The sequence below is a fragment of the Rhamphochromis longiceps genome, linkage group LG19, assembly GCF_057381845.1.
Source record: "Rhamphochromis longiceps isolate RC_006_pf linkage group LG19, R_longiceps_female_GT1.1, whole genome shotgun sequence".
Taxonomy (NCBI): domain Eukaryota; kingdom Metazoa; phylum Chordata; class Actinopteri; order Cichliformes; family Cichlidae; genus Rhamphochromis; species Rhamphochromis longiceps.
This window is the reverse complement of record NC_140575.1, coordinates 4,037,155-4,181,333: the sequence shown is the minus strand read 5'-3', so window position 1 is coordinate 4,181,333 and position 144,179 is coordinate 4,037,155. Positions and strand designations below refer to the sequence as shown.

The 144,179-nt window shown below is 42.1% G+C and overlaps 2 protein-coding genes and 2 pseudogenes across 3 annotated transcripts; 2 read left to right on the top strand and 2 right to left on the bottom strand.

The window, feature by feature from the left end:
• Positions 1 to 40,399: 40,399 nt before the first annotated feature.
• On the bottom strand, positions 40,400 to 88,824 carry galcb (galactosylceramidase b). Of its 2 annotated transcripts, none has more exons than XM_085392431.1 (17): positions 88,637 to 88,824; positions 88,416 to 88,484; positions 88,277 to 88,340; positions 87,838 to 87,951; positions 87,198 to 87,337; positions 84,817 to 84,855; positions 84,503 to 84,630; positions 54,214 to 54,369; positions 53,883 to 54,007; positions 53,370 to 53,497; positions 53,160 to 53,249; positions 52,985 to 53,074; positions 52,752 to 52,896; positions 52,465 to 52,645; positions 52,128 to 52,291; positions 41,942 to 42,018; positions 40,400 to 41,307 (listed from the first exon to the last, which is right to left on the bottom strand). In XM_085392431.1, the coding sequence occupies exons 1-17, from the start codon at positions 88,775 to 88,777 to the stop codon at positions 41,164 to 41,166; spliced, it is 1,995 nt and encodes a 664-aa protein (XP_085248557.1). In that variant the 5' UTR covers positions 88,778 to 88,824; the 3' UTR covers positions 40,400 to 41,163. The 2 variants fall into 2 exon arrangements, with proteins under 2 accessions (XP_085248557.1, XP_085248556.1); XM_085392430.1 differs by lacking the exon at positions 84,503 to 84,630 and adding an exon at positions 75,570 to 75,700.
• Positions 88,825 to 96,818: 7,994 nt separating this feature from the next.
• LOC146646047 (GTPase IMAP family member 9-like) lies at positions 96,819 to 97,775 on the top strand (annotated as a pseudogene).
• Positions 97,776 to 98,500: 725 nt separating this feature from the next.
• On the top strand, positions 98,501 to 104,852 carry LOC146646046 (GTPase IMAP family member 9-like; annotated as a pseudogene).
• A 29,549-nt stretch (positions 104,853 to 134,401) lies between these two features.
• On the bottom strand, positions 134,402 to 137,050 carry gsc (goosecoid). Its single transcript, XM_085391551.1, has 3 exons — positions 136,505 to 137,050; positions 135,510 to 135,769; positions 134,402 to 134,875 (listed from the first exon to the last, which is right to left on the bottom strand). Exons 1-3 carry the CDS (start codon positions 136,818 to 136,820, stop codon positions 134,726 to 134,728), a joined length of 726 nt encoding a protein of 241 aa, XP_085247677.1. The 5' UTR covers positions 136,821 to 137,050; the 3' UTR covers positions 134,402 to 134,725.
• Positions 137,051 to 144,179: the final 7,129 nt, after the last annotated feature.

The following is a 144,179-nucleotide window of genomic DNA, read 5'->3' as shown; positions in this document are numbered from 1 at the left end:
GCAGAAGATCTCGGTGACCACAGGGAGGCCCGAGGCCTGATGGACCACAAGAGAGGGACCGAGAAAATCTAAGCTTACGTATGGAGTGTTCTCGAATGGGAGCTGGTGTTTATTACTGGACCAATTAGATGACATGAGGTTGTCTGATTTGCTGAGCCAGAGGATGGCTAGAGAGGGTCAGAGCGAGGACACAATGTATTGCGACCTCTGGTGTTCCAGAGGTCGAGAGAGGGAGTGTGGAGCAGGGAAATTATTTTACTGCTATTGTTAAATAATAATATAATCTGTAGCATGGATATTGCATTCAGAGGTTTAACAGTGTGTGAAAGATTAAAGTCACAGGCTGACAGGAAACAGGCTTGCAGAGAGTTTGCAGAAGTGAAAGCAGTTTTAAGTTATTCTGAGCAGCTGGCTAGACGAGGCTATTTGAATTACTAGGTTATTCAAATTGATCATTGCTTTAACAATGTAACAGATAGCTTTAAGAAGGCCTTAAGGTTTTATGCATACAGGTATTATATTAACCTTGTATTCCAGATGCAGTGAATCAGGTCATTTTTATATTAAGCTTTTAGTAGAGGTTCTTGATTAAAACATTTATTTAGTAGATGACACATACATAGTTTCAGTTCGGTTATTACATATCTGAGAGTGGTTTCTGGCTCTCTGTCTGGTTAGAGGTCAGGAGCTAGTCGGCGAGGTGAAACAGGGTGCAATTGAGGTCAACACATACACACACACATTAGTTAGAATCATTTATAGGTGAGAGGTTAGTTATGTTTACTCGCAACTGTGAAAGAGGAACAGTTTCTTGTTGCCTCTGCGAGAAAGGGGAACAGCGTCTGGCAGGATGTGGGGCTCGTGTTTCAGATGAAAATAGAAGACAATGTTCTTTCGAACTGTGTTAAAAGTCATTGTGGTTTTGATTTGACGTATGTATATATCCTGTCTGGGACGGATGAAGGGGCGTCATTAAATCAAACCCTGATGCTATAAAAATCTGTGTATGCTTTGAGTAAGTCGAAGATCAATTGCTGTCTGCGTACAGAGTTGTCTTCCCACATGTGTGTATTCATTAAAATCATTGTTTGACCAAGATCTTCTGGACCATGGTTGTTTGTACTCTCCTTCCTCAATTTTTGAACCTTAACAGAGGCCATCCACATTACACCAGGGCCTGTGGTTTTGGCTGAGGACATTCACATTACACCTGGGCCTGTGGTGCGGAACGATATCATCCACATTTCACCAGATCAAGTGGTGTTGGCTATGGCCATTCACATTACATGTGTGCTACTCGTTGATACCTTCCACATTTCATCAGGGTTTGTGTTGCTGGCTGATGCGATCCACATTTTACCAGGGCCAGTGTTGTTGGCTGAGGCCATCCACATTACACCAGGGCCAGTGCTCCCTGTGAAGCCATCTTCACCACACCACTGCCTCTGTTGCTGGCAGATGCCATACACATTGCACCAGGGCCAATGCTCCCTGTGAGGCCATATTCACCACACCAGGGCCTGTGATGTTGGCTGATGCCATCCACATTACACCAGGGCCTGTGGTGCTGGCCATATATCATCCACATTTCACAAGGGCCACTGTTGTTGACTGAGGCCAAACACATTACACCAGGGACAGTGCTTCCTTTGAGGCCATCTTCACCACACCAGGGCCTGTTGTGCTGGCAAATACCATATCTGTCAGGTTTCGTAGATCGGACTCACGCACAGACCACTAGTATCTTCAAAAGGTGCATTTATTTACAGTGTTTCCTACAGTGAAATTCATATATACACATAATGGTGCCAAAGGAAAAAAGGGGTCGGGGTTCCAGGGTCCAGGAATGAAAGAGGCAGGAGTCCAGGAAGGGAAGGTTTCCATTCAGTCCTAACACATCTCCTCTCCTTTCCTCTATCTCTCTTGCTCCCGTTCAGTCGCCAGGCACGGGGAAGAACAAGTCCAGAGGCAATCTATGCACAGGCAGAAAAAAACCATTAGTCTCCTGGTTCAGACATGCTCACAAACTGACTTTATAAAATACAGGACGACTGACGCTGAAGGCTCAACGATCCAGCGACGAGTAGAGCAGACTCGCCCTCTTAAGAAGGGTTCCAATCTCTCATGATCACCGACAGGTGTGCTGATCACCTCCAGGTGTGTAGGCCAGGGGCAGGAGCCCATACTGAGCTCCGCCCCGGCAGGAGAAAGAGAATGGGAGAGGGCGAGAGAGAAAGAGAGAGCAGAGGTGAGAGAGAAAGGTAAACAAAAACAAAGCACCTGACGGCTGTCAGCTGACGAGGAGCGGAGACCATGACAGTACCCCCCCCTCAACGGGAGCCACCCGGTGACCCACCAGGCTTGTCCGGATGCAGGCGGTGAAACTCCCGGAGCATGGGCACATCCAGAACGGCCGCCCGAGGGACCCAGGAGCGCTCCTCCACGCCATAACCCTCCCAGTCAACCAGATACTGACAGCCATGCCCACGGCGCCGAGAGTCCATGATGCGAGTGATGGAGTAGGCCGGGCGGGAGGAGGGGGCCTGGAAGGAGGGCACAGAGTACTGGACCGGACAGGTTTGAGTTGAGAAACATGAAAAACATCATGGATCCTCATATTACGAGGGAGCATCAACCTCACAGAGACGGGATTGACCAAAGCAGAGATCTCAAAAGGACCAATGAAGGTGGGCGTAAGCTTCTTCGACTCAGTCCGAACCGGAACAAAACGGGTAGAAAGCCATACCTTCTGGCCAACAGAGTAGTCGGGCGCTGGAGTCCGGTGCCGGTCTGCGATACGTTTATTGTTCTCCTTCGTGCGTAGTAACGCCGCTCGAGTCGCCCGCCAAACTCTGCGGCACCTGCGCAGATGAGCCTGAACGGAGGGTACAGAGTGCTCACCTTCCACAGCAGGGAAAAGAGGAGGCTGATATCCCAAGGACGCCTCGAAGGGCGACCGGCCGGTAGCTGAGGCAGTCAAGCTGTTATGGGCATACTCAATCCACGGCAACTCCGCACTCCAGATGGTTTGATTGGTGGAGGCGACGCAGCGCAGGGCAGTCTCCAGTTCTTGGTTGGCCCGCTCGGACTGGCCAATGCTCTGAGGATGATAGCCTGAGGATAGACTGACCTTAGCGCCCAGGGAGTCGCAGAACTCTTTCCAGACCCGGGAGGTGAATTGAGGACCCCAATCAGACACTATGTCTTCCGGAATTCCATGCAAGCGGAAGACGTGAGTGGCAAGTAGACGTGCGGTCTCCAGCGCTGTAGGAAGCTTAGGCAAAGCAATGAAATGAGCCGTTTTAGAGAAACGATCAATGATAGTCAGAATGACAGTGTTACCTGCTGAGGGAGGTAGCCCGGTAATGAAATCCAGTGCAATATGAGACCATGGCCTGGAAGGAGTGGATAACGGATGGAGCTGACCCGCCGGAAGTTGGTTCGAGGGTTTGTTTCGGGCACAGACCGTACAGGCCGTGACATATTCCCGAGTATCTTGGGCGAGTGAAGGCCACCAGAAGTACCGCTGGAGAAACTTGACGGTGCGATGTATCCCTGGGTGGCATAAGAACCGGGCCGTGTGAGCCCATTGCAGAACCTGGGACCTGACAGCGCGCGGAACATAGAGTCGGTGGGCAGGCCCCCCTCCCGGATCCGGTTCGGCTACCTGAGCCGCCCGGATGGCCGCCTCAATCTCCCAGGTGATGGCCCCAATAGTACAGGTTGCTGGCAGGATGGAATCAGGGTCCGGCTTTTCGTCAGTAACAGCGAACTGACGGGAGAGAGCATCCGGCTTGACGTTCCGGGAACCGGGTCTGTACGTGATTGAGAAATGGAAACGGGTAAAAAACAGGGCCCATCTGGCCTGTCGAGCGTTGAGACGCTTTGCCGTTTGAAGGTAGGACAGGTTCTTGTGGTCGGTCCAGACCACAAAGGGTTGAGTTGTGCCTTCCAGCCAATGCCGCCATTCTTCCAAGGCGAGCTTAATCGCCAACAGCTCCCGATCGCCCACATCGTAGTTTCGTTCTGCAGGGGTGAGACGACGGGAAAAATAGGCACAAGGGTGCATCTTACCCTCCCTCCGTTGGGAAAGGATGGCCCCCACCCCTGAGTCGGATGCGTCGACCTCTACCACGAACTGAAGGGTGGTGTCAGGTTGGACCAGGATGGGCGCCGAGACAAACCGTTTCTTGAGCTCCTGAAAGGCAGACCGGGCGGCGTCGCTCCACTGAAAAACAAGCTTGGGAGAGGTCAACTGGGTCAATGGTAGAACAATCCTACTAAAGTCCCGTATAAACCTCCTGTAAAAGTTAGCAAAACCAAGAAAGCGTTGCAACTGGCGACGGTTAGTTGGTTCAGGCCAGTCCACAACAGTCTTAACTTTCACAGGATCGGGTCGAAGATCTCCACGCTCAATTATGTACCCTAGGAAGGCAACCGTGGGCACATGAAACTCACATTTCTCACTTTTAACGAACAGCCGGTTCTCCAGAAGGCGTTGCAGTACCAGCCGGACCTGGGTCTCGTGTTCAGCCTGGGAGGAAGAGAAGATCAAAATGTCGTCTAGATAGACAAACACAAATCGGTTAATATAGTCTCTCAGAACATCATTGACCAGAGCCTGGAACACTGCAGGTGCGTTGGTAAGGCCAAACGGCATGACCAGATACTCAAAATGTCCAAGATGGGTATTGAACGCCGTCTTCCATTCATCACCGTCTTGGATCCGAACCAGATGGTAAGCATTTCTCAAGTCCAGCTTACTGAATATGACGGCGCCCTGGAGAAGTTCGAAAGCAGAGGTGAGTAGAGGCAGTGGATACTTATTTTTGACCGTAATGTTATTGAGTCCCCGAAAGTCAATACAGGGTCGGAGGGTCTTATCCTTCTTCTCCACAAAGAAGAAACCTGCTGCGACGGGTGAGGAAGAGGCCCGGATGATGCCGGCAGCAAGAGATTCCGTGATATACTTCTCCATAGCCTCCCGTTCCGGCAATGAGAGGCTATAGAGGCGGCTGGCCGGTAAGGGAGCTCCCGGCAGTAGGTCTATGGCGCAGTCGTAAGGCCGATGGGGGGGCAGCGACTGGGCTCGGTCCTTCCGAAACACTTCAGCGAGATCGTGGTAAACAGACGGCACACTTGTTAAGTTGGAAGACCGCAGTGGCTCTGGACAGATGACCGATTGGTTAGGCGGTACGGCCGCCTTAAGACAGGTCATATGACACTCCTCTCCCCAGCCCGTAATGCTTCCTTTCTGCCAATTAATCGTGGGATTATGTTGCTGGAGCCAGGGATGACCAAGAACTAACGGCGTCTGAGTGGAGTGAAAAACAAAAAAACTAATCTCCTCCGAATGATTGCCAGACAGTGTGAGGGTGAGCGGTTCAGTGATGTGTGTGATGTCGGGGAGGCGCTGCCCTGATAAAGCCGTGACGCGTAAGGCGTGGGGTAGTGACTCCACAGTCACACAGAGTCGTTTAGCTAGTTCAGAGTCAATGAAATTTTGTTCTGCTCCAGAATCAATAAGCACAGAAAGTGAATGACACTCGGAGTGGACCAGCAGCTTAGCCGGCAGGGCTAAACGTGGAGGAGATTTATCCTGATTCAAACCGCCCACCAGTACTCCTACCATCACTGGCGGGCGCGGCCTTTTGCTCGCGACGGACAGGAGGCAATCATGTGTCCCTTATTACCACAATACAAACACTCACCGGCCGTGATGCGTCGCTGACGTTCTGCAGCGGTTAGGTGAGAGCTGCCGATTTGCATGGGCTGTACCTCTTCGTCGGCGCCCCCTGATGTCCGGGAGGACCGGTAATCGGCCGAAGCCTCCGCCCCTCGCGGCCCTGCGGCCTCCTGGGAACTGGAGTTCCGTGCTTGCCGACGAGCTCGTAGTCGCTCATCCACCTTAATACATAAAGACATCAATTCATTAAAAGCAGTGGGTAGGTCCCGCATAATCAATTCATCTTTCAGATCTTCCCGGATGTTATTTAACAATGTGCTCCTGAGCGCATCCGGTCCCCAGCCAGTTTCTTCTGCCAAAATCCAAAAGTCGATTGAATAATCTGCCATACTCCGTTTACCTTGCTTAAAGTTAAGGAGGCGGAGCGCCGCAGCCTCAACTCCAGAGCCCTGATTAAACACAGTCTTAAAGTTAATCACAAACCTCTCAAAAGAGATCTCCGGGTTGGAGTTTAACACGACCTGGGCCCATTTCAAAGCCCGGTCACGAAGCATCTGTACCAAAAACGCAATCTTCGCCCCGTCATTGTTATGAAAACGCCGCTGTTCGCGGAAAATCAATGAACACTGGGCCAGAAAGCCAGGGCACTTCTCTGTCTCCCCCCGAAAAGGGCTCAGGCGAAGGCAGAGGACCGTCAGAGGATGGGGTGGCTGCCGATGAGGGACCGGCCGCAGCCGCCGCGAGTGTCTCCTGCGAGGCAGGGCGAGCCGGCTGGGAGGTCCCTGGCTGTACTCCCCCTGGCGTAGTCAAACCGGAAACAGCTTGAGTTAGTGCAGCGATCTCACCTCGCAGCTGATGTAACATTTGTTCGTGGCGAGTCAGCGCCGCGTCTTGGGCAGCCAGTGCCTGACCGATGGTATTCTGATCTGCTGAGTCCATGTTGTGGCTGGATCGTTCTGTCAGGTTTCGTAGATCGGACTCACGCGCAGACCACTAGTATCTTCAAAAGGTGCATTTATTTACAGTGTTTCCTACAGTGAAATTCATATATACACATAATGGTGCCAAAGGAAAAAAGGGGTCGGGGTTCCAGGGTCCAGGAATGAAAGAGGCAGGAGTCCAGGAAGGGAAGGTTTCCATTCAGTCCTAACACATCTCCTCTCCTTTCCTCTGTCTCTCTTGCTCCCGTTCAGTCGCCAGGCACGGGGAAGAACAAGTCCAGAGGCAATCTATGCACAGGCAGAAAAAAACCATTAGTCTCCTGGTTCAGACATGCTCACAAACTGACTTTATAAAATACAGGACGACTGACGCTGAAGGCTCAACGATCCAGCGACGAGAAGAGCAGACTCGCCCTCTTAAGAAGGGTTCCAATCTCTCATGATCACCGACAGGTGTGTAGGCCAGGGGCAGGAGCCCATACTGAGCTCCGCCCCGGCAGGAGAAAGAGAATGGGAGAGGGCGAGAGAGAAAGAGAGAGCAGAGGTGAGAGAGAAAGGTAAACAAAAACAAAGCACCTGACGGCTGTCAGCTGACGAGGAGCGGAGACCATGACAATATCCATATTTCACCAGGGCCTGTGCTACTCGTTGATACCATCCACATTTCACCAGGGTTTGTGTTGCTGGCTGATGCGATCCACAATACACAAAGGCCTGTGCTACTGGCTGAAGACATTCACATTACACCAGGGCCTGTGGTGCTGGCCAATACCATCCACATTTCACCAGGACCACTGTTTTTGGCTGACGCCATACAATTTACATCATGGACAGTGCGTCCTGTGAGGCCATCTTCAACACAACAGGGCCTGTACTGTTGGCTGCTGCTGCTCGTTGATGCCATCCACATTACACCTGGGCCTGTGGTGCTGACCAATATCATGCACATTTCACCAGGGCCTGTGGTGTTGGCTAAGGCCATACATTTTACACCAGGGACAATGCTTTTGGCTGAGGCCATCATCACCACACCAGGGCGTGTGGTGCTGGATGAGGCCATCCACATTACACCAGGGCCTGTGGTGCTGGCCAATACCATCCACATTTCACCAGGGCAACTGTTGTTGGCTTCTACTATCCAAATTACACAAGGGACAGTGCTTCCTGTGAGGCCATCTTCACCCGACCAGGGCCTCTGCTGCTCGTTGATGCCATGCACATTACACCTGGGCCTGTGCTCCTGAATGATGCCATCCACAATACATAAGGGCCTGTGCTACTGGCTGAGGATATTTACATTTCACCAGGGCCTGTGGTCATGACTGATCCCATCCACATTTTACCAGTGCCTGTGCTACTGGCTGATGCCATCAACATTACACCAGGGCCAGTGCTCCCTGTGAAGCCATCTTCACCACACCACTGCCTGTGTTGCTGGCTGATACCATCCCCGTTTTACCAGTGCCTGTGCTACTCGTTGATGCCATCCACATTACAGCAGGGCCTGTGCTACTGGCTGGTGCCATCCACAATACACAAGGGCCTGTGCTTTTGGCTGATGCCATCCACATTACACTAGGGCCAGTGGTTTTGGCTGAGGACATTCACATTACACCTGGGCCTGTGGTGCTGAAAGATATCATCCACATTTCAACAGATCAAGTGGTGTTGGCTATGGCCATTCACATTACACCAGGGTGTGTGCTACTCGTTGTTACCATCCACATTTCACCAGGGTTTGTGTTGCTGGTTGATGTGATCCACATTTCACCAGGGCCAGTTTTGTTGGCTGAGGCCATCCACATTACACCTGGGCCAATGCTCCCTGTGCTGCTGGCTGATACCATCCACATTTTACCAGGGCCTGTGCTTTTGGCTGATGCCATTCACATTACACCAGGGCCAGTGGTGTTGGTTGAGGACATTCACATTACACCTGGGCCTGTGGTGCTGAACCATTTCATGCACATTTCACCAGATCAAGTGGTGTTGGCTATGGCCATTCACATTACACCAGGGTGTGTGGTGCTGACCAATACCATCCATATTTCACCAGGGACAGTGTTGTTATATCAGGGCATCCAAATTACAACAGGGCCTGTGCTACTGGCTGAGGACATTTACATTTCACCAGGGCCTGTGGTCATGGCTGAGGACAACTACATTTCACCAGGGCCTGTGTGGGTGGCTGATCCAATCCACAATATACAAAGGACTTTGCTACTGGCTGATGCCATCCACATTACCCCCGGGCCTGTGGTGATGTCCGAAACCATCCACATTTACCCAGGGCTTGTGTTGCTGGCTGATGACATCCACAAAACACAAGGGTATGTGATACTGGCTGATGCCATCCACATTACACCAGGGCCTGTGGTGTTGGCTGATGCCATCCACATTTCACCAGGGCCACTGTTGTTGGCTTAGGCCATACACTTTACACCAGGGACAGTGCTTCCTGTGAGGCCATCTTCACCACACCAGGGTCTGTGCTTTTAGCTGAGGCCATCCACATTACACCAGGGCCTGTGATGCAGAATTCTACCATCCACATTACACCAAGGACAGTGCTTCCTGTGAGGCCATCTTCACCCAACCAGGGCTTCTGCTGCTCGTTGATGCCATCCACATTACACTTGGGACTGTGGTGCTGACCGATATCATGCACATTTCACCAGGGCCAGTGGTGTTGGCTAAGGCCATTCACATTACAACAGGGCCTTTGCTATTGGCTTAGGACATTTACATTACACCAGTGTGTGTGGTCTTGGCTGAGGCCAAGTACATTTCACCAGGGCCTGTATTGGTGGCTGATCCCATCCACAATATACAAAGGTCTGAGCTACTGGCTGATGCCATCCACATTACACCAGGGCCAGTGTTGTCGGATGAGACCATCCACATTACACCACTGCCAGTGCTTCCTGTGAAGCCATCATCACCACACCAGGGCCTGCGTTGCTGGCTGAGGCCATCCACATTGCACCAGGGCTAATGCTCCCTGTGAGGCCATCTTCACCACACCAGGGCCTGCGTTGCTGGCCAATACAATCCACATTTCATCAGGGCCAATGTTGTTGGCTGAGGCCATCCGCATTACACCAGAGACAGTGCTTCCTGTGCGGCCATCTTCACCCCACCAGGGCCTTTGCTGCTCGTTGATGCCATCCACATTACACCTGGGCCTGTGGTGCTGACCGATATCATGCACATTTCACCAGGGCCAGTGATGTTGGCTAAGTCCATTCACATTACACCAGGGTGTGTGGTGCTGGCTGAGGCCATCCTCATTTCGTATTGCGTCATATCTCCAGTGTTTCCTCGGAGGGCGCTCTCTGCACCGGGGCTGTTATTGACCGTGGCTGCTGGGTCTCTGGGGTCCTCTCAGCCTGGTTGGGGGGCTCCTTGGCCTCCCTCCTGCTGTGTGCCCAGCCCGGAGGCTGCGGTCTGTGACCGGCTCCCGGTGCAGACGGCTCTCTGTTATAATGTTTCCTCACTTGGCTCATGCGAGCCCAGCCCAATTTTTACTCTTTAAGTGTGCGCGTGTGTGTATGTGTGTGTGGGTGGGGGGATATATGTGTATTGAGAGTGTGGGGAGTGAGTTGGAGGGTGGGGTGGGCTGCTTTTAACTATGTAAAGCACTTTGTGCTACATTTTTTCTGTATGAAAAGTGCTTTATAAATAAAGATTGATTGATTGATTGATTTCACCAGGGCCTGCGTTGCTGGATCATGCCAACCACATTACACCAGGTCATGTGCTACTGGCTAATGCCAACTACATTTCACCAGGGCCTGTGCTACTCGTTGATACCATCCACATTACACCAGGGCCTTTGGTGCTGGTGTTACACTGTTGAAATGATGGGCCAACTCATCTCCCGTGCAACACATTTATTTTTACAGAAAACTGTAAAAACAGAAAAATAAGACAATCAGTTCTCTTTGGCGCGCAGGCCGCACGCTGCCTCTTCGCCACTGACACTACTTCTTCTAGTGTAGCTGACATTACTTTATACAAGTAACTTATACAGTTTCACATTCACATGCACCACCTTTGTAAACTGGTTAAATCACACAAATACATTTTACTATACACATGAACAACATAGTGAACTCATTACAGTTTTATCTTGTTTTTACTACTTTTTAAATCTATTCATGAACCTGTCTTCTTAACTGTATTTAATAAACTAGATCTCTTTCAAATAAATGTTTTTCTTAACATGTTTCTATAGCATCCACTCTTCATGAACTAAACATAAAGCAATTCACACTTTCTCTTATTGTGCAAAACATATATATTGCGACTTTAACCCAAAAATACACCGCACCGAGCTCACAGAGTTTCGGTACAGTCTAACACTTTAATCGGCACAGAATAACAACTGGACCAACTTGGAAATTAGCTCTTTAGCTTAACATTCACCACACACAAGACATTTATCATTAATCGCCACTGCTGTCTGTCACTTTTATAACATCTGTTTATATTATCAACCACCCAGCTTACCTGTAAAAACAGAAAAATAAGACAATCAGTTCTCTTTGGTGTGCAGGCCGTACGCTGCCTCTTCACCACTGACACTACTTCTTATAGTGTAGCGTCACCTACCGATGCGTACAGGACCGAGCGCCCTCTGCTGGCGGAACTTATACAACAGTAAAACTTACATTGCAGTGGCCTCACTAAAAGAAAATGTCTCTGAGCATCAAATAAAATGGGGGGCTACTATTTTCATGTCTCTGTCTTTAACATAGTGCCACACTGGCCAATACCATCCACATTTCACCAGGGCCAGTGATGTTGGCTGAGGCCATACACATTACACCAGGGCCTCTGAAGCCGGCTTCTACAATCCACATTACACCAGCGACAGTGCTTCCTTTGACGCCATTTTCACCCCACCAGGACCTCTGCTGCTCGTTGATGCCATCCACATTACACCTGGGCCTGTGGTGCTGGCCAATATCATCCACATTACACCAGGGCGACTGTTGTTGGCTGAGGCCATATACATTACACCAGAGACAGTGCTTCCTGTGAGGCCATCTTCACCAAACCAGGGAGTGTGCTTTTGGCTGAGGCCATCCACATTACATCAGGGCCTGTGATGCCGACTTCTACCATCCACATTACACCACGGACATTGCTTCCTGTGAGGCCATCTTCACCAAACCAGGGCCTCTGCTGCTCGTTGATGCCATCCACATTACGCCTGGGCCTGTGGTGCTGACCGATATCATGCACATTTCACCAGGGCCAGTGGTGTTGGCTAAGGTCATTCACATTACACCAGGGCCTTTGCTACTGGCTTAGGAAATTTACATTACACCAGGGTGTGTGGTCATGGCTGAGGCCAACTACATATCAGCAGGGCCTGTATTGGTGGCTGATCCCATCCACAATATACAAAGGCCTGTGCTACTGGCTGATGCCACCCACATTACATCAGGGCCACTGCTTCCTGTGAGGCCATCTTCATAACACCAGGGCCTTTGTTGCTGGCTGAGGCCATCCTCATTTCACCAGGGCCTGCGGTGCTTGCTCATGCCATCCACATTACACCAGGGCCAGTGGTGCTGGCTAAGGCCGTTCACATTACACCAGTACCAGTGGTGTTGGCTAAGGCCATTCACATTACACCAGGGCCAGTGGTGCTGACCAATACCATCCATATTTCAACAGGGACAGTGTTTTTAGATGAGGCCATCCACATTTCACAAGGGCCTGCATTGCTCGCTCATGCCATCCACATAACAACAGGGCCTTAGCTACTGGCTGAGGCCAACTACATTTCACAAGGGCATGTGATACTGGCTGATGCCATCGACATTACACCAGGGCCAGTGGTGTTGGCTAAGGCCATCTTCACCACACCAGGGCCTGCGTTGCTGGCTGAGGCCATCCACATTGCACCAGGGCCAATGCTCCCTGTTAGGCCACCTTCACCACACCAGGGCCTGCGTTGCTGGGTCATACCATCCACATTACACCAGGGCCTGTGCTACTGGCTTAGGCCAACTACATTTCACCAGGGCCTGTGCTACTCGTTGATGCCATCCACATTATACAAGGGCATGTGGTGCTGTCCAAAACCATCCACAATACACAAGGGCTTGTGATACTGGCTGATGCCACCACATTTCACCAGGGCCAGTGGTGTTGGCTTAGTCCATTCACATTACACCAGGGTTTGGGGTGCTGACCAATACCATCGATATTTCAACAGGGACAGTTTTGTTAGATCAGGCCATTGTTACTGATTCAAATATTGGGGATGGATACAAGAGGAAAAACCACAATAACAACACTGGTCCGGCCGGGTTGAGTCAAACGATGATTTTAATGATCACACGCGTGGGAGATGGACACCGTACGCAGACAGCATCAGATCTCAAAATGGTGGAGCATTGATCAAACTCTTATAGCATCTAGTGGCCCCCACCTAATCATAAAAGCCTAAACATTCACATGCTTTCTCTCACACAGCGCCTAAGCTACGACCTTGGCTCCCTGTTTATCTGCTCCTGCTGAGATGGGGCAGAAAACTCCAGTATGTTCTGTTCTCTTCTAATCAGACAAATAAGGCGAAGACTTTCTGCGAACAGTATTTCTTATAACTCAGCAGTATAATGCATCATAAAACAATATCATTCATTCACAATAAATCAGCAGTCTAATGTAATGCAAATCAGTTTAACAAATGCAATAGTTACCACCTTCTTCTAATTCAGGAGAATAATGCAAACTAAAACTACATAATAATTCACAATCTTTAATTAGGGGTATAACATGGCATAAAATAATATTATAATCTCACACTCCCCCTGATGAGCTCTTTAGAATAGAGAGCTCACCTACACCCTGTAATCCAGTGTGGCCAGGTTCATTTCTTCTCACTCCTGAGGCCCTTTGTCCCCCTGTTTGGCGAACCATATGTGAGATGACCTCTGTCTTTGCACAGTTCAGATGCAAGAAAAACTATTATTACAACAATAGCAGGTACAGATGACACTCCCCAGTTCTTCCACAGCTTTATTTTGGTGCTACCTTATACCCTTCAGACGTACTCAGACTAGAACCTCTGTCCAAGGAGCTTTTAGTCTTTATTTTATTGCTGCAGCCACCAGTGTCGTCCAGTTGGGTGATCTTCTGCTCTTCTTTCTTCAACCTCAGGGGTTAGACAACCCTTCAGTCGTTGCACAGATCAGGGGATTATTCTGCCCCGATTTCAAACAACGACCTGTGTATCCTCGGGTCCTGTTTGTCCTGTGTATCCTGTGTATCCCCCAGAAAAAGGAACAGGAACGTGTCCCCCTTTTGCCCAAGAGCCTCTCGAACCTCGTTGGTCTGGTGTTCCTGGATTTCCGCCAACCCCTTCATGGTTGTGTGTTTATGGGATCCATCCTTTTGAGGTGACTAATCGGACCCCAAACGCCATGACACTTGAACCCATTTGGTGTCTCAGCAGTCACTGTGTCTGTCTCTGCTGCGAAGGATCCTCGTATATCTGTGACCTCGTCTGGTGTCTGTTCCTTTCTCTGTAAGAGACAGAAAACCAAAACACCTCTCTTCCTAGCTCTAATAATCTAATGTTGTTATCTACTGACCTTCTGGTGATTCAGAATTGGTTTAGAATATTCAGAATGTCCCAGGGACTTATTCTAATCATATCCTGTGTGTGTGTAAGCGTGTTTGCATTTAGCCCTCTGCACTCAAGGCATTTCCTACACTTTATCAGTCCGGACCATCACGCCGAACGAAGCTTATGACCTTCAAAAGACCAAGTGCTAACTCATTATAAGCACATTTGCAAGGTGTGTCTGAAAATTATTAAAACCACTCATTTTAACAAAAGACATCAAAAACAAATTAGCCATTTTTAATCCTAACATTTGCCCCCCAAAAATCATGTGTTTGCTTCCGCCTACTGTCCCACGGTTTCCTCTCCAGTGTGATACTCAGCTTCTCATGAACACAGGCATTTTATCTTCTAAACGCTATTCAGTTCATTTCAATAATTAATGCTTAAACATGGAAATAATGATTAATGCTTCTCACTGATTCTCTAAAAAAGTCTGGAAACCTTTTGGGACATTATTAGCCTAAGTTTTACCATACCTAAGTTATTAAAACACAAATGAAGTCATAAAAATGTTCATATAACCCTTGTTTGATGTTAAAACTCAACTTCCTCCCCCTTTTTTGACACATTCCCATGTGTCAAATCAACGGAGCTAGAAAATTGAAAGAAAAGGTTAGTGACCTCATATCTTAGAAAGTATGAGACTTCCTCCTATCCAGTGTCGTCGCTCCAGTCCTGTCATCCTGTGTCAGGGAATGAAATCAATTTAATTGTCATGTTAGATCTGTTCAACCCCTGGCTCCGCCCAGAGCCCGCATCTGCAGAATTGCCAAGAAACAAAACCTGTAATAATATGAACTTCACGTTTATATGAACTTGTTGACTACTTGTGACACAGCAAAGGAAGATTCTCTCCTTCTCGAGGACAGGCACTGACTCCCACTTATCTCATGGAGCCAACTGTCCCTTATGGAGACACAATATTGCAGCTACAAGGTTTTGCAGATTGTTAAGTTGATCTGTGTGTAATGCTCCGAATCAGGTATGTTATATTAAATGCATGTCGTTTAATTAACTGCCACTACTTAAAACTTAGCAAAAGACATAACCGAATAAAAGATCACAAAGAAAAGCATGATATCAGTGTTATGTAAGCGCGTGCGGCCTTCCATGCCCAATGTCACTCCAGTCCATAGATCAGCCAAACATCGCGCTGACTGTAGCTTTTAACCCTTATTAACTTGAGCACAACTCTATCATGAGCAACAAACTGCAATATGTATAAAAATGATCATGGTTACACCTGCAATGAAAGATCATATGATTATCCTGACACCTGTAAATAGAAGATTAACCTGAGGTTATAACAATCACTGGAACACAAATGTTAATATAATGTCAGAAGCTTCAATAAATGATCAATGCAATGCTTGTTATATGATTCTGATGCAATAATAATGCTGATGCTAAAATAACACCCCCTTTTTATCCCGTTTATAAACTTGACACATAAACGTTTATAAATGCCTCTTTTAAATTTTATTTCCCCCTGCTTTTCCCTTACTGACCACAGCAGGGGAATCTTTGTCTTGATTCAGCCATGAATCCAGCTCACCTGATTCATCACTGAGCCCCACCGTGACTGGCATCTAACAGGGTGGAGCTGCATACACTTCCTTTAATGTCTCTATGTTCAATCTGTTAATTAGAGTGCTTAAACATGAAGTAGACTACGTCCACAACAAGTCAATACAGCTGTAAATGTGGCCAATTATCAATGTATTACCAATCAATAACGAAAAATAGCTTTTATTTTATGCATGCTTTCAGTCAACCACTCACCCAGAGGATCTTCAATCCCAGGAAATTCCTTCTCCTCATTTAATGAGTCTGTCCTCCTTCCATGCCCTGGTAACTGGTCCATCCAGAGCCATATGATCTTGAAATATACATACAACAAGCCAAACCACACCTTGGTCACACCAACCCTTTTCCGCCCTGAAGATGTCCAACATGGCGTCGGACATCTTAGTCTGGACTGTCAAAGGTGACTTTAACGCTGACTGTTCCGACAATCCATTTTATAACATTTCCTGGTCAGATTAGCCAATCTCTGCACCAGGGTTTTAATCATTTTGCAATTTTCATTAGTTTTTATTTTTATTTAGTCTTGACTCCAGATTTTCAATTTTACATCCGTTTCTAATTAGTTCTTACCAATTGTTTGCTAGTTTAGTTTAGTTTTTATTTTTTGAAAATCCTTAGTTTCAGTTTAGTCTAGTTTTGATTAGTTTCAGTTTAGTTTTGGTTGTGTTTGCGATAATTAAGTGTAACAAAATCCCAGTTTCATCATATCAGTAATGCTCTTCTGCTTATCCTCGGATATTGAGTAGACCAGGGCGATATGGCCAAAAATATTTATCACGATATATATTTGAAAATTTGCGATAACGATATAACTGACGATATAATTGATGCGAGACAAAATACAACTCCACAACATTACTAGCGCAAAAAGACTCCCTTCCATTTATTTTCACTTAAACAAGAAGCTGGTTTTTATGTACATTAAAGCTTTATAAAAATGTAACAGTGCAAATGGAAATTCCTTGCTGAAAGTTTAACCAAAAGGCATTTCCAGTAGAAATGGGCTGACATATCCCGAGCATAACCATGTATAATATCCACTGAAGTTAAAAAGAGGTGCTTTGCAACATTAAACTGCAGTGTGCAGTACATATTTTTTGGACCATAAGGTGCACGGGATTATAAGGCACATTAAGCGAAACAAAGCAGTCAGATAAATCAAACTTTATTAAACTCATTCTTCTTGCTTCCTCCGCTTCTGTACCATTGATTCATTAATGTTGAATTCTCTGGCAGCTGCTCTATTCCCATGTTGTTGCAGTATATTAATGACTAACCTTGTATTGTGGATGGATTATCTCAGTTGTTCTCCTGACTGAAGTTTGGTCCGTTTACAGCATAGGTGTCAAACTCTGGCCTGCAACCTAATTACATTTGGCCCGTGAAGCCATACCAAATTACTATCAGAGCTGGCCTACTGGTATTATACAGCTAATATATATATTGTTTAAAATTAAGCTTTGCTTGTTCCATATTCAGTTTTTCAGCAAAACGTGTTTGAGTCCATAAGAAAAGATTCATTCTTATATCTGGAGGAATAAATATATTTCAATAAATATTAATGTTAGCCCGCGACTTTGTTCCAGTTTTGAATTTTGGCCCACTGTGTATTTGAGTTTGACACCCCTGGTTTACAGCATCCTGCCATGCGATTGCATTTGTCTCTAACCATGAGGAACCTTCACATTAACTTTTATAAGTGGAAAAGTGTTAGTGTTCGTCCTCCAGCTTCACTGTTTATGTTATGCTAACATAGCGGTGTCGCTAGCGATCACGTAGCACATCATTATATCAAGTCAAGTCAAGTCAAGTCAACTTTATTTGTCAATTCTGCCACATGTACAGGACATACACAGAATAGAAATTGCGTTACTCTCAAACCCTAGTGATTAGAAAAATGCAAATAAAATAATTAAAAAGTAAAAATTTAAATAAATACAATACAATTTTACGTATAACAAAAAAAAGCTATGCAATATACAATATACAATATTCAAGTAAGAAGGCATAGTGGTGCAAAATAGGCAAATAGTGCAAATGGGGATTTAGTAGTGTACGGTAAGAGATAGTGTAACAACAAAGTCTTATGAGGTCCAATGCTTAAGCAGTCCAATGCTCCACAAAGTGACTGGAGCAGGCCAGTGAGTGCGTCAGAGAGTGAGTGTGTGTGTGTGTGTGACAGAGTTCAGTGAGACCGTGGTGGAGAAGAGGGGAGAGGGGGGCAGAATCGGGAGGGAGTTTAGCTTCCTGACAGCCTGATGGATGAAGCTGTCCTTCAGTCTGCTGGTCCTGGCCTGGAGACTCCGCAGTCTCCTCCCTGACGGCAGCAGCTTGAAGAAGCTTTGCATTGGGTGTGTGGGATCAGCCGCTATGCAAAGGGCTTTTTTAGTGAGACGGGTGCTGTAAATGTCCTGGAGGGAGGGGAGAGAGACACCAATGATCCTCTCTGCAGCTCTCACTATGCGTTGGAGGGTTCTATGGCAGGACGCATTGCAGGCTCCAAACCACACAGTGATGCAGCTCGACAGGATGCTCTCGATGGTGCCTCTGTAGAAAGTGTACATGATGGGGGCTGGAGCTCCTGCTCTTCTTAGTTTGCGGAGAAAGAAGAGACGCTGCTGTGATTTCTTGGCCAGTGCTGTGGTGTTGTACGTCCAGGAGAGATCCTCTGTGATGTGCACACCCAAGAACTTGGTGCTGCTCACTCTCTCCACAGACGCTCCGTCAATGGTCAGAGGAGCATGTTGGGTGTGCATTCTCCTGAAGTCCACAACAATCTCCTTCGTCTTCTCCACATTCAGAGAGAGATTGTTGTCAGCACACCACGTGGCCAGGCGTCTCACCTCACTTCTGTAGTCGGTCTCATCCCTGTTGCTAATGAGACCCACCACCGTTGTGTCGTCCGCAAACTTGATGATACCAGCTAGCCCTACTTCAGTAACCCTACAAACGTCACTGCTGTTTAGTTTCCTGTCTTCATTTATGTTGGAAGTGATAGCAGAGCTGTACGTTTAATTTTTTTTCAGAAATCTCAGTCAGAACATGCAATATCATGCTTAGGTAACTAGCGAAACTAGCGAGCTAACTTCCGCTAGCTTCCTGCTAACTTCTAACCCTGTTAAATGTAATAACTTTTGTTTTCATGGATGCCTGGAAGTTAAACTTTATAGTTACACCTGGTAAAGCAGCGATGCTGATCGTTTTATTACAGATGAAAGAATTTAGACAGTTTTTAACTCTCAGTGATGCTGCAGTGTTGTTTGACCTGAAGCATACAGAGTTTAGGACCCAGATTACTCCCAGATTTAAGAGCATCTTAGTCTGATAAATATGACAATAACAACGGCCGCTTGCATGTTCTGCAAAAAATGTGCTTTGTTGTGTATCTGACGGACAAACACCAATCCAGTTCCACATCACTGAAGTTGCACCATTTTTACAAACCAATTCTGGTTCATTTGTTTCACTCAACAATCGGCCATGTGCGTATGAAAACAAAGGCACTGCGCATGCGCGTTTTACTCCCATTCTATCGCGATATTTCATTTTCCTATCGTTGCCTAACATTATACCGGTATTACCGTGAACGGTATAATATGGCCCAGCCCTAGTATTGAGACTATTAACTCTTACAGCACCGGGTGTTCCTAATTTTGGTTCAATTGAATTGATAAACTTTGTGAAGGCAATTGACTCACACAGTTATATAGATGTCCCCGTCCTGTTGTCTCGGGATGCATCACGCTGCCTTGCCTGGGGTTAGCTTCTGTTTTCTGGGGATGAGGGTTGAGTGTGCTCCCTTACCTTCTCAAGGTAAGCTAGGTTAGCCTTCTTGTGTGAGCTTTTCAAGTGCATTTTAAGGTTTGTGGGAATTTTCCCATTAGAAATGTCCCTCATAATTTGTCTCTTTCAACTACAACAGACACTTGCTTTATCCAAAACACAGTCATATTCAAATTGGACTCTGGCGCTTTCCCCCGACTTTTCCTGACATGATTCTGCGCGTGGACGGAGCAGCAACACAGACGACTCAACTAATGTACTGCCACCTGCTGGCATAATTAGACAGCAAGCAAAAATCTGGAAACTAAACTTCATTTTCACCCTTAACTATTGTAGGACACGAACACATCAATGAAACGAAACACATTTTGCTGTAAATTCAGTTAATTTTAGTTAGTATTGTGAACACTCATTACAGTTTTAGTTAGTTTTCCTTTTTTGTTTTTATTATATTTCCGTTAACGAAAATGTTTTTTCACTTCTAGTTTTCGTTATTTCATTTGTTTTCGTTAATAATAATAACCTTGCTCTGCACACTGGAATAAACATAATCAACATGATCAACATTTTACTGCATGTTATTTCACCATCTTATCGATTCAAATGCTCCATCCTTATGTGGTTTGCGACATTATGTTTATCCACTCTGTCTCTAAATGTTTGAAGAATTTTCAAGTTTGGGATCAAATTTTGAGAATTTGACCATAAGTGAAAGTTATGGTATTATCACCCCGTTCGGGGCTTACCTTTCCCATTTTTGATGATATTCCTCCCTATTCTTTGCAAGTACCCCCTGTTGGTGGCGAGAAACTGTTGGTGTGGACAAGTGGGTGCTGTAAAAACAAAAGCTCAGGACAGAACAGTTATCAGTCATGTACTTCATACAAAATTAGCATATATCGAATTTCATATTGATCTTCTGAGTGTAATGGTACATTTTAATTTGAATTTATCAAAGCTAAACACAATAATTTTTCTTTATTTTGCTCTTGTTCTTGTGCAGCGCCACCTCTCAGCACATGCCCCTGTCGGTTCTATCCCGCTTTTAAATTGCTGACTATTTCAAGAAAGCACCCAAAAGACGGGGACCAGTGTTTATTATTACATATCTCCATTTTGAGTGTGACAAGTCTATCATTCCCCTGTTATTCATAGACCTCAATAGAGGGTTGGGGGGTTTTTTTGGGGTTTTTTTTGTTTTTTTTACCTCTATAAAAGTTAATTGACTCTTTACAGTGGCCTGCTATGGTTAATAATAACATGCTCAGTCATGAGTGAAATCAAACCTTTTCTTCACTTTAGCATTTAACATTCCCAACAATATAATGCGATACATTAATCGAAACACAGCTACTAAAACACAATTTTCTTAATTTTATTTATAAAGACTGTGTTATGCCTTTCTCAGTGACCCACGTAGAAACGGGACATGCTGACGAAGCTTTCCTCAGTGGCCCAGATAAATGGGATACACTGACGAATCTTCCTTAGTCCCCGAATAAAGTAAAATAAAGCAGAAAGGACACAGGAAGTTGCCTGTTGTCATAAAGTGAGAAGTTGCTCACCAGCAGAAAGGACACAGGAAGTTGCCTGTTGTCATAAAACGAGAAGTTGCTCATTAAAGAGTGAGAAGCTGCTCACCAAAAAAAAAAAAAAAGAAAAGATAAAATTGCTAGCAATAATCAAGTAACCTCAGGTATGCCACAGCAAAAATACTAACTTAAATCCTTCAAGCGTAAACCCCTCTGGAAATCACTGAACATGGGTCAGAATAATTCAAAGACCTCAGACAGGTCCGAGGAAAAATCTAAATTAACTGTAAAACCGAAAAAAATAAAATATAAAGTCACAAATAACGGCTCAGTACGACTCCCACTTCCGGATTACAGGTACATATTGTGTCAATGCATTCCTGGAGTAACCGAGTCACAACTCATAGAAGAGTTGTGACTCTTCTATGATCTAGATCCAAAGTATGATAAAGCATCCACAACTGCAGAGTTCTTGTGGGTAAATGATGACAAAATCACCGATTTCTTTAGGAATCTAAAGAGATTCCTGCTAACAATGTCCAGAGACAAAATTGACTTAAATGCAGTAACTATGTGTAAACAAAAGCCTGATGAATCTATCCTAGTATTCATAAAACGCTTTATGCACTGTTGGACCAATGAGGCATGCATGCCTGAGGATGGAAATGATCAGATTTTCATTACTACCTTTTTGAACAATATCCACCCTGAATGCTCTCAGTTGCTAAAAGTGACAGCTACTAATAATCTCTATGAACTGAGTAAAGATGCTTTTTTAAAGCTTGTAAAACTGAAGGCCAGTGCAGAACTTTTCCCTACTACCACGAAAGCTAAAAGTGTTAAAATGATGCTGAATTTTGATGTTGCAGATCCAGAAGAAAGTGAGAAACTAATGTATGCAGGAGTACCACCTGCCCCAGCACAGCAGGGAGGTTTCAGAGGGCGGAAAGATAAGAGTAGAGATGTGTGTTTTTGCTGTGGAAAGATAGGACATTGGTTTAGGGAATGCAAATTTGCAGCTTCCAATAGAGCACGCGAGCCTCAACCACAAAACGCAGGACAAGTTCCTGCCACTAGGCGTCAGCAGAGCTCTTCCAGTAAAGGTAACTGGCAACAACAGGAATCACGCAATAATGGCCCCACATCTAGGCAGCAGCCTTATAATCCGCATTTTAACCCACAAGGTAGACAAGCTAGAGGTGCAAATTTAGCTCAGTTTTCCAGCAGCCGCAGACACCCAGAGCATGAATCAGAATGGGAGAGAGTGCGTTACAATTCCCACCATGATCTCTTCCCATCATCTGATAACCCCCGGCTGGACCGCCAATAGGGAGGCCCAGGTGAGGATGAGGGACAGCAGTGTGAAGCACTACACACGATGCTGCATTTGCAACTGTCCCCTAACACAGAGCACTTGCCCATACTAGAGGTAGAAATAGATGGTAAGAAATACCCATTTTTAGTGGATAGTGGAGCCACTAAAAGTTCACTGTCTGGAAAATTCTATAATGGGCCTGTTTCCTCTGTGTGCATCAACACTATGGGAATTAACGGAACTGTAGTGCGATGCCCTAAAACTCATTCTCTAAAGACACGCTGGGGCCCAAAACCAGATGAAATCACATATCATCCATTCGTAATTATTCCAAACTCGCCTGTGAATCTATTAGGCAGAGATTTAATGGCAAAAATGAATTTGTGTATTTCATTTAACACAAAGGGTGAAATGTTTGCTGACACTGATAACAGCTATGTTTTCTCTGCCCTATGCACCGACATCATGGAGAAGGAACAGCCTCTGTGTCAGCTGGACGCCTCAGCAGAGAATGAACTCAACATCTTTTTGTCCGGTACTCCATGTCACACACTGTGCCAAACACGTGTACAGACACCACTACCAGGTAACCCCATGCCTGGGAGCCACACTTTTGTCTCTCTCACACTGTTCAACAACATGATAACTGCTCACACCAGTGAAGGTCAAACAGTGGTTTTGTCACATAACTCAGACATAGGTTATGACATAACTACACCATGTCGACACATAGATCTAACCTACCCTATCCACTGTACTATTTCTGCAGTTACGTTGCCAGCTGAATACCAGAATATGACATTATGGTCAAAAGTTGAGAATGATGTAGGATTTATTGACTGTACACCTTATCACGCACAGCTGAAATACAACAAGCCAGTATATGTCAAGCAATATCCCATTTCCGCCGAAAAAGCCGCAGCCCTAGATGTCATCATAGGAGATTTATTGACTACAGGAGTAATAAAGCCCACAGTATCTCCATATAACACTCCTGTCAATCCTGTGCCAAAGCCTAACAAACCTGGCGTATGGCGTTTCACACAAGACTTAAGGCAAATTAATGCAGTCATTATGCCTCTGCCACCTCTCGTCCCAGACGTTCCCAGCATATTGACATCCATTCCATCCACAGCTACACATTTTACCGTGGTGGACCTGTGTTCCGCTTTTTTCTCAGTGCCTGTGCATGAAGACACACAGCCGATATTTGCATTCACACATAGAAATAAGCAGTACACCTGGACTCGTCTGCCCCAAGGCATGGTGGATAGCCCTGCTGCTTTCTCAATGGTGGTCCGTGCTACCCTGGACAGCTTCACTCCTCCGGAGGGCTGTACCTTGATACAGTACGTGGTTTGATTGATTGATTGAATCTTTATTTTGAACATGTTGAAAAAGTACAACAAAATAGAATTAAAAGAGACAAATGAACAAAGGAAAACAAAAGGAAAACAAGCAACCACAACTCCAAATAAAGTTCATGTTCAAAAAGGAGCAGGAAGAAGCATAAGCTTATTTAATCCCACCCCTTTTCCACTATATAGTATCAATAGACTACAAAAATACCTCCTTGCAATTACATTATATGTCATGTGTAATTTTTTTTTTGTTTTTTTTTAATATATACATATATGTTTCTGTCTATCCATACATACGTATATACACATACGCACATATACACATTTTCACCTCAAGGATACACAACCTACAAATATATATATATATATACCCATACCAACATACCCGTGCACCCGCACACACATGAAAATATTAGACAAGAACACCCTATCAAATCTCTACCTTTCCCTGTACCCTGTAAAAACCATATCCTTTTTAAACTGCGCCATGCTTGGACATTGCTTCATATCTTTACTTAGTCTGTTCCACAGCTTCACTCCACACACAGAGATGCAAAAACTTTTTAATGTTGTACGGATATGGATGACCTCCTCCTCTGTGCTCCGAGTGAGGAACTATGTCAAACTGCTACACACATGCCTCTCCAGCACCTCCAACAGACTGGCCACAAAGCATCGGCAAAGAAAATGCAGTACTGTCAGACTTCTGTTCAATATTTGGGATTCACACTGTCTCACGGAAAACATTCCATGACTGCAGACAGGGTCAAAGCTGTGACCTCCGTCCCTCGGGCCACTACACAGAAGGAAATGCTGTCCTTCCTAGGCATGGTGAACTATTGCAGACAGTGGATACCAGACTGTTCTTTTCATGACCACATTCTGCGTGACTGTTGTAAAAAAGACAAGCCTCCTCGAATACTGTGGTCCACAGAAATGACTGCCTCTTTCAATGCATTAAAGGGAGCGCTGACCTCCGCCACTCAAAGGTGCTGCCTGTGGTTGTTCAGGGGATGCCGGCCTGCCTGAGGGCAGTAGCAGCTTGCTCTATCATGATAAGGGACTGCGAGAAGCTCACACTCTCACATGACACTATTCTACACACCAATCATCAGGTCACGACCATTCTAGCAAACATAACTACACAACGGTGTGGGACGGAGAGATTTCGCAGGTCTTTCCTCCCCACTGCTGTCAGACTCCATAATAAAGACTTTAACTGATCAAGCACACACATCCATACATATGCAATAATACTAAGTGCAATAATCCTTTCTGTCATCGTTGTATTTTTACTCAGTTGTATATAGTATTTGTATTTGTATTCTATTTTTATCTTATTGTATATTTATTTTATTGTATTCTACTGTATATAGTATTTTATTCTATTCTGTACAGTTGTGTACTGTATTTATTCTTATTGTATTCTAATTTTTGCCTCATAACTTTTGCACTGTCCACTTCCTGCTGTGACAAAACAAATTTCCCACGTGTGGGACTAATAAAGGTTATCTTATCTTATCTTATCTTATCTTATCTTAACATATGACCGCACAACGTCGCTCAGGTTATGAAGCTACACTGACCTCAACAGCAAATCTCACTATAAAAGCAAGCAGCACACTCAATTCGCCAGCACACTTACTTATTCGTATGCTGTGTTCCTCTGACCGACAGGATGGTTCAGACGGGCCTGATGTTCACAATTGCATGACACGCATACAAGAATCTACAGCACCACGCCCAGATTTAGAGCAGACACCTATCACTGTTTATGTGGACGGATCCTGTTCAAAACCAAATGACAACTCATTTCTTTGTGGCTATTGGGTGGTGACATTGCCTGACATTATACTAGAGGCTCACTCATTACCATTTCACTCAGGACAAAAAGCAGAGCTTTAATACGCGCCTGTGAGCTACATGTAGATAAGCGGGTGACAATTTATACTGATAGCCGTTATGCGTTTGGTGTGGTACCTGACTTTGGCACATTGTGGAGACAGAGAGGCTTCAGATCTGCTGACGGAAAATCAATTGCTAATTCTTATCTTGTTCAAAGACTTTTGCAGGCTATACAGCTAACATCGGCCATTGCAGTCGTTAAAACGAAAGGACACAGTACAGCTGACACAGACGAAGCAACAGGTAATGCTCTAGCAGACGTGACTGCCAAGGCTGCAGCTGCGTCACAGCTCCCACCTCCACAGGAAGTATTATCTGTGCCCCTACAGCTGCCACTTGTTACACTCCCAGACTATTTAGAAACAAATGTTGATTTAAAATTTATACAAGAGCAGGCCTCTGCATCTGATTACACCTATTGGGAGGATAATGACTGTACCTTAGATGACAGAGATGGCCTATACAAAAATCTTGAGGGTTTGATTGCCCTCCCATCTTCCCTACTGCCAGTCCTTGTCCGACATTTTCACGGTGTGAGTCATGTCGGACAAAGAGGGGTAATAGGAGCAATAAAATCAAGATTTGTAATTGAGAAAACATCACACGCAGTAAAACGCATATTAGCAACCTGTCTAACATGTGCACGAACTAATGTAGGGAGACCAAAAGCAAAACATCAGCATTTACCACAACCAGATTTTCCATTTCATACATTACAAATTGATTTTACACATATGCCAGCACAAGGAAGCATCAAGTACTTACTGGTAATAGTGGATCAATTTAGTAAATGGGTAGAAGCTTATCCAACATCAAAAGAAACTGCAGTAGTAGTCTGTCAAAAGTTGTGCAATGAAATAATACCCAGATTCGGAATACCTCACCAAATTAACAGTGATAGAGGACCTTCATTCACATCAGAAGTAATTCAAAAGTGTGCTAAAACTTTAGGAATAGACTGGAAATATCATGTGCCATACCACCCTCAGAGTTCAGGAGTTGTAGAAAGAATGAATAGGACCATAAAAAATCGCCTGACTAAAGCAATGATAGAAACAGGAATGACCTGGATCAAATTACTTCCTCAAGTCCTCTGCGAGATTAGAATGACTCCATCCGCAGCAACCAAATTATCTCCATTTGAAATAATCATGGGAAGACCATTCCCAACACCATGGTCAGCCTCCAGAGGGGCACCGCTATTGGAAGGGGACATAGACATTGCATTGTCGGACTATGTTCACAACCTGGTAGAAACACTGAATAATAACCATCAGAAAGTTTGTCTCTCTCAGCCTCTCCCTTCCTCAGGAAACCAGGAGACGCGATGTTGGTGAAGTCGCTAAAACCAGGGCCACTCGGGGAGGCCGCGTGTTCCAGCCCCCAGACTGTACTGGCAGTGACGAGAACCAGCATCCTCACAGACGGACAACCTCAGTGGATTCATGCCAGCAGGGTTAAGACCAGCCCAACCAGACCACCTCAGGTGTCGGATGAAGCAGACGACGACTCAGGCGAGCCAGCGCCGGGAACCAAAACAAATAAACACACACAGGTAGATAACGACTCAGGCGAGCCAGCGCCCGGATCCAATAGAGATTGAAAATGTGACGTCACTCAGGGGTAAAACCGCAAAGAATTCTGGGAACTCGTGGCAAGAGGTACTAGCGCACGCAGGTTTTCAATTGAAATTAGTTACACAGCGATAAAAAGAAACACAAAAAATGGCAAGAAGCTGTTGTATTATTAACTGCAATAGCCGGTCGCATGACAGCCACGGGAAGCTGACGGGTAAAGAGATCGTTTTTTTTATCGGATTACGTCGTTGAAGAGAAATTGTTCGAGCCATGTTTCCGAAGTAACAAAGAGGCGACTGGATTGCAGCCATTCAAAGACCAAATATAACGTCCCAGAACACTCCAGCTCACAGGTTAGTCTGCTCCAAGCATTTACACGAAGGCAAGTCTGCTGTTGTAGTTAATGCGTCATTTTTCTTAACATAATTAGTGATATAGGTTACAAGCAAGTCTGGCGCTGAACAGAAATTGTCGCGCTATGCTCCTTTGTTTATTGTGCATAAATAGTGAATTGTCCTGACACAATATTGCGTTTCACTTCTGTTATTGCCATGGTACATTGACAAAAACATATACTTTTATTCACAGGATAAAACAGTTGTTTTGTATCACTAATTGCCCAGTACGATTACAGCATACAATATTATTGTCACTGCTACATTTCTGTAATGCGTACCAGAAATTATTTCCACTACTAATTAATTACCGTTGAGCTTAAAGGTCCTATTAATAAACGGTTAACGAATGTGTATTTATGAAGACAATTTGTGAGACTGGTAAACTTATGATGTGTACGATGGTCTTTACTTTCTACACGGTGCATTTCAAGGTCCTGTACCCATCCGTCGGTAAACTGTACCTGGGCTTGTTGCAGTGACCTGAAGTTACTAAACTTCACGAGTGTATGCACTCACTCCAAGAACCGTATAATTATAAATCTGAAAGTTGGGCAGCACGCTAACGTATTTTGTCACTCTGTGTGCTCGTACGGGTCTGACCCTTTCACTGGCTTGATTTTTTTCCTCGTATCTTTTCTTTGACTTTTCATCAAGTCTGTCTTTGTACGGACCGGCATTGTTCTCCTTCGTTTTGTACATACCTTTTTGGGGGGCAAAGAAAAAGCAAGAATTTATTGGAACCGAAGAATGAAAGTTTTGCGGTGCTGCAAATGCTTGCATTTGATGCGGTACTTGGATTGTTTTGCCACGAGTTCACGGCATGCAATGCGCGAAAGTCACGTGGTCTGTCAATCTCTATACACACAACGCCTGAAAAAGCCAAGACTCAGAGAGGTCTTTGATCCCCCACCTGAACAACAACAAGGTACTCGAACATCAAGCAGGAACAGAAAGCCTAGAGTACCACACAATGTCTGAGCTGACTCATTCCATCCTGATAATAGAGAAAATGAAATGCCCATTGTCATCACTCGACACTTATACGAGGTCTCTCGAACCTGGGACCAGGCCAGGAGACGACAGAAGAACTGTATGTTTTATAATTTTAGGTTGATTGTTGTATCGATCGCATTAACTTTAGGATTTTTTATTTACTATTTTGTATTGAAAGCTGTAACCATGTTTATATTTCTGCAAGCCACATTTTGCTGACAATACTTCATGCTCCACTTGGCGGGACACCCACCTAGTACAGCTACCTCAATATATTTACAATTAGCACAAATTGACCCTGATGATGTGCCAGATGTCACCAATGATGATCCTGATGTATATATTGAGCATTAGGTTGTGAATTACTCCGTTATCCAAGAAGGGAATGAAGGTTCGTTCAGAATTTTGATATTAAGCTTGCTCGAAGGACCAGTTACATTTATGATTTACTTCACATTTATGATTTGTCTTTATATTATGTTATTACATTTGTGATTTTCCTTTATATTGAGTTATTATTTTAAATATAATAAAAGAGTGGAACTGTTATGTATTTTAGCACCATGGGAGCATTTACAGGATATTGTTTTATAGTGATATTATACAGGAAAACTGTTACTTAATAAGGCCCATTTACTAGTTGTTTTTCTCTTTCTCTGTGACCCAAGAATTGATGTGTAAGAATCACAGGCTGGTACCTCAAGGTCGAAAATACCACAGAGATCACTCCCTTACTCCCATCCTCCCTTCTTTATCTCTTAGAAAAGGGCTTGTTAAAGGCCAGGTGGTTTGTTTCAAAATTCACTAATGAAAGAACTCTGTATTCTATGTCTAGGAGTGTATTTCGCTGGGATAATCATAAATTGTAGCTGAACTGATAAACTATACGAAGGATACTTCTTTGCTCAGAGGGCAGGAAGACGCTTCCTTATTTGGTCTGTACCGGTTTGAACTGAGAATCTGCTGACACACGAACCTTTTTCCTCTATATAAACTGTTGTATGACAAATAAACTTTGAGTTGGTTTGGGAAGGCAACCTGAAGCAGTCTGTGTTTCCTTGTTCTCCCAAGCTACTCCCGGCGCTGTAACTAACACGCTGAATGGCATATTTGACTATTACTTGAGAAAATATCTGACTGTTACTTGAGAATATTCCTTTGAGTTCTATAGGTCATGGACAATCTTTGCTGATAGGTGCCCACGCCTCGGAGGAAACCCGATCCACGGATGACCCGGGACAGAGTTTTCTTTCACCATCCACTTTACACAAGGGCATGTGTTGCTGGCTTAGACCAACTAAATTTCACCAGGGCCTGTGCTACTCGTTGATGCCATACACATACACACAACCAGGGCCTTTGGTTTTGGCCGTTACCATCCACATTTTTACCAGATTCTTTGCTACTTGCTGATTCAATCCACATTGCTGCAGGGCCAGTGCTCACTGTGAGGTCATCTTCACCACACCAGGGCCTGTGCTGCTGGCCAATGCCATCCACATTTCACCAGGGCCAGTGTTGTTGGCTGAGGCCATCCACATTACACCAGGGCCTGTGCTACTCGTTGATACCATCCAAATTTCACCCGGGCTTGTATTGCTGGCTTATGCGATCCACAATACACAAGGGCCTGTGCTACTGGCTGATGCCATCCACATTTCATCAGAGCCAGTGCTCTCTGTGAGGCCATCTTCACAGCACCATGCCCTGTGCTTCTGGCTGAGGCCATCCACATTTCACCAGGCCCGGTGTTTCATGGTTTAGACCAAGTACCTTTCACCAGGGCCTTTGTTGCTGGCTGATCCATCCACGTATACATACTGTTTCGCCCGAAACAAAGTATATTCCCCAGCACGGAGATATTGAAGTCTATAAGATAAAGTCATAAATATGCATATCCGAGTCTCCTATCAAAAGTTAGACCTGTCTTCATGAAGTTGTAAATGCATTATTTCGCCAAGACAGTGCGTTTCTGACTATTACATGCATTTGAATGGAGTTCTCACACGAAACAAAGTATAGGTTTTCATTATGTGAATAACTTGAAAATCTTAGCTCACACAGCTGCAAAACCTGTTGGCCCAGCACGGGGATATTGAATATTATAAGATAAAGCCAGGAATATGTATATCTGAATCTTCTATCAAAAGTTACAGCTATTTATATGAAGTTGTACAAAAACGCTTTATTTCATCAAGACAGTGCGTTTCTGACTGTTACATGCATTTGAATGAGGAACCCGCCAGAAACAAAGTATAGGTTTTCATTATGTGAATAACTTTAACATCTTAGCTCAAACAGCTGCAAAACCTGTTTGCCCAGCACAGGGGTATTGAATTCTATAAGATAAAGCCATGCATACGTATATCTGAGTCTTCTATCAAAAGTTACAGCTATTTATATGAAGTTGTACAAAAACGCTTTATTTCATCAAGACAGTGCGTTTCTGACTATTACATGCATTTGAATGAGGAACTCGCCCGAAATAAAGTACAGGTTTTCATTATGTGAATAACTTGAAAATCTTAGCTCCCACAGCTGCAAAACCTGTTTGCCCAGCACGGGGATATTGAGATAAAGCCATGAATACGTATATCTGAATCTTCTATCAAAAGTTACAGCTATTTATATGAAGTTGTACAAAAACGCTTTATTTCGTCAATACAGTGCGTTTCTGACTATTACATGCATTTGAATGGGGAACTCGCCCGAAACAAAGGCCTGTGCTACTAGATGATACCATCCTCATTTCACCAGGGCCTGCGTTGGTGGCTCATGCCATCCACATTTCAAGAGGGCTTGTGTTGATGGCTGATGCGATCCACAACACACAAGGGCCTGTGCTACTGGCTGAGGACATTTACATTTCACCAGGGCCTGTGCTCCCTGTGAGGCCATCTTCACCACACCAGGGCCTGTGCTACTGGCTGAGGCCAACTACATTTCACCAGGGTCTGTGCTACTGGCTGAGGCCAACTACATTTCACCAGGGCCTGTGCTACTGGCTGAGGCCAACTACATTTCACCAGGGCCTGTGCTACTGGCTGAGGCCAACTACATTTCACCAGGGTCTGTGCTACTCGTTGATGGCATGCACATTACACCAGGGCCTGTGCTGCTGACCAATATCATGCACATTTCACTAGGGACAGTATTGTTAGATGAGAAAATCCAAATTACACCAGGGCCTGTGCTACTGCCTGATGCCATCCACATTACACCAAAGCCACTGCTTCCTGTGAGGCCATCTTCACCACACCAGGGCCTGTACTGCTTTCTGAGGCCATGTAAATTTGACCAGAACCTGCGTTACTAGCTGATGTCATCCACATTACACCAGGGCCTTTGGTGCTGGCCAATACCATCCACATTTCATCAGGGCCAATGTTGTTGTTGGCTGAGGCCATCCAGATTACACCAGGGAGAGTGCTTCCTGTAAGGCAATCTTCACCAACCAAGGGCCTTTGATGTTGGCTGAGGCCATCCGCATTACACCAGGGACAGTTGTACAAAAACGCTTTATTTCGTCAAGACAGTGCGTTTCTGACTATTACATGCATTTTAATGGGGAACTCGCCCGAAACAAAGTATAGGTTTTCATTATGTGAATAACTTTAACATCTTAGCTCAAACAGCTTGGTGCTACCCGTGCTGCTGAACTTGGGGAGCCGCTACAACGAGTCTTCAATCTCAGTCTGCGACTGGGGAGAGTGCCCGCCCTATGGAAGACATCCTGCATCATCCCGGTCCCCAAAAGGAACCGGCCCAATGAGCTGAATGACTTCCGACCGGTGGCACTGACGTCACATCTTATGAAGACTCTAGAGCGGCTCTTCCTCAACCTCCTCCGACCACAGGTACAACATGCCCAGGACCCACTACAGTTTGCATACAAGGCGGGTGTCGGAGTGGAGGATGCCATCCTGTACCTCCTGCATAGAGCCCACTCACACCTGGATGGGGGAAAAGGCACGGTCAGGATCCTGTTTCTTGACTTTTCCAGTGCCTTTAACACCATCCGGCCCTGTATGCTTCAGGAAAAACTGAACAGGATGGAGGTGGACCCCTGCCTGGTGGCTTGGATCTCCGACTACCTCACCGACAGGCCATAGTACGTCAGGCTGAAGGACATCACGTCTGACACTGTGGTCAGCAGCACAGGAGCAACACAGGGAACCGTGCTGTCCCCTCTTCTCTTCACCCTGTACACCTCTGACTTCTGCTACAACTCTGAATTATGCCATATTCAGAAGTTTGCAGATGACACAGCCATCATGGGGTGTATCTGGGACGATCATGAAGAGAAGTACAGAAGTCTGGTGAGGAACTTTGTCGCATGGAGTCACACAAACCACCTGCAACTCAACACCTCAAAGACTAAGGAACTGGTTGTGGACTTCGGGAGGTCCAGAGAAGGTCCACTGCCGGTTCAGATAGAGGGGGAGGAGGTGGAGGTGGTCAACAAGTACAAGTACCTCGGGCTGGTGGACAATAAACTGGACTGGTCATGCAACACAGAGCACCTGTATAAAAAAGCCCAAAGCCGACTATACTTCCTCAGGAGGCTGAGGTCTTTTAACATCTGCAGGAAGCTCCTGAGGATGTTTTACCAGTCGGTGGTTGCTGGAGTACTTTTCTATGCTGTGGTGTGCTGGGGGAGCAGCACAGCAAAGAAGGACTCATGCAGGCTAGAGAAACTGATCAGGAAGGCTAGCTCTGTGGTCGGCATGAAGCTGGACACTCTGGTGACAGTGGCAGAGAAAAGGACACTAAAAAAACTGCTAGACATTATGAACAATGCTGGGCATCCTCTGCACACGGCCATTAACAACCAGAAGAGTCTTTTCAGCGACAGGTTGCTTCTCCCCAAGACAAGAACTAACAGACTTAAAAACTCCTTTGTCCCACACGCCATCAGACTGTTTAACTCCTCTCTGGAGGGGAGAGGGAGGGGAAACAGGAGGACAAAGGAGGGGGGAACAACTAAGCTGTAGTGCCTCTTCACCTCACTGTGCAATACCTTTTGTGCAATACTTTTGTTAATAGTCAATGGTGCAATAGACCTCAATACTTGAAATGTGCAATTCACTTGTATTTTTATTTTTATTCCTATTTATTCTATTTATCCCCTTCATATATTTTATTTATATATGTCTCTGTATTTATATATGTGTGTGTGTGTGTGTGTGTGTGTGTGTGTGTGTATATATATATATATATATATATATATATATATATATATATATATATATATATATATATATATATATATATATAATATTCTGTAACTGTAACTTCTGTCGGTGCTGTGCTTTTGGAAACCGAATTTCCCAGAGGAACCCACCCGACGGATTAATAAAGTTTTATCTTATCTTATCTTATCTTATTCCTTTATTTACTCTAAAATAATAACCAGCAATAATACGAAAATAAACTGGCCCAGTGTTAAATGATGTAATTACAAATTTTATTTTTTTATTTTATTTTTTTCAAATTGCAATATTTATCTACAGCGCGCCTTTAGCGACACGTCAACAGATCTTAAGCAAGGCGATTGGATGGTTTTTACTGCAATGCATCTTGGGAGTCGTAGTAAATGTATCTTTCAACTCACGGTCCTGCAGCGAATTTTTCGACTCGACACGAGGCAGATCCTACCTAAGTAAGTTGTGACAAACTGTGGGTTATTTGCATGTTCACTGAAATATTAATTTCAGTGATATTAAACTGATATTAAACTTGAAATGTTTTCACAGAGCAGTCTGTGTACCAAGAGAACTACTTCTGCAAAAGTTTATTTAATTTTTTTTTTGTGATGTATTCTCATGTGAAAGACACTTGCTTGGCCACACTTGCTTAGCAATTTATCTTTTCTGTAATCAATTCAGTTTTTTTTTAACCCTATTCACGTAATTAACTCAATATTAATGACTTTAATCTCGTAATTGATTTTTTTTCTAAATATGGTGTAATACTGCCTCGTAATACAAGTTATTTCTTTGGTCATAAATTATTTTTGTAATAATTTAACCAAAACAGACCTGAAATAATCACTACATGTTCCATTTTCATTTGCAGAAATGACAAAGCCAAAAACCAAACCATGCCCTTCCTGTCAGGCTCCAAGCACCTGCAACAGGAAGACATGCAGTGGATGCCTGGGCAGCCTGAATGTAAAGGAGGGATTGGAAAAAAAAAAACAAGAACAGTTTAAAAACAGTAACTGGGCTGCCTCTGTTAAAAAAAACAGAAATGCGAGCAGGGTGGTTAATTCAGCCCAGTTGTCAGTAAGTTTAAAAGTTCTGATGGTTGGTCTGCTAGACAATTCTTTATTAATCACAGTTGTCAATGTTTTCTTGTATATCATGAAGTAAGAAACTAACAAGACATGTATATACACATAAACTATTAATTTATAAAAGAGCATAAATAAAAAAAAGTTATTCACATCAGAATAACATCATCACACTAAAGACATCAAACTAGAAAAAACTTGTTAAAAACTTTTTATTTAAGCTACTTCTGATTTTTAATTTAATCGGCTATTAACTGAGAGACAAAACATTTTAAGATGGATTTTATCATACATTTACAGGTTTGGTCACCATAAATACTTTTTAACTATCTACAACAATAAAACAACAAAGATGTGAAACTTAAAGGTTTGTTATACATCAATTTTCTTACATGAAAGACTGGCTGCATGTTTTTCTTTGTTGTTCTTGCAGGTTTCAAAACTACATGCCCTGGGCTACCAGCCAATTCTGTTTCTTGGACAGTTTGACCGTAAGGGCCTTATAGTAGGGGACGTGATCACTCAGATCGAACCAGCGGAAGGTGCTGCACGTGACATCCTCATGAAGATGAGTCCATTATCTGTAACCAGGTGTCCTTATCAGGTAGCCTATCCTAGCTGTCTTTGGGTGATACTCATAGTACACCCTAGATAAGAAGGCAGATCACCACGGGGTACACAGAAACAAACAAGATGGTGAGGATGAGGATAGTTAACAGTCACCAGCTATTCTATTCTACTCTATTCTGTTCTATTATTCAGCCAAGGTTCAGACCAGTAACCTTCTTGTATGTCTGATCTTATTGTAAAGCACTTTGTGATTTTTATCTGTGAAATGTGCTATATAAATAAATTTTACTTACTTACTTACTTGCTGTGAGGTGACAGCTGCCCTACATGTCCTGTTGCTAACGTGAAAATAGTGTTATATATGCCTTATTACCTCCCCGTGTGTCGTTCACATCACCAAAGCTAGCCATACTGAACCTCTGGTGTTACCCACCTGAACAATTTTGTGTGTGTGTGTAGTATGGTCTTCACACTCATGTATATACAAATGTAATTTTAAAAATCTTCACGAAAACCAGACCTGATAATTCTCTTCGAGACTTTCTAGTATAACAAATGTTATATAATGTTACCAATATGAACACCAAGATTCTTATATAACTTATATACTTCTTAAGAGGTTACCTGATTACCTCCCTGAGGTAGTTAGCATCATCATTGTACAAAACTCTTAAGTCACAGTACTAGTTTGAAGTGTCAAATGTTATGCACTACAAAGTAGAGCTGGGCGATAGAACGATAACATATGTATTGCGATATAACTTTTTCTCGATAGAAAAATTAAACTATTGCGATAGACCTTGCCGCTCGTCTCCTCTTAAAAAAAGAAAAAAAAAGAAAAAAAGAACAGCCAATCCAAATTAAGTAGCACAGAGCCGAACCAATCACAGCCGCAGCGTCACGTCACGTGACTTGTTACGTACAGCACAAGCGCCAAGCCGCACATGTGTATTTGTTTGGGAAGCAGCCACCCACCGTACCGCCCGGGTAATGGAGGAAATGAGTGTGCCGACTAGAAAAGTCAACCGAGCGTGACCGAAGGTTACCGAAGAGAAAACAGATGATGGTTCCAATGCCGGAGAGATTGTCGAACGGAAGAGCCATAGAAGTTCCGTAGTGTGAAGGTATTTCGGCTATTTCAACTCTGACAAAAAACAGAGTAGCGTTCACTGTAAATTGTGCCGAAAGCAAGTCTGGAAATACAATAGACTGGTGCATGCGCTACGTCCACACGTACAGGTATTTTTGAAAACGCAGATTTTTCTATGCATTTGCACCTTTTGTCCACATGTAAACGGCGTTTTTGGTCACTGAAAACGGAGATTTTTAAAAACTCCGGCCAGGGTGGATATTTTTGAAAACTCCGTTTTTGCATTTACGTGTGGACTAGAAAAACTGAGAAAACACAGCGTCAAAGGTGTGTGCATTTTTTTACGTCACGCTGTGTGCCACGTTATTGTTTCGGTGAAATGAATTTCTACAATACTGTTACTGTTAATTCTACTCTCTGCAGTGTTTAAATGCTTACATATACACAAAGTTACTATCCGTCCACACATACGACTCGGTTCTGCTTCTATGCCCCAGCTTTGTTTACTTTTTCCCACCGAGGCTTCTAGACTTCTGATTGGCCAACATTTCTGCACGGTTAGGAATCTAGCTCCACCTGCTGCTTTGGCATGTTCATAGCAGCGTTTTCCTTCATTTCTGCCTTTATGTGTGGACGGGATTATTTTTTAAAACGAAAACGGAAAATCTCCGTTTTCAAAAATACCCGTGTACGTGTGGACGTAGCCTCAGTCTCTGACTGGAAGCGCTAATTCGTCATTCGGCTTTTGTCAGACTAAAGTAACTGTTAAAACTGTTTGAAAAGCTAAGCTATACGACAAGGAGAGATTGAGAATTTCCTTTTAGTTCTCAGTTTATTTGATATTGACAAAAGTTAGTCAGTTTTGTCTGTTCTTCTGTAAAACAAACTAAGATTTATTTTTAGAATTATTATTTTGTTTCTAAGTGGAATTGACAATTTAGTCTGTTTCGTTTGTTCTATTTTGAAACTTAAACGCTTTAGCGGCTGCCTTTTGTGTAGTTTGCAATATTTGCCTTTATTTATCTGAAAAAGTCTCATGTTCCTTAAGTACATCTACCCTGTTGAACTTATTATGGGAAATAAATATTTAAATAAAAACAAGCTGCTGATTATTTAAAATTTTACTTGTGAGCAACGGCACATTTAAATCTTACAAATATAGTTATTTGGCTTATATCGTGATATATATCGTTATCGCCTGAAATGAAAAAAACATATCGTGATATGAAAAAATCTTATATCGCCCAGCTCTACTACAAAGTCAGGAAAGTAGTGTCAAAAAGTCATTAGCTATCTGGATTTATAGTCACACTCATTAATTTATTAATGTACAATGTAGAAAAGCACTACAGATGTCACACTACCCTAGAGGGCACTTGTACTGAATGATTTGGGTCAGTGAGTGTGTGAGATGACTTATTTGATGCCAATATTTAAAAGTTGTAACTTTAGTAAAAACTTAACTGAAAACATGCAAATCACTACTTATTATATGTACTGTACATTTATTTCAACCCATTTTAATGAATGTTTAATATTTAACATTTTTCAGCTTCACCTCCTGCTAAAAGTTCTACACTAGCAGCTGGACCATCCTCTGCTGACAGTGTCAATGCTGGATCAGTCCCAGACCCAGAGGCTCTAAACGAGGAATTTATTCTTCAGGCACAACAATAAAACAGGCATCTGTAACCAGAACAGTTACAGATGCCTGTTGCCACCAAGGTGTTACTGCGCCAAGACCAAATCCTCCTCTACCCTGTTGGACGTGACCACATCACAGTGCCGAAGAGCGGATTTCGCCTGTAGCACAGATGTGGCTGTGGTCCACCTCCTCCCCGTTGCTAGGGTGGGAGCAGTGCCTCTCACTATGGGGTCCCGGGAGCCCGTGAGTGACATCTCAAGCCTTACTTTTGCACATTTAATCTCCTCAACCAGGCTAGGGATAGGCAATGACAGTATCCCGTCGCTGTAGAGTCCAACGCTGCTGAGGCATTTGGGAAGTCCGAGCCACTTCTTAATGTAGGAGCTCACTAGCCTCTCTAGTTGATTGGCATGATTGAGTGAGACCTCGTACATTGTCAGCGGCCACAGTAGTCTGGGTAATAACCCAAACTGGAAGCACCAGAGCTTCAGTTTCCCTGGGAGTGCAGTGTTGTTAATCTGCTTGAGGTCATCAGCCAAGATCTGCCTTAGTTGTTCTAGTTGCCACGTATCATTGAGGTCTGCATTATACCACCATCCCAGGCTCTTTATGGGCTTCTCTAAGACTGCTGGAATTGGTTCTCCACTGATATAGAATTGCTAGGCTGTCAGTTTTCCTTTTATGATGGAGATACTGCAAGATTTACTTGGCTTAAACTCCATTTTTGCCCATTCTATGTTTTCCTGGAGCTTCTGTAGCAATCGCCTAGTACATGGTTTTGTTGTTGTAATGATGGTCATGTCATCGATGTAGGCCCTAATGGGTAGAAGACGAAGGCCACTCTTGAGTCTCTCACATCCCACTACCCACTGGGATACCTGCATAACCAACTCCATTGCCATGATAAATGCCAGAGGGGAAATTGTGCAGTCTGCCATAACTCCAATTTCCAGGTGCTGCCAAGGAAATTGGAGTTATTAGTTATTATTAGTTATTAGTGATGTGTGAATGATGAGCAATACCTTTGTAGAAAGGCAATTTATAAAGTTCGTCCATTTACTAGTATAAAGGGCAGATCTGCCAGATGCAATGTGGTACGTGCTGACCAACCCACTCAATATGCTGTCTACGTCTGAATATAGGTTTGAAACCTTATACCTTAAATTCCCCACCCCAAATAAAAAATAAAACTTCGTTTACGCCCATGGAGCTTAACCTAAACCTAAATCCTTGACTTTAATCCCACGATTTTTAACAGCTTCTGAGCTTTCTTAATATTATTATACATTTTAGTGGGGAACGCTGCCTTGTTTATTGTTGTGTCATGGAGCCTTATGCAAACTGCAAGAAAACAGAGGCAACTGTTGCTACTTTTTTTCCATCTTGTTCTGTGTGTGTAAGGTTCTTCAATGAAAATAGCTGCAGAGTAACTTGAAAGCTCTACTTTGGAGCTTGGAAGCCTGACACCGGACCAGCATGGAACAATGGAACTGTGAGAAGAGCTTGATGATTGGACTTTTCAACAACCCCAATCATGGTGCAAAGAAAGAACACAGATGTCATGAACAGCATGGAGTAGAGTGAGTGTTTAAAAAAACAAACACAAAAACAACACAAAAACAAAACATGTGATCACCTTTGGTAAGCCTGCTTAAATTCTCATATTCATGGGATGCAACAGCGTTATAAGAGTTTCTGAAATTAAGATTTCCATATCCTTTGGCCATGGTACTCAGAAGTTTACATTAGTTTGGACAATCTAGGACTGGAAAAATGAGTAAGACAAACACCTAGACCAGTAGTTTTCCCTGTCCTTCTCCACAGAATTTGTATATCTAATCCTAACCTGGAGATTCTACTGACTAAACCAAATCCCAGCGTTATTCCACTTTTGACAACTAGGGTATTCAAAGCACAGGGAATAAATCAGGATTGGACCCTAAATTTAGCTGATTTTAATGAATGTAAATTAAAATGTAGTGCTTGTGTTGCCATCTTAGGTTATCCTGGTGACTGTGCAGTTAGCTATATGGGAGTAGGGAGCAGACATGATTAATGGGGAGTCACGGATTACACTACACTTGTGGTTGGCTTTCTATTTGATTTATTCAAAGCAGTTAAGACAATATAAAGTCAAACTATAAAATCATTTACAATCACATCAAACAAAGTTCCAGGATTCAGTGCCATATGATATATTTTTTTCCTCTACATACACTGTATAAAAAAAGATGGCGATGGAGGAAACCACCAAGACATTAAGTATTATTTCCGAGAAGCGTGGTGTGTTGAAACTTAGCTGTTTTGAAAACAGATGCAACAAATGAGGGGTGGAGCCCATTGAGGGAACTGAGGGATGCTCCTATGGTAGTGACAAGCCAACTACACGGCTAACACCAAATACTAATATGGTCATTTGATTCTAACACCAGGCTATAAGGCACATCCTGTACAAGTGTGATGGATTCTGATGTGCTACAAACACACGATTCACTACAAGTTATGCCCCAAAACAATTCCAGCCTTATCTTGAAGTCTTGGCATCTCTTCAAAGAAAGGTCTTAAACCAGTGTTTTGTTGGCTGTGAGCTGTAGAAAGACATTAATTTCTGTTCAGGACTGAGGTTTGATATGACAGGATCATTCCAACAAAAAAAAACACAGTGATGCATAATTACATGGTAATTAAATACTATAACCCATTTCTGTCAATACATCGCCCAAAATTTTACACACAACATTATTATGCTTGAAGCTATCGGCTGTAAAGTACTAATCAAGTCCATAAATGAATCAGGACATTCAGCATAGTGTAAATCATGATTTAAAGTTAATTCATCACTCAGCCACCAAAGCAAAGTTATCAAACTGGGCCAGTTCAAATGAGCGTGTTCCTATGGCAGCCCAGCCAGCCTTTGGGGTCAGTATCACAGCATTCTTCCACAGAGGGTATCCATTCAGTGACCCTGATGCATACTGTCCCTACAGTAAAGAGAAAAACATCTTTACATTTTCAAATCCGTGCAAAAAGATAGACTTTTCATAGGTTAATTCGTAAATTAATGTGGCTGTGACAAGACAGGCATATTGCTGAAATGTTCAGTTACAGTGTGTCAACACAATAACCTACACCAGAAAGGACTGTTCCTGCACAGCTACCAGCAAGCAGGACTGATTACTGCCCCAGTTAACTGTGTCGTCAAGGTTATAATCCTTCACTTTTATTTTGTCTTCATATATGATCACAAACTGTTTACCTTGCCTTTTTTCAGAACAACCTCAAGTGTGACGTCTGTTATTTCTTGATTTTGACATACTGTATTAACACACCTACAAATCTACAAATCACCTAAAAAACAAACAAACCTCCATATAAAATCCAAGTAGGAAAAAGGCAGATTTTTTGCTCTGTCTTGCTAATACATCATCTTAAATCTCTCATGTGATTTAGATGCTGACTCAAAATACTATTGATAATGAGAGTAGCTAATCTGAGTTGATCTAATCTCCACGTCCTAACATGGTTTATTGGATTACAAACTCCTTTAATCATCATAACAGTGGAAGAAGTGAGAGTATAAAGAAACATTAGAAATAGTAAAAAGTGTCTACTTACTTTTACAGTGAGTGACAAGGTGTACCAGCTATGTACCTCAGTACCAGACTGTCCCTCTGCAAGTACAGTCTCGCCAACTGTTGACAAAAGAACAGTGATGAGAGGCACAGAAACAACAAACTGTCCAACTATGGAAATTATGGAGAAACTGTCTACGAAATAAAAGACTATAAGTGATGATTTTGGTTTTCAGTTTGGAGTTAAGTGTGATGAACCAATTCAATTCTATTTTATTTATACAGTGCCAAATCTTAACAGCAGTGGCCTCAAGTTTCTTTGTCAGTACTGTCAGTACTCTTGCTGCAGGATTTTGGATCATCTGAAGGCTTTTCGGGGAGTTTTTAGGACATCCTGATAATAATGAATTACAGTATAGTATGCCTTCTAATGACACTTCCTAAAGAAAGCAGGCATAATGTACATACAATTAGCCTAAGCATAGAGCCCTGTGGAACTCCATAATTAACCTTACTGTATGAAGACGACGACTCCTTAACAGGAAAAATTGGAGTCTACAGGGAGTGCAGAATTATTAGGCAAATGAGTATTTTGTCCACATCATCCTCTTCATGCATGTTGTCTTACTCCAAGCTGTATAGGCTCGAAAGCCTGCTACCAATTAAGCATATTAGGTGATGTGCATCTCTGTAATGAGAAGGGGTGTGGTCTAATGACATCAACACCCTATATCAGGTGTGCATAATTATTAGGCAACGTCCTTTCCTTTGGCAAAATGGGTCAAAAGAAGGACTTGACAGGCTCAGAAAAGTCAAAAATAGTGAGATATCTTGCAGAGGGATGCAGCAGTCTCAAAATTGCAAAGCTTCTGAAGCGTGATCATTGAACAATCAAGCGTTTCATTCAAAATAGTCACCAGGGTCGCAAGAAGCGTGTGGAAAAACCAAGGCGCAAAATAACTGCCCATGAACTGAGAAAAGTCAAGCGCGCAGCTGCCAAGATGCCACTTGCCACCAGTTTGGCCATATTTCAGAGCTGCAACATCACTGGAGTGCCCAAAAGCACAAGGTGTGCAATACTCAGAGACATGGCCAAGGTAAGAAAGGCTGAAAGACGACCACCACTGAACAAGACACACAAGCTGAAACGTCAAGACTGGGCCAAGAAATATCTCAAGACTGGTTTTTCTAAGGTTTTATAGACTGATGAAATGAGAGTGAGTCTTGATGGGCCAGATGGATGGGCCCGTGGCTGGATTGGTAAAGGGCAGAGAGCTCCAGCAAGACGCCAGCAAGGTGGAGGTGGAGTACTGGTTTGGGCTGGTATCATCAAAGATGAGCTTGTGGGGCCTTTTCGGGTTAAGGATGGAGTCGAGCTCAACTCCCAGTCCTACTGCCAGTTTCTGGAAGACACCTTCTTCAAGCAGTGGTACAGGAAGAAGTCTGCATCCTTCAAGAAAAACATGATTTTCATGCAGGACAATGCTCCATCACACGCATCCAAGTACTCCACAGCGTGGCTGGCAAGAAAGGGTATAAAAGAAGAAAAACTAATGACATGGCCTCCTTGTTCACCTGATCTGAACCCCATTGAGAACCTGTGGTCCATCATCAAATGTGAGATTTACGAGGGAAAACAGTACACCTCTCTGAACAGTGTCTGGGAGGCTGTGGTTGCTGCTGCACGCAATGTTGATGGTGAACAGATCAAAACACTGACAGAATCCATGGATGGCAGGCTTTTGAGTGTCCTTGCAAAGAAAGGTGGCTATATTGGTCGCTGATTTGTTTTTGTTTTGTTTTTGAATGTCAGAAATGTATATTTGTGAATGTGGAGATGTTATATTGGTTTCACTGGTAAAAAGAAATAATTGAAATAGGTATATATTTGTTTTTTGTTAAGTTGCCTAATAATTATGCACAGTAATCGTCACCTGCACACACAGATATCCCCCTGAAATAGCTAAAAATAAAAACAAACTAAAAACTACTTCCAAAAACATTCAGCTTTGATATTAATGAGTTTTTTGGGTTCATTGAGAACATGGTTGTTGTTCAAAAATAAAATTATTCCTCAAAAATACAACTTGCCTAATAATTCTGCACTCCCTGTATTAGATGAATGTAATTCAAACCACTGCAGTGCAGTCAGCCATGGAGCTACTCCAGCGCTCGATTAATAAACAGCTAACAACGCACCCGGACTGCGCTGTGACCATGGCAGGAGATTTTAACCATGCAAACCTGAAATCTGTCCTGCCTGGATTCTTTAAAAACTTGAGCTTCCCAACAAGCAAAAACAACACACTTGACCAGGTCTACACCAACATCCCAGATGCTTACAAAGCCACCCCACTGCCTCATCTTGGACTCTCAGACCATCTCTCTCTGTCCCTGATCCCTCCCTTTAAACCTCTAATTCAAAGACAAAAACCATCTGTAAAAACAGTACGAGAGTAGACCATGGAAGCCACCACGGCCCTACAAAACTGTTTTGATAACATGAATTGGAGTGCATTTGCAGAAGGATCAGACTTGGGGGGCCACACATCTGCTGTACTCTCATTCATCAACTTCTGTAGCGAGAGTGTAACAACAACAAAGACTGTTAAAGTGTTCCCGAACCAGAAGCCATGGCTCAACAGTGAGGTGCGAGCCCTACTAAGAGCATGGGACAGTGCCTTCAAATCAGGAGACCAACAAAGAGGCACGCCAATCTCTGCTTAAACGCATAAAAGAAGCCAAGCGGAAATACAAACAGTGCATCAAGGAACACTTTAACACAAACAATTCCAGAAACATGTGGCAGGGGATCAAGACACTCACTGGCTACAAGGACAGTCGCACACAAACTCCCCGGACATCACCTTACCTGACACCCTAAACCAGTTTTTTGCCCGCTTTGACCAACAAAACAGGGACACCAACACCCATCCTGCTGTTTCAGAGAGGGACGACATGCTTTAACTGCTCTAATAGAATATTATGGGCAATAGTGATGTGTCGTTCGCGAACGAAATGGCTCTTAGAGTCGACTCTTTGAAGTGAACGACGCGAGCCGGCTCCTTATCGCGAGCCGTGGGGTTGTTTTTCTTTCTCTCACCCTCTCTCTCTCTCGCACCTTTTTTCCGCTTCACTCCGCATGCGAGGCTTGTACTTTGTGCTGGGAAGAGGGGGGAGGGGCGGTAGTTACACTTGCAGTAGCACAGGAACAGAGCGGGAGAGAAAGAGAGCCAGGGACAATAACGTCACATTAGAAAGGTATCCACAACTATTTTCAGTTGCGGATGATAACGGATTCAGAAAGCTTATTCATGCAGGCCCATATGACAGAATATGCAAGCTCTTTTTGTTTTTATATTTTAATTTATATTTAATTGTGTTGTGGTTTGCAGTGTTTTGTGTTGTTTCACTTTAAAATTGTTTAAAAGGAAAAAGCTGAAAATTTAAATTGTTAAAAGTTTAAAATGTAAATAGTTGGTTTTTGTATTATATGATTTCAAAGGAGCTTGCAAAGAAAAGCGTCTGGACTTCTTTAAGTTGCTTGAAGACGTTTCACCTCTCATCCGAGAAGCTTCTTCAGTTCTAAGGTCAAATGGTGGAGAGTCCCAGATATAAACCTAGTGGGAGTAACCCCCCACAGAGGGACAAAAGGACCCCCTGATGATCCTCTATTCGCCTGAGCCAAGGTGTGAAACTGGGTGTGGGTCCCAATCAGCCAGAGTTTCGGGTGAGTTCATTGTGAAACCTGGCCCCACCTTATCATGCGAATTCCTGAGGTCAGATGGCCCAGGATGTGAGTGGGCGTTAAGGCGTCTGGGAAGGGATCTCAAAACTGGATTATAGATGGCAGAGAGTTGGTGTCGTAAACCCCCGCCTTTGTTCAAAGATGGTCGCTCACAGTGGACATAGATGGCTTCTTTCACTCCTCTTTCAAACCATCTGTCCTCTCTGTCCAAAATGTGAACATTGGCATCCTCGAAAGAGTGTCCTTTATCCTTAAGATGCAGAGGGACTGCTGAGTCTTGTCCTGTGGAGGTGGCTCTTCTGTGTTGTGCCATGCGCTTGTGAAGTGGCTGTTTGGTCTCTCCAATGTAGAGGTCTGAGCATTCCTCGCTGCACTGTACAGCATACACCACATTGTTAAGTTTGTGTTTTGGCGTTTTGTCTCCACCATTTGACCTTAGAACTGAAGAAGCTTCTCGGATGAGAGGTGAAACGTCTTCAAGCAACTTAAAGAAGTCCAGACGCTTTTCTTTGCAAGCTCCTTTGACTACGATGACCTGGATGACTGAGAACCTTCACAGACATATTACAGTGGGGCAAAAAAGTATTTAGTCAGCCACCGATTGTGCAAGTTCCCCCACCTAAAATGATGACAGAGGTCAGTAATTTGCACCAGAGGTACACTTCAACTGTGAGAGACAGAATGTGAAAAAAAAAAATCCATGAATTCACATGGTAGGATTTGTAAAGAATTTATTCGTAAATTAGGGTGGAAAATAAGTATTTGGTCACCTCAAACAAGGAAAATCTCTGGCTCTCACAGACCTGTAACGTCGTCTGTAAGAAGCTTTTCTGTCCCCCACTCGTTACCTGTATGAATGGCACCTGTTTGAACTCATCATCTGTATAAAAGACACCTGTCCACAGCCTCAAACAGTCAGACTCCAAACTTCGCCATGGCCAAGACCAAAGAGCTTTCGAAGGACACCAGGAAAAGTATTGTAGACCTGCACCAGACTGGGAAGAGTGAATAGGCAAGCAGCTTGGTGTGAAAAAAATCAACTGCGGGAGCAATCATCAGAAAATGGAAGACATACAAGACCACTGATAATCTCCCTCGATCTGGGGCTCCACGCAAGATCTCATCCCGTGGGGTCAAAATGATCATGAGAACGGTGAGCAAAGATCCCAGAACCACACGGGGGGACCTGGTGAATGACCTGCAGAGAGCTGGGACCAAAGTAACAAAGGTCACCATCAGTAACACACTACAACGGCAGGGAATCAAATCCCGCAGTGCCAGACGTGTACCGCTGCTGAAGCCAGTGCATGTCCAGGCCCGTCTGAAGTTTGCCAGAGAGCACATGGATGATACAGCAGAGGATTGGGAGAATGTCATGTGGTCAGATGAAACCAAAGTAGAACTTTTTTTGGTATAAACTCAACTCGTCGTGTTTGGAGGAAGAAGAATACTGAGTTGCATCCCAAGAACACCATACCTACTGTGAAGCATGGGGGTGGAAACATCATGCTATGGGGCTGTTTTTCTGCCAAGGGGACAGGACGACTGATCCGTGTTAAGGACAGAATGAATGGGGCCATGTATCGTGAGATTTTGAGCCAAAACCTCCTTCCATCAGTGAGAACTTTGAAGATGAAACGAGGCTGGGTCTTCCAACATGACAATGATCCAAAACACACCGCCCAGGCAACAAAGGAGTGGCTCTGTAAAAAGAAGCATTTGAAAGTCCTGGAGTGGCCTAGCCAGTCTCCAGACCTCAACCCCATAGAAAATCTGTGGCGGGAGTTGAAAGTCCGTGTTGCTCGGCGACAGCCCCAAAACATCACTGCTCTCGAGAAGATCTGCATGGAGGAATGGGCCAAAATACCAGCTACTGTGTGTGCAAACCTGGTAAAGACCTATAGTAAACGTTTGACCTCTGTTATTGCCGACAAAGGTTATGTTACAAAGTATTGAGTTGTATTTTTCTTATTGACCAAATACTTATTTTCCACCCTGATTTACGAATAAATTCTTTACAAATCCTACCATGTGGATTCATGGATTTTTTTTTCACATTCTGTCTCTCACAGTTGAAGTGTACCTCTGGTGCAAATTACTGACCTCTGTCATCATTTTAGGTGGGGGAACTTGCACAATCGGTGGCTGACTAAATACTTTTTTGCCCCACTGTATATGATTTATTTATTACATTTTATGTGGAGTGAATAAATAAAGTATATTTATGGTGGCCCTTAGAGACAAAGCACGTACAAACTCCAAAACATGTAAAAATTCCAAAACACATAAAAACCCAGAAGCATGTACAAACTCAGAATCACGTACAAACTCCAAAACACGTAAAAACCCAGAAGCATGTACAAATTCTGAAGCACATACAAAAGACAACAGAAGTGCTCCAGGATGCTAGGGCGCAGTGTTGAGCTTTTGTTACCTAGTGGCTACACAAGCCAGGAAGTATCAACAATCGGATTTGGTGTGTGGTAGTAAGTCAAGTCAAGTCAAGTTGGCTTTATTGTCACTTCAACCATATACAGTTAGTACACAGTGAAGCGAAACAACGTTCCTCCAGGACCAAGGTGCTACATGCAACATAAATTTACAACATAAATTAACAGAAAACACTAAACTAGCTAACTAAGAGGCCTAGTTAGCTGGCTAGCAGAGACAAGACAGACTGACCTAACATAGACTAACAAAGACTTCACGCCCCAAGGACCTCAACAGCTACAGGCCGGTGGCTCTGACATCCCACCTGATGAAGACCCTGGAGCGGTTGGTCCTGGCTCAGCTTCGGCGCCTAACAAGCTCATCACTGGACCCACTTCAGTTTGCCTACCAGCCTGGCATTGGAGCGGATGATGCCGTCATTCACCTCCTACATCGTTCCCTCGCTCACCTGGAGACCGCTGGAAGCACTGTGAGAATCATGTTCTTTGATTTCTCCAGTGCCTTCAACACTATTCTTCCCTCGGTTCTGAAGGACAAGCTGGAGAACTCTGGAGTGGACCATCACCTCACTACCTGGATTTTGGACTACCTCACCGACCGACCACAGTATGTGAGGACTCAGGGCTGTGTGCCGGACAGGGTCGTCTGCAGTACGGGGGCCCCACAGGGAATGGTTCTGGCGCCGTTCCTCTTCACCATCTACACTGCAGACTTCTCCCACAATTCCACCCAGTGCTTCCTGCAGAAGTTCTCTGATGACTCTGCAATAGTCGGCCTCATCACTGATGGGGACGACAAGGAGTACAGAGGACTGACTCAAGACTTTGTGGACTGGTGCCAGCTGAACTACCTCCAGATCAACGCCAGTAAAACCAAGGAGCTGGTGGTAGACTTCCGCAGGCACAAGCATTCTCCACTGCAACCACTGAACATCCAGGGTATGGACATTGAGGCTGTGGACAGCTACAGGTACCTTGGTGTTCATCTGAACAACAGACTGGACTGGACTCATAACTCAGACGCCCTCTACAGGAAAGGGCAGAGCAGGTTGTACCTGCTGCGGAGACTCAGGTCGTTTGGGGTGGAGGGCCCACTCCTGAAGACCTATGACTCTGTGGTGGCTTCTGCTATCTTTTATGGTGTGGTCTGCTGGGGCGGCAGCATCTCTGCTGGGGACAGGAAGAGACTGAACAGGGTGATCCGAAGGGCCAGCTCTGTTCTAGGATGCCCTCTGGACCCAGTGGAGGTGGTGAGTGACAGGAGAATGGCGGCTAAGCTGTCATCCCTGTTGGACAACGTCTCCCACCCCATGCAGCAGACTGTGACAGCACTGAGCAGCTCCTTCAGTGGGAGACTGCGGCACCCACGGTGTGGGACGGAGAGATTTCGCAGGTCTTTCCTCCCCACTGCTGTCAGACTCCACAACAAAGACTTTAACTGAACAAACACACACATCCACACATGTGCAATAACACTAAGTGCAATAATCTTTTCTGGCATCGTTGTATTTTTACTCAGTTGTATATAGCATTCGTATTCTATTTTTATCTTATTGTATATTTTTATTCTATTTTATTCTACTGTATATAGTATATTATTTTATTCTATTCTGTACAGCTGTGTACTGTATTTATTCTTATTGTATTCTAATTTTTGCGTCATAACTTTTGCACTGTCCACTTCCTGCTGTGACAAAACAAATTTCCCACGTGTGGGACTAATAAAGGTTATCTTATCTTATCTTATCTTAAATTACAACATAAATTAACAAAAACTAACTATCTAACTATCTAAGGAAGACTTTTTTTTTCTTGTTAACAGACAGCAGACAACAAAGTGCACGTGTAAATGTGCAAACAAGAGCAGCAAAGTGACAGTGTGACAAAAAAACACAACGTAACATAATAATAAGGTTTTGTGATGATGAGTTGAGGTAGAGGAGGAACAGTAAACATTCCTTAGTGTAGCAGCAAAAATTAGGAAGTAAAGAAGTTAGTGCAAAAAGTCCAGTAATAATATTGTGCAAAAGAGCATTTACAGGTTGGTGTGTACGATAGTTTGGTGGTGTAGGTCAGTGTGTTTGCACTTGTGTTGATTAGTCAGGGCAGTCTCAATGTTTTGAGGTAGTTGAGTTAAGCTGAGTGATAATGTGTGTGTGTGTGTGTGTGTGTGTGTGTGTGTGTGTGTGTGTGTGTGTGTGTGTGTGTGTGTTTATCAGTCCAGTCCCTTTTTGCTGAGGAGACGGATGGCTTGTGGAAAAAAGCTGTTGCACAGTCTGGATGTGTGTGCCCGAATGCTTCGGTACCTTTTTCCAGATGGCAGGAGTGTGAAGAGTGTGTGAGAGGGGTGTGTCCGATCAGCCACAATGCTGGTGCCTTTGCGAATGCAGCGTGTGGTGTAGATGTCCTCAATAGAGGGGAGAGAGACCCCGATGATCTTCTCTGCTGTTCCCACTATCCGCTGTAGGGTCTTGCAGTTCGATATGGCACAGTTCCCAAACCAGACAGTGATGCAGCCGCTCAGGATGCTCTCGATAGTTCCTCTATAGAAGGTGGTCAGGATCGGTGGTGGAAGCCGAGCCTTTCTCAGTCTTCTCAGAAAGAAGAGACGCTGTTGGGCTTTCTTGTGCAGGGAGCTGGTGTTGAGGGACCAGCCAAGGTCCTTCTCCATGTGGACGCCCAGGAATTTGGTGCTGTCGACGATCTCCACAGAGGAGCCGTTGATGCTCAGCAGCCACATGCGCCGTGTGTCGCCACTGTCCTTGAAGTGGTTGTGGATTCTCTGGGCGTGTGCGCGCTTCGCCTCTCTGATGGCCCGAGAAAGTTCGGCCCTAGCTCTTCTAAGCGCCACTCCGATAATGAAAACAGTGGTGAATTCCCGTGGTAAATAAAAAGGTCTGCATCTAACAGTCACAAACTCCACCAGCGATGAGCAATAACTAGAAACTAGCACAGAGTTCTTGGACCATTTCGCGTTGATGTAAACACACAAGCCGCCACCGCGAGTCTTACCACACAGAGCTGCATTTCTGTCGGCGCAAAACGAGGCCAGCCCGTTTAGCTGAAACAGGTAAATGAACTTTTTTTTAAAAAAAATATTTGAATATATGTGAGTGCTTGTCTATAAATACACAAACAATACACATATGCTTTCAATTGTGTAATTTAAGTGATCTAGGTAGCTCTGTTTTGGAAGTTCAGTTAACGCTAGAAATGTGTTTTGGAGTTTGTATATGCTTTAGAGTTTGCACGTGCTTTGTCTCTAGGGGCCACCGCATATATTTATATTTAAACATATATAAATAAAACCACTTTTTTACATTAGTAATTCCTTTTGCGCATAATTTTATATTATTGTTGATAATAAATTAATTAAAGCAACAAACCAACCTGAAGAGCCGGTTCTTTTTAGTGAGCCGAGCCGAAAGAGCCGGATCTCTAAAAAGAGTCGGAAATCCCATCACTAATGGGCAACAGTATGGAACGCTGTACTGAGATGATGTGCAACCTTAACTAATGCTGTTTCAGTACTTTGATAAGTTGTGAAACTTGACTGAAACTATTCTAATTTTATATTTGTGTTATGTCTTATGTTTTTATGATTATGTAAACTGCAGGCTTTTATGTTACTTTTATTATTCTGCTGTGTACAGTGTCCTTGAGTGTTCTGAAAGGCGCCTTTTAAATAAAATGTATTATTATCATTTTTAATAAAAATCAATCCGCTGTAGATGATCAGTTACTTGTTTTAGGACTATTCTTTCAAAAATTTGAGAAAGAGTTGACAAATCTAATATTAATGTTAGGCCAATTTTCAAAAGGTTGAAGACTGGCCTAGAACTAGCTAAGACAGCGGGATCAAGTGATTGCTTTGTAAGTAATGGTTTAACTAGTGGAACATCAAAACCCTGTGGTACACAGCCCATTAATAAAGACAGATTGATCATTTTTTAGGACTCAATCATTAACTAATGGTAGGACATCTTTGATCATTCTTATAGAAGGTTGGAGCAGAGACAGATTGTACTGACCAAGATCATTGGTAACTTTGTAGGTGCCATCAGCAAACACCCAGAAGAAGACTCCTTTAGCACTGCGGATTGACTGTCCCCCTTTATCCACTCTGGCTGCTATGAACACACCACCAGCATTCATCTTCTCCATGAAGACGTCACATGTCACTGTCAGGCTCTGCCTGTATAAAATAACAATGTAACAGGGTGGAGAAAAAAAAATATATATTTTGTGTGTCTGTGTGTGTCTGCCTACCTCCTCAGCCACAGACACCCCATGAATTACTTTAGTTGGGTTAGTGATAGTAGTGACTAACCCAACTAAGGTAATCATAGTAGTCACAGGACTACTCACCAGTAATAGTCTCCGATGACACTAATGGTCTGATCAGCATCCGTTGCCCATGTGATGGGCCTTTCTGTTAGAACCTGTCTTAAGGTGAAAACGTGAGGTCCAGGATCAGTCAGGTTAATGTAGTACTCAAACACTCCTGTCTGATCAGCAAAGTATGGAGCTTCTGAAAAAGGTGGGCTTCCTATACATACACAGAAGCAGATTTAAAATAAAGGTCACATTTTATGTCATTTTAATGGACGTTAAAAATTCGGTGAGTTTTGGGTTCATGCACATGGTTAACTTACGAACATCAAAGTCATCCTTGTACACTTTAGGAAAGCGAGCTGAGGGAGGTGGGTCGGGATAGCTGCCTTTGCTTCCTGTGCTAACAGTGGTCAGTGTGTAAACCTCGTCTTCAGCCAGATTCAGGGTAAACGAGCCATCTACAAGCTAATGTCATATAAAGACAGTGTTACAGTTGACAAACTGGTGCCCACATATCACTGAGGTGCATCTTTCTTCAGAGTGTAAACAGCACCTTCAGGGGTTTTAGTTTCTCAAAAAAGGAGGGCTTGTTCGTCTTAAAGTCAAACTGTGACCGCCACACTTGGAGCTCTTTAATGGATGCCTAAGAAGAAATAAATAATCTTGAACATGAGAGATGTACAAGTCAGAAACTCTAAGCAAGATTCAAGAAGATAACATGAACTTACAATAGACCCCTTTAGCCAGAAAGTTGCATTTTGGGATGTTACATTAAAGGGAGGTAGTGGAGGTCTTATGCACACTGAATGATTGTGAGTCTATAAAGGAAACAAAAAGCTTTGTTAAAAGGAGCATTCATGTGTGTGTGTGTGTGTGTGTGTGTGTGTGTGTGTGTGTGTGTGTGTGTGTGTGTGTGTGTGTGTGTGTAACTAACTTACCATTGTTTCTATGACAACAGTGAGATTTCCCTTCCCATCAGTCAAGGCAATATAGCTTCCACCTTGTGCCAGATGTCCAACAGTCTGCAGGTAGGTCCATCCTGGCTGGGTGAACTGTGTGGTGTGGGCTGCAAGGAAAACATTTGAAAACAAAGGGTTACAAAACAATCACTCAGCCAGACCTAACAACTACCAAACTAATTCACTTCTAAAAAAAAATCAGATTGCTTTCATGCCAAAACTTTCGCCAACCCATCAAATCTGTCTCACAAGTGAGATGTCTTCTATGCAGTCTACCCCATCAGTATGCAACATACAGTCAACACTAAAAATGCAGTGACATAATGAATTATATTTACTCAGAACCTTAAGGGTTGGTGTCATGATTTCTGGATTTAAAAGTACACTGCTGACCTTTATGACCACTGACCACTCTCTAATAACTTTGCTATTATGAGAAATGTTATGTTGATCTGAAACACATTTTCAAACTATCTGTCTCTGTATGCAGACCCGTGATCCAAATTGGAGACTCGACCACATAGTTGCCACTCCAGGGCTCCTCAGCTGTCATGAGCCCATCCCTGCCGAATGGGAGATCCTCATAATAACTGGCCACCAGATTCCAGGAGATGGTGCTGGAGGAAGGATCACAGTCATATTAACCACATTGTTCAACATTAAGGCTTAACAGTCTGTCCAAAGCATGTATTCACCAAGTTTACACTTTATTCTAACTAAAAATAAACTTACCATCAAATTGATTAAAATTCAATAAATTTAAAAACATTCTGTGTAATGTTTAATATTTTTACTGGCATGTACTGCTTGTTTTTTAACTTACGCTGTCATTTGTCCATTGACATAGTTCTGGTTGAGGATACGAGCCCAACAACCTCCTCCCACCTCATTGTTAAAGGTGCTGTAGTCCTCTGACGACCACAGCTTCTTCTGTGTCTTCAGGGCCTCTGTTATTGTGGTGGTACCCGGGTAGTGAGCCCTGATCACCACATACAAAAGTCAAGTCAAGTCAAAATTAATTTCTATAGCACATTTGAAAGACTAGTGTACTGCAATGCGGGCAGAACAAGGAACAAGTAGTACAGTTACAATTAAAATTACATTGCATGGTGTAGTGCAGGACACTTGCCATCCCCAAGTTGAACAGGTGTGTTTTAAGCATGATTTGAACGACTGAGTTGATTCCAATTTACGGATATCAACTGGGAGATTATTCCAGAGTCTAGGGGCGGTAATGTCAAAGGCATGGTCACCTCTGTTTGTTTTTTTTTCCTTTCTTTATTCAAATCAGGCAACAAAGTATATATCTCATTTACATTGACATCGTTTTTTTTTTCCCCTTTTCCCTTCCCCTCCCCTCTTTTTCCCCCTTCCCTCCCTTCCTCTCCCCATCCTTTTTACATAAAATATAATTACCATTATATAAACAATCATATCTATGTCTATACATACACATTTATTATCCTAAATAAGTATATTCAAAGGAGGGAGAGAGGGAAAAAACAAAAACAAACAAAAACAAACCAACAAACCAAAACAAACGAACCCCCCCCAAAAAAACAAAACAAAAACAAAAACAAAAAAAAACAACAAAAAAACAACAACACCTGCGTAGACCCATATATATATAATCTTGGGGCAGATATGGGAGGAGGCCATACCTCCCAGTTTTACTTATTAAAGTAATCTATAAAGGGTTGCCAAATTAGGTAAAACTGTTTAACATTATCTCTTAATGAAAATTAAATTTTCTCCAACTGTAAATGATACACTGTGTCTCTTAATAAAGTAGAATGAGTTGGGGGGGCTTTATTTTTCCAATTTAGAAGTATAAGGCGTCTTGCAAGCAATGTTATAAAACTCAGAGCACGAATTTGTTTATTATTTAAGTTTTTAACTGTAGCTACAGCAAATAGTGCCATTACTGGGTCTGGGGGGAGCTGTTTTTTAAAAATATCAGACAAAGTTTTAAATATTTTAGACCAGTAGGTAGCGATATTAGGACATGTCCAAAACATATGTGACAATGAGGCAGAATTCTGGCCACATCGATCACATCTTGAGTCAGCCCCTGGAAACATCCTTGAAACCTTCAATTTAGACAGATGGAGCCTATGCAAGACCTTAAATTGTAGTAGTCTGTGCCTGCAGCAGACAGAAGTGGAGTGAACCAGTTCTTGTGCCTTAGTCCATTGATCTTTAGTGATGTTAGTAGCCAGTTCTTCACTCCAAGCATATCTCAAGTGGTCCAATGTAGTTGTACTGTCTATTTGCAAAAGTTGGTTGTAGATCCTAGAAATAGCTCCTTTCTTTAGCGGGTTCATTAAGAATAGATCATCTGAAACTAGCTTTTGTGGTTCATTGGGAAAGGATGGAAACGTTTCTTTAAAAAAATGACGTATTTGTAAATACTTGAAAAAATCTCTGTTTTCTATGGAAAATCTTTGCTGAAGTTGTTGAAACGAAGGAAAAAGATTATCAATAAACAGATCCTTGATTGTGTGTATCCCTTTGGAACTCCATAGCTGGAATGTTGATCCTGAGAGCAATGTGTATGCTTGATTATGAATTAATGGTGTAAAGATTGAACATTGACGCCAATGAAAATGCTTTCTAATTTGAGACCAAATTTTTAGTGAGTCAGACACTACTGGATTTTTACATTTATGCTTACCCAGATCTGAGTTTGAATGAACCAAAGATTTAAGAGTATTGGAGAAAAAAGTCATACTTTCCATCCGTTCCCAATCAGGTCTATGTTCCCCGCCCCAGAATGACATACAACGTATATTACAGGCCCAATAATAAAACTGAAAACAAGGCAACCCCATTCCTCCTGTAATCTTGGATCTTTGGAGAAATATATTTTTTATTCTGGGTGTCTTTTTGTTCCAGATAAACTGAGAGATTAACTGGTCTATTTTCTTAAAAAAAAAAATTTGTGATCAATATTGGGATACATTGAAACAAAAATAACAATTTGGGTAAAGTGCTCATCCTAATGATATTTACTCGGCCAGCAAGCGAGATGGGCAGTTTAGACAGTCTTTCCAAGTTCTGTTCAGTTTGATGGTATAAATTAACAAAATTATGTTTAAAAAGGCCAGAGAATTCACGGGTTACAGTTATTCCAAGATATTTGAAGGTATTTGAGATTGTAAAAGGAAACGAGATCAATGTAGCGCTATCTAATTTTTCTAAAGAACTAATCGGAAACAATATGCTTTTTGTTAAGTTGATTTTGTATCCAGAAATTTTCCCAAATTCAGTTAAAACTGTCATAATTTTTGGCAATGATTTAGTAGGGTCAGTGATATATAGCAAAAAAATCATCTGCATAGAGAGACCTTATGTTCTACACCAAATCTCCTTATTCCTTTATAATCTTTTGTAGAGCGTAATTGAATGGCAAGAGGTTCTATGACAAGTGCAAATAGCAATGGGGACAAAGGGCACCCTTGTCTTGTAGAGCGGTGGAGGAGGAAAGGACTAGAAGATATATTACTTGTATTAACCGAGGCCTTAGGTTTTGTGTAAAGCAGCTTAACAAAGGAGATATAATTAGGGCCTATGCCATACTTTGATAGGGTCGAGAAGAGGAAATCCCACTCAAGTAAGAAAGGCTGAAAGACGACCACCACTGAACAAGACACACAAGCTGAAACGTCAAGACTGGGCCAAGAAATATCTCAAGACTGGTTTTTCTAAGGTTTTATGGACTGATGAAATGAGAGTGAGTCTTGATGGGCCAGATGGATGGGCCCGTGGCTGGATTGGTAAAGGGCAGAGAGCTCCAGTCCGACTCAGACGCCAGCAAGGTGGAGGTGGAGTACTGGTTTGGGCTGGTATCATCATAGATGAGCTTGTGGGGCCTTTTCGGGTTGAGGATGGAGTCAAGCTCAACTCCCAGTCCTACTGCCAGTCTCTGGAAGACACCTTCTTCAAGCAGTGGTACAGGAAGAAGTCTGCATCCTTCAAGAAAAACATGATTTTCATGCAGGACAATGCTCCATCACACGCGTCCAAGTACTCCACAGCATGGCTGGCAAGAAAGGGTATAAAAGAAGAAAAACTAATGACATGGCCTCCTTGTTCACCTGATCTGAACCCCATTGAGAACCTGTGGTCCATCATCAAATGTGAGATTTACAAGGAGGGAAAACAGTACACCTCTCTGAACAGTGTCTGGGAGGCTGTGGTTGCTGCTGCACGCAATGTTGATGGTGAACAGATCAAAACACTGACAGAATCCATGGATGGCAGGCTTTTGAGTGTCCTTGCAAAGAAAGGTGGCTATATTGGTCGCTGATTTGTTTTTGTTTTGTTTTTGAATGTCAGAAATGTATATTTGGGAATGTGGAGATGTTATATTGGTTTCACTGGTAAAAATAAATAATTGAAATGGGTATATATTTGTTTTTTGTTAAGTTGCCTAATAATTATGCACAGTAATAGTCACCTGCACACACAGATATCCCCCTAAAATAGCTAAAACTAAAAACAAACTAAAAACTACTTCCAAAAACATTCAGCTTTGATATTAATGAGTTTTTTGGGTTCATTGAGAACATGGTTGTTGTTCAATAATAAAATTATTCCTCAAAAATACAACTTGCCTAATAATTCTGCACTCCCTGTATATAATATTGAATAGCCTTCTAATATTAAAAGATAACTGTCTATTTTTTACAAATCCCGTTTGGTCCTCCGACACAACTGTTGGGAGAACTATCTCTAATCGCATAGCCAGAATTTTTGCCAATATTTTATTATCTACGTTCAATAGACTTATTGGTCTGTACGAACCAGGTTCCAAAGGATCCTTACCAGGCTTGTGGATTAGAGAGATAGTGCTATCATACATGGTTGAAGGTAAGCATCCTTTAGTTAGAGCTTCGTTATATACCTCCAAAAGAACGGGTGAAATTTGTTCACTAAAGGTCTTATAGAATTCAGCACTATACCCATCTGGACCGGGACTTTTCGAGCACTGCATACTTTGAATAGCCTGATTTATCTCCCTTAATGTTATTGGTTGTTCTAACAATAGTTTGTGTTCTATATTGATAGATGAAACTTGAATAGAATCGAAAAAACTTTCGATTATGTTTGGATCTTTTTTTAAGTCTGAAGAGTAAAGTGCTTTATAATATTCTCGGAATACATCATTAATTCTCTTTGGGTCAGTTGTTAATTGCCCTGCACTAGTTCTTATTTCTGTAATCAGTCTTGAAGCTGCAACTTCTTTAATTTGCCTTGCTAGTAAACTACCTGTTTTTTCCCCGTGTTCATAGTATTTATGTCGAAGTTGTGTAAGTAATCTTATCGTGTCATTTGTATAAAGCAATTTAAGTTCTGTCTGCAATGGGACCTTTTTATAAAGTTTCGATGAAGGAGAGATAGCATATTCCTTGTCTATTTCTAAAAGTTCCATTGTTATGTTTAACTCTCTTTCTTTTCGTTGCTTATTCCTATAGCTACTCAATGAGATAATTTGGCCTCTCAAGTAGGCTTTTAATGTGTCCCATAGTATGGATCTCGTAACTTCAAGTGTGCCATTTATTGAAATAAATAGCTTGATTTGATCCTTTATTTCATTTACTAAGATATTATCTAACAGCAAACCATTATTAAATCTCCATTTTGGTGCAGTAGGTCTATCTCCTATTGCTAGTTGTAGCAATACTGGACTATGGTCAGATAAAACTATTGCCTTATAGTCACAACTTTGGATCTGTGTAAGAAATCTATAATCTATTAAGAAAAAGTCTATTCTAGAATAAGTATGATGAACAGAAGAGAAAAATGAAAATTGCTTAGAGTTAGGGGAAATAGCTCTAAATGGATCTATCAGTTTATATGTCTTCATAAATTCTTGAATAGTTTTCACAAATTTTGATTTAAATACTGATCTTTGTGATGATCTATCAAGACTAGAATAGAATCCAAAACGAAATTAAAATCGCCACCAATTATCAGTTTATGGGTGTCCATATTAGGTAAAGAGGATATAAATGATTTAATAAAACCTGCATCCTCAACATTAGGGGCATAAATATTTGCTAGTGTAACCTGATTGTTATAAAGTTTTCCTGTAACTATGATGTAACGTCCACGAGGGTCCAATAATACTTTTGACGCTATGAAGGGAATCCCTTTTTTGATAATAATGGCTGCACCTCTATTCTTAGCTGTAAAGTTAGAATGAAACACCTGCCCAATCCATCTGCTACATAGCTTCTGATGATCCTGATTTCTCAAATGGGTTTCCTGCAAATATACAGTATCTGCAGATATACAGTATCTGTCCCCAGTTTTTTAAGGTGTGCTAGAATATTGCCCCGCTTAACAGCACTATTGAGTCCTTTACAATTCCATGACACAAAATTTACTAGGTTTTTATAATTATCAATAACCATTATTTAACTTATAAATAAAGATTTGCAACCCAATTAAACCCTTTCCCCCCTCCTTTTTTAATAAAATGGCCTCCAAACAAAATACAAACAAAAGTGCAGGTGAGAACCCAAACAAAAAACCCCACAAAAACAGTCCCTACTTCCTCTCTGCTCCTCCCTGACCAAAGCACTCCAACAGAGCTTGGACAGAGAGGGGACTCCATACAACAAAAGTATTTAAGTCTCAACTCAGAGAGAGATATGAGCATCTGACTTACCACTAAGCTCCTAAAGAATTATATTATTCATATCCAGTTTAATTTTGATAAAGCACACTCACAGTAATAATAATATCAATAATAATAATAAAATTAATAAATAAAGGGGGAAAAAAAAGTAGTTCAGGCTCTGCCATTACCCTTAATTCCTATTATGATGGTTTACATACAAGAAGAGATTACATTGGTAAGAGAATAAACATCATCTTATAACTTAAATTACCTTAATATTAATCAATTTAAATATTAACTATGAATTTTCTTGCGAACACATTCTAATTCATTCTCCTTCTATAAACTTATTCATTCTCTCAAAACAGAACAAAGAAAGGAAGAAGATGTAAAAATATCCTCAACAGCATAATAATATATTTCACCTGAATAAGAGTTTATCAACTCAGTCAGTGAGTGTGACCATCCAGTAATGTCTTTCTCGATCAGCTGGCCAGCGCCTCCCATTCAGTTTCATCTTCCGATGTGATCAGCTTGTTGGACAAGATAAATTTCTCAGCTGCTTGTGCGTCGGTAAACGTGTATCTGGAGCCGTTTGCCGTAATCACCAATTTGGCTGGATAATACAGGCTGTATTGGATGCCAGCGCTGCGGAGTTTCTGCTTCAGTTGATTGTAGGTTGCTCGCATCCGCCCAACCTCAGGACTTATATCGGGGAAAATATAAACTGGAGACCCGTTGAAGAGTAAGTTTCCTTTATTACGAAACAGTCTCAGGATCTTCTCCTTGTCTGTGAAGTAGTGCAATCGGATAATAATGGGCCTCGGTCGCTCCCCGCTGCGTGGTTTGGGGCTTCTGTGAGCTCGATCAATAACAATAGGGGAGTCAAAGTTGTCTGCTCCGAGGACCTCCGCCAGAAACTTTGCGGCAAAATCGGTGATGTTATTCGCTTCTGCGCCTTCTGCAACACCAACTACTCTGATATTCTGTCTGCGACTTCTATCTTCTAAGTTAGTGCATTTCTCTTGTAGCTTCTGATGGTCTGCCTTTAGAGACATATAGGACTTTTCCAGTGTTGTCAGCCTGTCAGTCGTGTCACTCAGGGACTTCTCCATCTCTTTCTGTGTGCTCGCTGCCTCTGCTTGCATAGTGAACAGCTGTTCAACTTTTCCCATGAGTTCGTCTCGGGTGGTTTTAATATCTGCTTTAGCTTCTTCTTGCAACACAGATATATCACTGCTGATTCCTTTATGTATACTAGCCAACTGGATTTTAATGCTGTCCAAACTGTCTTCATACGGTTTCAGTCCTGCACGTATTTCTGGTCGCAGCGTACCCACAGATATAGGCGCTTCCTCCCCCGTCTCCACGTTAGCATTAGCTTTAGCTTTAGTTGCTTCGCCATATTCCCCGCTCGAGATGGTCGAATCGATGTCTATGGTCTTTTGTGTGTATTTTCTGGTCTTCTTAGTATCCATTTTAGCGTGGCTTCTGCTAACCAAGAATTAAGTAGTCTGGAAAAATGCAATATTTAAAAATAATAAGCGGAGCTGAACGCACCCACTACTTCACTCCATGCGGCCGGAAGCGGAAGTCCCTCTGGTTTTTAAACAAGACCTCAGCTGCATTACGAGCAGTTGGCTGGAGGATCTTAGTGCTCTCTTTGGGTTGTACAGATCAAGGAGATCACTTAGGTAGCTAGGGGCCAGGTTATTTAGAATTTTGAAAGTGAGCAGAAGGATTTTGAAATCAATGCGATATTTGACGGGAAGCCAGTGTAAGTTAGCGAGGGTAGGGGTGATGTGCTCATGCCTTCTAGTGCCAGTTAAGAGGCATGCTGCCACATTTTGGACTAATTACAGGCGCTGAAGGAGGGAGAGTTGGAGGCCCAAGTAAAGAGAGTTGCAATAGTCCCATCTGGACATACAAAAGGTCAAACTTGGTGATCACAGTTCAGATTTCTGTATTCAAGCTGTTCCCATACAGCAAAAAAACAAAAAACAAAAGTAGCTACAAAAGGAGTTAAAGCTGAGTATCAAACAGTCACAGATTGTAAAGCCTGTATTTTATAGCTTGTGAAGCAAACAGTTATGTCTATTTGTCAGGGTTATATAGCGGATTGTCATTTATGCTTAGAAATATCTACTCATTTATGCTTAGAGTTTTATAATCAATGTCGTGTTGGTAGAGGTTTGATCCTTAGTAGTCTGTGGAGACACTTACACAACGCACAGGCAAGGTACTCTTTGTGTGTATGTAGACGTCATATGTTAATGAACCTATGTATATTCATGTAACCACAATAAAAGAAGTGCTATGGCTGAGAGTCTGACGGAGGTCAAGTGGGTGGAACGACACTTGGCTCCAGGCAGGCCTCCCTCATGCATGAGTAACACAGAGAACTTTGCCTACTTGTGTCTTGCTTTTGCTGTGTAGTAAGTTGTCCTTAACGTTCCAGCGAATAGGTTTATGCTACAAACCTATCACTATTACTTCTGTTCCTTGAAGGAGAGGAACGAGGTACAACACATAAGTATGGGATATCATGCCCTCACGTGTCCTGTCTGAGGAAACCTTTATTCATGCCTTTAAGTCAGATGACCCGTGATGACATGCGTATAGCGCCGCCTGCACATATAACCGCTGTCATCACAGACATCCCTCAGTTCGATAGCCGCTCTTCACCGAGCCAAACTGCTCAGTGGGGCCACCTTGTGTTGTACCGAGTGAATCAACTGAAAGGGAACACACAGTTATGTCTATAACTTCTGTTCCCTGAAGGAGAGGAGCGAGGTACAACACATAAGTATGGAAGATATATACACACCCTGCAGAGCAGCCACTGAACTGGAATTGGACCACCACCACCTTAGTGTGCAGTAGACCCAGCAGAAAGGACAGTGCGAGCCACCAAAGGGGCTTTAATGTCGAACCAATAAAACCACACAAAAGTGTGTGGTGATGCCCAACTAGCTGCTGCACAAATATCAGCTATAGGCACCCCAAAAGAGCCCATGAAGTTGCCATCCCCCTGGTGGAACCTCTGGCTGGACTAGCGAAACAGATGAACAGCTGGTTACATAAATGCATATTCTGAGTATGCTCAATGTAGGTACGTAGCGCACGCACAGGACAATGAGAATGTAGCCCTCTCTGCTCCTCAGATACAAAAGGAGGGGAGCAAAAGCTCAGCAAATCAAACTCCATTGAGCTATAAGATGCTGGCATGATCTTGGGAAAAAAGGCAGCATCTGAACGCAATACACAGACATGTGTTTGGTGAAGCCAAAGTGAGAAGTAATGCATCTTATATGAGAGAAATTTCATATCCAAAGTCTCAATGTGTTCAAAGTGTTGGCCACAAAGGGCCTCCAGCACCAAAGATAAGACCCAAGCAGGGACACTGGGCAGAAGCATGGGTCTCAGCCGGTGAACCCCTTTCAGAAAACGTAAGGCAAGGGGAGATGCATCTGATGTCATCCCGTCAAAGCCAATATGACAAGCAGATATAGCTGCTAAATAAACCTTAATTGTTGAAAATGAAAGGCCCTTATCTAGCAGCTCCTGCAGGAATGTCAAAACAACCACAATAGAGCACTGAAATGGGAGAGTATGGCAATCCTGGCACCATTGCTCAAAGCTCACCATTTGTAAGCATACAAGCCTCTAGTGGATGAGGCCCTAATGCTCTGAATTGTCGCTATCACACTTATTGGCAGACCCTTAGCAATCAAGTTTGACCTCTCAGCAGGTAAGCATAAAGCCGCCACAGATCCGAGCGTGGATGAACCACTTCTCCTCGCACCTTGAGAGAGGAGGTCCCCGCGGAGAGGAAGCTGCCAAGGACTCGCTGCTAGCAGGCTGATTATTTCTGCATACCACAACCTTGTGGGCCACCAAAGGGCCACTAGAATCAGAGAGAGCGACTGCTGATGCACTCTCTCCAGAACTGGAGATGTCATTTTCACTGGGAGAAATGCACAAGGGAGCACGTCTGGCCATTGGTGTGCTAACGTGTCCATGCCCAACGGTGCATCGTGGTTGATTATGGAGAAAAACATGTGGAAGTGAGTATTTACCCTGGAGGCAAAAAGATCTACTTGTGCCTTGCCTAACAGATCCTAAATCTGAGCCACTATCAAAGGGTGCAACCTCCATTCCCTCACCAGAGGACCCCCCACTAGAGAGAAGGTCTGGCCCCAAGTTCAGGTAACCCAGAACATGGATGGCTCTTAGAGACAGAAAATGAACACTGCACCATAACAGCAGAGCGAGGCAGCTTCAACAGTTGAGAGGAGCGTATTCCTCCATGCCTGTTTATGTAAGAGACTACTGTTGAATTGTCCGTCCTGACTAGGACATGTTGGCCCTCCAGGACTGGACGGAAATGTTTGAGAGCTAAGAACACTGCTAACAGCTCTAAGTGGTTGATGTGCAGCTCGCACCGGGCTGGGGACCAGATCCCTCTCACTGATGCACCGCACAGCGCTCCCTACCCCCTTAGGGAAGCATCTGTGGACACCACCTAGCAAAACAACACCCTCCCAGTCCAAGAGCCCTGATGCAACAGCCTGGGCTTCCTCCAGGGACGGAGAGCTAGCATGCCTCCTCCCGAGGTGACACGATGCCCACAGGCAATGAGAGAGAATCCAGCACTGAAACACTCATCTTTAAAAGTCCAAGCGGCACTACGGCGATCATAGATGCCATCATGCCCAACAAACCTAATATCATCTGGAAATGCAGTCTGCGTCCCAGCTGAACCTGAATGAGGAAGCGATGCTCTGACAAACGTGAGCGGCTGGAAAGCAAGCATATTTCTAAACCGAGGAAATAAATCTGCTGACTCGGGATTAGCGAGCTCTGAAAGTTCACAGAGAAACCCAGTGTGTGAATGTGTCACAAAACCAGTGACAACTGAGTCTCCACCTGCTCTCTGGAGCAAGCTACGAGAGTTCAGTCGTCTAGGTAGGCTAAGATGCGGATGCCTCTCTCTCGGAGGGGTGCTAGCGCCACCTCGGCACATTTTGCAAAGGTGCAAGGAGCAAGCAAGAACCCAAAAGGCAGCACCAAGTATTTGTAGGCTACGCCCTCGAATGCAAACCTCAGAAACTGCCTGTAGTTCGGGTGTATAGTCATATGAAAATAAGCATCTGTTAGATCGATTGTTGCAAACCAATCTCCCGGACCAACTGCATTCAAGAGCTGTCTGAGTGTTAGCATCTTGACCTTGTACATTCGTAGATACATGTTCAAGACTCACAGGTTGTGGATGGGATGAAGCCCTCCCCCCTTTTTTTTTGAACAAACTAACGGCTGTACTTGTATTGCTCTTTTCTGCAATAGCACCTTTATTTTCTTCCTGCTGCTTTGATGCTGACTGTCTTGTTTACGACTCTGCGGAAATGAGGCAGCTCGTCTAGAGTCACCATGGGCCTCTTGGCTGCATTTATGATCAGCGCTCTCCTTGTTCGGCCTGTGAGTTTAGGTGGACGGCCTTGTCTTGGTAGGTTTACAGTTGTGCCATACTCCTTCCATTTCTGAATGATCGCTTGAACGGTGCTCCGTGGGATGTTCAAGGCTTGGGAAATCTTTTTGTAGCCTAAGCCTGCTTTAAATTTCTCAAGAACTTTATCCCTGACCTGTCTGGTGTGTTCTTTGGACTTCATGGTGTTGTTGCGCCCAATATTCTCTTAGACAACCTCTAAGGCCATCACAGAGCAGCTGTATTTGTACTGACATTAGATTACACACAGGTGCACTCTATTTAGTCATTAGCACTCATCAGGCAATGTCTATGTGCAACTGACTGCACTCAGACCAAAGGGGGCTGAATAAATTACACACATCCCACTTTGCAGTTATTTATTTGTAAAAAATGTTTGGAATCATGTATGATTTTCGTTCCACTTCTCAAGTGTACACCACTTTGTATTGGTCTTTCATATGGAATTCCAATAAAATTGATTCAGGTTTGTGGCTGTAATGTGACAAAATGTGGAAAAGTTCAAGGGGGCCAAATACTTTTGCAAGCCACTGTAGGAGGGCTGAGGCTTCCTCCTGGGCGTCGGGTCCCGCCGGGGGTCCAAGGGTTGTCCTTTGCTCCAGGCTGACTGGTGCGGAGCTCAGGGTGGAGGATGTGCTCCCGCTGGCGGCACACCCACTGCAGCAGTGGGCGCCGGTCTTTTGCCAGTTGGCAGAGGAGTGGCGGGCCTGTGCGAGGTAGCTGTGGGTTTGGGTTTCGCCTGACGTTTGGGGATGATGTCGCACAAAGCTTCTGTCTGCTTCTTCCTCAGATTGAATCTAGTGAATGTCCGAATAACTTAGCCGCAGACACTGGTTAGTCCAGATATACAGCCCTGTCCCTATCCGGGACGCCAGAGAAGGTCAGTCACAGGTGCCTCTGCGCTACTACTGTCGAAGCCATCCCTCTGCCCAGGGAGAGCACTGCACAGCGGGACGCATGGATGATGTAATCCGTGGCAACTCTGACCTCGTTAAGAAGAGGTGCCAGCGGGCTTGTCATCAGGAACCAGCGATGGAGACTAACACCAACAGCGGCAGTTAAGTTAAGTTCAAGTCAGCAGACAACGGACCTAACTAGCAGCAGATAGCTAGCCCAACTCAGCAGAGGTGTTCTCAGCGAGGGGAAGAGCGTAAGAACTGAGAGACGTCTGTGATGATAGGGGTTATATGTGCAGGTGGGGCTGTGTGCATGTCAACACAGGTCATCTGCCTTGAAGGAGTGAATAACGGTTTCTTCGGCAGGATGTGCGAGGGCTATCCCATACTTATGTGTACTGAGTGAATAGACTGAAAGGGAACTGATTTATTTACCAGAGGGGAAAACAAGAGAAACAGAAAAGAATTATAATATTATTGAAATTGGATGATACGGTTACAAAAATCATATATTTTTTAAAATTCCATTTAATCCTTGACTCCTTTCTCAGTTTTTGTTTTGGAAAGAAGAAATAGTTTTTCTTTGTCGCTATCACATTTTTAAACTGCATTTGGTTACAATTTGAAAAATAAAGCTTGGAACAATCAAGTTATTGTTTGGTGTGTCACTGGATTACTTTAATGTTGAAACAATATTTTAAACCCGAGGATTCTAAGATAAGCTCTGAATCCTCTGCACTGCTGTCCCATTGATGCTGTGTAATTCTGTGCTTGTTGCACAGCATTACATAGCATTACATAGCTTCTATGATTTAAGCATGCAGCATTCCTAAGAAAGGTAAAATTGTTTCTTAGACATCTGGCTGCAGAGCTCCACTAACTGTGAGTTTAGAGAGCCTGAAATATTACCTAGATGAACCTGAACAGACAATCTGTGGAGTGGACAGAAGAGAAGGATGTGACAGGGTTTCTTTAATAGTCTAAGGAGCTTGGAAAGAAAAGGGTTTGGACATCTTTAGTAAGTAGCTCATTGGTCTGAACATGCTGTGTAAATCTTATATTATATTACATTACACAGCAAGCTCGTAGCACACCTAGCTTGCAGCAGCTAAGTTGTTTATGCTTTGTGGTTATCTCTGTGCAGGTAACCACTGGATTAACTTTAGTTATATCTGTTTTAGATCCATCAGTCTGGTCTCTGGGCCTGGACTTGCAGACCACAGGGAAACATCACACATCTATTAGCTGTCTGACAAATATTTGCACAATTTCCTTGAAATTCTTTAAATTTTTGTTTAATAAGTTTATATATTTGTTTATTTTAAATCTTAAAAGTGTTCAGAAAGGTGCGAGCAAGAACAATATTAAAAAGCTGTTTCTGCTCTGTACTTCCCTGGTTATTAGTAAAATTACTGATCACTGTTTTGATGAACAGTGAACACATGCTCTGATCAAATATTGATTAACTTTTTACAATTGTGGAAGAAGTACCTATCCTAAATCCAGGATGCCATCCAGGCCAAGGTAATCCCATCCAGAGTAAGCATCTAGTTAGATACCATTTTTCTGATACTAGAAGCAAAAACAAATTAGAGGTCATCAAGGTCAGTATGAGACATCTTTATGAGCTTCTTAAGACATTACTACAGTCTAACTAATTGGTGTGTGTGATCTGGCTCCATGGATAGATAAAGCTGGGTGTCATCTGCATAGCAGTGAAAATGTATGCTGTCTTTTTTTTTGTTTTGCCTGTCCCGTTTGGTTCTTTTGCCATCAGAATTATTGTCTAAAGGCCAAGAAAGATGCCCAACGGATTTACTTTACCAAATTGAACATCCCAGCCTTTGCCGTAATGGTTTATTTGATTCACCTTTTATTGTTTATTTTATTTATTTTTTTATTTACACTTGCTAGATACGGGACAGACTTGAATGAGGAAAAGAAAAGGGAGAAAGGAAGAGGGGGGGGAAAAAACAGCGGAGAAGACAGACGGGGATAAAGGGCAAAAAAAACAAAAAACTAAATAAGCAGACAAAAAAAAAAATACATACAATAACCTAGATCACCTGAGAAAGAAAAAAGAAAAACAGCAGAAGAAAAGGAGAGCAATACAATAAACAACATCACGATGATATATGGGAATATGACAGTAAATACTAAATATTAAACATTATTGTGCAGCACGTAATATCAACAGCGCACAGTGTGCTTTGAGGTAGGAGCCAAAAAGGGTGTAGCTTGTGTGTGTGATCACCCGTGTGTACACCTGTGAGCATGGACGCGCTTGTTTTTAAAAGGTTCCTTCATGTAATGATCTGCTAGACGAGGTGTGTGTGTGTGTGTGTGGGGGGGGGGGGGGGGGGGGGGGGGGGCACAGCCCCGTCCACCAGGGCATGAAGCAGGTATGGAGGAGATCAAAACTCCAGACATCCAGAGGCCCTCAGAACACAAGAGACCAAGGAAGACCAACACAGGGGCAGCTGCGCCACTATCCCAGAAAGAGCTGAGGAGAGCCCCAGATGAGGGGTCACTCAGCAGCCGCGGAGCAGAAGCCAGGAGGGGGGGGTTGCAGTGACGTGCCCGTGAGCTCCGCCGGCAGCCAGCTGTGCCAGAGTGACCGAGCCCCAGGCCGAGAGGCCGAGGGCACCCAACCCCCGAAGTGGCCAAAGCGAGCCCCAGGCTCCAGGCCCCGACAAGCAGCCACCAAGGAGTGAGCCAGTGTGTACCCGGGCGCCCATCCCCGGACACAAAGAACCACCAAAGCACCGATGTCTGAGGGCGTCTGCCACTGGCAGGGGAAGTGGTGGGGGGAGATAGGCCTCCATACCTTAGAGGGCCTGAGATGTCCCCAGAGAGGTGGCGTCTGATACCCAACCTGACATATAGACACAGACATACAGGCACACACAGATACAAACATCCATTCCCACCCTTATGCTCTCATATGCAATTACTCAACACTCACCCAACGTGGAGACAGACATAGAGAGACACTGTACACACAATCACACTCCCCAAGCGTACTCTAAGAACCGGGTCTAGGTACCTTTGCCCCTGGAGGGGGAAACTGCACCCAGACCCAGGTGGTGTTACCCTTTTCCCTGAAGTGGGGAAAAGCAGACCGCCCCGACTCCGCAGCAGCAGGGAGGCCCCACACTCCAGACCCCAGTCGGACGGCCAACTCCTCCTCCTGGCCCCCCGCTCCAGCAGGTCGCAGAGAACGGGGGTGAGAGAAGACTCCAAACCTCCCTCCACCCGCTCATATGTAGTGCTGATGCATGTGTGTTCTAAGGTGCATTTAAAACCCAGGAGGGCATGGAGCTACCTGCCAGAGAGCAGCAGGTAAGCGCATAGCCCCTCCTGCTAGCCCTCAGTGTCTACGTGTATTTAAAATTGAGAGGTGGGCAATGACGCCAGGGGTGAGGTGTACACCCTGATGGTCTTTTGGAGTCCGTGTAGCGTGCCCACCCCCAAGATCCTATATGTATGTGTTATGAGAGTGTGAATAATGTGAATGTCTAAGTTGTGAGATAAAATTGAGGCACAAGAAGCCAGAAGGGGACAGAGGGGGGATGCTTCCCCTGCACCCTGGTGACACACCCCTACTCCAAGGCCCTGCATGTGTGGGTGATTGTGGTGGAGCGGGAAGAGGGAGGCAGCTGGAGATGGGGAGGGAAGGAAGGGAGGGGCAAGTGACCTCTCCCTGGGGCCAGCTCCCCCGCTGACCCCAGTAGGCACCCCCATACTCTGCAACCCGCCAGGGAAAGGGGGCACAGGCCCATCCGGACCGGGGCACAGAACAGCAGCGCCACCCGGCCCCACAGAGCCCAGGACAGCCCATCTGACCCCACCACAGAGAAAACTGCACCCACCCCGTCATCCACTCATCTTCCAGACTACACAAGACAATAGACACCCAGGCTGAGATCTTCCTCCACCTCTCCTGTATCTCCCCCTCCTGCAGAGTGAGTTCCTGAAGAGAGGAGAGCTCCTGCAAGATGTAACAACCTCCCCCACCAGTTGAAGAGCCCCCCAGGTGGCTCGATGCACTGGCGGAACCCTGCGCCAGGGCCGGGCCCCCATACACCCACCCGCCCACAACCCCAGCAACATACCAACCAGGACCCAAGCCCCCGAGGCCCGGCCAAGGCCCCAGCCCAGAGACGGAGCGCCCCAGAACCTCACGCCCGTCCCGGACCCACCCAGGGGCAGCCAGGCTACCAGGTCAGTAACCCACGTCCGTCAGCACAGACCCTCCCCTAGCCCCGCTGCATGCAGCCACAAGGAAACCGTCACCTAAGAGCCCCTAATAGGCCATGACCGCTACCCCGGGTTGAGCCCCCCAAGGAAGATGCTACTGGGGAACCCCCCGACGCCCTAAGCCTGTCCCTACCCCCACACCAATCACTACAGCGAAAGTGGGACCAAACTATGACCCCCCACCCCCACTAGGTGATGGAGCTAATCAAAGGAGCCCAGAGCAATTGATCTGATGTGGTGGTAGAGGCTGTATCGAGACTAATGTAATCTAATAGATAATTTCTATATTGGTTAGAATTAAGATTATTTTTGTTTTTTCCAGTTCATGAGGACTGTTTTCTTGGCTATGCATACGGCAGTGAAAACCATATGGGCTATATTCTTATCTGTAGTGACATTATCTAAGCTGCCCAACAAACACACTAAAGGGGAAGTTGGAATGTTACATTTCAGACACTTTGGCTATGTTCACACTGCAGGCGAAAGCGCATCAAATCCGATTTTTTTGACCCTATGCGACCCATATCCGATCATGGTATGACAGTGTGACCGGCACAAATCCGATATTTTCAAATCCGATCTGGGTCACTTTCGTATGTGGTACTGAATCCGATACATATCCGATGTTTCAGAAAGCGACTGCTGTGTAAATGGTCAAGTCGCATTAAATCCGTTTTTTACGTCACTGACACAAGACAGACGCCAATTATCACCGCCGGAGAAGCGCTCGATAAGACATCGCGAACGCATTTTATTGTAGTGTGAACGAGCAGACAAAAAAAATCAGATTTGATCAAAAAATCGGAATTGAGCATTAAGACTTGCGGTGTGAACGTAGCCTTTGATAAGTCTTCACATATCTCGCGCCAAAACTTCTGAACTGGTGGTATGCTATGCCTTCTAATGATACTGCCATAGGGATATCAAGAACCCAGTGGAACTCCATAATTAAATTTAGCGTGTGAAAAGGACTCTCCATTTCCTGACGTGTTCGGGTCAAATCAGACCGATTTACAAATTTAAAAACTCCTAAATATTGTGTTTTACATCCAATTGCCTAAAGGCCTTATGACATCCTCCACACTATGCACTTGAACATATTAAAGTGATGAGCACTTCTTTCGTTGAATTTTGAGTGTTTTAATCAATTTTGTTACATCTGTGGTGTTCAAAAGTGACCGTCATAGAAAATGAATGGGAATCCATCATCATTTATTTATATAGCACTTTAAAAAGTGCTGTACAATACAAATATAAATATAGTAATAAAATAACAGAAATCAGACATAGCATCAAAATTAATAAAAATGTCAGTTACCCACAGAGTTAAAGGCCAGGGAATAAAAATAGTTTTTTAATAAGGACTTAAAAACTGTCACTGATGTAGCCCGTCTAATATGGAGAGGAAGGTTGTTCCAAAGCATCGGCGCTGCAAAAGAGAACACTCTGTCTCCTCTAAGTTTCAGCCGTGACTTTGGGACCAAAAGCAACAACTGCTCAGCTAGAGCTGGGCGATAGAACGATAACGATATGTATCGCGATATAACTTTTACTCGATAGAGAAATTAAGCTATCGCGATAGACCTCGCCACTCTTGTCCTCTTAAAAAAAAAAAAAAAAAAAAAGGTCAGCCGATCCAAATTCAGTAGCGCAGAGCCGAACCAATCACAGCCGCAGCGTCACGTCGTGTGACTTGTTACGTACAGCACAAGTGCCAAGCCGCACGTGTGTTTGTTTGGGAAGCAGCCAGCGGGTAATGGAGCCAGCGCATAATGGAGGAAATGAGTGTGCCGACTAGAAAAATCAACCGAGCGTGACCGAAGAGAAAACAGATGATGGTTCCAACGCCGGAGAGATTGTCGAACGGAAGAGCCATAGAAGTTCCGTAGTGTGAAGGTATTTCGGCTATTTCAAGTCTGACAAAAAACAGAGTAGCGTGCACTGTAAATTGTGCCGAAAGCAAGTCTGGAAATACAATAAACTGGTGCATGCGTCACACTGTGCGCCACGTTATTGTTTCGGTGAAATGAATTTCTACAATACTGTTACTGTTAATTCTACTCTCTGCAGTGTTTAAATGCTTACATATACACACAGTTACTGTCCCTCCACACTTACGACTCGGTTCTGCTTCTATGCCCCAGCTTTGTTTACTTTTTCCCACCGAGGCTTCTAGACTTCTGATTGGCCAACATTTCTGCACGGTTAGGAATCTAGCTCCACCTGCTGCTTTGGCATGTTCATAGCAGCGTTTTCCTTCATTTCTGCCTTTATGTGTGGACGGGATTATTTTTTAAAACGAAAACGGAAAATCTCCATTTTCAAAAATACCCGTGTACGTGTGGACGTAGCCTCAGTCTCTGACTGGAAGCGCTAATTCGTCATTCGGCTTTTGTCAGACTAAAGTAACTGTTAAAACTGTTTGAAAAGCTAAGCTATACAACAAGGAGAGATTGAGAATTTCCTTTTAGTTCTCAGTTTATTTGATATTGACAAAAGTTAGTCAGTTTTGTCTGTTCTTCTGTAAAACAAACTAAGATTTATTTTTAGAATTAATACTTTGTTTCTAAGTGGAATTGACAATTTAGTCTGTTTCATTTGTTCTATTTTGAAACTTAAACGCTTTAGCGGCTGCCTTTTGTGTAGTTTGCAATATTTGCCTTTATTTATCTGAAAAAGTCTCATGTTCCTTAAGTACATCTACCCTGTTGAACTTATTATGGGAAATAAATATTTAAAAACAAGCTGCTGATTATTTCACATTTTACTTGTGAGCAACGGCACATTTAAATCTTACAAATATAGTTATTTGGCTTATATCGTGATAGATATCGTTATCGCCTGAAATGAAAAAAACATATCGTGATATGAAAAAATCTCATATCGCCCAGCTCTATGCTCAGCTGATCAAAGAGAACGAATGAGAACATGGGGCTTCAACAAGTCAGACAAATAAACAGGTGCCAGACCATTTAGAGATTTAAAAACCAATAAAAGGACTTTAAAACAGATCCTAAATTCAATTGGAAGCCAATGTAGAGAGGCCAAAATCGGAGTGATGTGGTCAAATTTCCTTTTGCCAGTTAAAAATCGTGCCGCAGCATTTTGCACTAGTTGCAAGCGTGACAAAGTGCCCTGCCCAACCCCTATTAAAAGTGTGGAAATAAAAGAAATTATTTTACTGCTACAATATATTCTTTATCATTAACATTGCATTGATAATATAACCTACAGCATTGATATAGCATCAAGATGTTTATTAAAGATACTGGCATTGGATTAACCTTTTATTACAGGTGCAGCCATAATCACTTTATACACACATTGCATATTTGTGCTCATTCAGAGATGATGCTCAGTCTATTAAAGGTTTCAAGCTTTGTGAAGCGCTATGTCTTCACAATATATTGTGTAGGTGACTTGGAGCAATAGAAGGATAAACAGCATTCATGCTTACAGACATATGATTTAAACATAGGCCAGGCCGAAGGCCTGGTATTCATTTAGCTTCTAACTGCATTTTAGTTTGCTTAGTGACAGATGACAGAAGATGAGTCAAGAAGAGGACAAGCCCAGAGGGACCGTCTGTGTCTGAACCTAATTGCCTTGTATGGAAGATGTGATAGAAAAAGGAACTTCTTTGTCTAATTTTAGCGGTTTAAGATTGACCATTTACTGAAACTGATGCATATTATGTTAATTTGTGACGCAGAAGGGGTTGAACCCTGACATGAATAAAACCATTCTGAATTGAGCTGTTCGGTGAAGATCGATGCTGGTGTTGCTGTATACATCTTCCCATGCGTGTACTCAATAAATCATTGTTTGACTGCACTCTTCTGGGCCTCTGTTGGTTTGTTCCATTGCTCAATATTTTCGAATTCGGGACAAAAGAGAATTGCAATAATCTAAATGTGAGGTAATAAAGGCATGAATAACACTTTCCAAGTCACGCTTGGAAAGAAAGGGCTTAACCTTCATTAAACGTCTGAGGTGATAGAATGCTGATTTTACCACCCCGTTTACGTGGTCATGAAAGGTAAGTGATCAACAGTATCAAACGCTGCACTGAGGTTTAGCACAATAAGCACAAAGATGAGTCCACTGTCAGAGGCCATAAGAAGATCATTTGTAACCTTCACCAAAGCTGTTTCTGTGCTGTGATGGGCTCTGAAACGTGGATGAAATCCGTCTTAGAAGGTATTAAATGCTGCACTTTGTTTAAACGCAAAAGAAAGAATAACAAACTACTCTGTGCTATACTGCCATTAGAAAAAAGCATGTTGTTTTTACTGCTAGTAGTTTACATAATAATAATAATAATAACCAACAACAACAACTTATAAACTTATAAAGTGCTTTCAGACAAAGTGCTGTACAGCTATTTGAAAATAAAGAGATAAATAAATAAAAGTGATGCATAGCAATACAAGTTAAAAACACAAATTAACAAGTTAAAAACATAATAAAAGTTAAAAACGATAAAAAAAACAAAAAACAAAACTAAAAGGCAAAGAATTAAGACATGTAGGATAGGGTGAACAAGTGGGTCTTCAACTTAGCTTTGAAAACCTCCACAGAGCATGCCTGCCTAATATCTTGAGGAAGGTTGTTCCACAAAAATGGGGCATGAAAAGAAAAATCATGTTCCCCGATAGTTTTTTTTTTCTGGCTCTAGGAACCTTTAAAACGGCAGAATCCTGGGATCGGAGAGTACGAGATGGAACATAAGGGTGCAAAAGATCAGAAAGGTATGAAGGTGCCAAACCATTTAAAGCCTTGTAGGTGGTTCATTTTTAAGCAGCAACCATCAGCTGGCTGAAGTTTTAGCTGCTGAGGATAGAGAACATAAGCTACGTATACAAACTATTGACAGAGGAGGATCCTACCCTATCACGTCTACAGCTGTGCTCAGCTCAGGGTCTAGCAGCAGAGAGAAGGCAATGGGCTCCCACAGGTTGTCACTGGCTATGATCTTGACCCTCTCCAGACCACTCTTATCCAGAGTGTATCGCAGCAGCTGGTGCAGACAGTCACAGTCATAGAAGGAGATTGACAGCAGAGAAGACGGATTCACAGCTAGCACAATTCAGAATTTGTCTATACAATGTTTGCTGCTTTCCACGTAAAACTTTTATATCCAGAACTAGTTTCTCAAGAAACTGGTGGCATTAAAGATGCTTTTGTAGAGACTTGATGCAATAGGAGGGATAAACTACTGACTACAGTTAACATTTCAGTGATTCTGTCCATGTTTGGGACAATTTATTATAAATCAATCAATCAAGGCTTTATTCACCACATGCAGGGTGCCCTGCAGTGAAATGGGACGCCCCCCCCCCGACCATACACACACAACACAGACATCACATGGGGATACAGGTCGGAGATCGGTAGCGTTACAGAAAAACATTGAAATATACGTAGTGTATATTTCAATGTTTTTCTGTAACGCTACCGAAAGTACGGAAAGTACAAAAGGAAAAAAAGAGACCTCTACTCATGCTGGGCTCCGGGAAGGACAGCATGAGAACAAGAAACAAAAAAACTCCTCTGCACAAAAAAGCACATAAATGTCCACAGCACAACATTATGTAACACGTGACAAGCCACAGGGATGGGTAGGGGGTGAGGAGTAATCCGAAGCAAACACAGCAGCCATCCTGCCCAGCGCTACCATTCCAGCGCGGGCTCAGACCCGCCGTGTTCCCCAGGAGGGAACAACCATCGAAGGCGTTTGGAAAGGGAGGGGTGATGAGTGTGTGCATATCAGTGTATGTGTATGCATGTCCATAGTTCAGCTGAGACAGTGTCCTTCGCCTGCCAGGCTAAGTAAACAGTCTTCCAGCCAACCCAGGTGGCCTAGCATGGAATGGGAAGGAACAGTCTAAACACAGTCGTTATCAGGGAGTTTTTGTTCGGCTCCAGCCTTGAGCCCACAGCTGGCGCCGAAGGGATAGCCGCAATAAATGGTGATTTTTCTTTTATGCGAGCAACTCATGAGAATTTCAAAGCTGCTCTTTAACACACACTGGTCTCTCAATCTCCTGTTGGAGAGCCGCGAGCCTCTCCATGATGTTATCAAACTTGCGCTCCGTGGTCTTGTCATTCTTGTGCTCTGATAGCCGATTCTGAGAACTCACGACTAGGGATGGTTACCGGTATCCGGTGCCATGATGGCACCGGTTCTGACATAAACGGTAGTAACCAGACCGAAAAGCAGCGCACATTTCGGTGCTTTATTTCGGTGCTTTTTTTTCCTGAGCTGTGATACACTTTAGATTCTAGCCAATCATTTTACGTTTCCGAGGATAGTAGGCGGGCCCAGGTACGTACGTTCTTTTAGAGCAGAGCTACAGATTAAAAATGCCCAAGGTGAAGCGGTCAAAAGTCTGGCTGTACTTCACAGCAAAATATGCAAACTCAGCAGCCTGCAAGTGCTTTAAGCTGATACTGTGATACTGTCAAAGGAAGTAACACCTCATATCCGATGAAACACCTGGCAACGCATAGCGGGTTTTTTTAAAAGCCGAGAAATGCACCGTATTTGATAGCTTGCTGCGAGACCTCACACCGTGCACATCTACTGCGGGTGTGGCGCCTGTTATCGGACCCGGAGTTAGCAACATCCCCCAAAAACTCGAAGAGGAGAGTCCTGGCCCCTAGCCCTGCCAGTGTAGCAGAAATGATGACGGATGATGATGGCAGCAGCAGCCGTTCTTCTCTGTGTGAGTAGCTTAATGTTGTTCGTGTGTAATTTACGTTGAGTAGGCTGACCTAATGCAGTAAAGTGAACTAGCAAACACCATCATAGCTACATGCGGCTGTCTTCTTGTTTGATGGCAGATACTCCCTTCACCCTGGCCAAAAAGGCTAAAATGACCAAAGAAAAAGTGGAAAACAGTTAAACATGAGAGGTTTTTGGACAAAGTTTGTGTTTTTTTCCATTGATTAAGCACTGCTTCCATCCAAGAGCGATACCATATATGCCCCATAGCTGCAGAAAAGGCTAACATTGTTATCTTTTTACAAAAAACAAAAAACAGCTGAACATGAGAGGTTTTTCGACCAATTTTGTGTTCTCGATTCTTTAAGCACCGGTTTGAGCACCGTTTAAGCACCAGCACCGTTTCAAAAGTACCAGTTTGGCACCGGTATCGGATAAAACCTAAACGATACCCATCCCTACTCACGACTGCAGTGAGCTGCTCCACGATGTAATCCAACTTTCCCTCAGAGATGTTATTCTGAGTGATCTTCTCCTTGATGTAATCCAATATATGCTCAGAGGTAGAGCTGGGCAATAGAACGATAACGATATGTATCGCGATATAACTTTTTCTCGATAGAAAAATTAAACTATCGCGATAGACCTCGCCGCTCTTGTCCTCTTACAAAAAAAGAAAAAAAAGAACAGCCAATCCAAATTAAGTAGCACAGAGCCGAACCAATCACAGCCGCAGCGTCACGTCACGTGACTTGTTACGTACAGCACAAGTGCCAAGCCGCACATGTGTATTTGTTTGGGAAGCAGCCAGCCACCGTACCGCCCGGGTAATGGAGGAAATGAGTGTGCCGACTAGAAAAATCAACCGAGCGTGATACACACATACGACTCGGTTCTGCTTCTATGCCCCAGCTTTGTTTACTTTTTCCCACCGAGGCTTCTAGACTTCTGATTGGCCAACATTTCTGCACGGTTAGGAATCTAGCTCCACCTGCTGCTTTGGCATGTTCATAGCAGCGTTTTCCTTCATTTCTGCCTTTATGTGTGGACGGGATTATTTTTTAAAACGAAAAATCTCCGTTTTCAAAAATACCCGTGTACGTAGCCTCAGTCTCTGACTGGAAGCGCTAATTCGTCATTCGGCTTTTGTCAGACTAAAGTAACTGTTAAAACTGTTTGAAAAGCTCAGCTATACAACAAGGAGAGATTGAGAATTTCCTTTTAGTTCTCAGTTTATTTGATATTGACAAAAGTTAGTCAGTGTTGTCTGTTCTTCTGTAAAACAAACTAAGATTTATTTTTAGAATTAATATTTTGTTTCTAAGTGGAATTGACAATTTAGTAGTCTGTTTCGTTTGTTCTATTTTGAAACTTAAACGCTTTAGCGGCTGCCTTTTATGGAACGCCAGGACTGCCATAATGAATTAATTAAATACACCATTAAATAATTAATTAAATGTGACAATAATTAATAAAATTGGAATTAATTAATTAAATAAATAGTTATGACACATGTGATTAATTAATTATTGACACATTTGATTAATTAATTATTGACACATTTAATTAATTAATTATTGACACATTTAATTAATTAATTATTGACACATTTAATTAATTATTGACACATTTAATTAATTATTTAATGATATATTTATTTATTTCATTTTGGCAGTCCTGGCGCCTGGCTCTCATCTTGAAATAATTTTATCTGTCAGCCTCACCCATCAAACTCAGGGGGCGGGGTTAACGCTGATCGAGTCAAAACCATTGCTTTGGCCTGGTGGCCATTGTTTCTAGCACACAACAACCGGCATGTGGAAGCTAACAGAACTGAACTTTGAAAAACCCTGTTTGTGTGTCACCAAATACCGTTTTAATATTTTTGTAGCCGAGCATGTAGTGGTTTAATCTTCATGTGTCTGGTCGGTTTGTCAAGATACAGCCTCTTTGCAAAAGTGTTTCGATGATTTCGGAGAAGTCTGCCCAGTCTCACGGCAAAGCGTGGGATAGACCCGCTTGCCTCGCAAGCAGTCCCACCGACAAAGCGCAGGCCCCGGTACACAGCTGTAATAACCCCCGCTGACTTCTTTTACTGAGGTTATATTTATCTGTGTTTTATTTCCTGATGTTCTTATGTGTCCTACGTGTTTCAGTCGCCAATTCTGAATTATAACTAACATTAAAAACATGTTTAAGGAGGAGAAAGTGCAAATAAATCTGTTTAACATCTGATCTTTGGGTTTTTGTTCAGTAATCAGCGTCATCTGTGTATAAACGCATAAAAGAGATAACGTTGGTGTTTCCGTCATGTAGTAACTGCTGGCTTTAACTGTACAAAGGTTGTTCGACACTATGAAACACATACAGACTTCATGATGTTCGGCTAATATTTTTATTGTGAATATTAATCATGAGGGTAAACGGCCCTGTACACCACGGAGCGAGGTCAGCATATCCACGATATCCTCAGCTCCATGAGTTAACACAAAGTTTCCCAGCTGACTATCTAACTGCCAACTATTCCAGAGACGTGAAAATATACAGCATAAAGAAAAGTGTAAGAGACTCAGCAGCAGATTAGAATAACATTTATACATTTAATAAATCACCAAATGAATCCAAGAAACGAGCAAACCTGTTCCGACAATTTGAGTTTGTATTCCCTCAGCTGCAGACTCGCTGCTGTTTAAATGTTTGAAAAGGAAGATTAGATATTAAAAAATGTCAAACATAGACTCAGTCTGCCTTCACATTTGATATGAGGCCAGCACGTATAGTGGCTGTGTCCTGTTTTAAGATCATACATGTAAAATTGTTGTCTGACCTCCGTCGATCCAGCCGCTCAGAGTCCGTGGTTACCATGGTTACTGCATAAGCAGCTATAATGTTAACAGCTGGCACTGAGGAAGCTTACCGGCAGCATGGGTGTTTATGTTTTTCATTGCAAAAGAACCGTCTGAATGGTTAACTGAAGTTAACTTGGATAAATTATAGTTAAGGAGTATCACAGATAACGCCTATGTGAGCTGTGCGACTGTTCACCACTACACTGAAATCAGCAGGCTATTACTGAAATACACGTGCTATATCATAAACTATGATATAAATAGGGAGGTCCTATTAACATGTTTAGTTTTAAAGGACACCTTCCTGCCTTTAGTCTCCTTCATGAGCAGTATTAGTTTTCTTCTAACATCCAGAAGTCTGCACGATGTGTTTCATAGTTTGTAACAAGCCTTTGACAGGTAAACATAACATGACCGAAAAAGCAAAAAAATGGTTCATTTATGTTTGATGTGTGTTTATTCCTCCCTAAATATTGTCGGTGAAGTTTGCCATGCACGTCAGATTTTCCTGCGCATTTTTATACCTCTGCCAACAGAGAGAAAGAAAAAAAAATCTCATTCTAACAGACAGCTGGTGCTTAGAATACAGTTGAATAACTATTAAAAAACAGATGATATAATATTTCTGTCCATGTTGCAGACTTCATGATGAACATGCTGTTGCAAACTCTGCTCCTCTCGGTGGAAATGCGCCTTCTCTTTCCTCTTTGTATAAAAACGTTATAAAAGTCAGTTTAATCTCAAAATTCACTGTTAAATCCAAAACACACCAGATAAAGAAAAGCGAATAGTTCAGTCTAACACATGTGCCAGTGAACCATTAAACGTCTGTGAAACTATGCAGTTATGAAACGTAACTTTAACCTCAGCCAAACCGATTTGCTCAGTTGTAAATAAAACAGCGAAGTAAACGTGACCCGACAGACAGAACCTGAGTGAATGAAGTCCAGCGTTTAACCACTGAGAGCTAAAACTCAGCTGAGGTTTCAAAGCTGTGTGCCGGTGATTGGACATCAGCCGCTGATGAAGCTGTTCGCCTATAAAGTCCTCTGTAAGGAAACAAGCTCCAGCAGCTCGGGAAAAATACTATATTTACTTATCTTGTGCAGAAAAATGCGCTGACATTGCGTTATATCGAGCACCGGCTGCCCAGTTAAACTGTGACTATCACCAGGTAACGTAGGCGTGTTTCTTGAATTAGCAGCAGGTGTTAAACAGCTGACAGATGAGGAGGAGGATGCATGCAGGTAAACTGAGGGTCTGTTGAGCTGATCGCTGGTTTCGTGAGAAAAATGTCAGCTCGTTCTTTATGTTACAGAAGCACAGAGACACAAAACCAGGCGGAAAGAGACGATCGTTCGGTGAAAATGAGAATCTGCGAATGCAACATGTGGAACACGGAGAGTGGAATATGTAAACAAACCGGTTAACGTAACCCCCTGGGTGCGCTCTGCATGCTAATTGTTAGCAGAGCTAGTTAAATCTCTGAAAACATCTGAGCACTTTTGCAAACATGTTCTATGTTGACAACCTGACCAGACATACGGCGCGACATTCGCGGCTAAAACACTGTTAAAAGTGTAGCTGGTGACAGAAAAACGGGGTATTTTAAAACTACACCACCACTGCTGCCTGTGATTTGATCTGCATTCTGGGATACCTGGCTTCCCCAAGTCTACACAAGCAATCGATTATCTAGGATCGACCTGTTTTGACTTACTTTGCACGGCAACCAATCAAATGTTAGAGAAGCTGCATGGGCAGCGTTAACCCCGCCCCCTGAGTTTGATGGGTGAGGCTGACAGATAAAATTATTTCAAGATGAGAGCCAGGCACCAGGACTGCCAAAATGAAATAAATAAATATATCATTAAATAATTAATTAAATGTGTCAATAATTAATTAATTACATGTGTCATAACTATTTATTTAATTAATTAATTAATTCCAATTTTAATTAATTATTGTCACATTTAATTAATTATTTAATGGTGTATTTAATTAATTCATTATGGCAGTCCTGGCGTTCCATAGCCTTTTGTGTAGTTTGCAATATTTGCCTTTATTTATCTGAAAAAGTCTCATGTTCCTTAAGTACATCTACCCTGTTGAACTTATTATGGGAAATAAATATTTAAATAAAAACAAGCTGCTGATTATTTCACACTTTACTTGTGAGCAACGGCACATTTAAATTTTACAAATATAGTTATTTGGCTTATATCATGATAGATATCGTTATCGCCTGAAATGAAAAAAAACATATCGTGATGTGAAAAAATCTTATATTGCCCAGCTCTACTCAGAGGTCTTATTCTGAGTATTCACGGCAGCTGTAAGCTTCTCCAAGATCTTAACCATGCTGCATTCAGTGAGCTCTTTCTGAGAAGTCGCGCCTCGTCCCACCGTTTCAATCCCAGTGGGCAGCCTTGGAGGGGTTTGAACAGCCGGTTCCGCTTTCTTAATTCTCCGATAAGCCAGGGCCAAGCCAGCTCCGATCAGCAAGAACCCTGTTATCATGGTTCCGAATAGGTAGATATCTTCAGCGTCCTCGATCGACAGTCCCGCCAAGCACACGATCCTCCATGTCTGCCACCCGTCCATCGTGTATCCGGCAGGGAAAGTACCTCCAGGGCACTCGGGCTCTCCCAAGCCCAGACTTCTCGTTGAGAAAAGGGTGTCAATAGCATTCAGAGACCAGTTGATCAAATCCATAATTCTATTTTAGGTTTTAGAGAACAGACTGTGAGAGAGTGTTCCAGGGAAAAGTAAAAACACGAGACAAGACAAGGGCACAAGAGGCTAAGCAGGGAAGATAAGGGGAAGGAGGAGAGGAGAAAAGTGCAACTGCCTTCGCCGAGAGCCAAAAGAGAAGAGAAGATATTATAAGTGATCATTGAGGTTATGGCTCCCAGTCCTTCATATAATGTTTGATATATTTTGGTGCTCTCTGATGCTACAATGTTACTGTAAAGTCTTGAACCTTTCCTTTTTTTTCTTTATATTACACTAGGAAACGGAACATAGATGCATTCACTCCAGCTGTCTCTTCACCAGGCCAGCTATCACAGTCATGTGTCCAGGAAAGGGAATTTGAGGGGGGCAGGGATTGAGGCTGGTGATCAGCTTCATCTGCTTTTACACTAACTCTTGATATTTGGTATGGTTACCTTTATTCCTTAACAAGCTGCCTCTGTCAGTGCGCCCCAGGGTGGCTGTGGCTACAATGTAGCTGCCATCACCAGTGTGTGAATGTGTGCGTGAATGGGTGGATGACTGGATATGTAAAGCGCTTTGGGGTCCTTAGGGACTAGTAAAGTGCTATATAAATACAGGCCATTTACCATTTACAGGCCATTTGTTCTGTTCTGTCAAGATGATCCTACACTGCTTCAGTAATGTTAATGGGTCAGTCCATGACTGACAGTGTTTCACTATGTGTTTGTAGTGGGGTGTGGTGTGTGGGGCAGTGTGGATGCAACTGCGTGGCATCCGCAATCACGCCTACTGAGTTAAAACCAATAAATCAATAAAATGGCTCAAAACTGTGATCTATGGACTGTTTCTTTTCACTGGAAATAAGAGGCTGAACCCAACTCTTGAAAAACAACTTGTTGTCCTGGTGGCATCCTATCACGGCATCACACTGGAATTCACTGAGCTCCTGAGAGCGACCCCTTCTGTTACAAATGTTTGTAGAAGCAGTCTGCATGCCTAGGTGCTTGATTGTATAAGTGTGTGGCACAACTGTAGTCATTCGTTTTTTCCTACAGTAGCACATCAACATGCTGTCACCCAGGAGAGACAGATGCAAATTAGACTCCAAATTCAATAAAAAAATTTCTCAGCACTTATGATTACTTTCTGTATTGGGTCAATATTCATATTTAAAAACATTTTTTTAATGCAGCTTTAAAACCACCTAAGAAATGTGGCAGATCTGAAATTTTTTTTTCAGCAGCAACACACCTACACATGATTCAGCTCCGACTTTATCTTTCAAGTCCAGCAAAATAACAGCCACAAACATTCAGCTGGGTACTTGTGGAAGAAGAGTGTGCTTTAACAGAGACGCACCCAAACTCAGTGGACATTTCGGATTTACGCAATCAGTTGTCAAGCACCAAATAGCCTTCAAGTAAACTTATAGCACATGGTAAAAGTTCTGCTTTTACTGTGCCATCTGGTCCAATGATTTACGCAGTGGGAGCATTTCATTTCAAACTTCTTGAGACTCTGTACTTACCCAATCACATCAACAGAATTATTAAGATATGGGTCAAGGATCATAGAATTAGCGACGCTCCAATCGCCGTCTGCTGCGATGATGCCAACACCAATTAGACCAACTTTATCCAGCATGTTCCGGAGCACCTTTGGCGACAAAGACATGCTCTCAGTGGAACTCGGCTAGAGCTTTAAAATCATCCCAAACACCGTCACACTGCATCTCTCAGTAGGACAACTCAATGTTAGTGGCTGTTTTTCTACTTCAATTTACACTGCAGGCTACTCATTATGACAAAAGTACAATGAAAGATAACAGTAAGTTATGTTTACCTTAATGTACTTGATGTCAAAGCTTCGCTCATTCCAGATCTAAATGGATGAAAGAGAATTTTAGTTTGCAAACAAACTTTTGCAGGCTCAATTTCCTGCAAATCCATCAATCCAGTATCACGTGGTAAAGCTTTTATATTCCAGGCAGGCCTTCAGTACTAAGCAACTAATAAATGTCATCTGTCACATTTTACAACAAAGTCAGGTTTTGATATGTTCCCACTTACCATGTTAAAGTCACACTTTAGTGGACAGAAACCCTTCATTTTCTAACAGGGCTAATTCCATGCAACAACAGCCGCACAGGATTAAGACAACATGAATGAATCAAAGCCATGTAAGTTACTGTAGAGAGCAATAAGTAACATTTAACATTAACAGAACTACTTTTTTCCTCCCTGTGTTTGTGGGCTGGCTTTCACTTGGTCACATTGACCAGATTCACATCTGCTACTAGAGGTCCATCTTTGTTCCAATTCCTGGTTTATATTTGATGAAATACAGAAGTTGGTAACAGGACTTACATTAGAGAATTTACTGTCACTAGGTGGCTGCAAATAACTGCTTAGTGTTTAGAAGTTTTGACCATTACTACTTTTGGTTATTAAAATCCTGAGAATGCCAGAGATACTGAGAGATAATGCAAGCAGTCAGATGTTCAAACAGTTTAACCAGAGCTCAAAAATGAATGTGTGTGTTTGAAATGTAACAAAGAATTATAATTAATAGCTATATTAATTAATTATAATCCTGTTATGAAAGGAAAGTTCAAAACATGCCAAAAGCCACCAAGCTGCAAAGCACTCACTTTTTGAGGAAGCAGCCTTTGTAAGGACCACAAAAGCAATGTGTTGAAGTAGAGATTAGGGCTGGGCCATATTATACCGTTCACGGTAATACCGGTATAATGTTAGGCAACGATAGGAAAATGAAATATCGCGATAGAATGGGAGTAAAACGCGCATGCGCAGTGCCTTTGTTTTCATACGCACATGGCCGATTGTTGAGTGAAACAGATGAACCAGAATTGGTTTGTAAAAATGGTGCAACTTCCGTGATGTGGAACTGGTTTGGTGTTTGTCCGTCAGATACACAACAAAGCACATTTTTTTGCAGAACATGCAAGCGGCCGTTGTTATTGTCGTATTTGTCGGACTAAGATGCTCTTAAATCTGGGAGTAATCTGGGTCCTAAACTCCGTATACTTCAGGTCAAACAACACTGCAGCATCACTTAGAGTTAAAAACTGTCTAAATTCTTTCATCTTTAATAAAACGATCAGCATTGCTGCTTTACCAGGTGTAACTATAAAGTTTAACTTCCAGGCATCCATGAAAACAAAAGTTATTACATTTAACGGAGTTAGAAGTTAGCAGGAAGCTAGCGGAAGTTAGCTCGCTAGTTTCGCTAGTTACCTAAGCATGATATTGCATGTTCTGACTGAGAGATTCCTGAAAAAAATCAAACGTACAGCTCTGCTATCACTTCCAACATAAATGAAGACAGGAAACTAAACAGCAGTGACGTTTGTAGGGTTACTGAAGTTGGGCTAGCTGGTATATAATGATGTGCTACGTGATCGCTAGCGACACAGCTATGTTAGCATAACATAAACAGTGAAGCTGGAGGACGAACACTAACACTTTTCCACTTATAAAAGTTAACGTGAAGGTTCTTCATGGTTAGAGACAAATGCAATCGCATGGCAGGATGCTGTAAACGGACCAAACTTCAGTCAGGAGAACAACTGAGATAATCCATCCACAATACGAGGTTAGTCATTAATATACTGCAACAACATGGGAATAGAGCAGCTGCCAGAGAATTCAACATTAATGAATCAATGGTACAGAAGTGGAGGAAGCAAGAAGAATGAGTTTAATAAAGTTTGATTTATCTGACTGCTTTGTTTCGCTTAATGTGCCTTATAATCCCGTGCACCTTATGGTCCGAAAAATACGTACTGCACACTGCAGTTTAATGTTGCAAAGCACCTCTTTTTAACTTCAGTGGATATTATACATGGTTATGCTCAGGATATGTCAGCCCATTTCTACTGGAAATGCCTTTTGGTTAAACTTTCAGCAAGGAATTTGCATTTGCACTGTTACATTTTTATAAAGCTTTAATGTACATAAAAACCAGCTTCTTGTTTAAGTGAAAATAAATGGAAGGTTGTCTTTTTGCGCTAGTAATGTTGTGGAGTTGTATTTTGTCTCGCATCAATTATATCGTCGGTTATATCGTTATCGCAAATTTTCAAATATATATCGTGATAAATATTTTTGGCCATATCGCCCTGCTCTAGTAGAGATGATTATTGCATGAATTTTGTGGGTTTGTGCAGAGCTGCATTCTAATCTGAGAAGTGGTATACACACCCCAACATACTGAATGTCTAGGTCATGGTACTGCTTGGCACCAAGGATCCAGTTCACCACATATGTTGCAGTGACATCCGGGTAGTCATAGGGCCAGTTCTTGCCACGGCCCACCCAACCGGGAAACGCCCAGGGCAAACCTATATGAAAACAAGCAGACACACAAGAAAAGACAATGATTCTTTTTGTGTTACATTTAATATAAATTTCACTATCTGGTCACATTTCCAATCACCCCCACCATCTATCCAACAAACTGAGCAGACTTGTTAAAGTTTTCAATAATATCAATAATATTATTGTATTATTTACATTCCATATAAAATAACTGCATGCATTGAATTGTAACCTTTATATCAAAACTACTTTATTCAAATTTTAAAAAAAAATAAATGAAAAAAAAAAAACAAAATCTCCGGATAAAAGTAAATGGGTGGAAAGTTCTGGCAGAAATTCCATGAGGTTTGCCAGTAATACCAAATGTGTTCATGCCAAGAAAAGCAGGAGTGGTCATTTGTAACAACACATGTAGATTCTAAATCTCAGTTTCCTACTATGACATTTTCCCTCTGATGTCTACTGGTTTTGGTTTACTGCTGTCAAGTTATCAGACAGAAAAGGAAACAATGTTCCTTCTTACCTATGAGTGTGATATCTGGGTTCCTCTTCTTGGCCTCTTTCATAAGCCACCACTCGTAGCCTCTGTAGTAGTTCTCATCATTTTCATAGCGCATGTGAGACGGCTCTGTTCCATCTGATCAAATCAGAGGTTCAATAATACCAAAAAAATGGAGAGAGTCAGTTTATTCTTGAAGTTATACTATGATCCAAAGTGTCTATCACGACCCCAGCACCAAAATATGTGGTAATTATAGCCAATATCCTATCCATACAAGACTTTAAGATCCATATGAAGCAGATGTCACAAGTGTTTCCTTGTTAAGAAGGAATTTATGTCATTCTGCTGGACTTTAGCTGTGTGTCATAATGCATTTCAGACCTGGCAGCAGAGAAATGGAAATGTAACAAGTAACAAATTAGAAACTGTCAGAAATGTAGTGTGACTAAATGTACTTTACCAGTAGTTTGCGCATCTCCTCCGATCTCCACCTTCAGAATGTGCAAAGAAGCTCCAAAGTTTGGCTGAAAATAGGAACACAGAGCAGTGAGTTCCTGTGCTTAAAACTGAACTGTGTGAATGAGTTGCTTCTGTCGTACCTTAAACAGGAAGTCTAGTATCTGGCTGCGGTACGGCTCCGCATAACTCACCAGTAACCGAGACGTCGCCTACATTAAGGCACACGTAGAAATGTTATGTTAGTAAAATAATAAGCTAATCAGAGAAACAGAAACATGCAGGCAGGCATGCATAGATCAGATTGTTCCTGTGGAGGCAGTGTTGTACAAGGAAGTACTCTAGTAAAATACACTAAACTCACCCCTCCGCCGCTTAAACCTCCAATTCCATCAAAAACCCTTCCCAGACCCCCGTCATCGCTCAGGACATAATTCTGAGCAGAGCACAAAGCCAAAGCCAAGAGGAGAACGGACACTAATAACGCCGACTCTCTGCAGTCCATCCTGAGCGATAGCTGACAAGACGCTGTACGCGCGCGCACATTCTCTATCACATGACAGCGCAGCTGAGCGGCCACGTGATGTTGAAACCCGTCACACCGGTACTTACTTTTAAACGTTTATTTCGTTCTACGAACGTCCGCAATTTAAAAAAAAAAAATCTTCAAACAGTGTTCGCAATGATTTTTTTAAGGGTACACACGACCCACCCTTAAAATCCGGGGAAAAACGGTGAGGCATTTGTCTGCTGCATTAGAAGAGGTTTTTTTGTTTTTTTGTTTTTATTGACGCAAAAACAAGAATTAATATATAACAACATGGCTCCTGCAAGATTCCTTTGGAGCAGGTGATTACAAGAAATTAGCTTTCAGTTTTTTAAAAAAAGGAAGAGAAAATAAAGGGGTAAATTTGGGCTTACTAACTAAATCACATTCTTCAGTTGTGTTCAAAGGTTTCACTGCATCTTTTGTTTTCATAAAATAAGGGCTTTAAAGTATGAAATAAAAATTTTACAAAAGCCAGCTTTGTATGTTTAGATCTGTGTATTTAAAATGTACAAAGAGTGATTATAGCATTCACCAGAAGGTCATCTTTGCTATTGTGCATAATGAGTCCATAAACAATATCCCTTTTAGTGAAGTCTTCTAAATGAGAGAACTTGTAAAGTAATGGGTTATTAAATATATTTATTGTGAAACAAATTAAAGCAAGTCTAATTGAAAAACAAGACTGAAATGAGGAAAAACCATCAAATGACATATTCATTGTTAAAAAATAAAAATAACACGATTTGTGTCACGGACCCGGCTCTGTCTATTTTGAGATGGGTTATTAAATTCATATACACATATACACTGATTAGGAAGTTATAACAATCTCAACTGTGTGATGTCTCTTTAAGACAACCCAAGTTAATGTTTAGTGATGTCACAAGTATGTGCTACTGCCCTCTGTAGAGTGTGGGAGAAACGTGCTTACACATGGACACATGGACTGAGATGGACCTCGTTTTTTCAGCTCCCAAACTCAAAGTAATGTTACAGGTTGTATGAACATTGCTTGCTCCATGTAAGACAGCAGCGGTTGGTGAAGAGTGTGTTTATTAAAAGACGAACACTGTGGAATTTCCAGTACCAGTGTGGTCATGAGTGTCCTGCTGAGTGTTTCTACGGCCTCCTCTCAACCACTTAATACAACCCACGTTACAAATTAGTAATGTTTATCCATGTTTATAACACAAATTACCCAGTGGTCACTGTTGTCATGTTTCGCTGTGTGGCAGGCAGGAGAAAGGACCTACATACAGGAATCGAACATGGAAATGTAACTTAAAATGGTAGCTTTATTGCTGGGAAAAACACTCCATTAAATAAACACATGAAAAGCAAACCAACATCCTGAACATGGAAACTAGGAATTAACACTGGAAAACTAGGAACTTGCTCAGGAACTTGCTGAAGCAAAAGTAGTTCGGCGAGGCCATGAAACTCAGGTCTGACTCAAAGCGATTCTAGCAAACCATCAGACAATTCAGAAGGGGAATATAGTGCATTATTTACACAGTGGATAGTGGCAGTTGGGGTAATACTGATTATAACTGGGGATATAGACAGGCGGTGGAAGGAATACTTTGAGGACCTCCTTAATACCACTGACAAAGAAGAGTCTGGGGACAGCTCATTTTCTTTTCCTTTCAGGAATCAACTTAGCTGTGTGTAGCTTCTGGCTGAGCTTGCTGCTGTGTCCTGCTGATCTATGTCAGGGCAGGACCAGGCCCACACAAGGAATACTTTATTCAAACTTGTCAGCTTCATTTTCTCATGCTGGGGATTTTTTCTTATTTGATCAATACTTGATTGTAATCTAAATCTAAGAAACCCACTGAACTGAAAGAAATCCACTTGTGAATATCTTTACAGTTTAATATTGGAACAAGCTGTCATACAAGAACAGAAACATGCTTCATTAGAATTCTTTGAATCCGAACTGTTTCCAAAAGGGTTTGTATAAAATTACAAAAAGGTCTGAACACCCCCTCAGACCCTCTGCCAGGGTTATACTTATTGCTTTCCAATTAGCATAAGCATTATTTATTTTTAGGTTCAGAATTTCTAACAGTAGTTATTATGGTCCGTGAAAAACATGTCTTTTCTTTTTAAACTAAGCCTCCTGATAATGATGCTAATTAAAGTACTAGTGTAGTAGCAGCTGTCTGATTTTACAAAGAAAGATAAACCTATACTATGGGAAAAATATGAAGCGACTAAATGGGTTGCTTGATAGGACCAGATTTTAAAATCCCTAAAATAATTAGCACAAGTCTTGAATGGGTTGGGGGGGGGGGGGGGGGGGGGGGGTGAGGTAGCATAACATAAGCAGCATGGAAAGTGATAGCAAAACAGCATCTGCAGACTGTTCAAGTTTCTTTTAAGTAGGGATGGGTATTGAAAACCGGTTCTTGTTGAGAACCGGTTCCCACTGTTTCAATTCCTTGGAATTGTTTGCCATTTTTGCAAACAATTTCCTTATCGATTCCAGTCACCCCGAATGATGTCACTACGTTGCAGAGCGTCATTTACAGTACCTGGCAGGAAACATGGCAAACGCTAAAAAGTTTGGTCATACTTTACGAGAACAACAGGGCAACTTGCAATACTTGCATAGTAGATATTTAATTTAAGGGAGGAAACACTACAAATACAGAACCGGAGACAAAGGGCAGCCCTGGCGGAGCCCATCACCCACCGGGAACGAGTCCGACTTATTGCCGGCAATGCGAACCAAGCTCTTGCAACGGTTGTATAGGGATCGAATGGCCCGTAGCAATGGGCCAGACACCCCATATTCCCGCAACACCTCCCACAGGACACCCCGAGGGACACGGTCGAATGCCTTCTCCAAGTCCACAAAACACATGTAGACTGGTTGGGCAAACTCCCATGCACCCTCAAGTATCCTGGAGAGGATAAAGAGCTGGTCCAGCGTTCCGCCAGGGCTGCCCTTTGTCTCCGGTTCTGTTCATAATTTTTATGGACAGGATTTCTAGGCGCAGCCAAGTGGCGGAGGGCTTTCGCTTTGGTGGCCTCAGAATCTCATCTCTGATTTTTGCAGATGATGTGGTTCTGTTGGCTTCATCGGGTGAGGGCCTCCAGCTCGCACTGGAGCGGTTCGCAGCCGAGTGTGAAGCAGCGGGAATGAGGATCAGCACCTCCAAATCTGAGGCCATGGTTCTCAGCCGGAAAAGGGTGGAGTGCCCACTCCGGGTCGGGGATGAGTTCCTGCCCCAAGTGGAGGAGTTCAAGTATCTCGGGGTCTTGTTCGCGAGTGATGGGAGAAGGGAGCCGGAGATCGACAGACGGATTGGGGCTGCAGCTGCAGTAATGCGGACGCTGCACCGGTCCGTCGTGGTGAAGAGGGAGCTGAGTGTAAAAGCGAAGCTCTCAATTTACCGGTCGATCTACGTCCCTACCCTCACCTATGGCCACGAGCTGTGGGTAGTGACCGAAAGAACGAGATCGCGGATACAAGCGGCAGAAATGAGCTTCCTCCGAAGGGTGGCTGGCCTCTCCCTTAGAGATAGGGTGAGAAGTTCGGCCATCCGGGAGGGGCTCAGAGTAGAGCAGCTGCTGCTCCACATCGAAAGGAGCCAGCTGAGGTGGTTCGGGCATCTGACAAGGATGCCCCCTGGGCGCCTCCTGGGTGAGGTGTTCCAGGCATGTCCCACCGGGAGGAGGCCCCGGGGCAGACCCAGGACACGCTGGAGAGATTATATCTCTCGGCTGGCCTGGGAACGCCTTGGTATTCCCCCGGATAAGCTGGAGGAGGTGGCTGGGGAGAGGGAGGTCTGGGCCTCTTTGCTTAGGCTGCTGCCCCCGCGACCCGGCCCCGGACAAAGCGGATGAAAATGGATGGATGGATGGAACACTACAAATATGCAAAAGCATTTGCTCACAAAACACGCGATGACCTTAAATGAATGTCGTGATTTTAATTCCACTCCAGACTCATGAATCTCAACCCATCAGCAGCGGTAACGTTTGTACGTCCTCTCCCGTTAATGCAGCAGGTAAATAATCAACTAACAGTGCATATTATGTTAGTGTGATCTGCCTTATTACAAAACCTGCCATTACTGTGTGCTGCATTTAGGTGACCATGATGAGAGAGACAGACAGAGTCTGGCTGGCGCTCGCTGGCAGTTGTCACTGCAGTCTACCGGTAGCGTCTACTTTCAGGCCAGGATAGACGAATGTCACCGAGCAGTGACTCAGTTTGTGGTAAAAGGCTTGCACCCATTTGCCACAGCAGATGCCCTCAAATTTTCGGTAAGGGAATGTGTTTAATTGTAGGCAGGGACATTACTGGATATTCTTGTGTAATTGTTACAGAATAATTTATGTTATACTTTGTTATTGCTACAGAAGAATATTTATTTTATTATTTTACATTTACAATTTTTTTCCCCGGGGACCCTGTGAAACCCCATTGAAGAGCCATAGGCTAGATCTCTTAATATCTCACTGTTGGGTTTATAAGGCCATGCTACTCCTAAATTTCTATCTTGTTCAAAGGGAAGATATAAAACAAAGTTCTAAGCTAATCGGCCTTAGTGTTCTCCTTTTTTTTTAAAAGAATCAATAAGAGAATCGATAAAGAATTGAATCGTTAAACAGAATCGAAAATGGAATCGGAATCGTGAAAATTTTATCAATACCCATCCCTACTTTTAAGTCTTCTTTATTTTCTAGCATTGCCTTTCAACAAATGTTTCACAAAACATAAGAACCTGACAGTCAAAATCTCACCTGCTTTATACAGAATTCCATTCACATCTGAACCTCATTAACCTCTACCATCGAGAATATAGGGTAGGCTAAATAACACAGTCTAGACAAAGAAACAGGAATAAAATCATTTTTCCACTTAACAAACTCATTTACCCAACTAAACGGTGTGAAAAGTCAATCTCTTCACTTAATCTGACTCGTGAGGTTATTTTAAATGAAATAAACAATTTTACACAAAAGAAACAGCCCTTCATTTGGTTACACCCAATTGATATGATCAGTGACATCATATCCTATAAAATCAGGAAGTACTGGGGCGGCCATTCCCATATACCTGTTTCACATATAGGACCTGCACCAAGGAACACACAATGGTAAGTATAACCAAACTACATAAACAAATGAAAGATTCAAATCAACTAATGATGAAGTGACATTTCGCTTTAAGAACATTTGCAGAGATGTAATGAATAAATGGTAAATGGCCTGTATTTGTATAGCGCTTTATTTAGTCCCTAAGGACCCCAAAGTGCTTTACACTACATTCAGTCATCCACCCATTCACACACACATTCACACACTGGTGATGGCAAGCTACATTGTAGCCACAGCTGCCCTGGGGCGCACTGACAGAGGCGAGGCTGCCGGACACTGGCGCCACTGGGCCCTCTGACCACCACCAGTAGGCAACAGGTGAAGTGTCTTGCCCAAGGACACAATGACTGAGACTGTCGGAGCAAGAGCTCGAACTGGCGACCTTCCGATTACAAGACGAACTGCCAACTCTTGAGCCACGATCGCCTCAATATATAGACAATGCTACCACAAACAGACCCGGGATAGTATGTAGAGCCAAGGTTACATGTGCAGTGTCTACATTAAAGCTAGAGATGTGCTGATTGATACTGAAATATCGATTCCTCCGATACCAGTCATTTATGTTGTAGAATCGATTCTCACATTAAAATATTGATATTTTAGTAATTTAGGGTAAATTTGTAGTTTATCATTAACAGGACTTACTTACTTAGACTTAGATCCTCCCATGCCTTATGTGGCATATCGGGTGGCAAACGAACGCCACCAGGCTCGATCTTGTGTGCGGGCTTCAGCTTCTTCCAATGATATGTTCGATGTCTTTAGGTCTTGATGGACCTTCACCAGGTGTTGCGGGGATGTCCTCGTGGTCTTTTAATGCCCAGGGGTTGCCAGCACATCGCTGTTTTTGGAATCCATGCATCATCCATGCGGAGGATATGGCCGGCCAGTCGGAGTCTTTGGCATGCAACGATGTTGTGAAGTTTGACTGTGCCACTCCTTCGCAGGACCTCCTCGTTGGTGATGTGGTCGGTGTAGCGGATCTTCAGAATCCGGCGAAGACATCGCTGCTGGAAGACGTCGAGCTTGGTGTTGATGCAGGCCGATACCTTCCAAGTCTCGCTGGCATAAATGGCAGTTGGGATCACGATCGAATTAAGCACGCGGAGTTTGATCTTGAGGGAGATGGTCGGGGAGAACCAGATCTTGTTCATCCTCCGAAATACCGCAGCTGCCTTTCCAGTGTGGCACTTGACATCCACCTCCGCGTTGCCGTCATGGGAAATCGCGCTACCGAGGTAGGTTCTCCACTTCTTCTAGCAGCTGTGTCCCGATGTAGATCCCCCGTCGTGGGTCCATGGAGCTGACGTGCATGAGCTTCGACTTTTCAGAGCTGATCCTCAGGCCAGTTCCATTAATGGGAACACAATGGAAAGAAACTATATCATTCGGATTGTCTACATAGGAAGGAACTACTTCCTCTTCCGCCTTTCATAGTCATGTGCGAAATACGGATGTATAAATGTGTTGCAGCCCCTTGGCATGCACACTCACAACAATGGCTGCGCATAAATGGAGTCATGTGCGGACGTATTTTACATCCACAAACAGCCGAGGCGTGGTTTGCGATACATGTGGCAAAAAAGTAAGGTGTTGTGGCAGCTCCACTAACCTTGTCAAACACCTCAGAGTAAATCATATCACAGAATATGATGAGCATATGTTGAGGCAAATTGAAGAGGAGGAGAGGAGAGGGACAGGACAGGTGCTGCTAGGGCGAGACAGACGTCTTTCACGGAGTCCTTTAGTGCCGCAGGCAGGCAACGTGTTCAAATAGCGCACAACTTCAGTTTTTTTATTTCTATATGATGAATTCTGCATTATTAAGTGATAAGAACAATTAATCGAATGTCCTGTAATCATTATGACTCTATAATTTGAGATACAATAAAAGATGCAATAAATAAAATACGTTTTTGTACAAAGTATCAGTATCGGATCAGTATCGTCGATACCACCCTGAATTTTACTTGGTGTCGTATCGGAAAGGAAATCAGTGGTATCGCACATCACTAATTAAAGCATTATGATTGACTATAAGATAACAGAACACAAAATAACAATATATGCAAGTGACAAATGGCATTCAGTCCAGCCACTTTGTCACAGGATCAGTGAAGCAAGTTTTCTTTAACTGACCTTAGGTGTTTTCAGTAATGTAATTCTTCAGTTAGTTGAAGACTAATGTAAACCACCATTTGTCACGAATACGAAACATCATCAGTTGTGCACCCCCAACTCATTGGGTGTTTCAGCTGTTTATCACAATACACCCTCATTTACAGAGTATTTTCCAAAAGGTCTTTGGGATCATCAAGATGTTTTCTTCCAGACACATTCTTTTGGTGGAGTCATGAACACTGACTTCAACTGAGGCAAATGTTCTGGGGTCTTTTGTGACTTCTTGGATGAGTGATCACTGCACTCTTGGTCAGCTGGACACCCCTGGGAAGCTTCACCATGGTTCCATGTTTTCGCCATTTCTGGAAAGGGGAGCAATCACTTTTCACACAGGGCTTGAGCACTCTGATTGAATACTAGAGAAGCCTTTTTCCCATGAAATCTGTTTAAATCCCCCAAAACATTTCTTTAGAATCTTTTTGTTTATTTTGGCATTATCAAAGACAAGAGATAAGCATTTAAATCCAATATTAACTGAAACTGAGAATCTCTGAGCTGTTTCACCTGTTGGATGTCAGAATTTCCTTATCAGTTCTCTTATTGATTCTTATTAGGTTCTCACTGGTTCAGCTTTAAGAGTTACCACCATCTCTAAGCAGCATATAAAAGATGTTTTTTGCATTTTGCATGTGCATGCCACCCTGAACAACAAAGCACTGTATGATGAACAGTGTGTTTCTGTCCAACAGGGTACAAAGGTGCCATGGATTCAGATGAAAGGAGGATTGTTCTTGTGGGGAAGACGGGAGTGGGGAAGAGTGCAGCAGGAAACACAATCCTGGGGAGAGAGGCCTTTGAATCAGAACTGTCACCATCCTCTCTGACATCTGAATGCCATAAAGCAAAGGGGAATGTTGACGGTCGAAAGGTAGCTGTCAATGATACTCCAGGCCTTTTTGACACGAATTTCACTCAAGAAGAAGTATTGAATAGGATCAAGATGTGCATCTCTCTGTCTGCCCCTGGTCCTCATGCCTTCCTTGTGGTTCTTCAGCTGGGCAGGTTCACTCAGGAAGAGAAAGATACTGTTCAGATGATCCAGACCACCTTTGGTGAAGATGGAGCAAAATACACAATGGTGTTATTTACACATGGAGACCAGTTAAAGAAGTAAACCATTGAAAACTTTATTTCAGAAAGTCCTGATCTCATAGCCATCATTCGAAAGTGTGGTAACAGATACCATGTCTTCAACAATGAAATCAAAGATCCCAAACAAATCTCTCAGCTCCTGGACAAAATTGACAAGATGACTGTGGTTAATGGTGGAGGTTACTATACAAATGCAATGTTCATGAAAGCAGAGGCAGCCATAGAAAAGGAGAAAGAGCGACTCCTGAAGGAGATGGAAGCACAGAAGCAGAGAGAGCTTGATAAACTGAGAGCCAAATATGGAGGAAGGGCCACCAGAGAGAAGTGCAAGGTGCAGATGAGATATCATTATGAAGCCAGAGCCAGAGCTGAAAAATCAAATGACTTCACTTCAGCACCAGCAATAGCTGTTGCAGCAGCCTGTGGTGCTGCCATTGGAGGTGTGCTTGGAATTGCAGGCGGTCCGATAGGTTTGGCAGTTGGAATTGCTGCTGGAGCAGCTGTTGGAGCTACAGTTGGTGCTTTAGCAGTGAGAGTCTCAGATTGCTGCCACATACAATGAAGATTTTGGAGGATTAAATTATTCCCCAGGAAAATTTTGGCAGTTTTGGTCAACTGCATCTCAAGAAACATTTTTGCACAAATAAAGAATACGACTTTCCTAATCACTTTTTAATACTTAGAGAAATAATTTGAACATGTACAAGTGAGAGATACTCAACTGTTAATAACTTCACTATTATTTGTAAATGATTACAATCACTAATGGGGTGGCTGTAGCTCAGGTGGCAGAGCAGGTCAGCCACTAATCAGAAGGTCGGTGGTTCGAGCCCAGGCTGCATCCTGGCTGCATGCCAAATATCCTTGGGCAAGATACTAACCCCGTGTTTGCCTACTGGTGGTGGTCAGAGGGCCCGGTGGCGCCTGTGTCCGGCAGCCTCGCCTCTGTCAGTGCGCCCCAGGGCAGCTGTGGCTACAATGTAGCTTGCTATCGCCAGTGTGTGAATGTGTGTGTGAATGGGTGGATGACTGAATGTAGTGTAAAGCGCTTTGGGGTCCTATGGACTAGAAAAGCGCTATACAAATGCAGGCATTTACTAATGGAATATCAGTATCTATATAAATTCTGTTCTGGGAATATTTTGTATTTTTTTTGTCAGACTGGATTGAAAAAGTGTCATTCTAAGCAGTGTTGGTCAAGTTACTTGAAAAAAGTAATCGGATTACGCGTTACTGCCCATCTCTGATTCTAAGCTTGTTCAAGCACAAACATGAAACCAGCCAGTCATGCTGGTACGATATTCCACAACCTTGGACATGTGAGCTCTAGGAGAGATGTAGCTATCTATGTGAAATCTCTATACCAGCGGTCCCCAACCCCCGGGCCACGGACTGGTACAAGTCCGTGAGTCATTTGGTACCGGGCCGCGAGAGTTGAGACTTGGGTGTGAAATGTATGGTTTTCAGGGTTTTTATCGGTTTTTAGCGTAATTTTGTTATCGTTTTTTTCATTAACTCGGTTTTCCTGGGTCTTTTCACGTGTGTTATGAATAAATCTTCTTTTTTCGAGACCGGTACTAGTTTTATTTTGTTTGTATTTATCCGCAACTCCCTAAAGGCCGGTCCGTGAAAATATTGTCGGGCACAAATCGGTCCGTGGCGCAAAAAAGGTTGGGGACCGCTGCTCTATACTATTCTCTCTAATATTCTGGGGATTTTGCCTTGCTGTTGATCAACAATGGACTTGCACATTCAACTCAAAGTTCTTGATTAATTCTAATTAATTCTTTTGATGCTGGTGTTTGAAATGGAAGAAACTCATTTATTTTGAAATATGTGTCACCATTTAAATGACCTGAACCCAATTCAAAAATGTTCAGTGTTCATCTTTTGGACATGGATATACTGATATATGGTTGTTGTGTTTTGGCTATCGGTGATTGCCTTAGAGCAGGGGTCTAGTAAGGAAAAAAGATTTGCACTCACTTTTGCAGTTTTGTGTTATACAATATTTAAAATTTAAAAAACCCACTATATTTTCATAAATATTTGTCAGTGTATTTTTTGTTTTGTTTTTTTGTACTTCTCGAACACTTGAGTGGCCCTCCAATGAGATGACAGTGCTAGCAGTGGCCCCCAGCTCATTTGAGTTTCAGACCCCTGCCCTAGAGTGACTGTCTGCTCAACCTGGTATAGGTGTATAGACATGTTTGTCTGGCAGTCTCTCTAAGGACTTCAACAGTAAAATCAAGGCTTGAACCTCACACAGACCTTTGAAGGGTTGTAAACACACACGTTATCCTGTATATATCGTACTTACTATTGTTTGAGTACTTGCGATTATTTTATTGTACTTTTTATATTTTACATTTATATTTATTATTTATCTTGCACCAAGGGAGTGGCACTCCAATTTCATTGTACTCTGTACAATGACAATAAAGGCTATTCTATTCTATTCTATTCTATTCTATTCTATTCTATTCTATACACACACAAATGTTTTAAAGAAATTGTAAGTCAGCATGTTCTTGTAGGGTGAAAACAAAACCTTTTAAATTAAATTGCTTACATTGTGTCATTAGGGTTTTTGTATTTAAAGTTTCTTTTTTTCCATCTGGGTGTTCCAAATAGGTAAAAATACGATTTAAAAAAGGGTCAGTAACGTAACCCTAGATTTGTTGTGGGTGGCCTGGTAGATAGAGGTTAAAATAAAAATGCTTATTTGCTAATGAGGGACGGCACCAATTTATGCACTCATATTTTATTAGTTTATGGAGATAGTTTTTTCAGTCTCTTAGAATTGGGTGCTTGACAGTCTAGAAAGGCCAGCTTTTATCTTACACTGTGATGGTGAGCAAATAACTTGTACACTGTACAATCTACACTAAAGTTCAATATTTTATACAATGACGGCAGAAAAAGAAAAAAAAACTGAAAAAGAAAAAAGATGTTCCTATGTTTTATGTCTGCAGGTTCTAGGAAGCAGAAGAAGAGTGATGAACTACGAATTATTTTGGTGGGAAAAACAGGAGGGAAGAGTGCAACAGGAAACATCATCTTAGGAAGAAAAGATTTTCAGTCTGAACTAGAGATGGCACGATACCACTTTTTTATGTCCGATACCGATACCGATATCATAAATTTGGATATCTGCCGATACCGATATGAATCCGATATAGTGTTTTTTAATCAACAAAACTGTTTTTTTTTTTATATCTTGCTGCATTTTGTATAAGTTCATAACTCAAGTTTAAAACAACAACTACACTAAAGCTATTCTGTTATACCTGTATGCAAAACAAAATATTTCATAGTTCAGCAATACTGATCAATCTAATAAACTTAAACCTACACCATCCTCCCTATTCTGGTATTTTAAAGAGTACTTAGCGTAAATATTAAGCAACCTAACTAATAGGGTTCCAACTCCCAGCAACAACAAAAATAAATAAATAAAAAATAGGGAACCACCCCTCACGCTCCACCTCATGATGCTTAATCGACGTAATCAACCTTAATTTGATGCAGTGTGAAAAAAAATGCACAGAAATCAATTATTTTTCAAGAAATATTAAATAGATTCAACATCTTTCTTCAACAAAATTGCAGACTGCACAGATGGTACCTTCCCAAAGGAAAAAGTACTATATCTTACTAGGGTATATATATTAGACTTAATAGTCACTATATACAGTAATTGACTTCTATTCCTTTTACATCAAATTAAAACTTTGGGTGTCAGATAATTATTTATTAAAAGCTCGACATTTTAAATGAGAATAAGAAAGAAAAGTATGTCTTTGTGCCCCCTTTTCCCTGTTAATGCCCTATCGGCCCCCCTGGCTAAACTTTGCTAGATCCGCCCCTGCACAGTTACCAGCCGTCAGCTACGTAGAAAAAGATCCTCGAGTAGAAAGTAATATTAAATAAATTCTAACAACAGCTTATCAAGCTTAAACGTGTTGCTGTTGTTTATCCGCTGGTTTCCTCTTTCTGGTGCAAAGTGGGCCAAAACCAAACAAGAGAGACGGACTCACGACAGAAAAGCCGATCAGCTGATCATTAAGCAGTTTCATGATTGAAGTAGCAGCAAGAAGAGGCAGTCGCTTGTTAAGCTTAACGCAGGAATGCTTTACAAACATTCAGAGATGGACTTACACACTTGCTTTACTTCTCTCGGGGATAACTTTGTCGGAGATGAAATGCCGGGTTGCTAGCGAAGCTCCAAATGCTATCCAGACCACCGACAGATCCCGCATGCCACAGCCGCTCTATCACGTGATGCATACTGCTTCGACGTGCTAACGTTCTGAGGCGAGTTACGGCGTGTTGCAAGTTTTGTGAGGTGCTTTCGTGATATTTAATGGATCGTATTACATTTTTTATTTTTCTCCGATATCTGATCCAGTAATTTAGGTCAGTATCGGACCGATACGTAATATCGGATCGGTCCATCTCTAGTCTGAACTGTCCCCACCGTCCTGGACATCTGAGTGCAAGAGAGCTCAGGGAGATGTGGAAGGTCGAAAGGTGACCATCATTGACACTCCTGGGGTATTTGACAATAATGTGACTGAAGAAGAAGTGTTAAAAAAATTAAAATATCTATTTCTCTGTCTGCTTCTGGCCCTCATGCCTTCCTGATGGTCCTAAAGCTTGGTAGGTTCACACAAGAAGAGGAAGACACTGTGAAGATGATTCAAAGTACTTTTGGTAAAGAGGCAGCCAAATACTCGCTAGTTCTGTTCACACATGGAGACAAACTAAAGAAACAAACTACTGAAAATTTCATCTCAAAAAATTAATGACTTCAAGAGCTCATTGAGGGTGTCTATGGCAGATATCATGTCTTCAATAATGAAGTGGAAGACCCAGAACAAATCAGGCAGCTTCTAGAGAAAATTGACAGAATGACTGTGGAGAATTGTGGGGGTCACTACACAGTAAACATGTTGAAAAAGGCAAAGAAGGCCTCAAAGAAAGAGAAACAGAGACTTGCAAAGGAACGAAAGGATGAAGAGCAACAGAGAAAGAACAACCTAAAGGCTGAAGTCAAAAGAGAAATGAATTTAACAGGACAGTCAGTGAAGCATGCAACATGTCTGTTGCAATAAGAAATTCTAACTTCATAGAAGCAAAAAACTATTGCCTAGTTTAATGTATTACTTTTATAATATTGCTTTTTGGCTGTAGACTATGTTGTTAACTTGTTTTAGTCAGAGCCAACTTTGCTTAACAAAGCATTATCTACATTGCCAAAAGTATTAGCTCATCTGCTTTACCACGCATATAAATGTGAGTGACATTTTATTTTTAATTCATTAAAATGTGATTTAATATGTAGGTTTAATCTGATGTTAGCCCACCCTTTGCAGCTACAACAGGATTAGTTCTTCTGGAAAGACTTTCCACAAGGTTTAGGAGTGTGTTTATTGGAATTTTTGACCAGAAGCGCACTTTTCACAATCTTCCTCACCAAACTCACTTATTCATGTCTTTATGCACTGTAAAATGTAATATTGTGTTTAATTAAAAATATTAAATAAGCTGAACTCAATTTTTATCAATTTGTTATTAGAACTCAATTTAAATAAGTTACAAGTACTTTTTATGCAAAACGCTGATAAACTCAATTTATTTGAGTTGTCTTAACTTAGAAAAACTAAATAAGCTGGAAGTTTTGCTTCTCAGTGCGGAAGGATGAAAGATGTGTTTTGAAAATGCCACGTCACTACCGTCCTCCTCCCTCTTGGATCAGTCCGCATGTTCATGGTGCCAGCATTTGTTATGGAATATGTTGAGCAAACCTGGAGAAGCGTCAGCTCAAGAGATTATTGTCATTGCTGTGAATCTTTACCTGATACACTGACTTGGTAAGTAAATGTTTACGCTTATTCAAACTGATTTTGTGGCTTCTCTTAGTTTAGCAGCAAGTTTATAATCTTGCTAGCTAGTTAGTGTTAGCCTAGCGTTGCTGTTGCCGCTGGGCTCATGTTACTTAAAAATTAACACACCCTTAAAAACCTTACATAAAACTATGTCGGTGAAATTTTCTGTTGATTGTTTGAAATAAAAAAGTGAGATAAGAGCCCAGACAAAATTCTTCGGGAGGTGCAGCCATTAGGGGTGTGGTGTGGGGGGTATTTTCAATCCATAGCCATAACTAACTAACTAACTAACTAATTATATATATCATGTTTAACCTGAGTAGCAAAAGACCGCAGGGGGTTGAAAACAATAAGCCAGGAGTTAGCTGTGCTCATGGACTCTATCAAGCCTTAACCTCCCGGTCAGCTATCGCGCTGGTGGATAACAGAGCTCTCCGAAAACGTGGAAGCACTTTTGCAAATATGTGATATTTTGATAAATTAAGTAGATATTTGAGCATTACACAGCTACATTCTCACCTGAAAATATCTTAAAAGGTTATTTTGTGACCCAGAAAGGGTAGTCTGGGGAAAAGGAGGATGGCATTTGTCGGCTGCGGTTGTCGGAGCCTGTGCGTACTTATTGGCCAATGGCGGAGGAGCGCGGCTAAAAAACTTATTACTTTTTCTGAGTCACAAAATCAACTTTTAAGATATTTTCAGGCGAGAATGTAGCTGTGTAAAGTTCAAATATCTGCTCGATTTATCAAGACATCACATATTTGCAAAAATGCTCAGACGTTTTCGGAGACGTCCATTTTTTTCATGCTTTGTGGCAGCTTTTGAACATCTGTGGCATCTATTAATGTCAAATCTAGCCTTTATTTAACAACATAAGCAAACTCCATGTTACAATGATTGCACAGCCATTAAGGATCAAATCAGTTTCTGAAAAATGTTCTGTTTTTTCTCCCTCTGCTTGCTTCTTACTGTCTTTGAGGCTCGGGACCAGTACTCCTGCTGTTGGACAGAAAGACATCAGTAAGTATTCTGGTTTTCCAATATATTAGCAACTGTCAGTGACATTTATAATAATCAGGCTGAACTTTAATCATACTTTAGATCAGCCTGTTTTACTTATTGTTTTATTTGTGCTTTGGTTTGGGGAAGTTGTTTCTTTACTGATCTTTTCCTGTCTTCTGTTATTAGACTTGAGATATGACTGCGCGATGCTGTTGCTGGTGACTCCAGTTAATTCTACAAGACATGCTGTGTAAGTAAACAAACAACAACAGTTTGGTCTGCATTTCTTGAAAGATCACATCCCCCAAACTTAGTTTAGAGGGTCTACACTGTATATAGTGAAGTCTGCAAGTTTTCTAACAACAAAATTTGTTTTGTGCCCAAATCATTTTGCACATCATTAGAATGAAAGTTATTGGCCATGTTTGCATAGCCCTTTTTAAAATGATGCTTTCATGACATTATTGTGTGTTGGGTGGTGGTCAGGGCTATCCAGACTGACAATTGGGACACTGAATGTCACCTCTCCGGTGGGGAGGGAGCCTGAGATTGTCTAAATTTGAGTCTGTTTATACCAAATGCAGAAAAAATGTTTTAAGAAAGCAATTAAGTTCATGTTCCAAAAAATACGATTGTTTGCTTGCAGGACAACAGGAGAGATGAGTCCTCCATCACAGATGGTGTGGTCAGTGAAGATGGTCGCCTGCAGGTTCAAGCTCATTGCATCTCCAACCCACATCCAGTGACACTGTACTTAAGGGAAGTTAAAGACTTTCTTCTGCACCTACATTTGGATCACCTCGATCCATGATAGTCATTCAGGCAGTAATGCCTGGACTGGAAACAAGCCATCCTTAAAATATTACAACATTCCAGCTCATGTGTTGGAATGCAAAACAAATGTGTTGTTTAAATCAGAGACTGCACTTGTGACAGAACAACAAATATTTTATTTTGATTATATAAGTAATGTAAGTACAAAACAAACTTGTGGTAGGCCTAAACTTATTTTCAGAATAATTACATCTGAGACTTTGTTTCATTGTAAGATTACAACAGTGATGGCAATATAATTGTTTGTTGTTCAGCAGAACAGTGTCCAGTATGTTGGCTTTTATACTTTGTTGTGTTTGAAAATAAAAGTTGGGCTGATTTTAACATCGTTACAAAAAGTGTTGTTAATTATTTTTAATCATATTCAGGTTACCACAAATAGTTTTTTCATTTAGTTGAACTTGAAATGTTTGTCAGTAGGTAAACAATTAGTATTGTACAGTCAGTATCAAGTTATTCTTAATACTGTAGACTTGCACTGTATAAGTTGTCCTAACAGTCATCTTAAGTAAGCTTTACTTAGTTTTGTTCAGGCAACGAGTTTCCTTAATTTTTTTGAGTTCTGCGAACTAACAAGGCTGTATAGTGTACTCAAAATGAGTAAGTTGCCCTAACTTGGTCATCTTACGTAAACTTGATCCAATTTTCTTGAGTTCTGGGAACAAATGAGCTTGTACAGAGTACTCAAAATAAATAAGTTGTTCTAATTTAGTCATTTTTAGCTAAGCTTTACTCAATTTTTTTGAGGCAACGAGTTTCCTCAATTTTTTTGAGTTCTGGGAACTAATTAGATTTTACAGTGTGGACCTTGCTTTGTGCACTGGTAAAGAGGCAAACTACAAACTGTTTACACAATGCTTGGAGCATAAAATTGTCCAAAATGTCTTCGTATGTTGAAGCTTTAAAAGCTTCTTTCACTGGAACTAACTCCTGAAAAATAACTCTACACATAACTCCCCAACAATAAAACTACACTTGGCACTGTGCAGTCAGACAAGTACCATTTTCCTGGCAATGACCAAACCTAGACTCGTCCTTTGGATTGCCAGACACAGAAGTGTGATCGTGACTGTAGAGAACACATCTCCACTCCTCTAGAGCAGCGGTCCCCAACCTTTTTTTGTGCCACGGACCGGTTTATGCCCGACAATATTTTCATGGACCGGCCTTTAAGGTGTCGCGGATAAATACAACAAAATAAAACTAGTACCGGTAGAAGATTTATTCATAACACACGTGAAAAGACCCAGGAAAACCAAGTAAACGATAAAAACGATAACAAAATAACTCTGAAAACCGATAAAAACCCTGAAAACTATATATTTCACACCTGAGCCTCAACTCTCGCGGCCCGGTACCAAACGACCGGGGGTTGGGGACCGCTGCTCTAGAGTACAGTGGTGGCATGCTTTAGACCACGGATGCAGGTATGGTATGGATGCAGCTGCTGCCAAGGAAATCCATTGCTTGAGGCTCTCTACACACTGTTCTTGAGCTAATCTGAAGGCCACATGGAGTTTGGAAGTCTGTAGCAATTGATTCTGCAGAAAGTTGGTGACTTATGTGCACTAGACCCCCACTTTGTGATCTGTTTTTTATAATATTATATACTATATATATTAATGTTATAAAATTTGTTATAATATTACTACCTAGGGCTGCCACGATTAGTCGACTAGTCACGATTACGTCGACTATCAAAATTGTCGACGACTGATTTAATAGTTGACGCGTCGTTTGAAGCTTTGTAAGATCACAAAAGACGCAAGAATAAGTAGTAGGATTTAAGAGTGTAATAACGGACTGAAACAGAAGATGGCAGCACTGCATGTACAAGGATGCCAGCTGCTGTTAAACCCTGAAGAAGAAGAAGCAGCTGTGTCACAGAATTCATAGCGCGGCCCTGCTCAGTTTCCAACAATGGCGGCAGCTAGTTAGTTTTATTATTACTCTTATTATTCTTTCTGGGTCACAAAATAAACTTTTAACATATTTTCAGGCGAGAATGTAGCTGTGTAAACCTCAAATATCTGCTCAGTTTATCAAGACACCACATATTTTCAAAAGCGCTCTGACGTTTTCGGAGACGTCTGTTACCCACTAGCTGGATAGCTAGCCGGGGGCAAGGCTCACTAGAGCCCGTGAGAACACCGGACTCCCAACAAATCGTTTTCAAACCCACCGCTGTCTTTCGCTACTCAGGTTAAATATATATGTCAATTAGATAACTTAAAAATGTTATTGTTTGGCTTTTTTTTGTATTTTATTTGTTCCTGAGTAAATCGGTTTGGCTGAGATTAAAGTTATAGTTTTTACACAGATGGATAAACATCAAGCAGACAACTGATTATCAGAAGTGTGAGATGCTGGAGAATATACTCCGGTGTCCTGTTATATTTTAGATAGCAAGGAGTTTATTAAACTTCACCGAAACAATCTGCAAATTTCATTAAAATTTAATAAACTATCATCTTGTCTTTATTTTTAGTTAGCACAGACCTTACACACTTAAAGCTGTAAGCTAATGATAGTTATATAAGAGCAGATGCATGCTTGTGCAGTAAGCTGTACGTTTTAGGTCCAATGGATGCATGATCTGATTAGTCAACTAATCGCAAAAATAATCGGTGACTAGTCGACTATCAAAATAATCGTTTGTGGCAGCCCTATTACTAACACATGACTGTGGAATATTTAGTTGTCATGGTCCGGGTGAGTGCTGGGATTTTCCACTGGAGCGTGGTTACCACCCCTGGGCGGAGTCACCCTGCACTTGCATTACCACACACCTGCGAGCAACTGAGCTGCCGGCATTTAAGACCAGCATTCACCACTACTTGCCGCCAAGTGATCTGCTAACCTCAGTTAGTGTCATCCGTCACAGGTCTTGTTAAATTTTAGAGGTCGTTATTCTGCCCTCATTAGGGTGGTTTCTAGCTTGACAGATAGCTAACAGGGCCACAATAAACATCCGGGAGTCCGGAAATCCCATAGACGGGCTAACGTGTTAGCATCGCGGCCATTTCTCACACAAAACTCTAAACTGCTACGCATAACTATCGCGGGAAAGCTTACACAACATATAGCAACTACTTACAGGCATGTGCTCTCTCAGGCTCAGCAAGAAAAAGTGAACAAAAAGTGGAACTGCTTGAAGAAGGTGTCTTCCAGAAACTGGCAGTAGGACTGGGAGTTGAGTTTGACTCCATCCTCAACCCGAAAAGGCCCCACAAGCTCATCTTTGATGATACCAGCCCAAACCAGTACTCCACCTCCACCTTGCTGGCGTCTGAGGCGGACTGGAGCTCTCTGCCCTTTACCAATCCAGCCACGGGCCCATCCATCTGGCCCATCAAGACTCACTCTCATTTCATCAGTCCATAAAACCTTAGAAAAATCAGTCACAGAGATATTTCTTGGCCCAGTCTTGACGTTTCAGCTTGTGTGTCTTGTTCAGTGGTGGTCGTCTTTCAGCCTTTCTTACCTTGGCCATGTCTCTGAGTATTGCACACCTTGTGCTTTTGGGCACTCCAGTGATGTTGCAGCTCTGAAATATGGCCAAACTGGTGGCAAGTGGCATCTTGGCAGCTGCACGCTTGACTTTTCTCAGTTCATGGGCAGTTATTTTGCGCCTTGGTTTTTCCACACGCTTCTTGAGACCCTGTTGACTATTTTGAATGAAACGCTTGATTATTCGATGATCACGCTTCAGAAGCTTTGCAATTTTGAGACTGCTGCATCCCTCTGCAAGATATCTCACTATTTTTGACTTTTCTGTGCCTGTCAAGTCCTTCTTTTGACCCATTTTGCCAAAGGAAAGGACGTTGCCTAATAATTATGCACACCTGATATAGGGTGTTGATGTCATTAGACCACACCCCTTCTCATTACAGAGATGCACATCACCTAATATGCTTAATTGGTAGTAGGCTTTCGAGCCTATACAGCTTGGAGTAAGACAACATGCATGAAGAGGATGATGTGGACAAAATACTCATTTGCCTAATAATTCTGCACTCCCTGCACTGTTGTTGCCTGTGTATGCTCATCTACCTTTGTCGAATCTCCCTCCAGAGTCTTAGCACAGGATCTGACTTTCTGGATGAGCTTCGCTATGCCACATACAAGTGTCTTCCAGCTGGAAAAGCTCTCAAACCTGTGTGAACCAAGCAGTCTTTCAGAAGCTTTCGTAGAAAAGGTTGCAATCAGTGGACGCACATCTGCATTCTTTTCTGGTTCTACAAGCTCAAAGAACTGTGGTGGAGTAAGTGTAACTCCCTTTTCATTTTCAAGAACATCGGCCCAGAAAACCAGTTTGTATCTCTCAACAGTGCAGCTGGAACTGGTCTTGTACCAGGATTGTGTTCCGAACTGAGAAAGTGCCACTGTTCAGGCTGCGAAGACTTCCGGATGCGTGCTACTCTGTTTGCAACATACACATAAAACCTTGGGTTGGCGTTGTAGATGTAGCCCAGCACAACTCTGGAGTTGGTGTAAAACTTCATTTTGTGGATTTCGACATCTAGCTCATCCCTCAAGATATCAGCCAGCTCAACTGATAGTACGGCTCTAGACAGGGCACAGTATAGGAATTTAGATTTCCCTATGCAGAATCCTACAAGACAGTGTCCTTCATCATCAACTGTCCTGAGGTAGGCATCTGCCAGAGATGGCCATGGTGGACGCGTCACAAAAGACACATAACTCCCTGTGCTGTGCGGAAAGCAGGGGAAACAGGTAGATACTGCCTTGGTATGTGAAGTTGCTCGAGTGCCTTCAGTGAGTCTCTCCAAGACTACCCCTTTTTCAGCAGGTATTGGGGTGTCCCAATCGCAATGCTCCATGCATAGCTCTCTGACTATAGCCTTGCCCTGAACTACTATTGGAGTTGCAAACCCCAACGGGTCAAATATGCTGTTAACTGTGGAGAGAATGCCTCTATGGTTAAAGGGCTTCTCTTCCTGGGAGACAAGAAAGGTAAAGCTGTCGGTTTGAAGGTGGCAGTTGAGACCCAAGCTTCTCTGCATAGGCAACAGATCCACACCTAGCTCTAGGTCATTCAGCTCTTTAGCACATTCCTCAGGTGGAAACGCCTCCACTACTATGTTGTGGTTGGAAGCTATCTTATGTAGCCGTATGTTGGAATCAGCTAACATTTCCTTGGTTTCCTTCAGGACTTGGATGGCGTTCTCATTGGTGGAGAAGGAAGCAAGACCATCGTCCACGTAAAAGTTCTTTAGAACAAACTCTTTTGCCTCTGCACTGTGTTCTTCCTGTCCTTGCAGAGCTGCTCTTCTCAAGCCGTATATGGCAACAGCGCGAGAGGGGCTGTTGCCGAATACGTGCACGGTCATCCTATACTCCGTGATGCGCTTGGTGGGGTCATTGTCCTCAAACCAGAGGAAATATAGGAAGTCCCGGTGATCATGGCAGACTTTGAAACAATAGAACATCTGTTCTATGTCTGCTGCCACCACTACAGGTTCCTTGCGGAAGTGAATGAGGACTCCTAAAAGTGTGCAGCAAGAGTACTGACAGGGACTAGAAAGAGAGAGCATATTTCTCCTGTTTTGGCTTCCCTTCATTGGCTTCCTGTTAAGTCCAGAATTGAATTCAAAATCCTGCTCCTCACATACAAGGTCTTAAATAATCAGGCCCCATCTTATCTTAATGACCTTGTAGTACCATATCACCCTATTAGAGCACTTCGCTCTCACACTGCAGGCCTACTTGTTGTTCCTAGAGTGTTTAAAAGTAGAATGGGAGGGAGAGCCTTCAGTTTTCAGGCCCCTCTTCTGTGGAACCAGCTTCCAGTTTGGATTCAGGAGACAGACACTATCTCTACTTTTAAGATTAATCTTAAAACTTTCCTTTTTGCTAAAGCATATAGTTAGGGCTGGACCAGGTGACCCTGAATCCTCCCTTAGTTATGCTGCAATAGACGTAGGCTGCCGGGGGATTCCCATGATGCATTGAGTTTTTCCTTTCCAGTCACCTTTCTCACTCACTATGTATTAATAGACCTCTCTGCATTGAATCATATCTGTTATTAACCTCTGTCTCTCTTCCACAGCATGTCTTTATCCTGTCTTCCTTCTCTCGCCCCAACCGGTTGCAGCAGATGGCCCCGCCCCTCCCTGAGCCTGGTTCTGCCGGAGGTTTCTTCCTGTAAAAAGGGAGTTTTTCCTTCCCACTGTTGCCAAAGTGCTTGCTCATAGGGGGTCATAGGGGGTCATATGATTGTTGGGTTTTTCTCTGTATCTATGAAGCGCCTTGAGGCGACTTTTGTTGTGATTTGGCGCTATATAAATAAAATTGAATTGAATTGAATTTAATTGAATAGCTTGCTCGAACCATACCTGAACGTCTGTACTCTATTTACAGTGACTCTGACCCTTGCCCCGGACCCAGTTTGACTCTCCCTCCAGCCCAATCCCTGGAACAGCTGTTTCCACTGACCAACGACCAGATTGCTTACTTAGCCCAGGCTGCTTAAAACCCCTTTGGTTTAATTGTGGCATTTAGCCTCCTCTCATTTCTTTAAGGTTTTCAGGTTTCTTAGTACTTTTCCAGTTTAGGTTATTTTTGTGTTCTTGTGATCGTGGCTCAAGGAGTTAGCAGTTCGTCTTCTAACTGGAAGGTTGCCGGTTCGAGCCACGGCTCGGACAGTCTCGGTCGTTGTGTCCTTGGGCAAGACACTTCACCTACTGGTGATGGCCAGAGGGGCCGATGGCGCGATATGGCAGCCTCGCTTCTGTCAGTCTGCCCGAGGCAGCTGTGGCTACAACTGTGGCTTGCCTCCACCAGTGTGTGAATGTGAGAGTGAATGAATAGTGGAATTGTACAGTGCTTTGAGGGTCTAGAAAAGCGCTATATAAATGCAATCCATTATTATTATCAACACTCAATAAAAGGCTCACTTTTGTTTTCAAGTTCCCCATTTCCATGCGTTGTCTGTGCCTGGGTCTGCACCTTGCCTCACATGATCTGCACCCGCAGATCATTGACAGAGGACGGTAAAGTAAATGTGGTTTTTAAGAATAACACCAAATAGTAATAAATAATGTCTTTGTACATATAGCAGTTTTTACATTTTACTGTTTCTAGTATTGTAGGTGGGGCAGATCTGCTGTGGTGGGCTATACCACAGCAGAGTCACAGTAGAGTCACTAATCTCTTCCTACCCCTACTGCCACTCTAGTTTTGTCAGCATCAGTGTGGAGAGAGAGGACCCAAATGCAGAACTTGCTGGCTGAGGATGTGGATAGTGTTTATTATAAGGACTGGATGGACAGAACATAAGCTGACTGAACTGAACCGGGAAACACACATACGGATTAGACAATAACAAGACAGGAACAGAGGGACACAGAGGACTACATGCTTATTTATTATATAGGCTATACAGTACATAACATCAAAATTCAAATTTGTTATGTAACTGAAATGTTGAATCTTTTGGTCTAAAGCTACTGTACTTTTCGGACCATGAAGCGCACTCAGCGGCCCAGAGGGGCCGATGGCGCGATATGGCAGCCTCGCTTCTGTCAGTCTGCCCCAGGGCAGCTGTGGCTACAACTGTAGCTGCCTCCACCAGTGTGTGAATGTGAGAGTGAATGAATAGTGGAATTGTAAAGCGCTTTATAAATGCAATCCATTATTATTATTATTGTTATAAGGCGCTCTGTCGATGAATGGGTCTGTTTTCTGCTTTGCTCAATGCGCCTTATAAGGCACACCAGATTATAAGGCGCACTGACGATTTTTGAGAAAATTAAAGGATTTTGGGTGTGCCTTATAGCCCAAAAAATATGGTAATAACAAAGTTACAGACTATGTTCATATGAAAGAATAGTATACTTTCCTGTCTGTCTTTACTGTGTATAATTCCTACATTTGATGTATTTTAACCATATATAATACATACTCCAGAGTGTAACACCTGAAGTGGCTTTGATTTTGCCAACCCATCTGATTTCCATTCTACCCTCACACCATGCTAAGACAATTTCCCTTCATCTACGACTCATTGTAAGGTCTTTCCTTTACAATATAAAGTGCCATTAGATGACTTTTGCTGTGATTTAAATAAAAATATATACATTAGCATTGAACTGAACTAAAAAATTGATTTATTTGCCTGTTTAATTTGCATGTCTCCTCTGGAGCATCAGGGCCTTACTTTCCCTTGTATTTATCATGACTCATAGAGAATCCAGCATGTTTATCATCAGTTACTGTTTATACAGACTTCTCTGTGTGTTTTTGCAGTAATGAATACTATGATTAATATTTTGATGTATGCTTTATTGTTATATATAAGTCTGGTGAGAAATTAATGAAAATTGCAATTTAAAACTTGAACAATTTTTACTTAATTTTATTTTCAAATGTGCACTATAATGCAAATACACACTCTTGACCGGCATCTGTAAATCGCAATCCCATATTTTATATCCTTACTGGAAACATTACAGAGGAGAGTGTTGTATCTGCTTACTTATATTGCTCATGTTGCGAGAACATTAATCTAGTTACGCATCAATGTTGTTGGTACATCCATCTTCTAGATATGCAAGAAACAACCTCCATACCATAAATCAATACATTTTTTAATTAACTTGGTTTAAGAGAGAAAAAGGTTAGTCTGTAAAAAAAAAAAAAAAAATAGGTCAATGAAATGCCCTATGATTTAATGGAAATATAACTGTGTGTGTGTGTGTGTGTGTGTGTGTGTGTGTGTGTGTGTGTGTGTGTGTGTGTGTGTGTGTGTGTGTGTGTGTTGGGCGGGGGCGGGGGGGGGGGGCTACACAGACTCTGCCTGACTCATTGACTTTGTCACAATTTATTATGTGCCATTTTTCTTCAAGCTGTGTCACGTTTACGGTATCTGCCACAGTGGTGACTGGGCAGCCTTGAAGAGTATTATCAGGAGAATAGTTTGCATATATTACAGGGTTAAGTGCAAACCAATCTGCTTTATCCAAACACAGCAATCCAAACAGAGCGCTGTGCCTTGGAGACTGATGAGTAACACACTCAACTGGGGCCCCAGCAAACCCTATACTCCCCTTTCTACCTTCCCATCACACATTGGGCTCACACTGATTGGCTCTGATTAGTTGTATAAAACACAGCTCTGACTTTTTGATTATATTACACATGGTCACGCATGGGTTGGTGCCCTGTGCTGCAGATAGCAGATCCTCAGCAGTACAATTGCCAGTACTCCAGATTACTGCAAGGACGAATGGGGGGGGAGAGCTCATGGCTGTGATTGTAATTACTTCAGAAAACATATAACACTCTTTGGGATAGCCTCTGATGTTGATGACACAACTGTATTATATGCATTCTTGCCTATGGTTTGCAGCATTTGAGTCCCACAGCAGGTCCAGAGCAGCCCTAAACCCTTTTGCAGGTTACTCTGGGTTCACTGATGTCACAAGTGGCAGATGACCTTCAAAACAGGCTTTCAACAGGCCAGAGGGAAATTGTTTTGGCATTTAAAATGGAACACCTCCATATACAATCCACTGTGACCTCTCATGTGCCCATGTATCCCTAAATGGAGATATGGGGCTGAGGCTTTGCGGTCAGGAGCACTGGCCTTGAGGGACCGAGGGAGCATGGAAGATAGAGTCTAATCCGTGAAGCCTTCAGCCAAAGCTGATTTCCCACATAGGCCCATCAGCTTGAGTTACAGATTAAAAAGACAGGATCCTGATTGTACCACTTGCCTTTTCACCTCTGAGCTCTGTGTATTCTCAGTTTTAGCATTCTTAATCCAACAAGAATTCCCAAGCAGTTCACTTTAAGAACACAGACCGAGCACAAATGTTTTGGGGGTTTTTTTTAATTAATTGCCAGTGTGACGGTTTCATTCTGATCTGTTGTATCAAATTCATTGCATAATAAACATGAAGGAATACTCCTAGTTTGGAAGCTCTTGCGATTGAACATTTTCATTTTTTACAGCCTCAAAACATCATTTTTTAAACTTGTGTGAATCTAGATAGTTGCAGAAGAGGAGTGACCAAAGAGTTTCAGTGCCAGGTAACTTCACATTAAACTTTTCAAAAACACAAATTGTTACTTATGGTTACTGAGGGTTTGTCACCAGATGTGTCTGCTAGTCAAAGATACAGCTGCTGTATTTCCTAGGAAGGGAAAATTGTTAATATGCAAAACTAATAGAAGAAGCAAGATAAAGAGACAAAGATGAAAAGTTATTTTTATATGTAAGAACTGTTCAGCAAGTAAATTTTTATAGATTGGAAATTTAAATCTTGCATGTAAGACATGCCTTGTTTCCAAAGGCTTCCCAATGCTATGCACATTCAGTCATTTTCTTCTCTTAAATAGTCACCATAGACATTTTGGTAAATGGACTGGTTCTTATATAGCACTTTTCTACTCTAACTGAGCAATCAAAGCACCTTATATGACATGTCTCATTCACATATTTCACAAAGACTTTTTTCTTGTGCGTTTTCTCTGTAAATGCTTTATATCTAAAATTCCCACATAATCATACTCTGATGGATATATCAGAGAGCAACTTGGGGTCAGTATCTTGCCCAAGGATATTCAGCATGCAGGCTGGAGCAGTTGTTGATCAAACCACCAACCTTCCGATTAGTAGATGATCAGCTCTACCTCCTGAGCTACAGCCACCCCAGTTTTTCTCACGAAAACACTCATCATCTAGTGCTAAATGTTGCGGTATGTGTCTGTGAACTTGGGGCTTCCAGTTCACAACATATAAAGGTTGCATTCATACTAAGCATATTCATCTAAGTTATCTATCATGTGCAGCTTCCTGTCCAGTGCTGCAGATGGACAAAAAGGAGTGATGTTGAAACACTGTTGGGGGAGAAGTTGAAGCCCACCCAAAATACAGACACACACACACACACACACACACACACACACACACACACACACACACACACACCCTTTTCACTGTTTGACACTTTGTTTTCTCATGGTCATTGTGGCGAGAGCTGTCACTAACAGAGAAACTGAGTGACCATGTTGATTAGATAAACCTTTGGGGCAAGGAGTGGAAATATGCTGTCAGCTCATTACCAAAATACATAAGCTCTCACTTCCAATTACTCACTTAGCAGTTGGAGATTAGACATGAGAACTGATGCCAACACCGCACTATTTCTGGGGTCAGAGGAGAAGACTGCAGTCACAAATTATAACACTTTATCCCCCCATACTTTTTTAAACATATCCTGCTGTCCTTGTACTCAGCTCACCTGAAAATTAACATTGAATATTTATACATGCATGTTAGCTGCCATTTAAGTGAATTCATGAAACATCACACCGGTTTTTGGATTAGTGTTGGCTTTTCTTTTACCCAGATCAAATGACACATTTTTGGGACACACTGGGTGATTGTCAAGTAGATCTGAAAATCTGGAACTCAAATTGCCTTGAAACCTGTTAAGTATTAAATGAGACGATCAATAATCTTACAGCTTTCCAGGCTTTACCTCATACTTTTCATCAACCAGTGATCAATGGTTGCCGGAGCATACAGCTGTTTTAGGTTGAAAAGCTCAGATAAATGAACTGCAAATTTTATGTTAAGTGTAAAACTCAGGAAAAATATAGTCAGAGGCTAACAGATGAAGGTAAGATGAGATGAGATAAACCATTATTATAAGTACCAAAGTGGGAAATGTTTTGGTCACGGCCGAAAGTGGAGAGTATAAAGTTAGGAGCAGCAAAAATTAAGAAAAAACCCCCAATAGAATAGAATAAAATAAAATAGAACAACATACTATACAAAATAGGATAAAATATTGTATCCAATAGAATAAAGTAATATACAAAATAGAATAAAAATACTATACAAGTTCGAATAAAATTGCACTGGTACTATTGCACATTACAGAGACTGGGTGAAGGCTGTCTTGGTGTGTGTGTGTGTGTGTGTGTGTGTGTGTGTGTGTGTGTGTGTGTGTGTGTGTGTGTGTGTGTGTGTGTGTGTGTGTGTGTGTGTGTGTGTGTGTGTGTGTGTGCGTGTGTGATCATCTGTAAAGTCTTTGTTGTAGAGTCTGACAGCAGTTGGCAGGAAAGACTTGCGGTATCTCTCTGTCCCACATTGTGGGTGCCGCAGTCTCCCACTGAAGGAGCTGCTCAGTGCTGTTGTCACAGTCTGCTGTATGGGGTGGGAGATGTTGTCCAACAGGGATGACAGCTTAGCCACCATTCTCCTGTCACTCACCACCTCCACTGGGTCCAGAGGGCATCCTAGAACAGAGCTGGCCCCCCAGATCAGCCTGTTCAGTCTCTTCCTGTCCCCGGCAGAGATGCTGCTGCCCCAGCAGACCACACCGTAAAAGATGGCTGAGGCCACCACAGAGTCATAGAAGGTCTTCAGGAGTGGGCCCTTTACTGAGACCTGAGCCTCCGCAGCAGTACAGCCTTTTCTGTAGAGAGCATTTGAATTGTGAGTCCAGTCCAGTTTATTGTTCAGATAAACACCAATGGACCTGTAGCTGTCCACAGCCTTAGTGTCCATGTCTTGAATGTTTAGTGGCTGCATTGGAGGATTTTTGTGCCTGTGGAAGTGTACCACCAGCTCCTTGGTTTTTCTATTGTTGATCTGCTAGCACCAGTCCACAAAGCCTTGGGTCAGTTCTCTGTACTCCCTGTCGTCCCCATCAGTGATGAGGCCAACTATTACAGAATCGTCAGAGAACTTCTGCAGGAAGCACTGGGTGGAGTTGTGGCAGAAGTCTGCAGTGTAGATGGTGAAGAGGAATGGAAGCAGAACCGTTCCCTGTTGGGTCCCCGCACTGTAGATGACCCTGTCTGACACACAGCCCTTAGTTCTCACGTACTCTGGTCAGTTGGTGAGGTAGTCCAGTATCCATGTTGTGAGGTGATGGTCCACTCCTGTGTTCTCCAGCTTGTCCTTCAGGACTGTGGGAAGAATGGTGTTGAAGGCACTGGAGAAATCAAACAACATGATTCTCAAAGTGCTCCCAGTGGTCTCCAGGTGAGAGAGGGAACAATGCAGGAGGTGAATGATGGCATCATCCACTCCAATTCTAGGCTGGTAGGCAAACTGAAGTGGGTCCAATAATGAGCTCACCAGGGGCCGAAGCTGAGCCAGGACCAGCCGCTCTAGGATCTTCATCAGGGATGTCAGAGCCACCGGCCTGTAGCTCTTGAGCTCCTTGGGACGTAGAGTCTTTGGCACTGGTACCACACAAGAGGTTTTCCAGAGCTGTGGAACTCTCCCCTCAGGCTCAGGTTGAAGATGTGCTCCATCACCCAACGCACCACCAGGTGGTAATCTGTTGACAACTCAGCCCCTCTCTTCACCCAAGTGTCCAGAACATATGGCTGCAGATCTGATGGTATGATTACAAAATGGATCATTGACCTGGTGCCACGTGCACGTAACGGCAACCTTATGTTCGAACATGGTGTTCTTTATGGACAAACTGTGGTTTGCACAGAATACCACTCAGGTTCAGATCTAGCAGGCCATTCTTCCCAATCATTCCCCTCCAGTTCTTACTGTCGTTGCCCACATGAGCCGTGAAGTCTCCCAGTAGGATCACAGAGACCCTAGGTGGAACACCCTCAAACCCCGCCCAGGAACTCCAAGAAGTTGTTCTTGTTCCGTTGTTCAGCGTATAAGCTCAGAAAACCACCCATTCCCAGACCTGATGGTGCAGGGAACAAACACTCTTATCCACCAGGAGAAACCTCAACGTACAGGCAGCAAGCCGAGGGGATATTAAGATACCCACTAAGATAATTTTATTCCTAATAAATTTCTAGTGAAAACATAGCTGACTAAAATATGTTTGTAGTACAGCTGTCACTAAAGCTACAATTATGCACATGAATTAAGATCACTAACAAAGAATCCAGCTGTCTGCAATCTACTGACATCTAGTTGTGAAATTTTACAGACTGTGCCTTTAAAGCAGGGGTTGGGGAACTCAAGGGCCTGCAGGTTTTAGATATCACCCTGGGTCAACACACCTGAATCAAATGATTAGTTCATTACCAGGACTCTGGAGAATGTCAAGACATGTTGAGGAAGTAATTTAACCATTTAAATCAGCTGTGTTGGATCAAGGATACATCTAAAACCTGCTTTAAAGCAATCAAGTAACAACAAATCAAACAATGATATTATTTCACCAGAAGGACAAAAGCAGTGCACTAAGTTGTGGCGAGCCTGCTGAGAAGAAGAAGTGTAGCTGCTTAGGTGGGAGGCTGTTGGCTTTAGCAGTGTCATGATCTAAATGCCCTGATGTGCCAAGAACACTTGCTTTGCTAAGAGGAGCTCTATAAAATCTGCACAGGCTCCTCTTGTTGCCCAGTTTCTTATTCTTTTTATTTATTTTTCAAAGTTTTTTTTTTTTATTATTCTCATTAATGTATGTCTTGTGTAATAATGCCAGAGCTGACAGAGAGGAAGAAAAAAGGAATAAAGAGAAAAAAGGGGATGAGCCCAACGGTTCACCAAGTGCTGCAACAAAACACAGTCTCAGAGATAACAGCACCTGAAAGAGAGAAAGCAAACATACAATGTTTTATCTTTACGTGTGTGTGTGTGTGTGTGTGTGTGTGTGTGTGTGTGTGTGTGTGTGTGTGTGTGTGTGTGTGTGTGTGTGTGTGTGTGTGTGTTAAAAAGTGCTTGATAATGAGGATGGTATAATTAATTATAAGTGTGTAATGTATGTATTATATTGTATAAACAAGCACTTGATAAACTGTGCCACTATCTGAGCCTGGTTCTGTTCAGGGAGTAGCACATTTCATACACTTTTCCTCACAGCCATGCAAATTGTGAGAAGAAACTGGCTGAGGAATTGTAGTGACATAAGATTATGATCATTATATACTCATCTATAAAGTATAATAGCCCATGATTGATGATAGGAATTAGTCGTGTCTGCTTATATACGTGTTAGAATCACAAGTGTAAAAATAAGGAAACACTCTAAGAGAGAAATGAGGCAGGTGTTGTATATTTACACAACTCGGATCATTTATTCATTGTAATTATAGCTTTATTCCACAAGAGGGCACAGGCAGCCTGTGTAGACAAAGATTTTAACAACAGTTTAAACATTTGTGATTTGAATATGCCTCTGCATCTCTGCATCCAGAGCATGCTCTCTCCTCAGCACTAAACATCCATCCACTAGTTATTTAAAGCAGAAGTTGGCAGCCTGACAAGCAAATCTAATGCAAAAGTCAATTAGTAATTACTCCCTGTATGTCAGCCTCAAGCAGATGCAGCTGTTCTTCAGCTTCAGGAGAAGCTCTATAGGACATACATGCTGAAAGACATGAAACACTGAGCATAGGTCTTTAGTCTAAAGATAATTTATTTACACTTGCATCTAAATGATAAACAGAGGAGGTGCCTTAGGACGCCAACTGTCTGCCACCTCTATAATAGAGATTTAAGATCCCTTCCTTAACGCCCACTTACATCTTGCATCAGTTGATCTCAATGGGTCACATGATACAGTGAGGCAAGGTCTCACAATGATTTCACTCGAAACCTCTGCAGATAATGACCCATGCCTTTTTTCACACTTTGGCTCATGAGGCAGATGATCAATAGTGGGTCAACTACCTTCTTAAGGGAGAACTCCCACTAGGGCTTAAACACCTGGGACTCTCAACCATTTTGTATTTAGTATTAATACAGAGAATCTGCAAGTACAAGCGTTTTTCTCTGATACAGGAGAAGAGGTTGAGACACAGGCTATAGAACTGCTTGAATGTGTTTAGGTTCTGTGTTAGTTTTAGCTCTTGGGACACAACTCCTAATCTCTGAATCTTTGAATTCCAGTGTTTTCAGTCCCATTGCCAATGATGTATAAATTCAAGTTCCAAGCCATGCAGTCTTAAATGCAACAAATATTTGTGACAGAATGGGTTGCTGTGAAGACCTTTCTGAATTCGAGTGTGGTACTGTAGTATCACTGTCACCACCGCAGCAAGTAAGTTGGTGAAATTTCTTCCTTTCAAGATGCTCAACAAGTGTTAATATTATAAATTGGAGATATTTACGAACCACAGAAACTCAGCCACCACGTGGTAGCAGCGCGTCGACACTCAAAGTTGATGTGTTGCTAGTGTATAAAAGTTGCCAACAATCTCCTGGCTTAGTAACTGCAAAGTCCTAAATACTTTGAGTTTTCGGGCAGAGTAGAAAAGCTCTACATAAGAACCAGTCCATTTTTAATTTACTATAAAACTTTTTGTGTGGAAGCTATGGAACTGTCTTGTTGGAAAAGGGCCTTTTTCACACTCATTGACTCAAATGAGTCACACTACAATATTATGCTAAAAACAGTGTTATAAATGTGTGGGGAGTATGAACTAACACTCAATGGAGTAAATTTGTCAGCCAGTTTTGCAGAAGGAAAAGGTGCATTTGGCAGTGTAGATGAGCTGATGGACAAATATTGACTTGTTTAGGACTTGAACTTGGCTTGACTTGTTGGTTTTGGCTTGGGACATGACTACATAACAAAGACATGAGACTTACTTGTGACCTGCAAAATACTAGCCAACTACACAAAAACATTGCAATTGCTGGTATCATATGAACAGATTGTGCTTGATGTGCCAGAACCCCCCACCCCTCATCCATTCTTATCAAGTGACAAATAAATCTGGAAATAGTCCATGTCTTCAGTGATGAAGACCATGAAAGGTGGTTAATAGCTTGGAAAAAGACTTGTGAGCAGACCCTAAATAAAGTGTGCAAATGATTTTTCGGACTAAAAAACACATAATCAGTTATATAAAAATAATAAAGGTTAAATAGGTGTTTTAAAAATTCTATGTAACACAAGCAGCAGTGGCTTTCTTAATTTCTGTGCATTTAACTGAAAAATGTATCACATTCTCGCATGTGAAGAAGCATCTATCATCAGATAAGTAGACAGAAGAGACTCTTTGCAATTCGTGGTGTAGTCTTTTCCATTGATGATCTTTTTCTGGGGTTTTGTGTGTGTGTGTGTGTGTGTGTGTGTGTGTGTGTGTGTGTGTGTGTGTGTGTGTGTGTGTGTGTGTGTGTGTGTGTGTGTGTGTGTGTGTGTGTGTGTGTGTCTAGGGAGTGCAATTCTGTTGTTGATACAGCCCATAATTTTGATTTATCCTTTGGGTAAATAGAGAGCGGTTTGCTCTGGCCCTTGGAAGAACATAGCCATCAAATCACATGATCATTAATCCACACATTGTTTTATTTACCCCTTGCTCTCAGCAACTAGGAGACAGAGTGGAGGAGGACAAGGGGGGACACTCTGGGGTCAAAAACAAGTGATCTACTGTGAGCCCCTGCTTATAGAGTCGAGCTAGGTGGGGGGAGGATGGGCTGATATAAACATGCTGCTTTTTAGTTTCAGGTGGTGCTGTGGTAATTTTTTTCTGGATCATGTTGGTAACAGAGGCAAGCAGCAGCTAAAAACCCAGAAAGCCCAAGGGTGGGATTGAACTTAGGGTGAGCGTTCCCCCAGATGTCAGCAGGGCATGTACACCTACAACTGCAATACCCACCCCCAGAAGCCAAACACAAAGGCCCAGACAAGTTGCAAGAACACTTCAATCACCACACTGTCATTTATCAACGTACCCAGCAAATCAAGAGCTACAGGCTTTTCTTGTTTGGGTCAAGGCTCACATTAATTTATTGGTATCACTGTTTCTACTGTGATACCAGATGCTATATTGTTGGGGGGCTTTTGTTGCCCCCTGGTAGGGTCTCCCAAAGCAAATTGCTCCTGGGTGAGGGGTCAAACAAATGATGATGAAAAAAGTCAATTAACAATAATAATAATGTAATATGGAATAAAAAACATTTTTGTTAGCTTTAATTTTTGAAGTAGAATTAAAAAGCAAGTAAAAAAATCAAGTAAAATTTCTGCTTTGTTTTTAGCACAGAGCTGATGCATTTAGCCTCATTTTACCCAAACTAATATCATAGAATCCTCAAATCTGCTCCTTATTAAAACGTTCAACATTTGTATCCACATCAGCACCATCGCTGATCCATAAACACAACAGAGTGTAACAACAAGCATGTATGTCTTCAGTGCACACGCACACTTCTTTCATGAACCTTGAGCTTTACATCAGTAATTACAGAATTTGCTTATATTCGCTGACACAAAGACAAGATTGTTCACAGTCAAACAGCAAATGATGCTTCAGTTCAGACTGAAGGTGGTTAGGTTTCAGCCCCAGCAGTGCAACAGCTTCTTCCTGTGGTCACATAGTCACACTTGTTATCTACACTTTAATAACTTTCTGATGTGAGTAGAGCATAATGAATGTATTCCTACACTCTGAACAGCCAAGTTAGGAAATTTTAAATGTAACACATTTTATGTCACATTGTTGTACTATCAAATTTTGCACGTAGCACATAAAATGATGCAAGCTCTGCAGCTCGTTCTGTCAGTGCTGTAATTATGTTACATCTTTTACATTGAGTATTTTCATGCGGTTGTATTGCAGCAATGCCATGGCTGGCAGTTATACTACATTTCTTTCAGCCTTAATACTTTATAAATAAAAAGGTGAGAAGAACAAGACTTGTGTTTAAAAATATTGAAACTTTTTGTTCAAAGCAGTCAAATTAGTCACTTTAGCCTGGTTTCAGAGGTCAAACCCAAACTCAGTCACCTCCGGAAACCAAGTTTCAGTATCTGTTCTGAAATAGACTAAATGGATCATAACAAAATTTGGTGCAAACATTTTGCCCAGAGGATATTATTTCTCAATGGGTCAGAGAGGAAACAGACCTGAAACCTTCAGCCATAGAGGGCAGCAAAACACTACTTTTCAACTTGCAATGAAAATACTTTCTCAGAAAACCCAGTAGCTGGTTTTATGTTGAGTGGTGTTTGGTAATTCTCAAAATGGTCTCATTTCTGTGAATTTTGTCTGTTCACTTAGTATTTTTCACGTTGAAACATTTTAAGAAAATTAAATTACAGTCTCTGGTTTCCTCTTCTTTTAAACGTTACATCAACATATGTTCTTTTCCAGGAGACTTGCTATAATCTTAACTATGAATACTAGTCGTCGTCATAACTTGACTGTGCAAACGCATTTAGGCTCCACAATCGGAAAACTACGTAAGAAGTGTTTCTGATATTTTTATACTTGCTTTGCTTTTCAGTTGTGACTTCAATGAAAACAGCTTCACTTTGTTTGTGCTGCTGTGGAATCTGACGATTAAGACTTGACTCTTTTTACACTTACCTTGTGTTTTTTTTACTCAGCCTCCAAAGTGTTAGGAAAAAAATCATTTAGGGTTGTTCTCTGTTGATCAACTTGTTACACATTTTGCTCTTAGAGAGGCTTTCATTGTTTCTCTTTAAATCTGCTTTCTGCCTCCTACTCATCATCAGTATCTCCCTTTCTTCTTGCTGCCTCTCTCCCTATAACCTGCAGCCCCCAAACCACAACCTGTCCCTCTAAACTGCAATATCAGCTGGTGATATGTGGTCAGACATTCATCCCAGTGGCTTGCTCTCACAAACTGAAAGAAAACCACACACACACACACACACACACACACACACACACACACACACACACACACACACACACACACACACACACACTTATTGTATCATTTGGTTTGTTTTTTAAAGGTGTAATAATAATAATAATAATAATAATAATAAAGTAAAGCTCTTGAAAATTCAAAAATAATATTTTTATTTATTACTGAAAAATCTCGATCGTTTAAAGGCATGTAAAAAAAAAATTAACATTTAGCTTGTGAATTGTGACTTGGAAATAAAATTAAGAGATTCAGTTCCACGGTAACATATTTTGATGGCGTCTTTTCTGTCCCTTCTCTCCTTTTTCAGTTATGTCAAAGTTATTTTGTCACTTTGAAGGAATTGGCTGCAGACTTTTCAGTCAATATCCACTGTGAAACAGCCAGCAATAATGTATTGATAACAGGGAAAGCAAAGTTTATATTTGCAGTGTTGGATCACCCAACACAGGCAAGCTTTAAGTTGAGTTTTATGCTACATAGAAATGACAGGAAAATAAGAGGAGAATGACAGGAAAGTACAGAGTTTTCATTTATGGTTACAGGTTACAGCATGCACATTTTAGAACGAACCTTTCTTTTGGAGGCTTGTGAATTACCGTGGCTTTACCTTGAAATCTTTTACGGTGGTTTAAACCTGAGTTGTCACAGGCTTTATAATCTCCTCCTCCACCATAGAGATCAGTGAGCATTGGCAGCACCTGGCTTTGACTTGCACTATAGCTCCTCAGATTTAAGGTTCCTCAGTGATTTTAAGCCAGCCAGGCGGGAGTGCCAGGGGGAGCGGCTAATTGAAGTCAGCAGATGGCGGGTGTGCTGTGATTTGTGTGGTGACAAGCAGTGTAATTACACGGCTGGTCAGAAAGAACATTACAGTAGTTAAGGGGTTTCACGGGCGCTAACTCGGCCAATAAAAGGATACTTACATTTTGGTATTTGTAAATCGTGGGGAGTGCTGCGACGCTGCTCAATACAATGTATGTTTGTGGTGGGGTGTACATCTGCAGTGTAAGTACATTTCTTTATCCTTCCTTGGACCAAGAAATCTCTAAAAAAAAATCTCTGTTAAAAGAGGTTTCAGGACAGAGTGAGTAAAACATAATAAATTCCCTTTCCCTTTCTGAATTTTCAGACAGAGCTAAAATTATAATTCCATGTGTGCCCCAGAGATGCAATTTTGTTTTCTTCAGACACATGACATTTTTTAATGCATGTAAAGGTGATACTTTTCTTCTTTTTATAATAATGGAAACTATGGTACCTATGATGAAGACTGGTCTTGAATTCAGTCCTTGTATGTGACTAGACAGAAAATGTCCAACACATTTTGACTGACTGAAAAGCTTAGCACCAACATCTGTTCTATATTTACTTTACTCATCTAGTAACTAAACACAATAACTATATTTCATAGTTTAAAGGCAGTTTTAAAGTTGAAACAGCTCTGAAAAGTGGAAAACACAAAGACATAAATCAGTACATATCAGACTAGGGAGATGATAAATCATGTTTAGATTTAATTGCATTCAATTCGATTTTGCTATTTGTAATAAATAGTCATCTTGTCTGCACTGATTGTGCATAAGAAGAAGACAAAGTCACCGCTCATATCCAGCATATCTTTTTTTTAAATTTTTTGTTGTTATTATTATTATTATTATTATTATTATTATTATTATTATTATTATTATTATTATTATTATTACATTTATTTTTATCTTATTTTTTGTTGTTTGTTACAAGAACAGAATGAACATTTTGGTTATTTTTTTGGTTTCTGTGTACAAAGGTTAAATACAAATTTAACCAGCTAAATGGACATCCAGCTATTTGGTAGTGTAGCACACCTACAAGTAGTGTCACGATGTCAGCATGAGTAACACAATTTTGTCTGTCTAAACAGTGCAAGCACTGGCTAACACTTGAATGGAGGGGTTCTTATATAATTCTGCTCTACTCTTATCACAACATTTTACATGTCTAGTTCATCCAAGTACTTATTTCATACTCTGAAGAATGCGTAGCATGTGGGTCAGAATCTTGCCCAAGGATACTTTGGCACACAGACTGGAGCAGCCAGGGCTCAAACCACCAATCTTCCAGTTAGTATGTGACCTGCAATACCTCCTGAGCTGCAGCCACATACACATGCTGACATGTTTATGCATTAACAGCAGACAATATTTGTGACCAAAGCATGTTTTATTTGAGTACTGTGTAACCTATGGCCTAAATAAGGGTGAAAATATTGAGCTGATAGCTGCCTTGACTTGAGTTGTTGTGACTTGACACTAGAGAAATACAACTGCATTGAATTGAACTGAAATATTATTGGTTTTGCAGTAAATCCAATAACTAACACAAAAAATTTAATGAAAGGAAAACGCTTTTAATCCAACAAATCTCTGTGGAAGCAAAACCAGGGATGGTAAGACAGTGAAAAGGCAACTCCATAGAGCAGCCACATGTTGGGTATTTAAATGGCTGTGGTATGACTTTTTCCACTGTGTATTTGTACATGCCTTTATGTGTAGCCATGTATCCAACCAACTTTAATCTGGCCTCAAGAGTCAGGCTCTCTAGAAAGATCCAGAGGCCAAAAAGATAGTCATGGACAAAAACAAAAACAAACTTCAAACCACACGTCATCCCAGTGATATATGGTAATAATACAGGAGGAAGTTTACATTTTGTAAAAATATGCATTATTTGTCTTAGCTTTCATTCATGACTGGCTGAGCCTGCCATGATGAGGGAGGCCATTTTCTCAAATGTTTCTGGACGTGGACCACAGAGCAGCCAACACCCCTGTCTATCTTTAGAGCAGGGAATCCACCCAAGAGCTGTCAGTCCAGCCGCCAAATCCAGGACTGCTAAAACTCTCCAGACCCCCAAACACTAACAGCGTCATTCAGAGACATCTGCACACACACACACATCCACGCACGCACAATGCATACACACTTGTGCGTGTGTCTGACTGACTGCAGATGTGTATGCATGCATATGTGTATGTATACGTGCAAACACACACGCACGCACAGGCTCAGATACTATAGACGTGGTGGTATTTACTAGAAAAAAGTAAATAAATCAGACCTCAGCATCATCAGCTGGGCTTACGTAAGTGCAGCTCACCCACAGAAAATTACACAGAATCCAAAAAAATGAAAAACAACTTCTTTTTTTCCCCCCAAAATGCTTGCAGAAGGAGTAAAGATTTATCTACTCTGAAAGTTAACTCAATACCTAATTTTTCTTGGACTCCACCTTTGTTTTTCCAAGTGCTGGGAACAGTATAAAAAAGGTCAAAGAAAGAAAATGTTTTGTTTTTTTTAACTGGTTGCATTAAATTTGTGAAACAGAAAATGACTGCAGCTGAAAAAAAGATAAATGGCTCTAGCTGTGGGCTCATGGATCTCACTGGAGCTCTGTACAGAGGTACTTAATAAATCACTGGTGTCCATACAAGGAGTTAATTGGGATGGTGTTTTTCACTATTTGTGTGGGTGCCAAGTCTCAGGGAGCTTGAACTGATCCAGGCTCTAATCTGTTTTTTAAAAAGTCTCTTTAGCAGCCTGCTTCTATGTCACTCTCCTCATGATCTGAGTACAGCCACCACAAAGCAAGGTGATTTCTTCTTTGATGGGAGCCTGTGTGGCATATGAATGTTGATAGACTGATCAAAGCAAGATCGGCAAGAAAATCTATGTAAGGTACTTTTCACCACTTTGTACTATTAATAATTGAAAAGCCATGTATAGCTCTCTGTTTTAAATGGAAAACAGAAAAATGTTTAATGCTAACTTTGAAAATTCTTGTTTATTTGTTCTGTCAGCAAATAACTAAGTGTAATCCATTTCATTTAAGTCTGTACATGAATTTAAATAATAAATTCATGTACAGTTAGGACAGTTAGGATAATGTTAGGAAAAAAAGATGGAGAATTAAAAAAAAAATTCTCTAATTTCTTTTAAATTTACTCGAGTAAAAGCTATACTCTATAGTGGTGGAAAGACAAATGCCCAAAGTGATTAATTAGATTAGGCACTGAAAACCTAATTACCCATCCATCCATCTTCTTCTAGTTACCCAGTTCAGGGTCACTGGGGTGCTGGAAACAATCACAATTGTCATAGGGCAAGAGGCAGGTCATCAGGTATAAAATTATTTTTTTTACTTAAAGCTTTGAATTTCTGCGATGTTTTCTCTCTGAGTTAATGAAACAGAAAATGTTTTATGCTCTCTTTGTAAAATACCAAGCTTTTTAAAGTGAATTTCTGGCTGTGTTACCAAGAGTGAATTAATTTAAGATGCTATTGTTATTTTACAGTGATTGCTGAAAGGACTGTGATTACAGTGAGGCACTGCTTTTCAGTGACTACAAAAGATAATGATGTGAAAAACAAAGTCGTGTTTGAGTTGACCTAAAACTAAATTATTATAAGCAAACTGTTGTTGTGGTATGTAATAAAAATACTTAAAAATCTAAAAAAAAAAAAAAAAAAACCAGACAGAGAAAAGTTAAGGTGTTTGATCTAAAAACATTAAAAGGCTGCCTTAAATGTTTACATTTTCATGATTTCTTAATTTCATGACTTTCTTTGAACTTAATGGTTCCTTGTTCTAGGGTTTTAAGATTGGGAACAAAGGGTTCTCTGTACACCATCTTCCTGACAGCGTTTGGGTAATTTCACGTTATACTCTCATTCTGATTAATGGAATGGCATTTATGTAGAGCTTTCAAGTCCTACTGACAACTCAAAGCACTTGTAACCATAAATTCTTATAGTATTGTATACAATTGTATCCTCTAAAAATTTCAACAGCAGCCACCCTAACATGTTGTCTTTGAACAGTGGGGGGAATAAAAACCACCTGGGCTCACAGACACGTGCAAACCTCACACAGAAAGACCTCAGCTGGGGTTCAAACCAGAAACCTTCTTGCCACCCAAACCTGACCGAACTCATAAAAATGGCAATTATATGAGCTATATGCACTAAAGAGATACGATTGTTACATGTTTTTGTTTCGTACAGGAATGACACCGTAGAGGTCACGAGCTGCAGCGATGAAGATTTGTGTTGTGTGTCCTTGCATGTCGGAATGGTCAAGGTTAGACCAAGATTTGCATAAATACTGAAAATGTAAATATGCTCTGTCAAACTAAAAAGAAATTGACTTATTTGCAATCTTTAACTAAGCAATAATTTTCCCTGATCATGTGTGTGACTTTCCTAAACATAACCATGAAAACACAATGATTTTTAGAGCTGATTTTGTATAATAGACTGATGGGATCTGGGCAGCAAAAACATGCACTTCAAACCATATTTGTTGTTCTACATTACCAGGCTTTGGGTTGTCCTGATGTCATTCCTCATCATGTTTAGGCATGCTCTGATTAGTGTAAAAAATTGATATCTGATAACTGTAAATTGTACTTTCTTAATTTACAACGTGCTTGTTTAGCTGAACATTGTGGTTTGTGTTGTGGTGTACTCATTAGTTTGAGGGTTTGTGCTCCTCTTGATGCCAGCTGTGTTCCTTTCTTTGAACTCCAGCTTCTCTCCTGGTTGTCAAAAGAAGTGATTCACAGCTTCACTGCTTTTTCTGTCTAGATTAGGGCTGTCACAATATCAGATTTTCACTTCATAATTGTTGTGCTAATGTCTGTCTAAAACCTGCAAAAATAGCTCTAATACTCCCAGTCAAATTCATCTTAAACTTCATTTATTTTGTTTTGTCATTTTTTGGCAAATGAATTATACCAAAAATGCAACATTAAACCCAAATCTTCCAAGTTCATAACTATATAAATGCATAAAAACAAAATAATTGTAAAATAATTTATCGTATGATCTGTTTGTCATTTTTAACTGTGCCAATATTTTTACTACATTTTTTAACATAATGTTTTTTTTAATTTTCAAAATTCTAATTCAGTATAATATAATCATTTTTTTTACATATTATTAAAGTATTATATTTAAAGGGCTTTTTTGTTGTGGTTGTGGTTTTTTTTGTTTGCTTTGCTGGAAAACTGAAACTTGGTCCTAGTTTATGACAAAAATGACATAATATAAGACTAGCGACTGAAGTTCTCAGAGGCACCAAGAATAAGTTACAGTGAGCATTATAACAAAAATATAAACATAAATTCTTATGTTATTTGAAAAGACAAACATTTGGGGGAATAAAAGACATTTAATACAAAGCCATCATTTTTGCAGTGAAATCGAACATTTCTTTTTGGACTTTCAATATCATCTGCCTCCAGAAAAGCAGCACTTATGGTCACTGACAGAGCATAAGGATACATGTATGTGCTGATGTCTCTGCTTCAGGATGAGTGGCAGAGTGCCCTTTGATATGTAATATTTTAAAATGATGACATGTAATATTTTAAAATGAGAACACATGGCAAGCATTAACTCAGTAAATAGTCCCTGCTAATACAACTGCACAAACAGGATTGAGTGCCTCGAGGACTTTACCGTGTGGCTAAAAAAACACTATACAAAAAGCTGAAAAACAATATTAAGTCAGTGGGGAGAAATTGACTCAAAATGACAGAGGGACAGTGTGACTCTGCACTCTGTTGTAGGACCTAATAAAGTGAGATTAAGTGAAATATAATAAATTAAATTTAAATATGTAGTTAAAACCATAGCTTGGATAAAAGCAGTTTATTGCACAGGTGAAGGACTCCATCTATGCTGGCACTACAGCAGAGTTTGGCTGCAAGTAAAATAACACTTCATTATTCCTGCAAGAATCCTCGGTTCAGTCTTTTACCTGCTGAGAGGTATTTGGAGTTTTAAAGGAAAGGTTAAGTGTCAATTTAATTTAATGTAAATTGGAATTAAATAATCTTACCCAGTTTGAATGTCGATATATAGTTCAATTACATTTTATTTTTACCAGCTGACTCTAACAGTTGTCTCCAGTCTCCAGACTGTATGATGGATATCCTACAATATTAGAGAGAAAATCCCAACAACCAGACTAGCTTGATGTGAAAGTGTGGTGCGAGAATAATTCCTCTTTTAGAGCAAACGGCCTCTCACAGAACCAGGAGAGGCATCTGCTACGACTGGTTAGGCATGGAGAGGAAAATAGAAGACAGAACAGCAAACAGAACAAAACACAAATTAGAGAAAGTATGCGAATGTTAATGACAAATAATTAGGTGTCATCTGTAAAAATCCTCAAAACAATATCTGCGTTTAAATAAAGCAACTCGTGCAACATCAGCTGTACTTCAGTCCTCAGTGAATTAAACACCTTTGTTTTAATAGTAATTTTCCTTTAAAATGGTGTCAGAAAGATGATTGATTGATCGGTGGTTGATCGATCAATCAATCAAGAGCGATCGATTGATCGCTGAGTCTGCAATCAATCGTGTTCATGAAAAAACACCACAGACACTCACCTCTGGATACAGACAGCATACAGCGTGACGGTCAGGCAGCAGGTCTGCAGGGCTCTGATGAAAACTGAATTCATAAGAAAGAAATAATGTACTTAAGGACTGGTTCATCTGCTCTAACCTAATGCGTCATCGTTGCTGTGCTAGCATTTATATTACAACAGAACCTGCATGCAGCAGAAGTCTTTACCCCTAGTTTGCCATGGAGACTACTTTTTACAATGCATTTTAAACAACAGCTTATAACAATATTTATCTTTTACTGTAAACAGCTAAAGAGGTGGGTAACACCCTTTCATTAGGAACACTTAATAAAGCAAATTTGAAATTTCCCATACAAATGCGCAAACCCTTTAATAAAGGGTACAACACAAAACACACAAAAAGTGTGTGAATTTTTCTTTTTAATAAATATGACCTAACAGCAATCACAAGCAGTCTTTTCTGTGTGGATTTCAAAGTTTTAATAGCTTTTAGAACGCCATTGCTGTACACAAACACAAACTTTCAGAAATATAGAAGCTAAACTACTCGTGAATACACTTTTATTCATGTAAGATTTAACAGTTGATATAAAAGTGTCAGTTTACACGTGATTGTTTTTTCCAATACAAATGAGCAACCAGCTAAAGGAAAAACCAGCGCAGTATCTTTCTACTCCTCAGCACAGATAGTCCACATCTGATGAAATTTGCTCTGAAGCGACAGGCAACATTCTTTCAGAAGATGGAAACAGAACTCCGAGCTCACCGCCACATGTGTGAGAGCTGCTCTGGTTACTGTAAAGGTGAGAACATGTGACCAACTGTTTCATTTTCATCAAGGAAAGAGTCGTGAATGATACCTACACCTAAAGACGATCGCTCAGAATCATAGACTCAAACCAAACCAGCACACCAGAACCAGCAGAACCTGCCAGACTTCATCTGTGAGCATACTGGAGTGTCCGGGTCACTTAATTTTGTTGCCTCCAGCTGAAAAATGTGAAAAGAGCAATAGCCAGCGCAACACAGTTGTTATCATTATTTTTATTATTATTATCATTATTGTTATTATTATTATTATTATTATTGTTGTTTTATTATTATTATCAACAACAACAACAACAACAATAATAATAATAATAATAATAATAACATATTTGTATAGCCTTTCTGAAGAACCCCGAGGACGATTTACACAAGAGTAGGAAAAAAAAGAAAAGAAAAAGAAAGAAGGCTAAAGGTTGCGGGTTTTGTTGAAGAAGTGCGTTTTGAGAAGTCCATTTTGATATGGAATTATGACTTTAAAGACAGTGGATGTCCCACACGTGTTTGAAAAGAGAAAGGTGAACCCGATTTTAGAGCTTGATTGTTTTTCCACTTGTATCGAAAAATGAAGTTGCTATTGCGAAAGCGTGGAGGCCCGGACTCCATTCGTTTATCTGGCCACTTTTATTTCTATGTAGATATATTTAATGAATCATTGTATTTAGCTGTGTGTTTACTGCATCAGTTTATTGATGCAATCACATTGCCCTCTATTTCATAATCACATTGACCTTTATCTCGTATGTGGCATTTCTGACCTTGATGCTGTGTTTATCAGCAGCTGCATTTGCTCATGTTTGCTCATTCTAAACGACATGAGGAGCTCAATGTGAGCTGAGCCCTTTAACTGGGGGAAATAATCGAGAGGAGGCCATAAAGAGCGCAAATGTTAAGGCACTGTAAAAAATAAATAAATAAAATAATAATAATAATTTTTTCTACAATGTATATGGAGAGAGAGAGAGAGAGAGAGAGAGAGAGAGAGAGAGAGAGAGAGAGAGAGAGAGAGAGAGAGAGAGGACTTCAACACTCTGCAGATAGCGTTCATACCTTCTCTTTGCTCGGTGTCTCTTTGCTCCTCTGTTTCAGCTTACACTGACACTTTGATCCAGATCTGCTGAGCGGGCCAAACGTTTCTGGACTGTTGTTGTTGTTGGTTTGTCAATGATAATAAACGTACCAAGTTTTAAAAAAAAAATGAAGGAAATAGCTGCAGTTGTTTGTTGGCGGTTGTTTTCTCCACGGTTTCCATTTAAAATGATCGACCTGACCTCTCTAACCTGTCCTGTTCTGGGGTTGTTTTTTTTTTAACTCATTGCCCAAAAGATGTTTTAAACAAACCCCAAATCGTCAGCGGGACATAAAAGAGCCACAGTTCAGATGTGATAACAATAAAATCATCTTTCATTTCATTTACTTTCACATAAAGGCTTTTATATGTGGAGGCCTGCAGCAGCTTTTCTCCCTGACGTTTTGGAAGCTAAAAACAAAAAACCCCAGAACGTTCGTTTTCTTCGAGCTATATTTCACAGCCTGTTTACAAGCTCTTTTCAGTCTGTGGTTCTGCCGCCGAGCGCAGAATGAAAGCGCACACTGTTTAAATGAGCGCACATTTATCTGTCCTTTATACGTTTCTCTTATTTTTGCCAAAGACAAAAGAACAGTAATAATAATGATAGAATTACAACATTTAATATCCATGAAAATATCACATATAGAGAACATCACGATATATTCACACATGTCAGTCAGTTCAGAGGGCGTCTCATCCCTGTGTGTGGAACGTTACAAAAGCAGCTTAAATTAAATTTAAATAATGAACACAGTCAATAATAAAATGTAGATATATATACAACTGTGCAACATGGCAACACCACACCACCACAATGTCTCGGGGTCCACATCGATTTCCACGGGACAAGCCGATGAGGCCGTGTTAGGTCCGCTCTGTTATCAGCTGTCCGAGTCCACCTCGCTCTTACTCTCTTCGGGTTTCTCCGCGGACGTTTTAGTGGATTTGTTCCATTTCTGAGAGTTCTCTGATTCTTCCGATGAAGACCTTTTCTGCCTCCTCCACTTCGCACGTCTGTTTTTGAACCACACCTGCGTGACAGAGAGAGAGCACACTTTGAACGTGTCTGTGTGGCGACTGATGCTGAGCACGGCCACAGCTCAGCCCCTTATTCTTAATCTATTGTTTTCAATGGATTATTATAACTATCACGATGGTGATGATGATGATGATGATGATGATGATGATGATGATGATGATGATGATGATGATGATTATTGTTTTGTTGTTGTTGTTGTTGTTGTTGTTGTTATTGTTTTGTTTTTGCTTTGAAGCAGTGTTACTTGCTGCACATTGTAGATAAGCATCGACTTTGTTTTCAGAATCAGGGCAGAAGATAAACTGTTGCAAACAGAAACATTTAATAAAATTGAATTAAATTACATTTCTGTTCAATATTATACAACCTCTAACATAGTGATTTTTGTGAATTTTGTTGAAGCAACAAAAAAGATAATAATAATAATAATAATAATAATAATAATAATAATAATAATAATAATAAAGGTGAGCAAACTTTAATTATTATTATTATTATTATTCAATAATAATAATAACATTGTGAGCGCGTGTCAGCCGGGTTTTAGAACTCACTGCACGTGAGTGTGTTTATGAGTGGAGTGAAAGCTTTGAAAGAAGATAGCTTTTAAAAATAAAAGCGCTGACCTCGACCTTCTCCTCGCGGAGGTGGACCTTGCGGGCAAGTTGTTCGCGAGTGCCGACGTCCGGATACTTAGTTTCTTGGAAGAGGCCCTCCAGAGCCTCGAGCTGCTCGTCCGTGAAGATGGTGCGGTGCCTTCGCTTCCTGCGGCAGTGCAGCTGGTTGAGGAGCTGCAGCTCGGTCCGAGACAGGCTGCTCATGTTCATGTAGGACATCATCTGGTGGGGCACCGGAGAGATCAGCACCGAGCCCGGGCTGTCATAGCCTGCATGACGGACAGACAGCACACATCATGGCTGGGTGGAAACCCTATATATACACTCAATTATTTGGCGTATTAAAATCACTCCGTTTTTTACTACAAAACAAAACAAAACAAATAAAATAAAATAAATATAAAATAAAATACATTAAATGAACTGTGGAAGAGGCTGTTTTATGCATGACAGAATGTGTGGAAACACCAAAACAGATCCCAGCGATGGAAAAGCTCAGCTCCAGTCTTTCCTGTATTCAAAGTTAAGCTCGCGCACGTGCCTGAGCGCTTCTGCTTCCTGTGTATGAATCCAGAACAGCTCGGTGATATTCGTCCTGATTGCGAAACAGCAGCGACAGTAATGTCTCACAAAAAGACTTCACACGTGAACATTTGCGAGTTTTTACAAAGCTTTGAAATGCAGCATGGAGTCTGAAATAATTTTACAAACGCGTATTTCAGGCGTGTTTACACTGAATCTTAATTGTAAGATAGTGCTCGCAAGCGATGAAATATTACGCATGATTGTAATTAATTTGTATTAATAACGAATAATTACTTCACGGTGGCATTACGCGCGTTGACCTAGAGGCTGATGGGCCCTCTGGCTTGGAAGCTACTTCGCTCCACAGATGCTTTCTCTGAGAAATACAGAGTGTGAGGGGGAAAAAAAGTTCCCGTGGCGGATCCTTCACTGCGTAGGTCTTAGCTGAGTCTGTGACACTCTGTGACTGGCCGTGTTACCTGTGGGGATGCAGGGGCACTGCTGCGGGCTGAGGCCGGGCACGGAGCCGCAGCACGGGGGCCCTGCCGCGGCGCCCTGGACGTGCAGCTGGCTGTAGTAGTAGCCATTATATCCGATCCTGCTCCCGCTCACGGGCTGCACCGGGGGGGCCACGGGCCCGCACGTGGCTGAATACAGTCCGTTGTAGTCGGTGTAGAGAGAGTCCGTCAGGCCGGCGGACAGCACCACCGGGCCGCTCCGGTGCAGCAGCAGCGGCTCCTTACAGCTCGGCCGCGCGGACAGGATGCTGTCGATGCTGAACATCCCGGCGGGCATCACACCGGTGTGCGGCGGGAACTCTCCGAAAAGTGGGAACCAGCTGTGAGCGTCCTGGACTGACGGGATTCCGTGCTCCGGGAGAACGTAAGCTACAACTGCGTCATCGCGGCTCCGGGACTCGTGTGTGCTCTCTCTCTCTGCTGGAGAATACGGACAGGAGGTTTGGGGGAACCGCCTGAGTCCGGGGCTGTTCTTATACACTGCTGACGTCACAGCAACAAGTCTCCTTGCGCTCGTCTTGCTGCGTGAACGCGCCACGGAGCTGTGTATTGAATTAATTCAATTAAGATAATCCAGAGTGTTTGCAGACTTTTAGAAACGTGTCACTGGGCCGCGGGGGCTCTTCCTACAGAGTAATCCGATTATCGCGGTGTCAGCGAGACTTTGTGCAGGACATCACAGCAGCGTTTACAGGCTGCTTCAACGTGCCCCTCAGCACAGATCAAAGTCCTCATAAAACCAGTGCACCGGTCTCCGTGAGCTGTGCCCATCACTCTGGACACTCTGACATCATTACTGACTCAAAGCAAGAAAGTCGCTAAAGCTCGAGCAGTGAGCAGACATGACGGTTATTTTGTTGCTCATTAATATCTATCACTAATGGCCCATTTAGGACTACTTAACAACAAAGAAACCATTAGATTAACAATCTGTGCGCATGAGTGCGGTGAAAGTGTGACCGGGGCTTTACCTGTTACCTCCTCTGCCTTCCTGCATGACTAAATGAAAATGTCACCCTGAAACACGCTGTATTAAAGCTGGGGGTCATCTCATTATCCACCCTCGCTGTTCCGTGGGGAGGAAGTCAGCGCTTTCCTCCATAGTTGTCTTTCTTTCCCCCTGACCGGGCGAAGGTAACGGCCCATTATCGCTTCCATTCAGTGAAGGAAAGGGGAACTTATTAAGTATTTACATGGCTAATCAACATAGACTTAGCGGTCGGGAAACGGGCGCTGGCTGCTGCAGTGGAACGTGGATTCCAGCTCAGACCTTAATGGGACGATGATTGCATTTAACACTCTGCAGGATGTTCGCACATGCTGCTGTCAGGCGGCCAGATAAGCCTGAGCTGTGAAGATACGGAGGTGATTAGCACTGTGTGGCCGCACAGTTTACACACAAGCTCTGTTCTAAGTTTACACTCCTCTTACCTGCAGACCATCCATCAAATTGTTTTTACAGCATTTTAAAAAATGTGGATGAAATACCCCTGTACATGTCAGCCTGTTTCGGAAAACGAAGACACTGCACCTTTTTTTTTTAAAGAAACGTTTATTTTTAACATTTTTGCAATTGTTTGAAATATCGGGTGAAATAAAAAAATCTTTCTTTCTTTTTTCTTTTCTTAATTTTAGAGCAATTGAATTTAAGACGATTGATTTATTATCTCTAACCTTCTACTACGAAATTTCCCTGAAAGAGATATTCCGTTGAAACCTCTGTACAGTAACACTGGGATAAGCACGATGGCTTTTCTGTAAGGTAAAAACAAGTCGCGTGAAGAGTAGAAAAAGGCAAATAAAATGCGTTGGTCCTTCAGCGTCATTTTAGACACTGTTTGTGATCACAGATGCATTTTCCTTTCTTTTGTCACGTTGTGTTTGGGCGCTTTTCCGGGGCCGTGTGTGTCTCTCTTCTTTGCTTTGACAGTTTTGCAAAAATCGTGAAAGCTAAGCGCGCTGCTGCCAGCCCTCAGTAGGCTTGTGCCGGCGAGGCTAGGCTGACTCCTGCCGTTCAGCCGCAGCCTGACCTTTAAACTACAACCTGCTGCTCTGAGGACGCTGTTTTACAGATAAGTGCACGGCAGCACTCTGAGCCAACAACCCCAAAACTGCATCTTATGTTATAAAAAAAAATGCGCCTTTTATCCAGAATGAAGCTCTTTCAAAGCTTTTACTTCCGTTCCATCCCGCTGCAGCATGCGTGCATGGGAAATTCGAAGTATGACACTTGATCTGAAATCTATCAGCCATGTAACCAAAACAAAGCGAACCTTAGATAGGAGCCGATGTGGACACGGGGATGTTCACAGGACAAAGACTAAACTTACTCTGTTCTTTATCATGCGTACACGAGCAGTGTGCAGTGTCAGGCCTTTGGTATGACTGTGGTTATTACATATATACAGTATAAGAAGCAAAAGATAATTTTTTTTTTCGTTTTTAAAAAATACATAAAATGCATTACTTATTTACATTCCAGATGAAAAAAATTCAAGTGGATATTGATTGATTTGATTGTGACACATTTTGATTTTGTGTGTAGTGGGAAATCAGTGTGACTTTTTTGGGTCTGGAAACACGCTCCCGCGGCTGAAAGCCTTTTCTGTAATACAGTCACACTTTGATTCTAGCTCAGAGGAGACCGGGAGAGAGAGCAAAACAGGACCATGTGCTGTTATTATTTTCACATTTCTTTCTATATTTCTACTTCCAAGTGGCAGTGAAAGCAACGAGTCAAAAGGGATTGCCACAAAACGAAATGTCCATTTGAAATTAAAAGCCGTTGAAAAGCACCGTGAAGGCAGCACTTACAGGTGAATAGAAGCGTCAATCAGGCTGCAGATGGAAGCTGAAGAAGACTCACAAAGCTGCAATAGCAGATGCATCTTTTATATATCAGAGCCCTGATCTTTAAAACCTGCTTAAACAGGGTAAATAAAAACAGACAAACTTGTTAATGCTTCCCTCCAAGAGGTGATAAATATATGGTAAGGCTGAATAATTACATTATCAGATAGATAGATAGATAGATAGATAGATAGATAGATAGATAGATAGATAGATAGATAGATAGATAGATAGATAGATAGATAGATAGATAGATAGATAGATAGATAGATAGATAGATAGATAGATAGATAGATAGATAGATAGATAGATAGATAGAGGAAGTTTGGAGGATGGGTCAGCTTCAGCCGTTTATTGCATTCCTCAAACTGTCCATGTGTTGTTTTTGTCCTGGTTAAGGAAACCACTTGGTCAGCAACAATTTGTGTGGTTTCAAACAGCGTTTTTGGGTGTGGTGTGTGTTAAAGTAGCCACATGAAGGTAAGAAACCCACTGTAGTGTAATAACAAGGTCATCAGTGTTCAGTTCTTGTGGCATATCAGTGTATATTACTGTCATTGCACTGTATATACCGTTACTCTACCATAACTGTATAAATCATAAAATGAAAAATTACTGTAAACAGCATTGCATAAGTGATGTGAATTCAAAGGAAAATGCATAAACAAACCTAAAAAACACACATAGTACCAGCATTAACAAATGAATATTATGGAATGTGTGTGTGTGTGTGTGTGTGTGTGTGTGTGTGTGTGTGTGTGTGTGTGTGTGTGTGTGTGTGTGTGTGTGTGTGTCTGTGAGTTGATGAATTTGAAGGTCTGTTAATCTAGTTTTCAGTTTCCTTTCAAATAAAATGCAAGTAAATTCAATCACACACACACACACACACACACACACACACACACACACACACACACACACACACACACACACACACACACACACACACACACACACACACACATAGTTACATATGTACATGTCAGATCTGTCATGTAGAGTCTGGTTCCTTTTGTTGGATCAGGGATCCACTATGGGACCCATGTGTTTCTAAGAACCACTTGCTAGGTTCAAGGAGGCAGCCCACCCTTCCTCCGTTCATCATTCCCACCACCACCCGATGCAAACCATCTTTTGCTCAAAGCAAACCACAAAGTGCCCGTAACCTGACCACAAATTTAATATCTGCCTCACACATGAAAGGACGCGAATCACAAAATGTCATTTTGTTCAGCACTCATTTTCTTCGCACATGAGCTTCAAGTAAGTTGCACACACAATAATCCTTTCACAAAAAGCCGGCCTACTAGAAAAAAAAAGTGATGAATGATGCTTCCCGACAATCCAGTCTCCAGACAAATCTGTAATTCACTTTTTGCTTTGTGTTGCATAAATTGAAATCATGTAAAAAATTTTGTCAAACAACGTCACAAATATGAGTTGAAACCATTAAATGGATCCCAACAACCCTGCAGTGCAGAGAGTGCAGTGCATGCAGAGTTTTATACAAAACTGCTCAGACAAAATACCATGTCATTTACATCCCAGCCAAATCCATCCATTCATCCGTCCACTTATCCCAGCTGTCACTGGGCAAAGAGCAGCGGGATGCACAGTGAACAGATCAGCTGTCATTGCAAGGCTAACAGACCATCATTTAGTCTCACATTAATAATTATGCACAACCTAACCTAACCATGTGTGATACACTATCACGTATAAAAAGTGTGATGAGTACATAATTCAATCTAAAAAACCCCAAAATGATTCATAGATAAATATGATGGAAATTTTAATACAGTGTATGATAACGATTAAAAATACAGCCAGGGTTAAGTCCATCTGCATGGGTTTTAAAATGCCTGACTGTGGTGACTCCTAGTGGTAGTGTGACAGTATGATGACTTAGATTTGTAAAAGCAGAGTTAGCCCTTCATTATTCAGCCTGGTGTAATTTCTAAACATTTATGTCATGTTTCTGAATGCATGGTGTTATTTTCAGTGCGGAGTAAATAGATTCAAAAAGTTTTTAAAGGAAAGGAGAGTAAGCAGTGAGTATCTTTGGAGTATTTTAAAAGCATATAGACATAAATTTCGTTGTAATTAGTTATTTTAAGTAGTAACCTTCAAGATCTTTTATAGGAAAACAATAATATTTTCCTTTCTTAAATTATAATGAAACAGGAGTGGGCTGTATCTCCCCTTCCTAGACTGTAATTACTCATCACTCTTGTAGGCTATATCACAGAGTAGCCCAACCTCCCTAATTACACTGTAGTTAAACATTAAACACTATTTGGGGTGCAGACAGTAACACACTTGAGTTGTGTGGTGGCAAGCTTGCAAAAGGAGGTGCTTTGCTGTCACATTCACAGGCCTGGTCACAGCTGTTTTATGAAGTGTTAGCATAACTTATAAATATCTGGACAGACTCTGGCCTTTACCACTTGAATGTACAAATTTCAGGAAAGCCACTCTCAATTGTGTTGTGGGGTCAGTGTGCCTGAAAATACTCACCACAGATATAAAAACAAGAGGTACGGTATAAAAAGTACTCCCATTAAAGATGTCCACACAGTGGAAATTTAAATGTTTAACTTGTTTTTCTAGTCATTTTTTAGCATGTGTTAGAGGTGAAAACAAACAAATTAGTGTTTTGTTTTGTTTTTTGTTTGTTTGAGTGAAAGACACTTTTATAGCATTTAAGTTCATCTCGGGCTTGGATTGATTTTCCTATGAACACTTGTGAACAGTTGGCAGCGGCAAGAGCTCAGGTTTTAGATGCACATGAATATACACAGTATTCAAAGACAGGGTGAATGCAAACATGTCTATTTCCAAAATGGTAACATGGTACCTGCTATTGAGCCCTTGCTTGTGTCCAGTCATTTTCTACTTAAATGGTTTCAATTCAGTGCTAACGTCATGCTGTCAGAGGACAGAAATGGCCTGGCCGCTCTCTTTCAGCAGTCATCAATCATTCATTATAACTAGAATCCATCAACCAATCCCGGTAATTACTGATTACAGGCAGCCAGTCATATGGAGGGATCAAGGAAACACACACTTACACACACACACTGCCATCTGACTTTGTGTCGTGTCAGGAATCAGAAACACATTTGCACATTAGAAGGTCTGAAACATGCGCTCCGACTCCCCCCTCTTTTCAAAGAGGTGCTACTTAACACACTTTGGAATTATAAGAAATTCAAATCAGCTCTACAGGCTGTGGCAGGAACATAATGGAACCTAGAATTATTCTATCAAAACAAGCCAGAAGAGATGCAGCCAGGATGGATTGAACACACTAGAATTTAAACCTCAGGCCTGTCTTAACACAGCACGGCAAAGTAGTTTCAGATGTCTTCCAGTGTTCCACAAGGAATTGTCATGGCAATGTTTGGAAAATGTCACCTACACTTCTATCACATCTGACATTACAATATGCATTTCACTTCATGACGCTTTTCTGTAATCCACAGGTTTCCTCCTATGATCATATGTTGTGTGCAGTTTTATGAAGATTTGCCGAACACAATATATATATATATATATATATTGTGTTCGGCAAATATATATATATATGTATATATATATATATATATATATATATATATATATATATATATATATATATATGCAAAGGATACAATGTTACAACATCCTTTGTATATTTGTTTGTACATTTGCATAAAGGGACAGATGGGTGACAATTTAAAGGAAAAACAACATTTTCTTCTGAAAATGAACATGCATAGAGCTCTCTCTAGCATGTTGGTCCAGAATCTCTCATATGTGTTCAATTAGGGGTAGATCTGATTTCTGCGAAGGCCATGGTTTGTGATTCACAGCATTTTATACACAATCAGTGAGCCCATATTCCCTATGCATGGAGGGACTGTGATTGTGGGCTCACATTAGGAGGGTGGGTAGGTGGGTGAGCAGTCATAAGGTGGCCATGGCTAATCAGAAGATTAAAACATCAAAGATATAAATTCCCCCAAAAATCTAAACAGACATCAGGAAATATAGCATAACCCAGAACAATATGGCAGTCACAGTGAAGGAGTCTGGTCACAGTTTTAAATAAGTTTTATTCTAATAAGAGTTTGCAACACCCAGCCCTCCCTTTATCCAAACCCCTGTTAGTACCACCTGGATAAAAGTGTTTCATCACTTTGTCCTGAGTTGCAGTGCCCCTTCCTTCTAAAGAGACTAAAAGGAACCAGTCCATCAAAGTGCAAAGGTCAAGTGTTCAGGTCTCATTTTTGATTTGTCGACTGTCTGTAATTAATACACTGATTGTTTTAAACTAATCTCAACATTTTTAAGCCACAACATAAAAAGCAGGAAAATAAAAACTGATCACACACTCTCATTCATAAAGGCAGTATTTTCAGACGAGTGATTATCAGAGATATGGAGACCAAATGAAACAGGACTGAGGTGACATGTTGACATGAAGCAGCTCTGAGGCAGCTGCATTTCACCATGTGTTTCTGCATCCAGTAGCCCTGGTAAACGGCCCAGTCATTGAAAGCATCCAGGGTTGCTTGTAATCAATTGTATCACAGATTACTGGCCTAAGATCTGTGCTTATTGGAAAGTCAAAAAGAAATGGTTAATATCAACTATGCTTTGGAAATTAGGACCTGCACCTGACCTGAGCTGCAAAACGTGGGGAAAGTAAAATATTTAGTCATTTTTAAAATAATAATAATAAATAAACAGTTTTCATTATGAACAAAATCAATGGTGCCCAGATAAAAGTGGCAATAGCTGC

What these genes read in the sequence shown, in the direction of transcription:
- galcb (XM_085392430.1), bottom strand. Translation starts at nt 88,777, where the DNA reads ATGGACTGCAGAGAGTCGGCGTTATTAGTGTCCGTTCTCCTCTTGGCT. An exon ending in ACAGCTGTAGACGTGATAGG is followed by an intron (nt 54,370 to 75,569) that starts GTAGGATCCTCC and finishes TGTGGTGATCAG; the next exon opens with GGCTCACTACCCGGGTACCA. An exon ending in CAAAGTTACCAATGATCTTG is followed by an intron (nt 42,019 to 52,127) that starts GTCAGTACAATC and finishes TTTTGTCAACAG; the next exon opens with TTGGCGAGACTGTACTTGCA.
- gsc (XM_085391551.1), bottom strand. Translation starts at nt 136,820, where the DNA reads ATGCCCGCCGGGATGTTCAGCATCGACAGCATCCTGTCCGCGCGGCCG. An exon ending in GTGCCCCTGCATCCCCACAG is followed by an intron (nt 135,770 to 136,504) that starts GTAACACGGCCA and finishes TCCGTCATGCAG; the next exon opens with GCTATGACAGCCCGGGCTCG. An exon ending in TCCGCGAGGAGAAGGTCGAG is followed by an intron (nt 134,876 to 135,509) that starts GTCAGCGCTTTT and finishes TCTGTCACGCAG; the next exon opens with GTGTGGTTCAAAAACAGACG.